Consider the following 143363-nt stretch of genomic DNA (forward strand, 5'->3'; position numbering starts at 1 on the left):
AAAAGGATCTACATTATATTTGATTTGATATAGAACATAGTCTGGAAGAACACATAGGCTAATTAATAAGTTTTATTTAGTTCCGCGCAGACGGAATCGAGAGCGACAGCTAGTTAGAAATAAAGTATAAAAGACGTTGAAAAAGACGCTTATTTGTGATCTAGGTCGCAATGGATCGTATATTCTTACCGCGAAAAACTTTTTCTTCATGTCTTATGAATGACATTTTTGTTGTGAATAAACGTGCGAATTAGCTTTGTATTAGGTATAGCTGTATGTTTATTAATATCATGTGTTCACAAAAGATTTTACGGAAAACGGGCAACCTGAATGTACGTTGGTTATACGTCCGTGCCACGTTTCAGAGCGGCCGCAGCAATCAAAGTTGTAATTAGCAGCTAGTGAAACAGCAAATTAAACGTCCTTTCATGTGACAAATTTACGTTGGAGCCCGCATCGTGTGGCCCTGGTCCGTACCCCTTCTGTGCCCGGAATCACACGTCAATGAGGCGTGCACAACGAATTTCTAATTAAGTCACCGATTATTTTGTACCACAGTAATTACGGAATAAAATTACCTATCAATACATGAATCTGGATAATATATTTTGGGCGTTTTTGTTAGAATTCTTTTTAATTAACGCAGTTTGTTTACTATAATTTAGGTTTGAAATGTAATCAAGTTAACTGCAAATTAAAACAAAAAACTACCAATCACTTATCAAACTGATCAATGTTGTTAGTGATTTTATGGATTTAAACGACAAGGATATTTGAAATATATTATAGTAATTACATTTTTTTTAATGAAAATTAAAAAAAAGTAGAACGAACATTATCTTCAACTTTTACAAACAATAACTTAAGTTGTGTGATGGAGAGAACCTTTAAATAAATCTATTCATAAATACTTTAACGTTAACAGAATAGTGGGTGGATATCAGTCACGAACTGAACCTACAAACATAATGAGCTACTCTCGGAAATTAAAAAAAAGTTTTATGTACTTTTCGTGACAAAGTTTGTAGTTTATTCCATTAGCTTGTTTAAGAGCTAATTAATTCCTAATCCTCTATAGCTTTTTTTTATTTATAAAAGGCATTTTGTTTTATTTAGGTCATATTTTAAAATCGTCCATTATTCTATTTATTATATTCACTAACGGTATAAAATTCTACATTCCGTTTAAATTAATGATCAGATGTAGATTATTTGTGTTTGATGGACGCGAGATCAAATCAACGCTCTATCGTTAAAATTTGAGGCGTAAAATTATTCCAATACCATTCTAAGCGAATGAATAAATTATGAAGTCGTGATCGCTTGCACAATCCTCTTATTACCGAGAAACAGTTAATGCACAGTAGTTAATAATTTAACTTGATTTGTTGATCCAGTTTAGAATAGTCTTCGTATATCGTGTCTAATGCAAGCCCTTAACCATAGCAAATTGAATATTATTAGGTGGCAAACGAGCCAGTGGTCAACGGTTTTCGCCGGAATAGCGCCATAGACATCCGCATTTGCTGACGAGTCTGCCTACCTTTAATGGACTAAGGAGGTGACGCATTGAAAAATAATGTTGAGAATATTTCTCCTTCCTATACATACCCACCTTTCTATTTTTTTCTTATAAGAAAAGGATGGGAAGGAAAAGCTAAAACTCATTAATTCCAAATTGTAGTACCTCTAGCAACACTTAGTTTACGAAATCACCCTAATTTTATGTCACATATTTATTTTACAAAATAACTGAAAAAAGTTATATATTGTAAAGATTTCGTCATTGGATCGAAGCGTCAGTTTGAACAACAGGTGTTAAGTACAGTGAATGTAGCAATTTCAAAATTAGAATTGAGGAACGAATTCCAAAATTAAATTTCCATTTCTCCGATCGGGTGTTTGTGTCGCATAATTACGTGTTTTGCGGGTGTAAATTAAGCGGGTAATTAAACAGTCAATTTCGAATCAGTAAATGATAATTACTACGAATATTTATGGATAATTAAACCATAGTAGTGATAATAATAAAGGTAATATTATAGGACGTATGTGGCAACAACGCATATGAATGTTAATTATTATATCTTTCTCTATTAAAAGGTAACACTGAAATGACTTCACAAAACCTTATGTTACTTTCAGAAGTAGGGTACCTTCAGAGCATTTAGCCTTAGATGAAACCTAATATACTTCTTCAATGTTTTTTTTTATTATGCTTCCTTTTTTTGCGTTTCTCTGACGAAACACCCGTCAAAATCAATGATATTGTCTTTATTCGTTGCGATTGTAAGAAATCTTTGACACTGTTGTTCTAAACATGCTTTTAGTAACATTGTCTGTGGGTTCCTGAGTCCCCATTTGAATCATATTGTCATCTCTTTGGTCTCAAAGATTATAATAAGGATGACGATATGTTTTATATAGAGATTTCTGTCTCAGAAACCAAAGGTAAGTACTTTTAGTAAACCAATGACACAAAAACCTTGACATTCTACGCCATCATCGTAATTATCAAGTAATCTACTATACGACTGTATTAAGGAGTCCTAAAACACATAGTCTTTGTTGGAACCAAGCTATGTATCCTAAATATAGCATAAATTCATTCCATTTCAACAGCTTAACAGTAATATTGATAAAAAAGTTCAATGCACTCGTTCGGACGATTATTTTCGTAATGCATTAAGATATTGTGGAGCAATAATAAATCAAACAAACAGGAAATAATAACAGCTGAGAATCGACCTTGGAAGTTATCTTCGAACTAAAGTTAAGCTGTACACTAATTGGTTATTATACCAAATCTTACTAATATTATAAAAGTTTAAATGGACGGACAGATGGATGGATGTTTGTTAGAAGGAATCTCCGGCAGAACGGCTGAACGGAATTCGATGAAATTTGGCACAGTTGTAGAACATAGTCTGGAAGATCAGAAGGATAAGTTTTTTTTTAATTCAACGTAGACGAAGTCGCGGGCGACAACTAGTAATGATATAATGCTCGTTGTCTTAGATTGTGTCAGTTGCATCATTTGAAATGCGTATTTTAACATTTTGTTTTTATTATGTTTATTAATTTACGTCAACTATTGAATAAGAAATTCTGAATTCTTGGACAAGATATCAAAAATATATAATATATTTCTAATCAACTTTAAGTCAAAACATAAACATTGATTGAAAGGCGTTTAATAACTCCTGACCTTAAAACATTAAAAATGTACTCGCAACACAATCAACGACCAAATTAACATCTTACGTATCATCGGTGACCCCTAGAGCACTGGCTTACTGACCTGCGGGTCACTTTCCGCTTGTATAATTCTGCATTACGCGTTCCCTCAGCCCTGTTGCATTACATACTTTGCCTTTAAAGAGACAGGACCTATCTAGCCTTTAATGCTCCTCTATCAAATAAAATGGAATAATAAGTTTGCGTTCATAAACATGACAGCATGATATGCACATGTGCGATTATCAGCTTTATGCCTAGTCCATTTTTATATAGTCAAAGATTACATACATTCCGATTCAAGACACTCTATACAATAGAAGTTTCAAACGAGGCCGGATTATAAGAAGCGAGTTTCAAATAATCCTTCGAAGACAAAAAGAAGCTGTCGTTACGGCCGATGAAACTTTTTCAATAACCCGATAACAATGGCCCTTTGGCTTTTTTTTCTTTTTAAGTCATGCTACGCATTGAAATTCTTATAAGATAATGTTGAATGTAGATAAATCTACGTTGATTTATTTTTATAACAGATTACATCACTGATCGTAATTTCCTACACCTAATTAAACCATAGAATATTACCAATGATATATTTTTTGCAACTTCAATTTTATTATGTTTTTTAAAGTTTAATAGAGTTATAAAGAGGTTTTATTTAATTATTATATAACAATATATTTAAAATAAATTTAACTGTAGTAAGTAATTATGAAATGTGTGCATGTTATATGCTTAATTTATTTAACAACGTCAAGATAAATATAATGAAAATTTATATAATTTAGTAACACCAAAAATAAAAGCGTTAATATAAACAAAGACTATAACTATCACCATGGTGCACTTTTCATTTCAATTCAAACACGCACACGTCTTACGCACACCGAACTAAACGACAGTACGAAAATAATCTGTATATTTCGTCCCATATTCCGGCTCATCCCGTTTGCTCTCTCGGCGAGATCCGAACGAAACGCTATCCTCCATTGTCGGGAGAAAGTCGCTTTTCGCAGTGCATTTGCGTCGCTTTGGAAGGGCGGTCGCGTAAGCTACGGGCCACGTGCAACTCGACAACTTGCGCTTAGTTCTTCACGAACTGTGTGGGAGGCTAGTACGCTACATGAATTATACTCTCGAATGTCATGCGCTTTAGAGAGCGCACTGCGAAAAAGCGTTTTTCGCCCGCGAACGAATCATGCGTGTGTAAGTGTTGAGACCACGTGATTTTGACAGTAGCATCGTTTTAATGCAGGTTATTTGTGTATTAACAACAGAGCTATGTATAGTATGTAATAGACGACAGTGAAAGTGTTTTATTTTGCTGATAACGAACGAATACGATGCAATTTATGAAACAATGACCGTTTGAATTAGAAGATATCGCGACCAGGGTGATTTTTTTGGCGCATTCATAGACAATGGAGTTTTTACGGTAAGTAATATTCATTATCATGGAAATATAGTTTCAATATTGACATAATATAATTTGGAATGTTTACAAGCGCGAATATTTTTATTTTTATAATCTTATACAGTTTATTTTTTAGTTCATCGATTAAAAAATAAGATAAACATATTTTCATTATTAAACTTTAAAGTAGACAGGAAGTTAATAAATCTTATATGTTGTTTTAGTATACATTTTATATAAAAATATTAGAAACATACTGATTGATGTTCTTTATATATTATTTATTTGCAAAATAAATAAATTAATTAGTCCTTTGTACATACCGGCTGGATATAAATTATGTAGAGTATGTATCAGGTCATTTTAATTTCTGTTCTCATTGTTTATGGATGATGTATCCAGTGCGCATGTCCGTTACTATGTCAACAAAAATAACACACAAACCGATCTAGTTTATCTATATATATATATTATAAATGCGAGACAGAACCAGTTTAATTATTTAATAATCAAACAGGTAATTAATTTTAATTTTGGTGGATTATGCAAATTTTGTTTGTTAAAATGGAAAAATATAGTTCTATATTTGATATACGTAAAACGTTTTTAACAATGTACTTATTTTTTTTTACTCCTGATATTTAAATTGAATTAGCGTAAAAAAAACGCTAAGGAGTTTTTTTTTTAAAAACAAAAGATGTTTTCTAAAATCTTTTTTTTGTATGTTTTATTTTATGGCCAGTGTTGTATTATATTGTTAAAACAATATTGAGTGATAGTATGTTATGTTCGCATGGATTTTGATAATGTCACATCGGTTGATTATAAACAGACGCTATTATCTTTGCATGATATGTATAGGAGGCGACCGCACTCACTCGTTCCCAGCGCTCCTTGCTCAATAGTTCGAATAATCGATACCATCGGTTGTTGACTCGCTCGTAGATTTAAACAAACATACTCGATTTAACAATCAAAATCTTGATTTGAATCTAAACATCTCTTTCGTATTTATTACAGCGGTGTCATCTAAATTGTTAAGCGTTTTATGAACGTTCGAAATTCAATTACATTTTTTTATTTAAATATTTTTATTAATTTTCTATCAACTGCCAGTAACCTGCGTAGAATTCTTATCGCAAGCAATCTTATTAATATTATAAATGCTAATGTTTAGATAAATAGATGTTTGTTGGAGCATCAGTTCGAGCATCTCAATGATAGCATAGATTTTGGCATACATGTAGAACATAGTCTGGAAGAAGACGTAGGCTAATTAGTTTTTTTTTTAATTTCGCGTGGACGGAGTCTTGGGCGACAGTTAGTAAGTTATATTTCTTTTCCATTTCAAAGAGTTTGTGATGTTAAAAAATATTTTAATTGAATGCATAGCTTAAGATAGCTTCATTATTAATTTAAAACGTATACTAAACTAATTCGAAACACGTCACTTGCTGATCAAGAGAGATGATGTCAGGGTATTTTTGCTAAAGTCTATAATTAAACGCGCAATAACGGTCGGCTGTGAATAATTGCGCGGGCGCTGGATTATTCGATATTACTGTCATAATATCGTACTGTATGCGTGTTTGGAATGTACAGAGATGAGAAGGACGTAACACATTCAATGCTAATAAGATTTTTATGTACAAAATGATAAGGACAAGAAATCGGTGGAAGAAATATTATTTATTTGGAATTTTATTAATACAGACCTGTCCATTATAAGTCAGCGTTCTTCACTTTAATATATTTAATTTTATTTATGTATAAAAATATAAATCAATACTAAATAACTCGATTGATTTATTTTTAAGAGTCAAAATGTTACCTCAATTTTTGATTCTATCAAACGTCAACTTACAAGAAAATCAGTATTTAATTAAATTAAAATAAATAATGATAATAAAAGACTATCGTTATTAGAAGGATTTTAATGTGACCTTACCTTTACAATGCGCATGTCTGTGAAGCTTCACCAAACACTCAAAACACTCAGACTAATAGCGTGGCTTTATACAGCAGTACAAGGGTTGAGGGGAACCTTGACTCAAGAGTACCAAACATGACCGAAATACGGCTTTTATGGTAAGAATGTATTTTAAGGAACAGCTACGATAATGTGTTTGAATATTTTTGGTGCCTAAAAGCGTAATTTGTTTTTTTTATTAATCTTTGAATTATAATGATAAGCTTAAAGTATTTTATGCCAATAATAAGAAAATAGTTCATAATTTTATACATTATTGTTCAGAATCCTTTGGCGCGAATACGTGCTTTCGTTACAAAATCCAGTGTCAGAATGAATAGTGAGGGGACAAAAACGTCGACATTTTAGTAAGGATAGTGTTGCGTCAATACACTGGCATATTTTGGGAATTTTTTTCTAACTAAACTAAAATGTATATTGTAATGTGTGTTAAATAATTATCATAATCACTTATGATAATACTGAAGCGTCAATAGCCTAATGGTTAAGGGTACGGAATTCCGAACACGAGGTCGGGGGTTCGAATCCCGTCATTCGACTATTGTCGTAAACCACATCCTGGCACAAGCCTAGAGCTTAGTTGGAACCGTAAAACAAATTTTAGTAAATTTACAAAAAAATCTGCTAATATTTTTATTAAAAAAATAATTAAAAAATCAATATTAGGCCTTTCGTACCGACAACGATGCACGCGCTCCGTACACACAATGTTAGATCGTCGACGCAAGTCACCTACTCGGTAAATTTTGGCGACTATAGAACAAATGTCGGCGATGTTTGCCCAGTGTACATAGGTTTACAATTTATTCCGTACGTTCGAAGATTTGCCTTGTGTACTTCCCTTACAGTTATGACTTCTTGGATATAAATGAAATTTAATTTATCATACTTATTACAAGTTAAATATATTTTGATAACACAAGGTAATAAAAATTTTATGAAGTTTAATAAATCAATATATTAATATTATATCAATATATTAATATAAAGAAAACAGTCTATAACTTATGGTAATAAAATGAAACAAACACAAACATAGTTGAAGCGAGCGAACATTCCTGGATCACAATGATTCATTGAATGTGACATGGGCTTTAAATTATTATAAGAAGCAAGGATACAGTGTGAACGTGTGCTTGGGTGGTCCCTATCCTAACTGAAGACCCTGGATCGAATAATAAGCGTAACCTGTACTTGATTGACTTAGGTAATAAAAGAAAAAATATGATATGAAGTTGTCAACTTCTGACTAAATTTGACCTGGTTCGTCCGTCTGTTAAAAAAGGCGTGGTTCTCACTCGCGAGCGCGAAATAATTCCAGTCCCACTTACCCTGAAGAAGAGCCTCAGGTGGGTCAAAACTAGTAGATAGTTTAAAAACAATAGTATCATATTAATTAGATTCCTTAGGCGCAAACGGCGCGCTTTCATTACAAAGTCAAGTGTCAAATTAGTGAGGGGACATAAACGTCGACATTTTAGTAAGGCTAGTGTTGTGTCAGTACACCGACACAGTGTCGGATTTTCTTCCAAACAATAAAAACTTATATCAACCCATCAGAATATTAAAAAAAAGATACAACGTAATTCCTAAATAACTACTGGGAATAGGCTCTAAGAAAGAAAATATATGTACATACGTTACCGATAATAATAAAGGTTATAGCTATTTGTACATAAGTTAACATTAATAATTTCGTTGAGCATCAAACATTGGATCGTCTAGTAGTAAAGTAAGCCGCTAAGCCGCTTGGACAAGACATACAGGCTATAACGCAGTATTATTATCATAATCACCATTGTACGCTCCACCACAAGGCCGCTCCCTCAGTCATTATAAGAAAGAATGCAAGCCGCTCTCACTGCAACCTTGTGCCATAGACTTAACTTTTTTAACAAAAATAAAAATTATACGAACCTAGTAAATCACAAGACCTCAAACCTGTTAGCCATATTGTAAAGTAGTTTGTTGACTTCCATCTATGACTTCAATTAATTAAATTAAGTGAACAAAAAGTTAGTCAATTAAATATCCGTATATGTTAAAATCTTTTTTGTTAGAATACTGCCGAATACAGCATATTTAATATTGTTTTTTTTTCTTATAAAATAAGAGGGTTAACGAGCAACGGGAATACCGAAGTGTTAATGACGCCACTGGACATCTGCAATACCAGAGGAACCGCAAACGCGTAGCCGGCCTTTGAGATGATACTCTCACTTCTTGACGGACCCTTATTCGTAGTGGTTATCTGATTTTATGTCCCTAAGTTTCCAGTTAATCCCAACATAGTATCGTTTGATATAACTATTGTAAGGCAAGACAGACACTTAAAACAGTCAACTAATGTTTTTCACCGTTTGCCTCAGACTACTAAAGATATTCTTTTTCAAGGAATTAAGGAGTTTTGCTTATTATCAAGGGAAAGATCTGTTCGCTTTGTGAAAATAAAACTTTTAATAGTCGATTCCCTAAGTCAGTTAAATTTGTTAAGCAATTTTACTGTCCGTAATAAAATGTGAAACGTCCATTACTAATTTATATAATTAGTTTTTTCCTCTTTCATTGTGAAACTTTTTTCTGTCGAAAAGACCCTCGTTACAAGATTAATTAGGTACGTTTGTTTAAATATAGATTTTGTTACATCTTTTATTATTTTTTTAACAGCAATTAATCTGTTAAAGGTGTGTTTGATTTACCTATCTTTAAATATAAAAACGTCGGTGAGTCAGTATAAGCAATTGACTTGCTATCTTCAGGTCTTGGGTTCGCATCCCGCCGTGTGTTTTTCAATTTCCGATTATATGTACCGACGTTCTTAAGGTGAAAGAAAACATCGTGATGCCACCTGCACATATCTAAGAAAAATGTGTCAAGTCAACCAACCCGCATAGGGCCAGCGTGGTTGACTATGTCATCCCTAACTTAGAGTAGGCCCCGAACCATTCAATAAAGACGTATAGTGTGCTGATGATGATGATGATGAAATATAAAAGATCTACTAATAATTAGTAATGACTACAAACGGTTACATAGTTAATAATAATACACAGTAATATATTTATAGTAAAGGTGTTTCTTTGTCTATCGCTTTAATGAAAACGCACCTTAAATTATGCGTACGGGCGTAATCACCAGTTAGGCATGTCACTGTTCTATGACGTAACCATTACAGTCACCTTATCTTTTGTTAATCTTCATATTAACGGTCGAATGGTTTGGAATGATTTGCATAAACCTACTTAACTATTACCCGACGCGGCATCTAACCCACTAAGTTGTACTTTATGCTAAATGTAATCAATAGAAATACAAATTTGATAGTACTTATTCATTTAGTTTGTAACATAATTCGCTCAAGCAAAAATTTTCTTAACACGTTAATGTGTTCCTTTTGGAATTTGACGAAATACTTTCTTTAGACTTTAAAAGCATGTGTTTTTTCTGGCATTTAATTTGAATGTTTAAATCGATAATTACTTCAAAGATTTAAGATTTTCCTGACCATCATGAGACTAGATATTTTTTACTCTGGTTATCGATTTTAATACCGCCTTTTTTATAAATTCCTAAAAAAATCGCAGCAACACAAGGTTTTACTGTGTTCGTATTATACAAACTATAGGTATAAGAAATTGATGTCATCGATTGAAGAGAACTTACCAAGGAACTTTCCTTAATACTTAAAGAATTTTAATATACGATGTCTCCACATGAGTCACTGGACATGACGAGAATTTTATTTTATTTACTAGCTGTTTCACGCGACTACGAATGCGTGGAATTAAAAAAAAATACTTAATTAGTATCTGATGTGTTCTTCCAGACGATGTTCTACATCTAAGCCAAATTTCAATGAGATTCATTTCGCTGGTCTGGACATACTTTCTAACAAACATCCATCCATTAAGACATCTAAACATTCGCATTTATAACATTAGTAAGAAATAAGATTAAAAAGTAGTGAAGAAAATGTCGTTTTAAGCCGATTTAAGAAATAATGCGGAAGTAAACGATATTTATAGTAGTAACGTGAAATATGACACAAAATATTTTATCGACGGCCATGAATCAATTTTATGGAATGTATAAGTTGTAACTCTTTTTAACTATATTTTGTTTGGTGTCTATAGGCGACAGTGTAATATTGATAATGCTATTTATGAACGCATTATTGTGAAGTTATTAATGTTAGTTTTATAAAAATACAAAAAATGTGAATATGAACAGATAGGTTTTAATTTGTGTATATGGATGTACGTATCGATGTTTATTAATACGTTCAACTATCGGATTAGGATGGAATTTGGGACAAATCAGCTACTTAGTTTATAGTTAATTTCAAATAAAATAAAAAAGCGGATAAATTCCCTAGACGATAGCTCCTAGACTTAGCTCTTGTATAAATGAGAGAACAATTAACATCTGTTAACCTGCTCCTTTACCCTAAGTAAAAAAAGGTAATATTCATTTCAGTTTTAAAGCCTTGGTAGGGAGCTGATTAAACTTGTTTGAATTCCATGAATCCAGGAGTTGCATGAAGTTATAACAAGCAAAGTTAACGATATAGAACTGCCGTCTGACAAATGATGCTAGAGGCACGCAGTATTTTAATCAAATATTACCCCTTTTCTTGACGAGAAATAACGATGTTCCACTTTGAATAATTTTTGTTGTAACATATAAATTTGCTTATAATGTGAAACAAGTCACTTACAGTGGGTTTATGAGACCAATATCCCGGTTCAAAAATATTGTTATCTATGTTTTGTTAAAGATAATGAGAGGGATGACACAACATTTATATAGAGATTGTGGTCTCAGAAACCAACCATTAAAAAACACATTTTTTTAACAAGTCAATAGAACAACATTAAATTTTTTATAGGGAAATAAATACATTTTCTTTCAATTTAACAGTTTCTGTAATTTTTTTTGGGTCCTAGTTTAGAAATTTAAATTTAGATTTCTATCTTTTTGAAACTTGTGTCAATAATTTAACAATTATAAGTACTTAAGTTTCAATTGCATTTACCTCTAAATTAGATTCAAAACTTAAGCTGTATCTAAAATATCATTTTTACTTTATAATTTAATTTTTACGAAACTTTTAATACTCACGGTCACTAGATAAAGGAATTTATTTTTCTTGACTACTCCACTGCATTCTCTGTGCCAATTTATATTCCTACAATGCGCCAAGTGGTCAGTGTACAATAAACGCTGTGTAAGTGAGACAGCGCGGCGTACATTAACGCTTTTTGTAGACGATGCGCCGGTATAACCTCGCCGCGCCACTTTTTGTACAAACCAAGCTTCACGAACCCTGTTTACTTATGTAATAAAATATATATGTATCACCAATATATATTCACATTATCATTGTATACATTCCCATCGAGTTATTGCATTCAATACAACGATTTAATACAGTCCCCGTTCGAAGAAAAACTAAATTATAAAAATTCTTTTGATATCGTTACTGGAAACTTCCACTAATATACATAGCACGTTTTACTCGATAACTATTTATCACGTAAATTCGGTTGTCTCTATTACGGATTATACTCTGGGGATTGTGAGTAAGCATTACGTCGTTTAATCTCCGCGTCCACCCTTATTGGAATTGGTCTTAACATTTGATTTGCAGAAAATTCGCGTCCGAATGTGTTATATGTAGTATTTATTTTGCATATAAAAAAAAAACAAATTTTTAGAATCCACGGCACCGTCTTATTGTGTAGGTTAATTTTTTTTAAATCGATTTCTTTTTAACTTTACCATAAAATACTGTTTTTTAGTTATTACTTAATCCGCCGCTTAGTACATATTTCTCATACTAAGTATACACTAATTGTTTCCCTTAGTGAAAACTAAGTGCGATAGTAAGTTACTTATAATAATATGAGTGAATGACCACAAATAACTTAGTTGATGGAGGTTATAAATAAATACAGAGTGATTATGTCTCATTAAGGTCAAAGGAAGAGCGAATCTTGTGCCAAATGATTGCAGCCGCGATAATCACAAAGTGACAAGTGAACGAACTGATGGGCAACTGCGCTTGGGTAAGCGATATTACATTTTGAATCAACTCTGGCTATATATATAATTACGTAATATTGCACTTCCCTGATTACGAAACAACGAACTGTAGTTTTTTACTGGCGTAAACCAAATGTGTTTTGCCAGAATGTTTTTGATCAGTGGGCCAAAATCTTAACAATGACAATGACCTACATATAAAAACAGATAAGTTTAATTGTAAATATATTAGTTTATTTAAAAGGCGACATTGGGGAGAAAAGCGTAACTACGTGGCGATAGCGCCAAGAGTCCGCTGTCATATGTCATCTGACAAAGTTTTATACGTCATTCGCTCTATTTATTTTAAGGTGCCGGAATTGAAAAAGATCTCTGAAGCCGGAATGCATCCACAACTGGCAAAGAAGGCATTTATTGTTATAAATAATTTTTGAATTGTCTTTAAAAAACCATGTCTTTAAATGTAGTGGGCAAAAGACAACTTTTCTCGCCATTACTTCTATTTGACAAAGATCTTTACTGTAATAGTCAATATAAATGAATAGAACGGATACTGTAGCTCAGTAACACAATATCTTGTTACTGCTGTCATTGACGCATTTAGAACAAAAATCTGATTCAAATCTGCGCATAGACGAATCAGTGACAGCCAGTTGTGTGATGTGCAGACTTTGACTATAGAGAAACGGACTAGGCAAAGAGCCGTCATTGTACCAAAAAAAATCTGCTACTTTTAGCGATTGGGTGTATGTAACAAGGAGGTCGGAGGTCATCTTCATGCTGAAAATTGATCAAAATTGAAACATCTTCATAAATTCATACGGACTTAAAATATTACAAACAACACAAGAACCTTGTGTTCAAGTTTTGAAGTTATTGTTCATTTTTGTTTGACAGAGGGGCCTGCGCGATTTTCAAGTCCTGTCTCTTAAAAGTCAAAGTGCGCAGATTACAGTTTGGCATTGAAAGCGTTTGGACAGAGTTTTATAGCCCGGCAACGTACTGAAAAGACCACAAAATAGGCACGTGACGTACATGTTTTAATTACAATACAGGTCAACGGTTTCAATGTTTATTTCAGACAGTTTTTTTCCGTTGAAAGAGATTAAAAAAAATGTAAAAAATAATTATAGCTTAATAAATAACAACAACACTTCTACTTGTGCATATAATATCCCAAAATATCGCAGTTGCTTCTTAGGACCAAAAGATTTTTTTAATTGAGTGATGTCAAATGTTTGAAAAAATCTTAATGTAATAAGCAATAATAAAGAATACAAAAGTACACTTGTTTCGTTACATTTCGTTAACGATTTCGATTTGTACGCTCAGCTGAGTTGGCCATCATTCCTTTTATTAACAGTAGATTCGTATCGCATCCAAACGAATTGTATTTCGAAGGAACACTATTCAACGATTCAATCTTTAATCGATTTTATAATAAATCCAACTCAGTATAGAGCTTGTTTTACGTACTCTTTTTATATTTCATACTATCATTTTTATTATTAAATAGATGTGTTCGTTAGGCATTGGTATAAGAAAACTTGAGATTGAACTAAAGTTTGTTGACCTTTACGACTTTTACTATAAAATTGCATTAATTGTATTATAACATTCTAAATAACATTGATTAAGGAATTATATAACTAATGTATGCCTGTCGACCACAACAGCTCTAAACTATAAATTAATTTAGATACCCGAGAAATAAAATAAAATATCAAGAACGGACACGCTTAACGATCTAAACATAATCCTGAGCTTCATTCCATACATGTCTCGTCTTATAGTTGATCCGATTTAAGACGTTTGACTTGTCTATGTGCATAACAAAATAGACAACGCTAAACCATACGTGACGAAGAAGCGACTGTATACTAAAAGGTCCTTTTCCACTAGGCGCTCCGCAGCAGTAGCAGAATTGTATTTTAAATTTCCTATAAAGTTAAAGGTATTGAATAAAAATTACTTTATAGCAAGTCTAATTAGTACTTATGCTAACGTAATTTCAACATACCAATAAAACATTAATTCTTTAATAGTGTAGGAGAAAGTGGGTTTTAAATGTGTACTTCTTAATTTTGACGTTCAGTAGAACGTGCGATTTTATACAGATAGTGATAGCGCATGCCGCTAAGTGGAAAATGGGCTTAGTATTCGATGATTGACAATAGAAGACATGTCTACTGCCAGACATTTGTTGCGCTTCCATTACAATCAGCTGAATCATACTAGCATATTACACAATGGAATTATTTGTAAACAACGCCTAAAATTGCTGTTGTATTATTAGTGTTTTGTCTACGATGTTACACCATCTTCTAAATATTGCAGATGCTTGCAGTTTTTGTAACAATTATTGTGTTTAGAAAGGAATTGCATTTGTATTGAATTGTAATGTAAGTTAAGCAATTGCTGAATTGTTCTAGATTCCACAAATACGATTAGAAGACTTAAAATTAAATGTATTAACGCATGAACGACTTATTTTTAAGCCTTAGCATAATATTTAAGAAGTAAACTAATTAATATAAGGCAAACTCACCTATATTTTCCGACGGTACTGAATATTTACGGAGTCATCGGAGGTCCATCATCAGGGATAGTGTTAATATAAATTTTCTTGCGTCACCACCCTTAAAAAAAAGAGTGAGTGTTATAATAATTTTAATAATATGTCACGAAAGTTTAAACAATCGAATTAAATATCTCTGTTCTGTTTAAAACAAAATCTAAGAAGAATCTGATCTGTGTATGCTAAAGATAATATATTTTAACCTTACTTAAGCATAACTTTAAGAATGTGTTAGAAGAATCTTTAAGAACGTATTTACTTAGTTTATTTTTAATTTACCTACGAGCGTATAATGGGTAGTGGTTACCTCATTTACATCAATAGCGGACGTACCATTCTTTGTCTTTTAAGTTGCAATTAATTATTCTACTTTATGTAAATACTTAAGACGTCGCTCGTCCTGTGCGGCTTTTTGTAACTGCGGTGCGCTCGCAAGTCGCCAAGCCAGATAAATACTTCAAAGTTTCATGTAAATAAATAAAACATTTGCAAATAGTATTTGCATTTGTAAATCTACTATTATACTGAACGATGAAGTTTAAGTAATGAATAATGAGTTTTTAGTTGGAACTTCGATAACTTTGCATTTATCATTGCTAATATTATTGTTCAGAAATGTATCATATATTGTTATCATTATATAACGCTAATATATTCATTTAATGCTACATTTATCATTAAATTGTAAAGGACTACAACATTAGTATTTACGTAATTTACGAGGACATTTTCGTCATAATTAGTGTAGAGATTAGAAGGACCACATCGCCACATACAGGATACCAATTACTGTATTAAAATTTTTAACACGCACACGTACGCTTATCGTTAGATTAGTGAAGGTGTAATATGTAAAAGCGTTTATAAACAATCATACTAATATTACAAATGCTAATGTTTAGATGGATGGATGTCAGGGACGGCTACATGGATCTCGCTTAAATCTGGCACAGATGTAGTCTGGAGGCACACATAGACTATTAAGTTTTTTTTGAGTCCGTGCTGACGGAGTCACAGGCGGCATCTAGTTTGTTATAAAAGTAAGTAACAATAATAGAGGAAAACACTCCGTGAGTCAGGTTCATACTGTATCGATCCGAGTGTGACATAATACGAAGGTCGGTGACTCCTCGATAACCAGACACTAGCATCGGCAAATTTATGATCGCTCCTAATTATTTAACTGTGATATCGCTGTGAGTTATTGCAGGAAATGGTGCTGCGTTTGATTGTTGGAACTGCTCTATGGATTTACCGAGTGGAATAATTTCCCCCTGATTTCGAACTTTACCAAGTAAATTAAAAATATAGATATAGATAAAGTAATAAAATAGTGGTACAACAAGTACCTATAAGTATGTATTTAAATGGAGAAATCTCGACCAATAAATTGTACGTTTGAGCTAAGGTGTCGTGAAAAAAATCATACCATTTTTTACCACATATCCAGCTGGGTTTCGATATCAGATTAAACTTTTTCAAGTTTGTTTTATCATCACGATTTTTATAACTTAGTCTATTAACTTTACCTTATTTTTCGGACATATTTAATAATATTTTTCATGGTTCTGTTTACAACAAACCTTGATGAATTATAGCTAAACCTTTCAATGGTTTTCTATTCCTGTCGTTGAAAATTGTCTAAATCTTTAATTATATTTTATTATGTTTAGTTACCGTGAGTTGCTGATACCAAAATCTCTGTAAAAAAGCACATCGTCATTCGCTGACAAACACATTATCATCTTTAACAAAACAAACATAACAATGTGTTTTAAACAGAAATATCGGTCTCAGGAAATCACAGTTAGACAAAAGGATACAGCGAAAACAATTAAGTTTAGTTCGCAGCGAAAAGAGTTTGTTTTATACTAAGTAGTGATTACGAAAATACTTTGACTGGGCTAAAGAAATACGGATGTTTACGTCTGCCGTCACAAACTGAAGTAGACCACCCATTGTGTTTGTAGGAACCGCAGCTTGTCTCGTGGAAGTAACGCGTAAGTTCTTGCTGTTGAATGAAGTCTGTCATTAGATTTTCATCGAGCTATTTTTGTACACCTCAAGTAAGTACTTCGTTTATTTTGGTTCGATAGGGAATTAGACAGAAAGGATAATGTAATTCAATGGTCGTTTATAATGTTCCAGTATTTTTATAATATAATACAAAAATAATTTTATAATATTACATTTGAAAAGTGAAAAATATAACATCGTATTGTAAAGACTCCTATTCGTAATGCTAATCAAATTTTTAAACCCATTTAACATACATTTGACTCTGTTTTCATGTATTTTTAAAGCTCCATAAATGACTTAACAGTGGTTGTGTTATTTGGGCAATAAGTTATATTAAAGGTAACTTATTTGCAGTTTGCACTAGTACTTTTTATGCCGATATTCATTCCTTATTTAACATTACAAAGAAGAAAGTCCTCAAAACAGGGCCAATGAGAGAAAAGTAGGAAAAATATTTGATGTTATCACTTTTTTTAAAGTGCTCTCAGATTATTGAAGGAAATTATAACATAAAAATAATGGTAATATTGTTATAAACAAAAGCATTTTTCACCTTTAACGCAGAAGGCCTTTTGAGCCACTATCGCTGCGGTACCTCTTTGAGAACATAACGAGAGCATGAAACCATTTAATATGTCACTCAGCTAACCTCAATAAATAAATTGAAGCCAGTCATGAATCTTCCAGCGCTGGGGAAAGAAACCTGTTGGAAGTTGGCCAAGTTGCGGTGTTCGTTTAAGGCACAATTGTGCATGAAAGAATTTCAATTACTGCAGTTGCAATTTTTGTAGAATACACAAGAAAAAATAATAAAAACAGTATTTTACAAACACCTATGCTAACTATACGGACTAAAATTAACCCTTTAAGGATTGATTTATGATTTTACTTGTGTTTATATTTAATATAATATGAGAAAAGTTATTAAATTCCCCAATAAAAGACAATAAAATGATTTTGAGTGATAAGTTACGTGTAAAATATTGTAAATAACACCGCGAAATGCGGCCTTCTTATTTTTTACACGAGCAATACGACAATTAACAGAAGATCGATAATTTTCTGTGGAAATTTTGACACTTTACAATGTGCACTTTGTCAACCTGTTCACAGTTTATCATTTACATTTGGAAAATTTTACGAATTTAAACAACATCAATCTAGCTTTTACACGATCGATTAAAGATTTACATATAACTTTAACATTCCATCAGAACTTTGCCTATTTCCTTTCTGTCAAAGCCTTACTTCCATTGTTCGTTGCTTAGTCTGTAAAGCTCGCGCAAAGCCTTCGCCTGGGATCTACACAAACGGCCAGAAACATTAAAGCTTCTTTGACTTAATTTTGCAAAAATAAATATAAAGTAGGTCTTCTTTAAATAACGTATTAGATAAAAAAGAAATTTATTTACTATATCTTAATACGAGAGAAATTCATTAACATTATATCATCGTTGTGATGTTCCAAAAGTCATGAAATCGTAATAAAAGTTATGAGAGATAATTTCACATAACTACAATTTAATATTTAAATAATTTAAATTCGTTTTATATTTTCTTATATATGAATACTTAGTTTAATAGCTAAGTATTTAGTCCTTGAGTTATATACCACAATATTAATTAGTATATAAAAAAAAATATATTAAATTTTACCTCGAAAATTCACAAATAAAGTCTTAAAGTAATTTCTGTATCGGGTAATGGAAATCTCTTTACCACTCTTTCCTTTACCTTAATTTGCATGAAAAGTGTTAGCGCTCAACAGTTTTCTTCAACGAGAATTTAATATTCCACTTCATTCAAACGAGCCTTGTGTAGACGGTAGGTAACGTTCTTTTGAAATACATTTTCTATTATATGGATTATAGGGTACAAGGAACTTTGGATGCAAGAGAAAATTTTAATGTTTATCTAGTTTGCTTATAAAATAGTTAAAACGCCTAACCCGTTTAACTACACTGATACTCCTGGTGCAGATTTAGTGTTAAAAATTACTCCTTTAAGTTAGCCCTTAGTAGGTAACAAAATAAGGATCGGTTAACTTTGTAATACTTCAGATTTGATTGTCTAGTAATATTCATTTTAATGCTATTGTTACTCATATGTGTCCATGACTACTTTGGTACTTAATTTCATTGTCATTTGTATTTCAAAATTATCAATTGTATGTCCGCTGGATAACCTCAGTGTATTATTTCATTCTTCATTCTACTTGTATAACCTATTTGCACAGAGTATATACTCCAGACAGGTTGAAAAGATTTAATCTCTGTTACATCTATGCTATTACCCTTGAAAGTGGATAAAAAGATTGCGTGCCTCGACTCTTAATATCCCAAGTGACTAAGCCGTTGTTACTTCTTGTATTATATCGGCCAGTTACATTTTGCCTTCGTTGAAATCTGAATCCTTTATGTAATACCTTGTAAATTAAAAAAAAATTAAGCACCTAGAGCCTGAGAGCTTTTATTTTTTGGATTATCTACAGGTTACTTTATCTGAGAATAACATTGCAGGATAAACCGTAGGTTTATGAGACCAAAATCATTGTATAACACATTGTCATTCCAGTGTTTCATTTTTGACAAAACAACATGTTTTAATTGGAGTTTTTGGTCTCAGAGACCCAGCGTAAGGAGATCACAGAAAAAAATTCATAACTTTCGTTATTTTACAATTGAGAAATTAATTTACTCTAGTGTTTTTATATTTCAATTTGTACTACAAAGGCAATTAATAAAACGAAGTTTAAACCAGATCCAAAAATAATCCTTTAGTTCCGTACACATCTGTAATACTTATAACTGATTTAATGCAAATGGAGTTTTAAAAGCATTTTTCGTTAAAAAATAAGACTACTGCACTGGTCGTAATGCCGGGTATAGCGGTCGAAAAAAACACCAGCTCAATCATGGTTAACCAGAATGTTTTTTTAATTATTTTATTTTAAAAATGTAAATGGTTATAACTCGTTCAGTAAATTGTAGAGTTTGTGAATATTGCAAGTAAACATTTTACCTAATAATATTTTGTAATAAAATTCATTGAAATTTTAAATACATAACCACATTTATGCAGTATTTATGTAATTGCGTCCAAAAAGTATTTTTTTTTTCTTTTATTTTTTTAGGGACTTTCGTTCTTTTGAACATGTCAGTACCATAACATTCCAAAAAGTATTTATAGGAAAGAGGTTTCATTATAAGCTTTTAGACGATCGTAAATCTAATCGGGTTTTTAGTTCAATCAGTGTTACTTTAAATGGTAGATTGACAGTCATTACCCTGCCACATTTGGAGTGGCAGGTGGTAGCGAATGGCTGACCGTTTGCGGCAAGTTGGGCACTTCATGAGACGGCTATTTATTTTAAATTGCCTCTATACTGTGATTATTCTTACTTAGAATTGGTCCAAGATTGAATAATACAAATAAATAAGGACAGATTTCAAAGCAAACTAATAATAAAGTAGGTTCAAGTAATTGTGAATGACAAGCGTATAATCGTGTAATTGGACTTGAGAAATACTTGGGATTAGTTGAATTTAAATGTATATTTGTTTGTTATTTGTCTAGGAAGATAATAATCTATAATGCCACGGGAAAAATTTAATCGAGAGTACCAAAAAGTTCCCAAATCAAGCGATAACTTTGTTATATTTTTACTAAATAGTTCCAGTTAAAAATTGTGTCAACATGTTGTCTTCTACTAACAATGGCATTTAAAAACTAAACGCATGAGAGTATCGTATTACTTGTTCCGTTTCTAGAAAACGGGTAAGAAGGAAACTAACTAGCTAGGAAGGCACGTAAGCTCCACCTAATTGTTGTAGAGATAAATAATTCAAACATCAGCCATCGGTCGATAAACCTATACAACTGAAGAAATATTTTAAGCATATTCTGGAATCTTACTTTAAATATAGAACTTATTCCATGGCTTTCATTGGTCGTAAAAAGATCACCATTGAAAAATAAATCTCGAGAATCCATTTTTGATTTAACAACCGATTAAATAAAGGCCAAATATAAAACGTCCATTTATTGACTTTACTGCGAGGAACTCTTGAATTATAGCGCATTTACCGAAAACCATTATGTTCTTCCTTGAAGTGTTTGAATAGTAGATGTGCTTTAAGTACATAATAAATATTGGAAGGATACCGACTGGACTAATATTAGAAAAGGTAAGATACTATTAAACACGTGACATTTTTACGCAGACAAAATTTGCGTAAGGTTTTCACTTTTTTTTTACTGCTATTAAATACTTAACCTATTTATACAAAATATATTACAGCGAGCAGGTGCTAGTGTATTTAGTTTTTAAAAAATAATTGCTGTGTGAAAAATGACAAACAAAAATTGCTTCATATACCTTTGGATTACTCATCAGTTTATGCTAAAAAAAATTCAAATATTTTAATACGTCATATACTATGACTAACGATACATACGTGTACGAAACATTTAGGTACTACCAATTATAGATGGATTTATTTAAGAGCTTACAACGAATCATAAGGAAATTACCATTACATGAAATCCTAAAAAAAAACCAAAACGTGAAATATTGAGCTTGAATTGCCTGTTATACGATTCCTGTGTAATTTCTCGTATTTTAAGAACTGAAGTATTACGATTTAAAGGAAATGTCATAATATTTCCAGGAGCATTTCCTCGAGTGCATACAAAAACGGTATGGCGTTTCTCCTATTAATCGTATAATTGCTTAGATTTTAGTTGGTTAGAAATATTCTTTTAAAAAATATTTTTTATTATTAAATAAATTATTTACATTAATTTTTATAAGATTATTGTAAGAAGTATAATAATATGTTTTATTTAAATTTAGATACTGGCATACTACGACATTACGATGAAAAAGTAAAAAAAAATTACAGAAGCATAAATTAATTCTTTTTTTTTACTGTTATTTAATCTGGTCGTAATATTAATTATTAAACGTCATTTATTATGTGTTATATTAAATATTAATACTGAAATATATATTTCTAGATTCAGTCGTTTTCGAATTACAGATTACGCGTAATATAAACATTAGCGGCCACTAATCGTCCGGGGACTGCGTACAGCGTCATGTTTGAATTTCAATCGAGGCCTATATTTGCGATTCACCTAAATTTCTGATTTACGATTATGCCTGGCTAGCTTAGATGTACGATCATATATTAAACCAATAATCCATGCCTCAGTGCTTTAATAAATATTTGTATTTTTAACACTGGGTTTTCACAGTCGACAAATTTATAATTATAAATATTTTCATCTCTTTCATTCCTCTTTGACCAAACAAAGACCAATATATGTATAAAAATAAGTGTCATTTAATTGTAAAACAACGGTTTTCGAAATTCTACAGACACTTTAACCACGTTTATTATTATAATTTTATATATCGATATGTCTATTTATTTACTATATCTTACGCACGCAGACGGAGTCGCGGGTGACAGCTAGTATATTATATTAATAGACTCAAATATTATCAACACATAATGTTGTTTTTGCATGTTATTTAAACGAAATTGCTATTCGATTTTCGTCTATTACAAACTTAATTTGACTACAAACATGTAAAAACCCTATGTTTATAATCATCGTTTATTATCATTATTCTATCAAGATATTAATATTTTAAGGAAGGATATGTTTTTATATACAAAGATAAAATTATTAATTTAACAACATATTACACTATGTGATAACAATTTATTATTAAAGAACATATTAAAACAAAAAATGGTTATTATTTAAAAACTATAATAGATAGATATATACTATTGCAGATTTTTATTTAGCAAATTTAAAGAGCTACAATTCTTTCATATATCATAATTACGTAGGTCCAATAGTTTAGCCTACGTAAGCGAAGAAAACAAAAGTCCTAAATTTTCATAACGCATTTTCCACTTAAACTTAAAATCTTCTAAACTTCTAGTCGGTTTAAAGATTAATAAAAAAAAATGGGACCCACCTGCAAGCAGAACCTTTCGATTAAAAAAAAAAAACAAAATCGGAGAATTAAAGGAGGAGTTACGCGGTAACACACATAAAAAAATACAGACGAATTGATAACTTTATTTTTGAAATCAGCTAAAAATAGGTAACAAACCACCTAAGGTTTTTTGTTCCTTCTTGTTTTTAAGTACCTAATAATGGATTAAAAATATAAGGAAAGTATTATTATTGCAGAAAAAATCGTAAACTCACAAATATTACTTCACATCATAATATTTTTTAGGTATCACGTCATTTGTAAACTTAACCTATTTCTCTAACACCGCATTTATATTTATCAGCGGAAACGAATGAAATTAAAGTTTCTATTACGCACGGATCTAATTTTAAATATTATCTGTTAGTGATTTAATCATAGTGGCTGAGTGGTTTATACTGTCCTTGTAATAAAAAAAATAGAAAAAAATATGACTCATATTTATATTAAACTAATTTAGATACGCTCCAGTATCGTACTGGTCTTTAAATAAGATAGACGTATAGTCACTTGAACAACTTTTTTTGTATTTTTAAAAATCGAAGTTTCTTTATGACCTTATCACAATAATTACATGGTAATTTAACATATATTTTAAATTATAATTATTAGAAATATTTGCTTATACTTTTTATAAACGAATACGTGACTGTCTTTTTAAAACCATTATAAGTTATTTTAGATAATACAGTGAGTCAGTTTCCGTAAAAAAATATCTTCACGCCCATCCATTTATGTCACTAAAATAAGAAATGTATTTTAACAAACTTGATAACTAATGATGCGGTGACAAGATTGTATAAACAATAAATATATTACGTTGAAAACTATTTCAATATATTTTAAATTGGTATTTAAATTATCTGAATATAAACATACTTAATATTTTTAAAAATAATAATAATTCTTCATCAATTTTCTTTTTTTGAACTGAAATATTTTTATTCTCTATGCCTACTGACAGTATTACGTTTTTAATTAAACTAGCTGTCACCCGCGACTCCGTCCGCGCGGAAATAAAAACATAATAATGAATAGACTACGCGATCTCCCAGTCTATGGTCTGCATCTACGCCAAACTTCAACGAGATCCATGCAGACGTACAGGAGATTCCTTCTAACATCCATCTAAATATTCGCATTTCTCTTATTTCTTACATAAAACAAAAAAACATCGACCAAACTTTCATAAACTATTCAGATTCAAATAATCAGACGTTAGCGTTTGATTTTAATACTAAAGTAGAATTATAAGCCATATCGTGACTTCAATTAAAATATCGTAGGATCATGAATAGTCAGCAGAAAACTATGAATGCATTAAATATCTTGCTACACTCCATCGGATCAACTTTCTAAGTAAACATTTGTTTTTATTCACCGGATATTGAATTAAGTGAAAGTTATAAACGATAAATGCAGTGTGGGATAGCATATTGAATTCATAAACAAATTAATGGAAACTCTTTCTTAATAACTTTAATTATTTATAACAGTTAATAGACGATAGAAATGTATCCATCTCAATATAAAAGATTTTAAGTTAAATAGAAAAAAAATTGTCTGTTTGTTTGTTGTGACGGATACTTTGGAAAAAGGTTTTGACATACAGGCGAACGCACAAATAAGTGATCCCATAAGGTTCCGTTTTTTTTCTTTCCTATTACGGAACCCTAAAAATCAATGAATGTAATACCATATTAAACATCTTACTTCTTACTAATATTATAAATGCGAATGTTTAGAGGATGGGTGTTTGTTTGAAGGTATCTCCGGCACTGCTCAACGGATCTTAATGAAATTTGTAACAGATGTAGAACATAATCTAGAAGAACAGATTGGCTACTTAATACGTTTTTGTTTAATTCCTCGAGGACGTAGTCGTTGGTGATAGCTAGTCTATATCATACTTTTCCATCGGCAGTTGTACAAAGCCCTTCATTCAAGTTTATTTTTTAAACCTTTGATTAATTTAAATTTATAAAAGGTTATAAATTATAATATCCAATGTTTGTTCTTTTGTTTTAGCTTTGTATTTATTTACTTAGCTACTACGTTAAGTATATTGAAGAATGGTGCAACATTTTAGTACAAGCGATTAATCGTCGTTTAGTTTAAAATTGTAACAAGGAAATTTAGTGCCGAACATAAATTGAAGTTAATGTAAATAGGACGTGTTTTTACAATCCACTGTAAGGACGGCGGATAGAAAGGAGCTTGTTGTGACTGTTTTACGAGCCGTTAAAATGTCGATAAAGTGTTTAATGAGAATGTTAGTCTCCTACGGAATTGCTTATCGGTTTTGTAATCGTAGCTACTTGCGCATGATATGTTTTACTATGTGACCCAGTAATATATAAATGTAACAGATATATATTTAAATAAAAGTCTAGAAAATTATGTACAGTCAGCTTCATAAATATGTTAACATTTATAAAACTTTAGAAACTTATAGGTCGTCGGTGTCAAAAAATCTTTTGGACTTATTCGGCTAGAACATGTATTTATGGTCGGACGTCTACGGTCCAATACATCTAAAGATTTTTTTAAAACCAACAATGTAAACAAGTGTATATATACATAATTATATAGCTGACTGTACCTATTAAAAACGTTATAGTTATAAAACGGTAATATTTTTAATACTTTCATTCACTGTTAGGCAAAAATTCCGATCTCCATTTATAGTTTGTTGGAAATAGAAAAGAAAGTGACCTTTTTTATTCCGATACAGTTTCTGAATAGGAGAAAAATTTATCTCGATATAAAATAAAAGAATCCCTTGACCGAAACGTCATCTGTCAGAGGTTTTATTTTTAGATCTGTAGCTCATTTCGTCGACACGTATAAAGACCTTTCGGATGCTGGGGGGAGAAATAAAATTTTATTACACCATTTTCTCATTCCCCAGGATGGTGCGTTCGCTGCTTTTCGCGACTCGTTTTTATACCTTAGGTCTGTAGCACACTGAGGAAAAACGAGTCGGATCAGAAGCAAACTTAATTTAAATACGAACTGGTTTCAATTTTTTAGACTGGGGAATTATTTAGCAGCTAAGCTTTAAGAGAGAATGAGAGGAGTGGACGGTGGAAAAAACTCCATGTCGTATATAGCGCTAAGTTATCATATCTTTTGCGCTTTTGTTCGCTTTAGCTGCAGTGTGCTTGAGGCTTTACATAGTTCCTCTCTTACCCGACACGTTTTCCACATTCGACGGCACTTATTACACAAGGCTAAGCGTAAAGTGAACTTAATCTTGTTGGATTAAGTGGCGGAACACATGGGCGGATGATACGCGATCAGAATATAGTAACGTGTACCACATTGAATAGACTACGATCATGAGCTTCATTGAAAATGGAATATTGAATTCAATTTCATATAGAGACTGTCATTTGAATATATTACATTCTATACAAGATATTCTTATATTTTTAACTAGCTGTTGCCCGCGACTTTATCCCTACGGTATTAAAAATGAATAAGTCTATTAGTTCTTCCAGACTATTTTCTACTTCTCTGCCATATTTCATCGGGATCCGTAGAACCGTTCTGGTGATACGTACTAATAAAAGTCCAAACTTTCGCATTTATATTATTAGTAATATATGTTTTCAGAATCTCATGATTTAAACAAAATAACTTTTAATTTCAGGAAGACCTTGTTTAGTGGAGTAATAAAAGTAAGAAGGCTTTGTTAAGAAATTGCACGACGCGTTGTGTTCTAACATCTATATAGGGTGTGAAAGAGTGATGCGGTATTCGACGACGTTATAAACAAGGTGGTAATCCCGCACTTGACTCTCACGACACGTTCGAGAGTTGAGATGTGATGGAATATCTTACACCGTGATAACGTACCTACGCGCACCGCTATTACATTTTTCAAAAGATTTAAAAGGAGATTGGGAAAAGAACGATGTCAACGTATGACGTACGCTTAATTTTAGATTAGATAACAAAGAACTACCCACGTAAATAGGTCAAAGCAAAAGTATACTGTGGACTTGTACGTTAGTTTACAATCTTACCATACGTATTACAAACTGACGACAAAATTAAGTTTCGTCTTATTAACATCTTCCTTCAAAATGAACATTGAATTTCAATTATTGTTTTCAACTTAGTTTCAGTTAGGTTCATTCATTCGGAATGCATTATCCCATTCAAGTGTAAAGTGTTCCGGCACTAATACTTTATCAATACTATTCATATTATTCTCACGCCTCCGTTTCCATTAAGCTATTTACATTAATGGTTTTAAACTCTAAAAGAAATTGTATACAAAACCACCACAGCGTGTTTACATTGTAAACATTAATGTTTGGCCGATACACGTGTAGCTCTCCTGGTACACCCATTATAATGTCAACTTGCACGATAACCCGCATTCTTCGCGCCTGGTACATTACAATATTTGCCTTAGGATCTACTTAACCTAATTCCGCGGTTGCGGGAATTTGTACAACCGGCTTAAGTTGATCTGTACGATTAACATTATTAACAAATTATATGTCAAATCTTACTATTAGTAAGATACAGACGAACCTGGATAAGTAAGAAATCTGTATAAGAGAGTCTTTGTCCGGTCCTAACGGATGATCTCAATAAGCTAGAAACTTGAGTTAGAAACCTATATAAAGGAAAATATCGCGGTCCCTTGTACTCCCTCTTATCCAGGTTGGACTGTATATAGAATTAAAATGACCCTACTGATATAAAATATACATTCATATAAACATAATTTATTTAAACGGATATAAAAATATTATGTTTGTCTTTCACTTGGAACTTTCATGGTATGTTATTTATTTTTGTTGATATGCATCGTCATAAAGATGCCACAACTATCCAGTTGGTCACCGCAACCTTGACTAGAATGTCGGTCTATCTTGTGGGACGCTTACCACCTCCTACAAGTTCGCTGAATACCAAAATTATTCCAAATAACTTGGGTTTTATTATCTTTTTACAACTTTCACAAAAATATACGAGTACTAGCTCGAAGCCTTTTTTAATTTTTATCTTTAAAAAAAAATGACAAAGGTAACTTGCCGAGCAATATTTTATTTTTATTATATAAAAAGTTTGGTGTGTTTAGGCGTAGCTTGTGTTTGCCATTGGCTCAGCTAAGACCCGCATCGGTGCCCGGCTTTTGCTTACTTTATGTAAATAGTAGTTGAAACGTTCACGGCGGGGGATAACCTCGTTATTTTTTCGTTTTATACACATTTACTTTCCTAAATCGTTTTCTGATAACGTGTTACTTAAACGGTACCTACTATTTCTGATAGGTTTTTAATAATTATGTAATAGTTTATGGAAAAAAATACCTTACTAATATTATAAATGCGAATGTTTTGTTGGATGGATGTTAGTTTGAAGTTGAAATATATACTTATATTATAAAGCGGAAGAGTTTGTTTAAACGCGCTAATATCAAGAACTACTGGTCTGATTTGAAAAATTCTTTTTTTGTTGGATAGTCCATTTACACAAGAAGGCTTAAAGTTATAAAACACAACGCTGCGAACAACAGTTTTTTTTTAATTTCGCGCAAACGGAGTCGCGGGAGACAGCTAGTTTTAAAAAAATATGAGAAACAAAATTGTACATTTTATTAAAATAAAGTAATTGCTATTAACGCAGTTCTGGAAAGCAATAACAGTTTCGGGGCTGCGAATGTATACATTCACTACTTAAACTGGAATCAAATTAACTTCCAGAATAGTTTTCAGTCCATAATAATGTTTGGAATGAACTGTATGTGGTTGGTATTTCTGTAAAGCTAGTTTCACATGAAGGCTGAAAAATAACACAGAAAAGCAGGATAGAGCAGTAGGTCAGGACTGCTACTGTTTGATACAACGCCGAGTTAAGTTCAGTTTTGGTACTCTCACTGCACTACTGTTTTGCCTTCGTGTGAAGCTAGCATAATGTATTCAACGAAGGCCATTCCACGCGCTCGCGGTCGTGACATTGCACTGAATCCGGCGATTTTATTACACCATTAAAATAACAATTAAATACTTTCTTTAATAATATACTTTTCCATGGTATTCTCGTGTTCAAACCCCTTAAATTCCTTTGAAATATTTCAAGACTTATGTTTAGATTGTAAGCATGATATAATACTGAGTGAAAGTGAATAACGAAGTCGTAATAATAATTAATTGATTCTAATATCTTTAAGCCTATATTTTGCCAGTAAACAATGCTTATTGTTAGGACACTTAGCTGGATCTTCGCAATACAGGCTTTACCTAGTACGAGTATTTTGGTTAATGCACTGCATTTTTCAATGCCAAAAAAAATATTTTTCATTTCATGCTTATTGAAAGTGCAGAAGAGATTTAATGTAGTTTCCAGTGATATTCAATATATAAAAAAAAATTGGAAAAATATTTCATACATTGAAAAATCCCTTACGAGACTATAGTTTGTCACAATCGAGTTTTCTTAACGATTTATTGACCCTATTCGGGGACGCATGCTAATACTTATTGCTGGTAATAGGTTACGGTGACCATTACGGAAGGCACTAACACGTTTTGTGGTTCTTAAAAGTACATTGTGTTTATCTAGCGCAACCTTTTGTTATGTTTTATGTTTTATTTTTTTACCTATTTTACTTCATCGTCATTTTAAAATTTACAATGTACTGACATTTCGAAAGATAAAGTCATAGTTTGAGTAATACTCTGATCTTATTTAGTACTAAATATAATTTAAAAGTTTTATTTGATAGTGATGTGAAAATATCTAGTTTCCTGAATATTCTATTTTCTATCTTATAATATCCGACTGTACTTTTTCTTACAAAAGGTCTAGCAATAAATTATTAACTTACGGGCGCTTCTGATATTTTGGATCGAAATTGTTGTTTAATTCCTCTTTTAAAATTATGAAACCTTTTTATATAACTTAGTGATATGAGGCAGTGTCTCATTCTCTTGACATTGCACAGTTCACATTGTAATTAAAACAAACAAACAAAGATAAAATTAGATAAGAGTTAAACCAAACTTTGACTCAACTTACCAGGGTTGTAGTGCGATGTTTGTTTAAATTGATTTATATCATTTTGTTATAAGCTCAAGAAATTATTAATGGATTCAATAATCGAAAATAATCCTTTTAACGATAGCACTGAAATATCTGGAGCGTTAAAAAACAATATCTATTACGTCTATAAAAACTATTCCTGATACCAATTTATATTGTTATTGTAATCAGAATTTATGGTACGTTTTATTTTGTAGTCGGTACGGAGAATGAAAAGGCTAACGCAATTTCAACTCGTACGTTATCGCTTCAAGTAGTTTTAACAAGCGAGAGTCGAGCGGCGCAAATATTTGTGCAGACAAGACCCGGGAGTAGCAGACGCGGAATATAACTTTGTTTCCTTTAGCTTCCTTAGATATCTGGGGTTCACTAACACTAAGTATTCGTTACCAATGTTATTTCAGTATTTCTGACCGCGTGATGTGGAATATTAGTGTTGGAAGCAAATGTTTGTGTTGCGTGTGTATATATATCTTAAAGATGTTTCTGGATTATTCTGTATTACTATCATTTCCGTATCTTACTATTAATATAATAAATGCAAAAATTGGGTTGTACGGATGTTTTTTTAACATACCTCCAGATCGGTTGCATGGATCTCGCTGAAATTGACATAGGTAAAGTAGAGGTAGAGCATAGTCTGGAAGAACACTTTGGCTACTAACTTTTTTAATACCGCGTGGAGGGAGTCGTGGGCAAAAGCTAGTTTAGTTAGCCTCATTTAAAGTGGTCATTTTGAATGAAAATCTGTTAGTACTTCATTTTACATGGATGTTTAAATACGGGTCTTTTGATATTGGAAATGCTCGATTTAAAGTATTTATCATCACTATCTTGTAATACGCGATGAAAATTATGCGATAATCTGGTAAAGTCGGCGCTATTATATCTTCCTAATTAAATTTCCTTGTTGTAATCTCGGCTAAGCAAACATTTTGTAATAGTGTCGGTAACCTCGGAGTAACAGATGTTGTATACATGTTTGTCATTATAAACGATTAAAAACTAATTGAAAGTTAAAAATATTTAAAATAATGTTTTAACTATATTTTTTTTTTGTATCAAAAGGTGGCAAACGAGCGAGCAGCCACCTGAAATCGCTGAAATAGCGAAGTGACTGCTGCCCATAGACATACGCAATTGCATATGCGCTGCCTACCTTTAATCGACGGAGGAGAGGATGCACAGAAAGAAAATATCTTCCCTTTCCATGCATCCTCTCATCCGTAAAGTCCACTTCCACTTCCCATCCTTTCCTTATAAAGAAAAAGGATGGGAAGGGAAAGAGGACTAAATTAGGCCTCCGGGACGCACACTCATCAGACGAAACGCGGAATTGCTTCCACTTCACGCCTGTCTTCTGTGTGGTCGTGGTATTTCACCGGGCGAGCCGGGCCAATTCGTGCGAAGATGTTAAAGCAGGCTCTACCACTGTTAAGTTAATTACACTATTATCGTTCTTTTGAGCTTTTTAAGTTTATCAGCGCCGTTTTTAGAGTATATTAGAATTTTATTTACTAATAATGTAAAAAAGTAAATACTTTCTTTACTCTTAAATTGACACTGTCATTATATTTTTAACCGGATGTAAGATGTTATATATGTCATACATATTACATACAAAGTACTAAATAATTTAAAGCTTCCGGTTTAAACAATGATATTAGTATGAAAGCTCTGAAATTAGCATGTGAATGTGCGATACAGATGTCACAGAGCCGATAATTGGTCGAGATATTCGGCCACAGACCGGAAGTGTTATGTAGAGCATCTTTATAGGCTAGTCGAGTGCTAACACGGGAGAGCTTGAACTACGAGTACATTAATTAATATGCCGTTCAATAAGTGGGTAAACCTGTTAATTGATAGCAATTAACACTACTAGTAGTGTTGGAATTTTACCTTTTATATTTGCTGAAAAACTCCGTGGAGTATCCTGTATGGTATGATGCTTCATTACAAGTTTAATATACTATGTGAATATTGCTATGTTAATATATTTGAGCGTCGGTGGCTCAGTGGGTCAAACGCTTGACTTGCAATCTGCAAGTCCTGGGTTCGAATCCCACCATTTACCAATGTTTTTCGATTTCCGATTGACAAATGTACATTTATCTGACGTTCTTGCGGTGAAGGGAAACATAGTGATGCAACCTGCACATATCTAAGAAGAAATACAAAGATATGTGTGAAGTCAACCCGCACTGGGCCAGCGTGGTTGACTATGACCTAGTCACCAACTAACGGTAGGGACTGAGCCCCTTGGTAGGAACGTATAGTGAGCTGATAACCAATTCTCACTAGACTACGATTTGAGTTAAATCTAATGACTATTAATCTGAGTAAGCCCATCGAAGGCGTTGTATGCCGACTGAATATTCTATAAATGCGAATGTTTAGATGGATGTTTGTTGCAAGGTTTCTCAAGAACGAAATCACAAATTTCGACGAAATTCAGTATAGATGTAGAATGTCTGGAAGAAGACATAGTCTACCTATATTCCTGGAAATGTGTACGGTTCCTATAGGGTACGTTTGATTCAAATGTTTACTCAATAAATCCTCAACGTCACAACAAATCTTATTGAAATCTGGCACAGATATAGAACATAGGCTCTAGTAATAATTGTAATACATTTCAACCTTATTTTTAAATTTGGCGCAGACAAAGTCGCGGGTAAAAGCTAGTGCTTATAAAATCTAAAAAAAAATGTTAAAGTAAAGAAATATCTAACGTAGAAATAAAAATAAAAGCTACGCTTTGTAACAATGAAATGGTAGAGTATTAGACAAGATTTTTTTTTTGTGAAGATTGCATAGCTCCCGTCAGTCGAGTTAGGCAAAGAAATCATTCCCAAACTGCCGGGCCTGATTCAATACGCCCCCAGCGAAACTGTGATTGAACTTTGGATTTTCATTTAATGACAAATCTCTGCGGTAACATATTAAAAAACTTTTTGTATTAAAGAATTTATAGATTCTGTGACAGAATTATATGGGTTAAAATATATTTATTTACAGTTTTAGTCTCTTTTAAAATAAGAATCTAAAAATATATTTTCAATAAGTAAGATATTTCTTTAAACAATACTTTTTACAATAAAATATTCAATGAGAAGTTAGTGATTTTTACTATATATTAGGTAATACTACATTTATGCTATTAATTGCTGTAATTGATGTACTGAGGGCGTAAAGGCTTTTGCAGAATATCAGCGTTTTTGCCCCTCGGTGTGATAAACATACAGCTGAGCAAAGTCCCTATCTCTTCTGCAACGCTTAATTGTAATTTGTTTGATTTTTTTCTTTTTTCTCTTTTTGATTGTGTTATAAATGTTGTAATGTTTTTGACGGATTAAATATCTTATTATTATTATATAATATAGAGTTTTATGTGTGTCAATTTAAATCTTAAAAATATATTTAAGAGGCCAAATGGAAATCTTGAACAAAACTTTAGTAATAACAATGTTACGCTCGGATGCTACTAGAATTAGTTTTTAACTAAAAAGCGCGAAGCGACACCATTCCATTCAAAATTGTGATATCATGAATTCATAAGAAAAATTTATATGTGAATGCATTCATTTTATTAATATTATTACTATATCTGAACGAAAGCGCATTTTAGAACTATTTAATTCTTCAGTAACATAAACCTAGACCTTGGATAGTTTAAAAAGTAATTTTAGTTGAGATTCGTATTCATTTTCCTAAGCTATCGATCGTTGGCTGAGCCGTGACTATAACTATAGTTTAGTTAATATTAAGGCAACTCTTCTACTGAGTCTTTATTTTTTTAATCATCATTAATCGAAGTTTAGTAATAACAATACTAAAAGAGAACAGAGTAACATAAACGATAATCAAGTGCGCACAATCATAAAAATAAAAGAGACACCCCACTGTCATCAAGCACTTCTAAAAAGCCATTTCAATTCCCTCTGACCCTGTTCCAAATGTTTTTTGTATTTGGAGAGGCTTGAATTTTAACAAAAGACGGGTCCAAGTCCCCAAGTTGAAGCTACTTTTAAATTATAATACGGTCAGATCAAATGTTGGTCAGCAAATATTGATGTTGGAAAGGAAACTTTAGCGGGCGCCATTACATTTAATATCGAAATTGTTTATTAAACGAAGTAAACAGTAAGAAGTTATTTAGCACGATATAAATTGAACTATTTTCAAGTTTATTAATCAACTTTATTAATACGTAAATATTGAGATTAAATTTGAAACACCTTATTAATTTCTTTAGTGATAAAAATTATTCAAAAGTTTGCTAAATATGAGAAATTTGGCATACATATAGAACGTAGTCTGGAACAACACATAGGCTACTAATTATGCTTTTTTAATTACCGCACGGACGGAGTCGCGGACAACAACTAGTACTTTATAAACCTCAGTAAAGGGTACGTAACATCAACATTCTATAGAACGTAAGAATGAAAATTCCTTCTAGTAAGTTACTTAAAATATGTCTGAAAGTTTTATTCTTTCGTGATCAGCCCTATCATATCACAATGTACTATGTTTACACTCAAACTAATTACTCACATAATAGATACACTATCATTAACAAACGTGAAACATCAAGTTACATAGTATTTATATTAGGACTAATAGAAAGTAAATTGAAGTGAACGCACGTCATTGTGCATGCCGTCTACAATTGCCTGCCGGACTACGCCACAACGGCAGCCTCGCTTATCAAAAAATTCTATATTCAAATGAAGATTTTTTTAAGTGAAAGTTTTACTTGTAAATCGTACTCTTATGACCTATAATTTAAATGTAACCAATAAACTGTTTGTATTGTATTGCATTGTATGGATGTAAAACATCATCCTCGTTCCTCTAGACGAGTTCTAAATAAGTAATGGTTATTTAACTGAACGTACAAAGTTAATATAGATTGTAAACACGCGCCCGATGCTATCTTCAATCAGGATTAATAATTTTATAGCAGCACTGTACTTATGTACGCCCATATGTGTGATTTTATCGTTTTAATGTTCATTGATGGTGCAACAAATGCATAGTAATTTTACGACCCCATTAGCTCTTACATGACAATATTTCGGTTTACTGGCACAGCTGTTTAACATATTACACGGTCTTTAGTTATTAATTAGTATTCCTATTGTTTTATTTTCATTATTATAATAAAGCTTATGGCTCGTACGGGACAGGAGGTATTAAAAAATGTGCTGCAATTAGTAGATCTCGTATCATAAACGATCCAAGATTTGATGTAATTAAGATTGAATCTTATTCAGTTAAAGATTGTTAAACCTTTTTTATATTACTTTATAAATCTTCTTAAAAAATCATAGTCCACTTAACCCAGAATTGACATGATACTGTATGGTTTTTTTATGTAGATTATCAGTTTAATTGACAATATTACATATTATATTTTAACTACCCTACTGACCCTAATGAAGTATTGAAAGTTATATTCGAGAAGTTAAACTTTGTTTATGATAAATGCAAGTATTTGTAACATAAAATTCGGCAATTTTAAATGAATAATTTATGTAAATTACAAATTGTTAATGATGACTGTATTTGTTAATTTGCTGTTATTATAAATTAACTAGCTGTCGCCCGCGACTCCGTCCGCGTGGATATATATTTAAAAAAAAATAGTATCCTATGTCCGTCTCCTGGCTCTAAGCTACCTCCTCGCCTATTTTCAGCCATATCGGTAAAGCCGTTCTAGAGTTATAAATAAGTTATAAGAAAGTCGTGTTAGTTACACACTAACACGACTTTCTTTTATATATAGAGATTAGCGACCACTAACTACATATAAACCCTCTGGGTTTTTAGTACTGCTGTCTAATCTATATTATATTTGTTATGTAAAGTGTTTGCATAATATAATAAAATAAAAAATATTTTAGCGTTATCACTTTCACCATGACTGATTTAAGAACCGTTAGCCACTGAAATATAGATATTTCAAGTTAATTCTAAAACGTCTGGGGTTGAAAGAAAATTCTCAGAACGAAATAATTTGTAAGCGTGATAACCAAGAAGTGTAACTTTGAAAACATTTTTTTAGACCACTTTTAATTTAATTTAGACTAAGGACAGGATTATCTTTGAATCTAACGTCTCCTTCAACGACATTTAATCACTTTGAATTTGATCTCCGTCTTTATTGTGCTCGCAACAAAGTCATTAAATGTACGAGGAAAAAAATAGACGGACGAATAACTAGATTAAAATCAGTATTGAACACAAAAGTAACAGAGTGTGCTTCAGGAATTATTCCCTTTCCTTATTATTAATGAAAGTACAATATAAATAGCTTTTATGTAAGCAAAGCGAAAGGAATTTCGACGAAGAATTTATTATTCTCCTTTTTTTTTTTTATAGTCAGGAAATGCATTTACGCACGCCTACGCCGGGCGGTGCAATGGCGTAGGGAGTGTGGGACTCGCCGGCCACAGAAGGTGACCAGAATACCCACTAAAACCTGACTGCCCTCTGACGCATCGGGACGGGGCCACGGGCACGCTTTCGCTCTCGTCCGCGGCCCCGTCTGCGCCTGCTGCCATGGCAGCTCCCTCACGGGGGGTTTATTATTCTCCTAAAACTAGTCTTGTTTTGTTAATCTGAATATCTTTTGGAATGGATCTTAATGGTATTAGACATATTTTCGAATTCAACACATTCCTAACACAATCTTAGCATGTTCTATCCCAGAAATATTAATAATATAGACGCATGATTACAGATCTAGATAAAACAATGTATGTCTCTATAACATAAGAATAGTTGTCGATGTTAATATCAGTACTATGTACTTTTCTTTTAAAAATAGTTTTTTTTATAAGAGTGGGGTAAATGAGCAGTAGCAACCCTAGTAAATGATGAAGAACATCAATATTCTACAGAACTAGAGTTATATATACTCCTTCTACTACCCTTTATGCTACCTATACACAAAATCTTGATGAGTAGACATTAGATTAAGCTCATCATAATTATAATTAATACTGGCAGTTAGTCTCACTCCAGCCTTCGGAAAGGAAGGTTGCTTTTCCTTTACTAAATCATTACTGTGTTTTTACTAAATCAATATTATCATTTGTGAAACAAAACCTTGCTAAATCTCTATAATTAAATGTTAATCTAAAGGGTTTCTTTTTTTTAAAAACCCAAATTCACTACTCCGTATAACAAATGGTGGCAGCGAAAAGGGATTAAAGAAAGTCCCAGGTCCGCCTCTGTGCAAATAAGTGTTTGGTATAAAACCGATAAAAAGTGAACAATAAGTTTATGCAAGTAATAAGTGCGTGCAGAATAGTGCTTTAGTGATAACCAATCAACACCCGATCGACATACTGTCGATACTCCACCGAATCCCAATCAAGTTTGAAGCTTACACCAAGATGTCCTGCAACACAATCGCCTTGTTCCTGTAAGTGTCGAAACATTCTATTTCCCAGTGAAGTGAAAACCCCAAGTGCAAAATACATATAGACTCTAAGTATATATATAATTCATAATTAATTGTTCTAATTCAATCAGAGAGTAGTGTTACATCACTCCTTATCACTCCGACTGCATTCCATTCCTCGCCAACTCGCCTATCGTTTCTGCGAATCACTCACTACAAAATGCCTAAGGACGAGTCTAATAGTGAAGTCGATTTAAATATACTTATTAAATTCATTGATAAGTTCGACGGTAACCGCGAACAATTAAATCCGTTTTTGTCAAATTGCAGAAATGCGATAAATTTAACATCAACATCGCAACAAAATATTTTATTAAAATATATACTAAGTCAACTGAGGGGACATGCCGAAATTGCATGCACCATCAAAGAATTCGAAAATTGGCCGCAGTTGGAGGAGTTCCTAAAGTCTCAATTCGGCAACACAAAACATTACGCCGCACTACTATCTGACATGCAGGAATGTCGGCAACTAAATAATGAGACAGTTCACCAATTCGCTTTGAGAATAGAATCTTGTCTGTCCAAACTATTATCCGAGATAAACATATCCATACCAACAAGTAAAAAGGGGGAACTAACAGGCCGTGTCGCTGCGATGCAGGACTTAGCATTGCACACTTTCGTAACAGGGCTAAATCCACGATTGTCCACGGTAGTCCGGTGCCGCGATCCCAAACACCTCAACGACGCTATTAATTTTGCATCCTCGGAGGAAAAAATATCTCAAGCGTCACAACGACGCAATACATCGTTCAACCAGAGTCCAAACCAAAATCTAAACCGATCTCGTCCGTTTCACCCACTAAATCGAAATCCACAAAATGGAACTAACAGGAATCACAATGGTGATTATCCAACACCTGCACGACCCAATGATACTCCAGTGTGTCGATATTGTAAATTCCCGGGACACACCATTGAAGTATGTCGCAAACGCGAATATAACAACAAAAGATTCGGGAATGCCCAGAACAAAAGCAATAATTATCGCCCAATGCCTTCGACTAATTTCCAAAATCGCAATCAACCAGTACACTTAGTAGATTCCTTTGAAGCTAACGATTCCAACGATAACCCTTTAAACGAATAAAGGACTCTCGACGGTGTCTCCCGAGTCCAAAACCCCGGCTTAACAAAAAGGTATCACCGAGCGTAAATGACACCACCAATGTAACTAAATCTCAAATATCCGCTGTATCCGCTGTATCCGCTGCATCCACTGTATCCACTGTATCCACTGTATCCGCTGCATCCACTGTATCCACTGTATCCGCTGTATCCACTGTATCCACTGTATCCGCTGCATCCACTGTATCCGCTGTACCCACTGTATCCGCTGTATCCACTGTATCCACTGTATCCACTGTATCCACTGCATCCACTGTATCCACTGTATCCGCTGTATCCACTGTATCTACTGTATCCGCTGCATCCACTGTATCCGCTGTACCCACTGTATCCGCTGTATCCACTGTATCCACTGTATCCGCTGCATCCGCTGTTCCCACTGTAGCCACTGTATCCGCTGTTTCCACTATTCCCACTGTGTCCAAATCATACACTGTGATTGCCAAATCCATCCAACCCAATACTTATCCACGTGTGTCCAAAAGGCCGATCTCTTCTTCTACACCTCCAAAATCTGTGATCCCTACGTCATATTCCCAAATATCCACCTCTACTAAGTCCCCATCATACACTTCCGCTGTATCTAATGATTGCAATTCCATCACCATCGCCCCAGTCAAATCTAGAAAAGAAAACATTAAAATACATAACATAACTTCAAATCCGTTAAAGAAACACTTACCTTTCATTGAAATTTCCACATCCGTGTCAAACAAACCAGTGTTGTTGTTAGTCGATAGTGGTGCATCAGTAAGTCTTTTAAAAAAATCATGTATAGAAAATATGCCTGAAATTAAAAATGATTTTATTACATTCACTGGATTAGGAGCAAAAGATAACCCTATGAAATCATTAGGACGAATATCTATTGAATTTAACTCTATCAAACATGACTTTCATATTATTGCCGATATTGATTTTCCTTACGATGGTATTATTGGCAACGATTTATTATCAGAATGCCATTCTAACATAAATTTCGGTGAAAGCACACTTACTATTAATAAAATCCAATTCGAACTTAAATTTACTGAACCTATTTATACTATAGCACCGCGAACCGAAACCATTATAGAATGCTCCGTACAAAATCCTGAAATAAACGAAGGTGTCATTCTAGATCAACACCTTACCGATTCACTGCTCATAGCAAATTGCATAGTCAAAGTAAAACCAAATTCAAGAATAAATATTTCCGTCATAAACATTTCTGAATCTCCCACATCAATAAAATCTGACATTAAATTAAAAATTCTACCTCTAGAGAATGCAAACTCACATGAAATATACCATACCTGTGAATCAGGAAATAATAATATCACTGCTGTAAGTCGAACGAATGAAGTTTTAAATCTCTTACGAATTTCTCACCTTAATAACGAAGAAAGGGACGCTTTACTTGACCTTTGTGCAAATTATTCCGACATATTCCATCTCCCCAGTGACAGACTGACATGCACAGACAAATTACAACACGAAATCAAAACTACTTCCACTGTGCCAATTAATACTAAGTCCTATAGATTTCCCGAAATTCATAAAAAGGAAGTGCAATCTCAAATAAACAAAATGCTTGAAGATGGTATTATCAAACATTCAACATCCCCTTGGTCTTCCCCAATATGGGTAGTACCAAAGAAAACCGATGCTTCTGGGTTGCGTAAATGGCGCGTGGTCATTGACTACCGTCGTTTGAACGATATCACTATTGGCGATTCTTATCCAATTCCAAATATCTCAGAGATACTAGACCAGCTAGGGAAATGCAAGTACTTCAGTACATTAGACCTGGCATCTGGATTTCATCAATTAAAAATGTCAGAAGAAGACGCGCCTAAAACCGCTTTTTCCGTTCCACAAGGACATTTCTAATTTACTCGTATGCCATTTGGTTTAAAGAATGCCCCTTCTACCTTTCAGAGACTCATGAATTCCGTTTTATCAGGTCTGCAAGGCATCAAATGCTTTGTTTACCTGGACGACATAGTTATTTACTCCTATGATCTTCAGCAACATATGAGCAATCTTTCTAACATCTTTGATAGATTAAGACATGCCAATCTAAAACTACAACCAGACAAATGCGAGTTCTTGCGCAAAGAAGTGTCATACCTAGGACACATCATCACAGATCAAGGAGTGAAACCAAATCCCGAAAAAAATCAAAGCAGTTCAACTGTTTCCTCAACCAAAATGTCCTAAAGACATTAAATCATTTATGGGACTAGTATCTTACTATCGCCGATTTATACCAGATCTTTCTAAAATTGCTAAGCCCCTCACAGATCTCTTGAAAAAAGACGTCTCATTTTCTTGGCAACACGACCAACAACTAGCTTTTGAAACACTAAAATCACGTCTTATCTCTGCACCCTTGTTGGCTTATCCCGATTTCACAAAACCATTCGTCCTCACCTGCGATGTATCTAACTCTGCTATTTCCGCTATTCTGTCCCAAGGGCCCGTCGGAAAGGACAAACCCATAGCATTTGCATCCAGAACCCTCAATAAAGCAGAATGTAACTATAGCGTAACCGAGAAAGAATGCTTAGCCATCCTCTTCGGCACACAAACATTTCGGCCTTATATTTACGGTCGCCGCTTCAAGATCGTGACCGACCATCAGCCTCTTAAGTGGTTATTTAACTGCAAAGATCCCGGATCCAAACTCGTCAGGTGGCGATTGAAATTAGAAGAATTCGACTATGATATCGAATACAAAAGGGGCAAGATGAATAGCAACGCTGACGCATTGTCTCGTTATCCAGTAAATCCCGTACTTAATAATAAGGAAAGCCAACCGTCTACTTCCCAAACTGAACCTTCAACTATTCCAGATCCGAATCCTTCTCAAAGTCCTAATATACCACAAGATCTTCTTCAAGATCTTGAAGATATGGGTGTTCTAGATATCAGCCCATTAGATAACCAAGATATTCTAAGTCCTTCAGATCTCCCATCCTTATTAGGCACCCCTCAAAAAAATCCTTCAACCTCACCAAATTCCCCTACAGAGACGATTGAACAAGCTGGTGAGAAATCTCCCAATTCCAATAAAGAATACTCCGACTTTATTAAATCATTTACCAACAAAACTGATACTTACAATACCTATATTAAAGAAAACAACGAAAACCTACTTAAAAGTAATGCTAAAACTATACTCATCCCAGTGTCCATCGATTTCGACGAATCAAATCCATACCTCCAAGAAGTAATATCCAATTCTGATAATTCAATTCAAGAAGGAGAACGCGAACTTCATTCATTCAAAAAATTTTATCTCAAAGGCAAAACCTATTATCTTCTTTTCATTAAAGTGTACTACTTCGATACTTGTTCATATCTTGATATCTTCAAAACTCTCAAATCGGTCAGAGACGATATCCTACTCACTGGCGACATAAACGAAATAGCGATATCTGATTTCAAAACACCATTTTCACAAAATTCATTCGTCAAAATTTACGGTATGTTAATGTATCTATTCAACAATACTAACGTAACAATCAATATCCATCGCAATACAATTATATACCCCGTACCTACAGAAATCACGAAAATCCTAAAAGAAAACCACGATATCCCCATTGCCGGTCATCTAGGTTCTAATAGGATGTACGACAGAATAAAAGAGAGATACTACTGGAAGAATATGCGATCCGAAATTGAAGATTATATAAAAAGGTGTAAACTATGTCAATCTAATAAAGCTTTACGCAAAATAAACAGATCCCCCATGCAGATAACTACTACTTCCACTCGTCCCTTCGAAAGAATCGGTCTGGATATTGTGGGTCCTTTACCTGAAGCCGGAATACATAAATTAAAATACATACTCACTCTTCAAGATGACCTTACCAAATATTCCATCGCCTATCCTATTTCAAATGCGACTGCAGAAGAATCATGTGAATGCTTAGTTCATTTTATAACCCTTTTTGGTATTCCTAAATCGATACTCACCGATCAAGGGACAAACTTTACCGCCGACTTATTGAAAAGAACCTGTGAATTCCTTAAAATTAAACAAATCTGGTCTTCTCCATACCATCCCCAAACGCAGGGAGCACTCGAGCGGAGCCATTCGACCTTAAAAGAATATTTAAAATCATATGTCAACGAAAATCAATCCGATTGGCATAAATTTGTGTACACCGCTATGTTAACTTACAACAGTACCGTCCACACTACAACGCGTTTCACCCCATATGAATTGGTATTTGGACATAAGCCTTTCATACCAGACTCCGTTTTCGAACTTCGAGCTGACGTAACCTATCCCGAATATATCAAAATGCTACATCATCGTCTTAAATTATCCCGTGAAAAAGCCCTGCAAAATATCCAAGCTTCTAAGGAAAGATCAAAAAATTATTACGATCAACACAGTCGCCCTGTTCAATATAAGTCTGGCGAATACGTATATATAAAAAACCATGTAAGATTACGAAAAGCCCTATCCCCATTGTGGAAAGGTCCTTATAAAATTGTTAGAGTAAACCACAATAATACCCTAACTCTACTCATAAATCGTCGTCACGTCAAACACCACTTTGATGAAGTGAAACCTGCAAATTTAAACGAATAAAATAATTAAATATCCCTTTTATTTTACCAACTGATCCATTAGAGACCTACAATTCTTTTTACTAATAAATTTTATACAAGTTTTACATCAATACACACACATTTTACCTTACATAATTTCAGAAGTTATACATAAGTACTAACGCTACTTTACTACGATTAACTTACAGAATTACCGCTGTGTGTTGTAGCGAAACGACTGCGAAAACCAACAATGAAACATTTATTGAATATATCGACAGGAGTCCTGGAATTTTCTTCGACCCCATCGGCACACTGAAAATCATTAACGACCAATTCCATATTGTGATTCCTTTTGAAATACTACCATTTCAACATCACCTCAAAAGCATAAATGAAGTATTTAATACAATTCGATCTCAATGCCGTGAAACTGACGAAATCGACACCTCACTGTGCCATAATATGTTGAGCCCCTTACAATCACTATATAATGATGTATCACGAGACTTTACATCTATCTCCCACATTATTAGTAATAAAATTTCCAAGCGTTCTGCGTGGTTCTCGGGAATAGGCACTGCGTTTAAGCACATTTTTGGTACATTAGATGAAGAGGACTCTGAGAATTACAATAAAGCCATCCAAGCCTTATACAATAACGACGCTAAATTAACAAAGTCTATAACTAAAAGCGTCATGGTTTCACAGTCTGCCTTATCTAGTGTAAACAAATCGTTGATTGAATTAAATTTAAACCAAGCAAAGTTAAATGACGTCGTTGAGCAATTAATTTTAAGTAATAAAAATATGTCAAATGAAATAAATAAACTGAGCTTCAAAGCGAAACTTAACCAAATCCTTAACATCTTACAATCAAACTTGATGACAATTTCATTCAAAGTCGAAGACCTATTGAATGCAATTTTATTTGTAAAAAACAATAATCTGCACCCTTCTATTTTAACACCTCGTCAATTGTATAATGACATAACAAATAATCTTAAGATAATCCCTAAATTTAAGGATCTTCCTGTACCTTTAGAAATAAGCAACATACATACATTAATGAATATAGCAGACTTAACGTGCTATTATTTAGAAGATAAGTTTATGTTTATCGTTAAGATACCTTTAGTTAGTCTATTAGAATATAACTTGTATAAGAATGTGCCTTTACCAACCCCTCGCGTTGACAAGGAACATAATTCATTTGCAATGTTAATTCCTTTTGAGCCTTTTCTAGCCCTAAGTAAAGATAAGACATCATATGCATACCTAAGATCATTGGATAACTGTAAGCATATACTTGCTGATACTTACCTCTGTGAAATATCCGATACTTATACAGTATTTACAAATCCATCATGTGAAATTGAAATTATCACTAAAGCGTTAAAATCTCTTCCTGAAAGTTGTCCTGTGAAACTTCTATTTGGCAATGTTGATATTTGGCATAAATTACGTAACAATAAATGGATATTTGTACAATCAAACCCGACTAAACTTTCTATTGAATGTAATGACCAAACATTAGAAACAACAATCCTAGGCACAGGATTTCTTGAAATCCAACCGAACTGTATAGCTTTTCATAAAAATCTTAAATTGATTCCAAAATTATATCCGAAAATTAATGTACCGAAAATTGTATCTGAATTTAATATAATTAGTGATGACTGTTGTAATCTCAATCAAACTCGCAAAAACAGTGGAAAAATAACTTTACCCAAAATCAAAACTGTAAGTCTAGATGATTTAATAGAAACCAGAACCAATTATAATCAAATTATTGAAAACCTGGAAAATGTGGAGACGACAAACCCACTAAATCATGTAGCATTCCCCATACTGTCTATAATTTCTATTGTTCTAATTTTAGTTATAGTTTATATTTGTAAAAGGAAAAGCAAGCTTCAAGATGTATTCAAACTAAATAAAACTACTAAAACTGAAGATAGCTCAGAACCAGATATTGAATTACCACAATCTGCACCTAGAATTAGAATTAATTAAATTTACGAAAACTTTCATTAAAATCCGCAAGTTTTCTCTCAAAGGGGGGGTTGTTATATATACTCCTTCTACTACCCTTTATGCTACCTATACACAAAATCTTGATGAGTAGACATTAGATTAAGCTCATCATAATTATAATTAATACTGGCAGTTAGTCTCACTCCAGCCTTCGGAAAGGAAGGTTGCAAAGATTGTTAAACCTTTTTTATATTACTTTATAAATCTTCTTAAAAAATCATAGTCCACTTAACCCAGAATTGACATGATACTGTATGGTTTTTTTATGTAGATTATCAGTTTAATTGACAATATTATATATAATATTTTAACTACCCTACTGACCCTAATGAAGTACACATGTGAACATGACAATGAACTGTTTTATCTATTTATTTACTTATATTATTTTCTGTTTCTTGCTTTTTTGTCTTTCTGTGATGGTCTGAAAACCGTTAAATTTATTTTCTTTTTGTCTAAGGTTATTGTTAATGATGTCTGTATTTGTTAATTCGCTGTTTTTATAAATTAACTAGCTATCGCCCGCGACTCCGTCCGCGTGTATATATATAAAAAAAAACTTTTAAAAAATTGATAAATAGTATGCTATGTCCGTCTCCATGCTCTAAGCTACCTCCTCGCCTATTTTCAGCCATATCGGTAAAGCCGTTCTTGAGTTATAAATAGTGTAACTAACACGACTTTCTTTTATATATAGAGATTAGCGACCACTAACTACATATAAACCCTCTGGGTTTTTAGTACTGCTGTCTAATCTATATTATATTTGTTATGTAAAGTGTTTGCATAATACAATAAAATAAAAAATATTTTAGCGTTATCACTTTCACCATGACTGATTTAAGAACCGTTAGCCACTGAAATATAGATATTTCAAGTTAATTCTAAAACGTCTGGGGTTGAAAGAAAATTCTCAGAACGAAATATTTTGTAAGCCTGATAACTAAGAAGTGAAACTTTGAAAACATTTTTTAAAGATCACTTGTCATTTAATTTACACTAAGGACAGGATTATCTTTGAATCTAACGTCTCCTTCAACGACTTTTAATCACTTTGAATTTGATCTCCGTCTTTATTGTGCTCGCAACGAAGTCATTAAATGTACGAGGAAAAAAATAGACGGACGAATAACTAGATTAAAATCAGTATTGAACACAAAAGTAACAGAATATGCTTCAGGAAATACTCCCTTTCCTTATTATTAATGAAAGTACAATATAAATAGCTTTTATGTAAGCAAAGCGAAAGGAATTTCGACGAAGAATTTATTATTCTACTAAAACTAGTCTTGTTTAGTTAATCTGAATATCTTTGAAATGGATCTTAATGGTATTAGACATATTTTCGAATTCAACACATTCCTAACACAATCTTAGCAAATTCTATCCCAGGAATATTAATTATTTAGACGCAAGATTACAGATCTAGATAAAACAATGTATGTCTCTATAACATAAGAATAGTTGTCGATGGCATGTTAATGTCAGTACTATGTACTTTTCTTTTTACAACAGTTTTTTTTTTTTATAAGAGTGGGGTAAACGAGCAGTAGCAACCCTAGTAAATGGTGAAGAACATCAATATTCTACAGAACGTAAGAATGAAAATAATTCCTTCCTAATAAGATACTTAAAATATGTCTGTAGGTTTTATTATTTGTTGAATGTTTACAATATATTTTTAATAAGGGGATCAGGTTTGGAATACGAAGTTCTTCAACTAATTAAGATAAAATGCGGAATATTGGAATGTCGAAGTCTCGCCCGAGGCGGCTCCTCGGTACTCGAGAGTTGCTACTTGTGCACGCATTGTTCGACTAACTATTACCTACAGAAGCTTTTGAAGAATCCTTTTGTTACCCGACTGACAAGAGGGTAATGTTTTGATTTTTTCCTTGTATTTTGATCGGGAATTTTTGATTTTTTTTCGTCTATATAATTACCTTTTTTTGTTAATTTTTATTTATTTATTTAACTTTTTACTTTGACATTACCTATGGTGGACTTGCTCGTTTTTCTCCTATAAATTATAGTCTTTAATAATTTTATTAAATGTTATTTTTTTTTTAATTATATAAATACCTACACCCCGGCGGCCTAACTTAGTCCTCTTTTCCTTCCCACCCTTTTTCTTATAAGGAAAGGATGGTAAGTGGAAGTGCATTTTCGGAATGAGAGGATGCATGGAAAGGGAAAATATTTTCTGTCTGTGCATCCTTTCCTCCGTCGCTTAAAGGTAGGCAATGCATATGCAATTGTATGCGTATGTCTATAGGCAACGGTCACTTCGCTATTTCAGCGATTTCAGGTGGCCGCTAGCTCGTTTGCCACCTTATGATATAAAAAAAATATATAATATAATAATAGTTACTTGAATTCGCCGAAATGACGAAATGACCACTACTAATAGACATCCGCAATTGTATGATACCTATCATGAGGTGATGGTGGAACGGATGCATAGAAAAGGAATGATTCCATTTCTTATGCGTCCCCTCTTCTGTCGAATCCACTAAGAGGACTAAAATTATGCTTCCGATAATTTTTATATGCCCACACAAACAGCAATCAGTTACGATTTATAATAATATATTTATAATAATACTGAATGGACTGATAGCGAAGAGTTTCGACCAACATCTCAAGAAGCTCTCGCTAAACAGTTGCGTTAAGGGCCCGACTCAAAAGGCAGTTATCCTAGAAACCGCACGCATCGTGAGAAGGTTCCTGTCTCTGCTGCCCTGACCACTGGTTGTTTGAGTCATGGGAGTCCGCAGCCGGTGGTGCTCTATTTTTAATATAATATATTTTGTATATTTTTAAGAATAAGGTTAATAAATGAATAACTAATAATAAAGAATTTAATACGTGTGAAATATGATGATAATAAAAAAATAAACATCGAATCGTTATTTCGCACAACACTGTACACCACAAGCTTAAATCGCTAATGTCATTATAATGATTGATTGGTGGATTAAAGTAACAACTTAATTGGACTTGGCTTATGCTTAGAAAAATCACTGCAGGAAGTTAAATAACAGTTGAAATTGATTTATAATATAACTGTAATTTTACTGTACATTTATTGAGAGAAATCTTGAGTGAAAATGTCGTGAGATTAATATCATTTGTATTTTTCAAACAATTTTACAATGTACTCTTATATTATGACACTACTAGCTATCGCCTACGACTCCGTCCTCGAGGTATTAAAGAAAAACTTAATTAGTAGCCTATGTGTTCTTACAGACTATGTTCTACGTGTATGCTCCAACACCCATCCATCCAAACATTAGCATTTATAAAAATAGTAATTTTTTTTTCTAATTCGTTACCTTTATTCTTAAGTTAAGAGCGCCGGTGGCTCAGGGGTCAAGCACTCGACTTGCAATCTGCAGGTCATGAGTGTGTTTTTCAATTTCCGATTTACATATGTACATTAATCCGACGTTCTTACGGTGAAGGAAAACATCGTGATGCAATCTGCACATATCTGAGAAGAAATTCAAAGATATGTGTGAAGTCAACCGACCCGCACTTGGACAGCGTTGACTATGGCCTAATCACCCTTAACTTAGGGTAGGCTCCGAGCTCTTCGGTTGGGAGGTATAGTGAGCTGTTGATGATCACTGATTCTTTATGAGTTATCAATTAATTTTTGAATTGAGTAAAAACTTTTTTCTCTGGCCTTTTTATTAATTCTACAAGTATAACACAAATTCAACTCCAGCTTTAATTCAAGAAGATTTTATAACTTTACATCAAATAAGTTTCTAAATCAACCCACTCAAGCCACCTACATGAATATCAGCTATATAAAATATTATTTCATTAACATAAATAAAACATATAAAAAAGTTGTATGATCCATTTGTTGTTGGAAAGGTCTATAATTTTCTCTTTTGTAAACCGTATCCATCACAATTGAATGGAATACGTGACCGCAAACCAGTTGCATACAAAATGTTCGTAATCGTTCTGACTTATTGTTATTTACATATATTTAAAAAGTAGCTTTCTGTCCCCAGTATTGATAGAATTCAATATTGATTTTTGTGATGTGAATGGATGGCTGTTTGTCAGAAGGTATCTACATAACAGTTTAACAGATCTTAATAAAATAAGACACATATCTTATTTTATATATAAAAGAAAGTCGTGTTAGTTACACAATTTATAACTCAAGAACGGCTTTACCGATATGGCTGAAAATTGGTGAGGAGGTAGTTTAGAGCAAGGAGACGGACATAGGATACTATTTATTAATTTTTTTCGATTTTATGCCTTGAAGAGCTACTTTTTATTTAACTTACTAATATTATAATTGCGAATGTTTAGATGGATGTGTGGATGGATGGATGGGTGTTTGAAGATATCTGTAGAACGGCTGAACGGATCTTGATTAAATTTGGTATACGTATAGAACATAGTCCGAAAGAACACACAGTCTACACTAATTATTTTTTTATATATATGCACGCGGACGCAGTCACGGGCGACAGCTAGTATAGAATATAGTCTTGAAGAACACATAGAGTACTTTCTAAGATTGTTTTTTTATACCGCGCGTACGGAGTCGCGTTCGACAGATAGTACATAATTAAACAAAAGATTATTTTATTGCATACAAAAATTGTATCTTATTATCAACTTTTCATGGTTCAAAAAATACAATAATAAATAAACCTGTTAACAAAGTTTAAAAAATCAAAGATGGTGCTGACATCTATCGAAGGTAAAAATCAACATTACTTTTGAAGTCGAAAATCATTCCCGAATTAAGAGATTGTAAAAACTCCGTCCCTAACATTGAATTTTAATACGGTCCATAAATCTAACATATCAATAGCTTACCGAATACGCATCTAAGATCGTTAAAAGTGGCTATTAAAATAATTTAAAAGAGCATAATAAAACGATAACTTTAACTATCGGAAGTGGATGCCGTTAATAATTGCGACGTCAGAGGCTGGGCTGGAGTGCACTGACAGTTGCTTGGGGTTAATAAAGGCAGTAAAAATTGATCAATCACTGCTTATCAACGGATTGCGTATGAGTCACATTTTTATAGAAGAATTTGATCTGTGAGCTTTGAGTACGCTTAGATACTGAAAACAAATGACTCTCAAAGTAAAGATCTACAAGGAACCCAGATGTAGTGAACGATAACATATTACGATACATTTTAATTTATTTTAAAAGTGTATGTTAAACATAATGTAAAAATTATCAATAACAAAGCTTTATAAAGGATTTGCTAGTTACAAATACTTCAGACATCTGTTGAAAAGCGTTAAAATCGTTTAATTAAGAATATAAGGGTAGAAAACTTGCTAATTTACGCACACGTATTTGCTCAAGTTGGAAGATAATGAACTATAAGAATAACATATGTAATTGTATAATTATCATCATCACCATCATCATCATCTCTATCACTTTGAACTGACGCAGTCTGACGATGAGCCTTCCTGTCTTCCATTTCAATTGACATTCGGGGAATATAATACTTATTATGTGTGACTTCATAATTGCATTGTATGCGAAAAAGATGAATATGTTAGCAAGTTTATAAATTATTAAGTCACTGTACGTTAATATTAGTTGAAATGGCGTTGATAAAGTTCTGTCTACATAATTCTGTCGACTATTTATCTCTCGCTGACAACTTTAACAGTGTCGGCCAAGCGAGCGTGAACCATTGCTGCTTTAAGTAAATATTTTACACTTAATTTTGTTCTCTATTAAGATAACCAAAGTTTACATACTTTGTTCACTAACTCGTTTACTAGTAAGTATATTTATGAAACAAATCAATATTGGGGATACTTGTATTGATACGTATTGTTTATCTCTTTTATAAAACGGAATGAAAGTAATGATGGTGAAGGAAAACATCGTGATGCAACCTGCACATATCTGAAGAGAAACTCAAAGATATGTGTGAAGTCAACCCGCACTTGGCCAGCGTGGTTGACTATGGCCTAGTCACCCCTAACTTAGGGTAGGCTCCGAGCCCCTCGGTGGGGACGTTTAGTGAGCTGATGATGATGAATGAAAGTATAATAATAACTAAATTTTATATCAGTATCAACAATGAAAATTCAGTCAGGAATTATTTTATTACTAGCTGTTGCCAATGACTGCGGTCGCGCGGTATTAAAAAAACTCAATAAGACTATGTGTTCTACATATGTGCCAAAAATCGTCAAGATCTGTTGAGCTGTACTATTGTAGGGAATATTGAAAAATTGTCTACATATTTTTACTGTTATCAAGTTTAAAACTTACCTAAGTTTTCGTAACTTTTAATTTAACTTAAATCATATTCTTCAACAAAGCTTTGTACACGTAAGCGCACGTAGCAAACAAAAGCTATATAATCAAAGCTTACTTCAACTTGGCAAGTTTCAGCGACGTTGTTTTTGTTGTATTGTACGGCAGAACTTGATAAATAAATGATAAAGAGCTTTTGCTGATTCACTAAAGTCTCTAACTTTAGCTCATGCTTACATTTTTGGCAAACTAGCTTCCTCATTTCAGAGATTTTACGCGTAGAAAACAAACATACAAATGTAGATTTTGTTTTATATGGATATTAATAAAAGGAGGAAAGAAATACAAACTATTTTAAAAACCTATACTATGTTTGTAATCAAATCTGAGCAAATACGGTACATTTAAGTGGTCTTTTATAAATTAAATAATAATAATTTTGAAAATACAAAAAAGTTTTTAAGCGAATATTTCAATCTGAATAGAATAAACCAAACACAAGATACAGAGTAAATGTAAATCAATGATACTGTCTATTTGCGGAGAAATTAACTGGAAGTTCCATTCAGAAAGTTGGTAACTTTGAGAACGTAACATAATGGAGTTAACGCCTCCGCGGCGATCTATTAGTAAAACAATAGTAGCTTTTGTTTCAAAAGACATTGTATAGCAATCAATATAATGGGTATTGGGACTAATGTCAAATCGTCCATTTTCTTTTACGCTTTTGTCTGTACCACTCAATTTTGTTAATGTTATCTAGAATTGAATGTATACGACAATGTACTTTGCCAAGAACGCGATCAATACAATGAAGTAAGAATTAAAAGCTTGCATTTGGTATTATTGTACAGATAAAAATTAAAATATTGGTGGAATTTTTATGACAATAATTTAACGTCTAGTTAGTGCCTGAAGAATTTTAGAGGACAAAATCCCATTTTAGGTTTGTACAAATATTCGAATAGTTAGTATTATTTAATACTCTCCCGCGGTCCTTCCACACGAAGGTAAGAAAACGTTAGTAGCAGCCTATCTTCCAGACTACATCTATGCTAAATTTCATTGAGATCCATTCAGCCGTTTAGGAGATATCTTCATACAAACAACTATCCATCCAACCATCAATCCAAACATTCGCATTTTTAATATTACTAAGATATCTGGGTCTTTTGTTAAATGAAATTTAACGAGAAATACTATTTACTACAAACAGCTCTAATGCTTATTTAAAGCGCCCAATTAAATTAATTTAGCTTACGGTGAAATCGTAAAACAAATAAGCTTAACGTAATATTTGATATACAGCGTGAATTGAAATAAAATATGGCGGTATACCAAATGGGAACATCTGCGGGTGATTCTACGAACATTTACAAATTAGCGCCAGCTGCGCACTGGGCAAAGCAAATACCAGCAAATACATAAAATGAACAGAAATATTGGAAACGTCAATAAATTGTCGTAGAAAAGGTCCTTCCGAAATTAAATTGGAAATAAGTTTGACATTTCAATTCGCGGTTAACGGGTTACCGAGGAACGTTCTATTCCGTATCCATTAAAGTTGAATGCTATTTATAAAACGTGAAATATCGTTTGAACTGAAGCGTGTTTTGAAAGTCGCGCTCAAATAAAATATATGAGTGTGAATTTATTTTATGAATACATTTCAAATATTATTAAATTTTTCACAATAATATGCATTTTAAACACTCTCTATATCACTTCTAATTAAATATTTTACTATAATTTTAGGCATTTAATTGACACCTTTGGATATAATACATCTTTTAATTTAGAGCACATTTTTTTTTTGTTTTTCTCCTTTATTTCTTTTGTGTTTGTTTTAAATAACCTACAACTAATGACTACTCGGACAGTTTTATTCGTGAGACATATATGGTTCAAACGCATAATTTTAATGTCACAATAAAAGACGATAAAACAATTAAAGCTTAATAAAGCGATGAAGGATAATGACATTTAAATTGTCAGAAACCCTAATGAGGTGGTCAGAGTTAACTATTAAAATTGACTTTGTTTAATTGTTGATGCTATCAAGACGCTTCAGAAGTCAAATGACTTCAAGTCATTTTAATGGAACTGGAAATAACTTATATCCCAGTAAGCTTGAAATAAAATTATCTTTATCTATTTAAAATTGCTAAAGTTTCTTCTGATAAAATGCCGCCTCCATAAATTCACATCTTTCATTTGTTTCTACACTCCATGTCGAGAAATGATTCATATCCACAGAGTGTACAATTAACTTTACGAATGTGTTCGTGTCAAAACAAAAGGCAAAAGTTCTTTGAACATTTGTACAATCGTATGAAACACCAAAAGAGCGATTCGGGTCGCAACAAATCAATGTCCTTCCGGTATTCCTCGATAGATAAAGTCCGACCGTTTTCAAATCACGATATCGAGTCGATATTGAGTTTGACGTTTCCCTATTAGTTACACCTAATGAAAAGTCACATTGAAAATCGCCTGTCATAAGTTTTCTAAGATAAATATTTGCCATATGACATTTCTCAGAATGCGAACGCATGCGCTATATTATTAAGCCCATTTAAGATAATAAAACAAAAAAAACTTTGGCCTTAGCTACTTAGTATTTTTCTAAATTTTATCTTTCTTTAGTGTTTTACTAAACTGATATAAGACTGCCGAAGATGATGACTGCAACTCAAAGTTTATAAGTCACTATTTCATAGTTTAAAATGCGAGATTTATACTGCAATGCATCGTAATAGTACAGTGTAAGGCATCCTACAAGACCATTGTTATTGAATTGTAAACTATGGGCTAATTGTAAACTACTATTCGTTTGCTACTTAAACATATTCGCTAATCTTTATTATAATAATGACGTAACTTGTTATGGAAACTATTTGTTAAACAAACTAAGAGATACCGTTATATTACTCAATCTTCTTACATCATTTACGAAATATTAAGTCATCCTGATTCAAATTGATGATACAAATATAATTACAGCTTTCAAGAAAATAAATTGACCGCATCGCTTCAGATATTGTCGCCCTTAACTTAGGGTCCTACCCGGATCCTAGGGTCCGAACCCCTCGGTGAGGACGTATAGTGATGATGATGATTGTTAGAAAGAAAATCCGACACAGTGCCGGTGTATCGTCGCAACACTAGCCTTATTAAAATATTAACGTTTATGTCCCGTTACTAATCAATCTGACACTTGACTTGGTAAACGTAAATGATTGTTACTAATAATGTCTTAAATTATGAATATTATAATTATTGTTGAAGTGTTTTAAGGGTATTTTTAAGGGCTGGCTCCTGAAGCACGGGGCTTTGCCCTAGTTCTGGAATCGAGGCTCCCACATAATTGTATATGAGTGTTACAATAAAGCAATTATTTATTATTATTATGTACTAGCTGTCACCTGAGATTCACTCTGCGCGAAGTGAAAAAAAAACTTTATAACTAGCCAACGTGTTCTTCCAGACTATGCACTTCATCTTTGCCAAATTTCATCAAGATCCGTTCAGCCATTATGAAGATACCTTCAAACAAATATCCATCCTTTCATCCTAACATTTGCATTTATAATATTAGTAAGAAATAAGTTTTATTTTTGCCTTATAAAATGTCAATAAGCGAATTAAAATCGATACAACTAATCTACTAAGGGTAGGTATGCACTGTTATCTCATTTTAAATTTTATTGCAGATTTTAAATAATGGCGTCGTGTTTAAAATGCGATCTCATATTTTACTTTAATACAAATAACTTGGGTTTATAAACACTCTAAATTATGCTTCATGGTATTATATTAATTAATGTAATATTCACCGCAGAGCGCGCCTCGTACTTAACATGAAATTTGCATTATTAAGAGAATTTCATGCATGCATTTACTACTCAGGTAATATAAAATGGAAGCTTTCTTTACTCATACATACATTTTTTACAATACAGGTGCAAACTGGTTATAGTTTTATTACAGAATTTAACACGTAAAACGCCATAGTAGAAATAGAAAAAAAATCATTAAAAACTTATTAATGGATAATGTCAAATCTTCAAAATATATCTAGTTTAGGGTTCAATCAGAAGCTGGGTTCCGCAGATATTATAAAGAAAAACTTAATAAGGTAACAGGTGCCGTACGCGGCGCTTAAATGCAGGCAGGGATCCGGTCACCGGTGACCGGAGTGGCGTTTAACGTGTTAAGTTAACGATTCTTAAAACAGAGCATCGGTGGCTCAGAGGTTAAGCATTTGACTTGTAATCTGCAGGTCCTGGGTACCAAAGTATTTTTCGATGTTGGATTTAAATATTTACATTACTCGACGTTTTTTTGGTGAAGGAAAACGTCTTGATGAAACCTGCACATATCGGCAAGGAAATTTTAAAGATACATATGAATTCGTGAATTTGTGAACTCGCTACTCATAATGGCGCAAATTGGATTGTGTAGGTTTGTTTGGCTACGCCAAAAGGAGGTCCGTGGTTTCTGTCTACCCCTATGGTTGCAGGCGTAAGTTATATGTGTGTGTGTTATTTTTAATATTGGGAGTTCAATTGTTTATTCATATTGGAATTTTATATTCAGATGCACACTTAGACATAAATTTTATCGGTTTTTGCGGTAAATAAAATTAAAATATATCCATGCAGCCATAATTCGTGAAGCGTATCTGATTGTTTTGCTAATATAAATTGTACAGTTCACTTTAATTTTGTCGCTGACGAGCAACCTGAGTTTGAACAGTTGAGCCAACATTAATGAAATTGTTAATTGCAATTCCAAGTGATGATTTTCGACGAGCAACGTTGCAGAACTTCACACAAATAGACATTTTATGAAATATCAAAGTAGTACATTCGATTAATATTATCCAATTTGTTACTTTTACATGGGCATTTATTTAAATGCTTAAGTAAAAATACTTTTAAGAAAGATAATATAATAAATATAATATAGATAAACATAGGATAATAAGATATTATAAAGATGATTTTTATTCATAATGAAAATGAAATGCAACTAAATCTTACATCTTCTTTCTAATATTATGAGAAACTTTAGATGGATAGATGGATGCATAGATGAACACTAGCCTTATTAAAATGTCAACGCTTACGTCCCCTCACTAATAATTCTGACACTTGACTTGGTAATGAAAGCGCGCCATTCGCGCCAAAGGATTCTAACTAATATCTTAAGGTAGGTATAGGCATAGATGTAGAACATAGTCTGGACGACGACATAGGCATGTCAACAGTAAACTTTTTGTTTATTCCCGTACGCACGGAGTTGCGGGCGACATCTAGTGTCAAATAAAATCATGGAAAAGAATCTGAAAAAAACTAAACATAAAATTTAATACCGATTATGTTAGAAATGATAAAATCAGGCTTTATATACGTTACCTAACGACTTCTAAATTGTAACGTAACTTTTTTAACAATAGATAAAAGCACTTACGTTACAAAAAATGTCAAATCATATTTTTCCACGTGCATTAATATAGAGGGTTTGTTGGCATGAAAGACAGGTAATTACATACACATGTTCGTATTATTCACAAAACAATAGAGTGGTGTATCTGACAGGCCATTAGGGCAGGCCCATCAAACATGACAATGGATTTGGGTGTAAGTCAGGATAATTAACATTTAAAACACGCATCTAACGACATTTTTTTGTGTATTAAGTTATTTAACTAGAAAAATATTTACAATACATCAATTCAACAATTTTACTAATATTATAAATGCTGTTCTTTAGATGGATGGATGTTTGTTAGAAGGTATGTCGAGAAGGTGCATGGATCTCGCTGAAATTTAACATAGGTGTGGAACATAGTCTGGAAAAACACATACACACAGTCAAGTTTTTTTTATTTCCCCGAGAACGGAGTCGCGGGCAATAGATAGTAGTATATGGTATAGAAAATACATTTGTCAAAACATAGTTTTTTCATTTAAAACTTGGCCAAAGTCTTCTATCACTATTAGTTTTAAAGTAATATGATATTTGATATACTTTTATCGTTCTTTTTTCCAGTTTCCGTTTCAAATAGAAGCTTATCATCGCACCTAAATCCTTCGGTATTTGAGATGTTTACTGTTACTGAAGATAACATTAAAAAAACTTTAATAAGTGTTACTTAGGTTGAAAATTTCATTGATTTCCTTTTTAATTGTTGTCTAATCTATTAAAACAAAGGGGATCCCTAAAATGTCGCAATCTCACATCATGTACTTATTCGTACAGAATTGTATTACCATAATATTTTCTCTTAGCATATTTTTACATAAGGTTGTATAAAATTACTATTATCATTTCCATTCCAAGTACCTTTTTTATTATCAGCGTTGTTGTTAATACTGTATCTGTATCGAGAACATAAAAATCTTGACCTCACAAAGCGATATCCTATTTGCAAAAGAACCACGGAAATACAATTCCGTACAAAATACGCTTACGTAGCGGTTTGAACATTTGCATTGAGGATTTTCCTTCAATAAAATCCAACGGCTTCTTAAGCCCGGGGGAGGTACCGAGAGAATTTTGTACGTCTAACGCTATCCCTACGCCGCAAATGGAAACTGTGAACTTATACCTTGTGTAATAAAACCAGTCTCTTTGGAGGCCTGCGTGTGTATACAAGCACTGGCACCATCTTATAAATACAACGCTTTCAATTTCATACTGTGTTTTTTTTTTTAAATTATCCGTACCATTGCAAATCTATACCAATATTATAAAACGGAAGAGTGTGTTTGTTTAAACGCGCTAATCTCAGGAACTACTGGTCCGATTTGAATAATTCTTTATTTGTTGGATACTCCATTTATAGAGGAAGGCTTTAAGCTATATAACATTACGCTGCGACCAATAGGAGGGAAGCGTCAGTGAGTACTAATTATGTTTTTTTTATGCCGCGTAGACGGAGTCGCGGTCGACATCTAGACAAATGATGTTAGACAGAAACATTTTTCATGCATAATAACTAACCATTTGTTTCTAAGATCAAAATCTCTTTATTTAATATGTCGTCCCTATCATTTCTTTCTTTGGTTTAAAAATATGTTTTCAAGGGAGATTTTGGTCATCAAATTTGTGAACTTACTAAACAGAGAACAACAAAAGAAATTAGTAAAATAAAACTACTCGTTATAACTTGTAAAACAAATACACAGTCATAAATACAAAGTTGATTTAGAGATTTAAATAAAACAAAAAGCAAGGCGGCCCTAAAGGGATCCATCAAAGCTATTAACGCGCAATAATAAATCATGTGGGCCCTAATGAACACCACACATAGCAGCTGCCTCCAATTTGGACGCACAATTCACTCTGCACACTAAGCTGCTTACTTATTAACAGAGTTTGTGCAATGACACAAACTGGACATCAGTTTTACTGTATTTTAATTGAGCACTATTGAGCACTACTGTAAATTTAACTTACTAATATTATTAATACAACCGCGCGCATTGTGAGAAGGTTCCTGTCTCTGCAGCCCTGACCACTGGTTGTTTTAGTCATGGGATTCCGCAGCCGGTGGTGTTCTGTTTTTAATATAATATTATATGTTTTATATATGTTTTTTTTGGATATGAAATGTACTATATTAAAAATATGATAAATAAATGTATAAAGAAAGTTATTAATACGAATGATTGGATCGATGGATGGATATTTTTAGAAGGTATCCCCGGAAGTGTTAGATGAATCTCGATAAAATTTGGCATAGATATAGAACATAGTCTGAATGAACACATAGGCTACTAATACTAATTATATTTTATTTTTGACGGAGTCACGAGCAACAGCTAATAATATTATAAATTCTAATGTTTGGATAGATGGATATATATTTGTTGGAAGGTATCTCTGGAATGGATCTCGCTGATATTTGTCACGGATGTAAAACATAGCCGGGAAGGATACTTAGGCTACTGAATAATATAGAAACAAATGGAAAATCTCTACCTTCTTGAATTTTGTTAAAAAATGTCAAGTCCACAATTGCCGTGACAAACTGTGATACGATCCTGTTACCAGGTGTCGGGGAAATGATTCTGTGCCGTCAACGTCTTCAATATGAATTCCATTATATTAACGAAGAGAAAATATTTCCAATCTTATCTATAAAAAATATTATTCAATGGAAAGTTAATTGGGTTCGGAATTCTTATAAAACAGAAGAGCAAAATTAATATTAGCACAGTAAATTATAAGAGAGAAATCATTTTATGTTTTCCTATATTATAAGTATGTATAGAATCAATCTATATATATATAAATCAATTGCTGTTCGTTAATCTCGCGAAAACTCGAGAAAGGCTGAACGGATTTCTCTTATCTTGGTCTTGAAATTTTCGTGGAGGTCTAGGGAAGGCTTAGAAGGTGAGAAAAATTCGAATAATTGCCGGAAACTAATTAAGTTTTTTTTCATTCCACGCGGACGACAGCTAGTACGAAATAAAGACTTCTTCCTTCTTCTAGGTCTTGATAACCTGGATATACAAGTATCTCTATATGGCATACATACTCCTTAAATTAATTTAATGTTAAAGTTAAACAAAAACAAAAAGGCTTTTCTTATTACTAATCGTTTATCTTAAAGCATAAAATTTAAAAGCAAAAAGTCACTCCAGTTACAAAAAATATTTTATCTTTCAAACATTCACAAAAGTAAAGGCTTCAACCCTTTGTTAAACCAATACGTGTTATTAGTAATGTATTGTGTTTCTATCTAAAAAGCTTTTTTTATTTAACCACTGTAGCAATCCATTTAAACAAAAATCTTTGGTATTTATAAACACTGAATTGGTAGAGTTATTATAAAATTATTTATTCCAGAAATTTCTTAAAACACTTTTAGGATTTCATGCCCCATTATTATATTACTTTGAATTTATTTACTTCAAATAACAGGAATAGTTTTAATGAAAATAACATAATTTTACTAATTCTGATTCGAGAAATAATCAAAATCAAGTATATAACCAAGAATAAAGGTGGGGTTTGAAAAATCAGCCAATTTAATTTACGATATAGTCTAACTTTTTAAACATACATCCATACTTGCTATCGTCCGCGGCTTCGTCCGCGACTCCCTCCGCGGAATTAAAAGAATCTTACGAAGGAACCTTTGTGTTCTTCCAGACTATATTCTATACATGTGCCAAATTTTATCAAGATCTTTTGAGTCGTTCAAGAGATACATTGTAACAAACATCCATCTATCTACACATTCGGATTTATTATATTAGTAAAAAATAAAATATGGAAGAAATTTAAAGATATGTGTGAAATTAAACAACCCGTACGAGACCAGTGCGGTTGTCCAAGGCCTATTCACCTCTAATTTAGGGTAGGCACCGAGCCCCTCAGTAGGGAAAAGGGAGCTGATGATGATGATGACAGTATGGATCTCTGAATTTCAATTTCAATTGTCAAACTGAAAAGAGTATTGAATAATAGACTGTCACAGAAAAAGGAAATTAATATATAAACTTTGTTAGAAAATGTATTGTTCATAAGTTATATTACGTAAAAGAATATCCACGCCGCGTCAGTGTGTGATAAATCAAATGTACAAGCGTCTTTATGATCTCGAGTAACGATCTCAAGTCTCTTTGCTCCCTTTGCCAATTAACAACTGAAGATTGTTCTTGTCGGAGAATTTTTCAATGAGGCAATTTCTTAGTATGAAATAGTGAGTCACTTATAATGGAGGAGTGAAATATGATAAGTTCTTATTAACTCCTCCGCTGTCGTGGATTGTGGACGTAATTAATGCTTTCAGTTCATGACCTCTTCATTTATACCTTTTTATTTAACTTTGTTGTGCTTAATGAAACTTGAACATGATGTCTCACTTATAAAATACTCATCTAAACATATTAATAAAATTGCAATGTCTGTTTGTATTATAAAAAGAAAAATATATATTTTTATTTGTGCCAGTCTATCTATCCACATGGCCGCGTTTGTTAAAAACTGCATCTGACGTGTTTCAGTATTTATAACAACGCATATTTTATAGTACGTATTTTGACCCCTAAAAGTGCTCTATACGGAACGTTTCATTTGTAGTAGGAATACTAGGTTGGGTGCCAGGTTCCCCCCTTAAGTTATGCTACGCTCGAGTAAATCCAAAAATCCCCGCTTCACCTCCCCTACTATCCCATATGTCACAGAAGTTCAATTAGCTGTCGTCGTCGCTTAACAACGCAACCACGATAACAGATATCTTCAATTACTGTGAAGTTGCTTCCGTGTAACGTTGTCAACCGATATTAAGATCAAACATCTAATTGATATTATGCAATAATAATACAAGCATATAACATGATTGTATGTAAAAAAAAAGAAAATACATAAACAAGAAAAAACAAACTTAAACAAAATGCACTAAAAAGTAACAAAACTAATGTCATGAGCAAACACTCGTGAAAACAATAAATTTCTTTTCCATCTTGAAATATGTCTATAATTAGACTCCGAATTAACAATATTTGTATGTTAATTCGGAGTCTTAGACCTCTTTACGTTTAAAGTACAACTAGACCAAATCCTCTTCCTTTTTGAAGTCGGCTAAAAAGGAAAAGTATGTGACCTATGCGGCAGTCAGAAATCTATACTTCTACTACTATGTTATAGAAAAATCTCATCCATTATTGTTGGTAGGTGACTGTAGCGTTCAATATCTCTTCAATTTACGATCATCCAACTTTAGTTTTAAGCTCATTATTAAGGTGACAGTCCTCACTTAAATATGCGTTTAAATATAAATTTTTGTATTACAAAATAACCGATGACCTGGTCAAGGTTGCGGGAGTGCACTGGATGCGGGCGGCACAGGATCGGGCATTGTGGCAATCGATGGGGGGGGGCCTACGTCCAGCAGTGGACAAGTTTAGGCTGAGTATGATGATGATAACAAAATAAGACAAAATTAACCTAAAAATTATGGATATCAACGATAATTGTCCAACTAGAGTTTGAACTAAGTTTTGAGTTTGAAAGAAAATTAGTAAACTCAGTAGTGATGTTAGTGAACAGTGATGTAATATTTTCCAACCTAGATGAGGTAAAAATGCAAGGCTTAAAATAATAGAGATTCATTTAATTCTATTTATGTTATTAAAGCATGTAATTCTTACAAGCCTACTACTTTAAGTACCATAAGTAAAATAAGAATATACATTATATGACATCAGTGGAAATAAATTAATAATAATATTAGACACATAAACAGTCATGTTCGAGTACTAAAAAGCTCAATAAAAGATCTTATAAGACATTGTTCACATTAGTTACAATAATGTCTACGTCAGTTATAAAGCAAATAATTTCTCGCTCCTTAATTTATCCAGACAGAGCTAATTTCTGGTTGACAAATGAGTTCTGTCTGTAACGTAATTGGTCTGTTAACTATTAGTGAGTAAGACGCGGAATAATTTAGTTGTCTTGGTTCTTTCACATTGATATTTTTATCAGACAAAAAGGAGATTATCAATACGACTGTATTTTTTCTGTGTATGTAATTTCTAGTGTTCCGATATTGAAAATATTCTATTAATAGAATGGTAGTTCTTGTAGCTGGTTCCTATTTTCTTATTTAACGTTATAAAATTCAAATCAAGAATTCAAACTACTACAAAGATTTTTTTATGCAATCAGAATCAAACTTTTTTAGTCTTTACATTTTTAAATTCACAATGTATTTTTTTTAAATCGGATTCTAAGTTAACGTTTTGAAAATCGTAATTAATAGAATCATTTAAAGTATGTATTAAGATTTTAAATATATTTTTACATAGACAAAAGAGAATTAATTAATAGTTTTAGAGATCCTACTTGATTAATTATCTACCACAAAGTTTAAAGTCAAATTTAGCAATAGGCAAGTCTAATGTAAATCAATGCGCATGGCCTAGTTCTTAGTTCCTCGAAAATCAGTCATAAGTAACGACTTGAACCAATTACATATAGCGCTCTACGTCTCAAACGTGCCATGTTATGCATGTCAACACGCAAAAACTAATACTTTTGACAACCTTAGACGTTATCTTTAAGACTTATGGCACTAATATTAATAGTGTTTTAATATGATTGAGTCACGAAGTCCCTAGAAGTTTATGAGTAATACTACAAGAATTAAGATTCAGGATACTTTGGGTTAGACGAATAGGGTGACCATGGTAGTCTAAAAAATCTACGGAATGTCTACTTGGTCATGATTCTAATAGTACTGCAAAGTTACTATAAAGTTAAAGTTACTATAAAATACTTAGCAGGCAGTACACAAGTAACCATTTTCTAGTACGAAAAAACTCGTTAATTGTTATGCCAGCTTTAAAAGACAGTAGAACAGTGAGGCATAAATTCAAAGAATTGCAGTACTGCATTACCTTACTGCTCTGCCCTCGTGTGAAACTGGCTTAATTTTAAGTGATACTACATTAGTGCAGGTACATCCGGCCTTTGATGTCGGTACACTCTCATATCGAGAACTTCTAAGCAGCGCTTCAGAAAAACGACCATCGCAGATTTTGCAATCGCTCTTGATAATCATCTTGTCTTGAGGTCAATTAATTCTATGAGACAAAGTAATTAAAAATGTACCTCTTACTATCGCACGTCTTTAACTGGCTACTAAGGCAGTCCATTAGTGTAGATTTAGTGAGATAAGTGGTAAAGTTTAGTTCAAGTTACCAGCAAACAGTACTGTGCAGCGCTTAGTTAGAAAGTTTTTTTTTAAATTAATTAAGTTAAAAAAATTTATTAATTAGCTAAAGTAAAAATTTAAATCCAACGCAATACAAAACATTTTAATTAGGTATTATTAATAAAAGTTGATAATATTTTGATTTAATTTAAGTGTACAATTTTCATGACTTACCGCGAGTTTCTGAGCGCAAAATCCTCGTTTAAAACACATTGTTATATGTTTTGTATAGAGTTTTTGGTATCAGAAACCGTAAATAAAATTGATATATAAATTCTATTTAGGAAAAAGTAATTAAGGCTTAGATAATTTATAAAAATATGTTGCGCTTCTATTAACATTTTCAATATCGTACAAAAGTTGAGTTCAATGGAACTATATCACGTAAATAAGGTAAAGAAACATGAACGGCTTCTCTTTTTGTTGTCTGCATTAATTCTCAATTAGTATTCAAAGTGTTTCGTTTTGAGAACACTCGGCTCACTTTATAAACAATGTACGTCAACCGATACACCGTGGCGCGGCAGTTATGTATTGAACAATGGGACGCAACTCCTTTACTTGTTTTTATTTTATATTTCTTACATTCATATGCAGGCAATGTAAGCCGTAAAAATATTATAAGATCGCTTTCAATATAATCGTTCTACGAAATATTGTATCAATAGATACTGAGAGCGTCGGTGGCTCAGGGGTCAAGAACTTGACTTGCAATCTGCAGGTCCTGGGTTCGAATCCCGCCATGTGTTTTTCGATTTACGATTTTACATATGTATTAAGATTTTACATATATTTATCCGACGTTCTTTCGGTGAAGGAAACATCGTGATGCAATCTGCACATATCTGAGAAGAAATTCAAAGATATGTGTTAAGTTAACCAAACTGCACTTGGCCAGCGTGGTTGACTATGGCCTGATCACCCTTAACTTAGTGTAGGTTCCGAGCCTCTCGGTGGGGACGCGCAGTGAGCTGATGAATTTTCTGAAGTTTACTATTTATTCATGAATTTATTGACAAAAACATTAAAAAGGGTCTTGACAGACAATCGGATAAGAAAAGTGATCCTATAAGGGTTCCGTTCGGCTGCATTGATTTTGCTAAAATGTGGCATACATGTAACAGCTAAAAACAAATTGGCCACTAATCAAGTTTTTTGTTAATTCCGAGCGGACGGATTCGCGGACGAGAACTAGTTAATAATAATATTCTCAATTATTTTAGATAAGTGCTAAACGATTTAGTAAACTGTTGCCTATTATTTATGACATATGTAAACAAGAATTTTCATGTATGCAGAACGAGGTGCATAAATAAAACAAAATTGTACGCACTCCGACAATTATGCCTCAATTACGCGGATATCCGGAGCAAGAATTAAGTCCATTACTTTGTTAGAATGAATTAGTACACGAGTTCCGATCATTCCCTTTTAGAAACATTCTCGGAAAATGTGTGGAAATATGTGAAGAGTAAAATGGTAAATTCTTCTGTTGTATCGCTTTTAAAATTATATCGTCTGATGTAAAATCTTATAACGTAGATTAACTTGTGTAGATAAACAATTATAATCGATAAAAAATTAATTTCTTGTATTTCATACGGTTCCAAATTGTCAGAAAATAAACCTAGTATTATAATTTCAACCACATTTATGTCTTTCCTATTTTGAAGTAAAGGAAACAAAATATGAAAGCAAAAATTTAGTATCTACTAATATAGAGGATAAGCCATTAATTAGAAAGATCTACAAACCAAAACAGCGTTGGGAAAACGATATAACAAAAGGTGGGATAAAAATGAATCAAACCAGGAAAAGAGACAAAAGGCTAAATAAATAAATACAGAAGGAATAAACTTTAAAATAAAACTATAAAGTAAACTTTATGTTTATAGGTGACCAAAAATGTATTTGGTTATATGTATTGTGTCTTATTTCCATAACAAAATGCTATGTTCATCTCCTTGTTCATCAACTTTATTAGGATAGAATGTTGTAATTCATCAAACTTTTGAAGAGAAGCTTGTCACCGACCTACTGAGTTACTCGCCATTTTATGGATATAGCCTAGTTTACGTAAATGTCTCAAAAGACTGTATCATTCCAGCTACATCGCACCCGGGGGAACACAGGAGGTGACATTTCACATTTTTGTAAGCCAAGTGGGAAATTTCACGATGTTAATAATTCATGAATATGTCGATATACGGATGCTTTATAAAACAACAAGCTTATAAAATTTTAGAATATCTTAATGCTGTATAATAAATAATAAATATATTTATATTAACCTTTTGGAGTGGGCTAAAAACAATGAACACGGGGGAATAGTTTCTTGTGTATATGGGGCATAGCAGTGCCACCGATGAGAAGTGTAGAGGAGAAGTAATTATGATTTGAAAGACAGACAGACGGACAACAAAGTGATCCTATAAGGGTTCCGTTTTTTTCCTATGAGGTACGGAACTCTTAAAATGGCATCGACCTGCATGCAAAATTTCGATAAAAAAAACTTCAAAATCGGAGCACCAGGGGCGGAATTAATAACTTCCTTCTTTTTAGAAGTCGGCTAAAAAACGTTACGGGCAAGCAAAAGAGATGCTTCTTATTATGCCTATATCAGCTAGTTGTTATCAACCTTGAGTGAAAGTTATATGAATATTTTATGTTTAAAAATAAATTTAACTAAAAAACGGATCTATAGTAAAACAGTATAAGTTTCATGATTATCCAGTTCGTTTAAGACAAGTCGTTAATGTGATCGTTTATAAGGGGACCGTTTCTTTAAGTTTCCCTTTGCCAGAACTTTCAATTGTAGCAATTAAGGGCCTTTTATCTAAGTTTACATTACTTGAGTGCACCTTAAACTTGTTTTCAAGTCACTAACCCGTATACGATGTTTCCGCTCAATGATTTTGTTAAATAAACGAAATTATTCATTCTGTCTAATTTTATGATTAAAAAGTTCTTTATAGTTAAATTATTATTTGATTTACTAGCTGTCCACCGCGACTGCGTCCGCGCGGAATTGAAAAAAAAACTTAACCCTTAGGAGCCTAATTTACATACGAAAGTGATTTATTTTGAATATTACCGTGTTTGATTGATAAAATAAATTTTTTGAAATTTTGTTTTGTTTGCGAAGGACCTACTTGAACAAATGAAAACATGATATATATTAAGGCATTTAGTATCTAGAAAACATTGAGGGTAAATATCCAGAGGATTAGCTCCTAGTTTAATATAACATATGTTATGCATAATACACATTAAAAAAATTGCTAAAAAGGTTAACATATATTCATAACAGAAACTTTTGAAATTATAAAAATGCCAGTGTTCCTATTATAGGTAACATCATACAAAATGGATCCATATTAAAAAGTCTTTATTTTCCATTTTCATAATTATGAGTTGCGGAGCTACAATGAATTTACAGGTTCCCATACAATAGGAAACCATGAAAGATAATATAGGACTAAATTTGCTATGTACCTTACATACATATTTTGTTGTATTAAATAAATGTAATTAACATATTTGTTTAAAAAAATATTTTATGCAAAACTCGTTAAGGCGCTGTCAGTGGCAAAATGCTCTTACTAAAAAGCGTAGAACAAGACATCTAAAAAGACTTGGTTAGTCATATTTTAACTTAACCTAACCTTGTTCAACCCACTAAAAACGCGATAGTTCAGTACAGCAGCGTCTTAAACTATTTTGAATCTCAAATATTCTTGGAACATATATATACAGATATTCTTAGACTACTAGTAATCTTACTAATATTATAAATGCGAATGTTTGGATGGTTGTTTGTTAGAATGTATTTCCAAAACGGATCTCGCTTTAATTTGGCATAGATGTATAATAGAACGTAGCCTGGAAAACATAGACTAGAAAGTTATTTTTTAATTCTGTGCGAACGGAACCGCGGGTGTTAACTAGTGAAAACATATTTATAAAATGTAACAATATATTATCAGTAGGTGCTTCGATAATTTAAAGTCACATTCACAAGAAATACAAATGCGCGGCAAGGTGAAAGTTCAAATTGTTCGATTCATCGGCGCACCTTTCTTTACCTCTGATATAATACTTTTTAACCCGTTATTCTCGTCTGAAGATCGCCTAATGCTATTGAGCCCGCTCAGAATATTGATTGCTTTGATTGCAGCTTGTATTACCTATTGTTACATTTTCAATTTAACATTTAAACGGTAAATACAATTTTCATCATTACATGCATTTTCTTCAATATTCAAAACCCTTTTAGAAATGACATGAGACTGTTACTTAATCTTACTAATATTAAAATGTGAATATTTAGATGAATGTTGTTTGAAGGTACCTCCAGAACGGCTGAATGGATCTTGCTGAAATTTGGCATAGATGTAGAACATAGTCTGGAAAAACACATAGACTACTGAGTTTTTTTCTAATTCCGCACGGACGGTGTCGGGGGTGACAGCTACTAATCTAGAAATAGTAATAAAAATTAGTGTTTCGTTGTATTTTCGCGATAAACTCCGTAACTACTGAATCAATTCTTATAAATTTTGAAAGTATACTAATTTGGTCCAACTTGGGATACAGGGTAGTTTTTATCTCTATTGTTGATCTTTTTATTAAATTAAACGCAGACGGCGTCGCGGGCGACAGCTAGTAATTTAATAATATTACCAAAGATAAATTGTTATTAATATAATTGATGTATACTAGCAATTATGCGATATGATAATTAGTTACCGGCAAGTCAAACAGTTAAACGAGACTCGCTTTTTCATGTTAATGACTCCGAACTCTAAGAGCACCATCACACTGCCCTTAATCGGATTTGTCCATTTAATCTGAATTTTATTTTCTTGTCTAAATTTGTGTTATAATAAGTATTTATCTATATATTTATTGGATTAGAAAGGTTGACGGAATGTAAGACACTTAACTTTAGTAGATATTAACATCTCTTTTTAAATTTTTAATCAGATATTTCTGAGTCGTAATTCCACATTTTAATATGACTTAAGTCTTATTTAGTTTGCGTATTATGTGAATTGAAGTCCAGCTTATTTTATATGTCGATTATATAAGCGCATATGTAACTACTAACTAACTGGAATAAATTAAAGATATGTAGATTCAAGAGTAAATTTGAAGTGTAAATGTATAAGACCATGTTGGCGTCTCTGTTTTATTTTCGAAGACAAGGCAAGACAGCAATATTGTTATGATACAGATGTAACGAGAGGAAACTAACCGTATAATTAACAAGACATGTGTTAAATAATATTGTTTTTTTTAAATATAATAATTATGTCTAAAGCTCGTCTGTAGTGGCCTTATCTTTTTGGTTGAGAGTCACGTATCAGAATTAGCACTCGTCACTCGTGCGTACCCGCAGTCCATTGTGCTCGCAATTTGCATAAACATTTAAATTAAACGAATGTATATAAATATTTAAAGAATGTTCATAGCATCTTTCTTTTAAATGAGCTTTAACTTAATTCAAAAATATTGTCAAAAGGATAGACGTATAAACTTACCTAAAGTAGTGAGTAGACGGTAGATGTATTAAGAAAATAAATTATATAAGTTATAAAGGTCATCAATTAATGGAACACAACATCAAATCCTAAATGCGAAAAGCCATTTAAAGTGATAGGGATATACACTTTTTTATTTTATCGAGAATAAACACAGAATGTAAGTAATGATTCGAGAGTATTTTTGATTGAGAGGGCGTTACTCGATCCGATCATACATTCATACCGTCTTAGTGAAAAATGGATTTAAGATAAGAAAAAGTATTTTTGATAATTGATTCAAGAATATTGATGCGAGAAAGTATAATTTTAAAACATAACGGGATGGAATGCATCTCAGATGTTATAAGTAAAAAAATGCACTTTTATGTTAATAATAATGTGTTACTGATTACGATCATTGTATACAATTGTTTTCGACGTTTTCATAAATATACAGGTTGTTCGAGATTTTTTAATTCGGGACGTAACTTACACAATTTTTTGCTAAAACGTAAATGATATTTATATGGTCAAGCCCTCCCTGCACCAGCTGAGCTGGCCACCGTTTTTGCCACATCCTTAATTTATTTTATTTAATTTGTTTTGTTTTTTGTAGTTTTTTTGGTTGTTTGTGGCAATAAATAAATATTCTATTCTATTCTGTTCTGTTCTGTTCTGTTCTGATCTGTTCTGTTCTGTCCTATTCTACTTATAAATGAAACATCGCTCGCGCGATAAATGAACACCTATTTGACAGATATTGATAGATTGACAAAATCGAAAAAAAATGAATAACGTGATATGTAGAATGCATCGGAAGTGCATTAGGAAGTCTACGTTATTAACAATTCATAGAGTATGATATGTAGACCGGTGGGCCTAGCACCAATATATGTGACATTCGGATTGGTCATTGGTCATCGTCACTTATGTCAAAATTACTATAAGATTTTTGACGCACTTTATACCCGTCAGGAGGCACTGCACAAATTTTGATACAAAATTTTGACGATGACATTACGATGGGGAATGTCACAAATATTCGTGCTAGGCTCACAGTTCAAAAGCGTGTAACTCTACTATAGATTATGGTGATTGGTAACTATGTATTTCCTTTACGTAACACCCCGACTCCCTCTCACTGTTATCCGTGTACTCGTTAATATAGATAACATAATAAATGGATAAAAGAAAAGATAGTCAACTGCATCAAATAGTTATAGTTTTATCATTTAATTTAATAGCAAATTAGTACAAGATAAGACAATGTTCGACGTTATATCGTTTTGGTATAATGTATTTGGTTGGCAACAGTTTTATGAGAATTAATGCTGAATACATTTTCATACAAGTTATTCGACAGTGTAATACAACAGTTTGATAAAAAGCGTGTAACATTAAACAATTATTTAATGCTTAATTTAAAATATAATTACAGAAATTAATATATTAGCTCAATTAATAATATAGGTAGTAACACATTTGGAGTAAAGGAAATGAGCCGCTGTCCAACCCATTTCAACGATTCGGTGATGGATTGGCAACCCTGACTTTTGTTCCGCACTCTCTAATTAATCTCGACCGCGTCTAGGCGAAAGCCAAACTGTTGAAATTAATTAATTATTGTGGAATCGACTATAGGCATAAGACAGCGGTTCAGCTTATTTGATGAATAATTCCCAAGCAATATCTGTCAACAGAGTCAAGTACACGGCCCTCGTTTAATTACAAATACGATGAATTAGTAATTTGCTAACGGGAATTGTAATCAAACACGTGTTCACATTAACTACCAAAATGTATAACGCGTTTAGCTTTAATATAATACAATAAGCTCTCAAGTCGATAGTTAATCAAAAGTTGCAATACAAAATCATATCATTTTGAAGATTTTTCCGGAACACAGATTTTGATTTCATCAATTTAAATTGATGGATGTTTGTTACAAGATATCTTCGGAACGGCTTAACGAATTAAATTTGTCACACATGTAAAACATAGTCTGGTAGAACACATAGGCTATTTATTAAGTTTTTTTTTAAACCGCACGGACTGAGTCGCGAGCGACACTGAGTGTTTACCTAGCTACCTAAAAGTTAGTATTTCTACATGTCTTAGACACATATTAGCTTTGATATGGTTGACGTACGACATAAAATTCCATGTTAAAATGACAACATAAATTATAATTTTAAATTATATAAACGATAATGCTTGAATTAATGAACACTTAAAGATTTCTTATTGACAAATTATAATGGAAATTCCTTATTAATGATAAAAAGTTTGTGCCTTCGAGTGGGACGTTGAGAGACAATTATTATTCATATTGTAATTTATGTTGTAATGAAAGGGCTGACACGGATGAGACTCGTTTAAATATATTGATTCGAAATCCTGCTAGGTTATTTAATTGACATCCCATTTAATACGCACAATTCTATGTTATTATGTTTTATTTTATTTTTATTTTATTCTATGTTATTTGAGAAAATTATACGTTGAACATTTTTTTAAAATCTTACTCCTTACTTTCTTACTGTTAGGTAGAAAAACCGAAAATGTGGCAATGTTGACACTAGCCTTACTAAAATGTCGACGTTGTTGTCCCCTCACTATTCATTCTGACTTTAGACTTTGTAACTAAAGCATATCAATCGTGCCAAATTATTCTTAAATAGTGTTTAAATTTACTAATATAATAAATGCGAATGTTTAGATCTATGGATGTTTGTTTTAAGGTATATAAATGCAAATGTTTAAATGGATGGATAGATGGATATTTGTTAGAAGGAATATCCAGAATGACTGCATTGATCTCGCCCAAATTTGGCATAGATTTAGAACATAATCTGGAAGAATACATAGCTGCTAGTCGCGGGAATAAGCTATAAAAGGTAACTATACTTATGAAGCATTGCGCTTTGAACAATCGCTTTACTTGGAACAAGCGAAGGGGTAGTTGTAATGCATTTATAATATAATAATCTGTCTATCTATTTTTGTTTCCATTAAGAGAGTTTGCGAGTTAAATGAAACAACTAAGCCAAAGCGCGCTGATACTCAAGATCATTTAACAAACAACGATAAAAGTATTACAAACAAACAAAACACGATTTTATGTTAATACGTGCTTTAAACATTGAATTGCATTATTGTATGTTTGTAAATACATTCGTAAGTTGATGCGTTGCTCAATTTCGTCTTGGAGCTTGGAGCCTGTATCCATTACATCAAGCCTAAGTGTTACGTAAGGTATTAAGTAAGTAAATTTGTGATGCGTATGCCCACGACATATTAATTGTGGAAGTGTATATATACTCTATATGACTTTATACTTTTTTTTAGCCTTTGATATGGAAGTATACAATGAATTACTCTTTGTATACGAAACAGACATAATAATATGTTTTAAATGCAGATTTTTGGTCTCAGAAACCCAACATAAATTAGTTTTAGTATGATTTTCCATGAATATACGATGTTTTAACTACGTCGTGATACTAACATTAGATAAAAAAGCAAATAAATTTTATTTACTTTAACATAGCTTTTAATTAAAATTAAGACATTCAATTTCATGACTATGGGAACACGTTAGGATATGTAGATTAATTTTTGAATCTGAATTCTTTTGTTGGGATTCATCCAGTATTTTGACCTTGAAAAGAAATTAATTGCGACTGCGAATTTAAATTGTTGAGAATTTAAACGCTGCAAATTCGAGGAATTAACGCTTAGACGTTATTAGACAGTTGTCAAGTGAAACAACAATGTCGAACATTAATTTTAAGCGTTTGGGAACGATGACACAATCAATGAGATGGCCTCAGTATTTCAAATATTTTATCCCACAGAGAGTAGGTATTATTGCATTAATAATTTGCTTCGAAAATATATTAAAAGTGATTATTCAACTCTAATAATACAGCCTTATTAAGATAATTTAGTATATCAAACCTAAATATTTTCTTTGTTAATCTTACTAATATTAAAAATGCTAATTTTAGATGGATAAGGGGATGTTTGTTTGAAGATGTCTCTGGAAGGGCTCAACGGATTTCACTAAAAGTTGGCTTAGATATAGAAAATAGTCTGGAACATAGGCTACTTTTTAAGTTTTTTAATTCCAACGGATGGAGTGCGGACTGCTAGTTTATAGATAGATTGTCCTTGAAGTTACCAAATTTTCACAGGCTTACTTGCATAATTATTAATTCAATGCAATTAAATTTATACTTATGAGAACATTGACAGCAAAGGGAATTACGATATACCTTGACATTTATGTACAAGGAACTCCATTTGCTCCTGGGAATACGCCCACGTAACATTTTCTAAAGCTTATAAATGAATTCTATGCACGAACACTAATTCAGTGTTTAACATACGCTTGATAAGCCACTAGTGTAACTTACGTAAGGTCTGCAGTGACTCATGTTCAGTCAAGTTATTCATAGGACTATCGAACACCGATAAATCTTCAATATTCGTATCAATTAAAACTCTCTTCAGTCTAACGTTTACGAGAATCATCTGAATTGCAAATTGTCGTCGTATTTTCAGTCGCTGTTCTCGTTTTGAAACGATGTAATTGGAATTTCGACTGTTTTTTGTCAAACGTAACATAGTATCCAATGTATTTCGCAGTTACACATTTGATAGTATTATATGTAAATCACGCTAATAAATCTACGATGCATAATGTTTGAATTTATTTTGAACAATGACCGCAAAAGTTTCGTCAATTTTTATTTATTTAAGTCTGCAAAAAGTTATTTCAACAATTGTGGTTAAAATGTCTTATTTATAAATGAATATTTCCTATTACAGGGGCCTTTGGTGGATTATATTCTTCAGTTCGACGACTTGCTCAGCCAACGATGGACTATTCGGATCGAAATTTCCAAACGGTAAGAATTCATAATTAAGTAATTAATATGTATATATTATAACAATAATTGTATGAAGACTGCCGTAAAAAGTATAATTAGCATAAGAAAAATGTATAATTTTAAAGCGTTAAAAAATTAACGCCTGTAGGAAAATAATACTAAAATTACAACGTTACAAAATTGCTGCTTAATGTTATGAATACAAATGAAAAAGCTTGATTCAAATCTATTGAAATGAAAGATTTCTTATTCAAATCTTTTGTGTTGCAAACTTCGACTATTCTAAATTTTAGATACTAACGTCGTGTAACAAATGCAAATGTCTTAATACTGCGTCCTACACTCCTTTAATTGTGACAGTCTTGCATCCATTAGACAAAGTAGGGTGAGAACAGCATAGTTTATGTATGCAGCATGCTTTTCTAATAGGTTTATTGTGAGGATGACATCTGTTGTTAATTACGGCTTTAATCAATGTGCAGCTTTATTGTATTCTAAATATTTACAACAATAAAGTTAATTACGACGAATGATAGGTATTTTTAAATAAGTAATAAGATATTGACTAATTTAGAATGTAGTTTGACTACCTTCTTACGTATTTCATAATACAAGTAGGTACATTGATATATTTTATTAATTGCAGCTAAATTCAAGTACGCAAAATTTACAGACAAACCATTTTTAAGAATGTAGATTTTTAAATCGCACCGCAGTTAAATAATAAAATGTTGAGTTAAGAAAAGAGGTTAGTTCTTACGAATTAAGTTAACTTATTCATCTATTCATTCATTAATTTAAAACTTCTAAAAGGATAATGAATATGAAACTGTGGAAATTTTAAATTTAAATTTAGTGAATATGCTATTTTATATATAATTCTATTAACTATAATATTTTTTATTTTAATTCCAGACATACCTGAGTACGATTTGCTGCGAGCTATCGGCGTTCCCTTCAGTAATCCGAAGACGCAGTACTTCGATGAGGGTCTCGACGGATTTCCTGCGTACGGGCTCAAACCGGGTTCAGATATCAAATCACCGTATCGACTTTTCATGCCCGAAAAGTTGTATGCCGAATTCTCGATAACTGCAACCGTCCGACCGGCGAACAAAGATGGCGGCTTCCTCTTTTCCGTCGTTAACCCTTTGGAAACCGTCGTACAACTTGGTGTTCAACTAATACCGTCAGGCCCGGGACTGACTAACATATCTTTATTGTACACAGACGCGAATGTTTACGCTTTATCACAGACTATAGCATCATTTGTGGTACCGTCATTTGCTAAGAAATGGAGTAGGTTTGGCATGAAAGTGACCACAGATAACGTAACTTTGTTTTTAAATTGTCACGAGTTTGACACATTGGCGGTAAAGAGGAGCCCGCTAGAATTGGTCTTCGATTCGGCGTCGACGTTGTATGTGGGACAAGCGGGGCCTTTAATCCGGGGAGCTTTTCATGTAAGTACCCTAATTGTTTATTATTTTCATTTATTTTAAAAACAAATCATTTGAATTTTATACAACAATTCTTATAATATTATGATAGTACTTTATTAAAATGTTGATTATGTACTTTAAATATGAAGATATTAATTTTTTTATAAATAATTTAAAAAATAATTTAGGATATTTTACAAATATTTTATAGGACGACTGGCAATTTATCAATCCTAATAGTGGGTTTCTGACTTCAATATCTCTGTATAAAACATATCGTGACCCCTGTCTTTCATCTTTGACAAAAGGGAGATATCAATATGTTTTAAACGGATTTTTTGGTCTCAAAAAAAACACTGTAATCAAAATAATCCGTGTATATTATATTGTGTTATATTCGTATAAATAATAAGTACTGATTGCTAGATATCGGTTTCAAACATCGCTAAACAAAGTTATCTGTACAGGAAAGTTCTCAGTACTAACGATCTATCGCTTAGTTGGTAACATTAAACTGTCATTTGACATAAACGTTTGCTTCATTTGCTCCTAATACTCAAGAGACAGACATGTCTAGAACTTTACGTGAAATAATTCACAATACAATTTAAAAAATATTATAAATTAACCCCAATACAGGATTTTGTAAATGTTATTAAATAGACGAGATTAAATAGTGATCAATGTTTTGATATCATATTGGATTGAGAAGTAAGCCTGAAACGATTTGACGATGTAATACATACAGGCAACAAAATGCTCTATAAGTTCAGTCAGCTGCGTGAATATGGATACATTAACAAGGCTTCAGAAACTTGTATAGGTTTTTGCCTCCAAAAATATGTATGTACCTATCCTTCATATGTTTCCAACTATGAATACTTGCTATTGGCGAAAAAGTGCCTATGTATTTTTGATACTGAAGGTCTGTACAAGTTTGTGAAGGTTTGTTAATGTTAACATATTTGTCATCATAAGACAGCGCCGAAAATGCAATTTTAATCTTACTAATATTAAAAATCGATGGATGGATGTTTGTTTAAAGGTAGGTAAAACTGCTGAACCGATCTTGATGAAATTTGACATGCATATAGAACATAGCCTAGAAGAACACATGGACTACTAATTACGTTTTTTTCTATTAATTCCACACGGAAGGAGTTGCGGGCGACAGCTAGTTTTAAAAATATAATTTTAAACCATCCCGCGCACATATGTGAACAACAGAAGAAATTTAAATGCATGACAAAGATATATGCAATGAACTTTCATACATGAATAAATAAATTCTAACCAGAAAACAAATGTACAACCCCATTTGTGAAACGACGTTACACTACACCATTAAATAATTCGTTGCATAACAAACTAGCGAACTGCTAACCAGAACAATAACACCATCAATCATAGGGGCGTTTGTGTTACAAATATTCCTTCATTTCCGTCCCATTGTAACTGTTCGCATAAGCCCACTTTCCACTTGTTTCAAACATGGATGTTAACATGAAAGGACGACATTTGTTCTGATGTATTTAGTACAAGAGAGGAAAATGTTTTCTTGATAGTATTATTTTAATTGCTTTTGTACCATGATATTTATTTATTTGAACTATATCATGCTACTAGCTGTAAAGAGATTAAAAAGCCTCAATTAATAGTCTGTGTGTTCTTCCAGATTATTTCTACATCTATGCCAAATTTTAACGAGACCTAGCCATTCTGCAGATACCTTCTGACAAAAATCTATCCATTCATCCATCCAAACTTACGCATTTATTTTATTATATGAGAATGAGATGAGATGAGATACTAAGATCGTATCGTACATTTTTTGATCAATTGTTCTATTGTAGACAAGGACATTAGATCGTTAGTTTATTTATTAATAAAAGTAATTAATTGTAGGATAAATCTAAATCGGTCGTTACTTGGAGTAATCCAGCTATAAAATTTTCTCATAATTTTGTCTGAGCGTCAATCTAACAAAAAGAAGTTTGCTTAAAATAAAAACAGAAAGATACACACAAGTAATGCCAATTTCACAAATAACAAAAGAAAACGAATAAGAAACACATGAATTCCTTGTCTTTAATCCAATGTAAACGCATTGTTATAAAGGGTGTCAGCCGAGGCGTACGATTTAGGCTCGTTCCCTTTGTAGACAAAGCCCTTTTTGGTGAGAAATAAACAAAATCTAGCTTCGTAAATCCGATTAACAAAACATGTGAATCCGTACGGAGTATCAAGGGAAATATTTCTACTTATTTGCGAAATTTCCAGAACATGATTTTACAAATTATTTACAGATGATTATTTACGGAATACAATTTATTTATTTCTAGTCACATCTTACGAATATTATAAATGTGAATATCTGGATGGATGGATAGATGTTTGTTTGATAAGTATCTAAAAAGTAGGAAAACGGCTCAACGTATCTTAATCATATTTGGCACAGATGAAGAACATAGTCTGACCACGTCGACGTCGCAGGCATTCGTTAGTAATCATAAATAAATACGTAACTACGTAAAATTGTAGACATTAAAACTTTTATCGTTCATTGATATCTTAAGACTGATATAAGCGCACTGCTTCAAGCGGTCAGCGTACTAAGTTCAGCATGTGACATTGGCCATATCACACACGTACAGCAATTTGCCGTTCGTGTAAGGCCTACGATACCCGAGCCGTTTGAAAGCAGTACCAATTGCAATCTGATGATCACAGAGTAGGTTCGCATATGTCGGCCCTTACAAATAAAAGTTGGAAAATCTATAAGTTGAAAACAAAACAAAAACAACTAAGTAAGCGGTTGGAGTAGGTAAAGCTCGCTTAGTTACTAACTTGTTCACTTTACAACTTGTTCTACATCTAAGGCGGATTCAATTTTCTACTTTATTTTCTTACTTATTTTATTTTTTATTCGGGATTTAAAAAAATGTAATTTAGTTTTCCTTGCCTTTTCCTAAATATTTTCTTTAAGTCGTTCATTTTGAGCTTGACTTAAAATCGAGATATTTAATTGTTCTCGCATTGTTGTTTTTGCTCCGGCTAAAAAATTTCGTATTAATTTTTTTTTAAATACTTCTTGTCCCACTTACGTACCAGATACTCGTCTTAAAAATCAATCTATGTATCAATTTAAGTATACTACACAAAAAGCTACTGATCAAAATCAAATATTAATAGACGTTGTTGTGTAAAAGTTCGCGTAATCCAACGTTATCAAATATGTATGTGCAAGGAATTGAATGCCTACCAGCTTGTCTAGTACGGCTGCTCGTCCGCAGTATACGACCACTCAGACTTTGTATAAGAGTCTTTTGTATACGCTGTGGTACTTTGAAAAGTTGATGATTAGTTCTCCTCGCACGGCTGACATGTTTGAGCCACAACAATGAAAACTTCTAGACTTCAAGACAAAGACATTTTTTATGTAAATACAACGCGTAAAATTCAACGACATACGTGATCATCTCTGGTTTAGACTGTGTACATTTTATCTTGTAAATGTAGAAGAAAAATATCTGAAAAACTAACGAATAAAAAAGTGCTAAATTAAGTATCATAATTCGATTTTATACTTTTAAATTGTGAAGGTGTTTATTGGAACGGAAAAGCTATGTTTTAACTTGAAAATAAAATTGAAAAATAAATTTAAATGGGTACCTTAATGGACCATAAATATCTTTAAGAGCCAACGTTAAATTCAAACAAAGTCTCCTCAAATTGTTGATGATATTTTGCATTAAATTTGAAATTTGTATGAATCGAATAGGAGGTTGATAATTGTGTGAAATTATTAAACATGAATGAATCAAGAAATTAGATTTATTTAAATAATAAGATAAATTATTCCGAAATTAATTAACCAAGTTTAATTAAAATATAATAATTAATTTTAAAGTTTAATAATAAAATGATTGTGGGTATCACATATCTATGATGGCTTATTGCTCTGAGTTAACGAAAGAGTTAATAAACAATGGAAAATTATTAATTATTAATGTAGTTGATATTTTATGTTTTGCTTACTGTACCATGATGGCGCCATATTACTACTGATCTTCAATAGTATCACATTCACTTTTACTGACGCACTATTTCGATACGAATTCAATAAAGCGTGAGTTTATATTTATATTTTAGTGCTCAATGTTGCATTTGGCAATAACTGGTAAGTGACGATCGAGGTCGATTACATACTATCAGTATTCCGAGCAACAAAACTACCTATGAACTAGTTTCAATCCATTCCTAAACAAATCCCGAAATATTTAAAACGTGCCGTAAGCACGAGCAAACAAATCTTATAGTTCCATTTTGTTTTGTTTAAAACGTGTTAAGAACTTTGTAAGTCTTCGTGAATTTTAGAAATCTTCAGCTTAGCTATAATTTCACTGTCCAAAATCTACGGGCTGATCAGTGCCCCTACTAAAACTATCACGGTGGGCCAGTCTTTTCTCGAAGCAACTCAGAGTAGTTTTGGTCTTTCTCTTGATATTTATAAAGCAACTATTAATTTGCGTGAGGTATTTTATACTGGTTAACTTTAAATTCTAAGATAGCGTTCTTGATTCCCTTTAGTTAACTCGTTATAATCTTCGGTTTAACAGCACCCGTCAAATAAAAAGTAGCCTTAAAATTCTCTTTACAACGACTAAGTACTTTAACTTTTTTATTATACAACACTTATATTAGTCTTAGTTCAATTTGAAGACCTTAGACCTTAGTCCTTATACTTTTAAGATGGTAATTAAACTCTAAAGTTGGACAGTAGTAAACTTTAAAGTTGCATCCACCTACCAAGATAATTCAAACAGAAATTCGTGGGCAGTAAATTGTCCCAGAGCTATAGAAGCTATACCAATATGTATGTATAAACATTTATGCTCCTGTCAAAGTGACAGATGTCACGCGTGTCACTTGTCCCGTCACGGGAGTGACGTGACGAGATTAAATGAATATTGGAGCTTCGGTGCCGCACGGATGTCAGACATGCGGTCACGCGGATGACGTCACGCTCGATATGAACGCACGCATTCGTATTTTGAAGTAATAATTTAACTCATTCGATTGCATATGATTATTAACCAATTATAAAAATTCTATTAAAAATGAGGGTACCGAATTAATTTTGTAACAATTTCTTCCGCCGAGTTACTTTCTTGCACAACACCACAGACCAACACTGTCCCTGTTTTTTTTATGCGGCCACCTGAAATCGCTGAAATAGCGAAGTGACCATTGCCCATAGATATACGCAATTGCACACGCTTTGCCTATCTATAATCGACGGAGGAGAGGATGCACGGAAAGAAAAGTAATGGCTTCTTAAATATTCCCTTAGTGTAGATTTCATACTAAAATCACATTATAGGTATATCTTAATGGCCAATTAAGAATTCTGAGTATGGTAGTAAAATTCCTACTAGAAGTTTAATATGTTATAAAAAAAAAAAATTACTAATGAGATGGATAATGTATGAATAAAAATTTCTTAAAATAACTTAAAACGAAAGTGTGACGAATAAAATCTAAATCAGTTTAATCTCTTTGAATTTTTTAAAACTTATTCACTTGCATGTAGTCACAGATGTCTGATATTATTAGAATTCTTCGTATAAATTAAGTTCTAACTTCTTTATTATGAGAATGTATTTTTTTTCTAGAAATATCTTTATTAAATTTTCTTAGAACACATCTATTTGATTTTTCAAATATCTTCAATACTAATATTCAAAATTTAATGCAAAAATATTTGTGATTTCTTTTAAGAATCTATATCGTATTATCGGTCGTGACCCCAATTAATTAGATCGTCATTTTTCAAGCAGTCTGTACGATGTAAGTTTGGAATATTTTTTCGTCGGCATACATATATTTATTTGTATAAAAACTTCGGTGCCAAGTATAAGTAGACCACTGCGGAGGTTCAGACAACGAGGTCAGGTCCGCAGACAGGGCGGCGCCATTATGTCGTCTCTTAACAAGGATAATGCCTATCCAAACTAATCGATACAAAAGAAAAAACTAATAATATTGAAAAAAAGAAGTATTTTCTTAAACAATTTAATACTTCCAACTCGATTAGATGTTTCGAGAGCTTACACTTTCTTTTGTTTTTAGCTAATGTTTAAGATATATTTTTTAATATATTTAACTTTTTAATATTCGTAATTTCAATGGTAATTTCTATTTAGTGTGTGTTTTTAAATAAAAAGTTATATTATTATATTACTATATTTTTATAAAATATAATTAAGTCGTTAGTTAAACGAATAATACTTTAATGTTTATTTATTTTGAATTATACCAATAATATTATAGTAATACGATATTCAAAAACGATCTGAAATCGCGTATTGGCACGTAATCCTATACAATTCCCAGCTTCTGATACAAATAGATGCCAAAAGGCTTTCGTAAGGAGGTCACGGTGGCAGACGAGACGACGCCTCTTCTATCGACTTCCAGCAGCTGATACTATCAGAATTTTAGTTGTGAGTTGGCTCGCGACGCGTGTTAAACGTTCCCAGAATCCCGGTACATCTTTGATTTTTAAATCGAACGTTCGTGTTCCCGGTCAGTTTGAAATTACATTTGCCGCGCACCGATCCTGTTGGATTAGTTTGACAGTTTGAACGCGCTTGTGCTAACAACGATGTGCTGAAAGTGTCGTGCGAAAGTTTTAACGATACTATGTTTCCTGTTCGTTCATTTTAACCCTCAAAACTCTTGTTTATAAAGTGCACATAAGTGGAGAATATAACAAAACCAGTTCTGTGCGTTATTTATTTAATTAAATTTTATAAAAAAAATTGGGTAGTCAACGCTATTTACCTATTAATTGTGTAGAAAAGGCATTTTATGCGTACTATATAGTATATACCGATTGTGTAATTTAACTACATAACGCCTATATTTGTGTCAATGCAATGTTTCAAGTTTGCATTGAGATAAAATGATGTAGGCGCTTTAATATATTTAATTAATTTTAAAAGAAACAATAATATGTCCTACATATGAACAGCTTGAAATAAGTTAAAAATAAATATTAATAAAAAGAGTTCATTTTCGCAATGCACGTACACGGAATAAAATACTTCGTATCCTTGTATGAAAATTCATAACAAGCAAATTCGTTGACTCTTCGGTGAATGGAAAAAGTTCACCTTTGTATCAGAACAGTTGACGTGACTATAGAAATATCCCGTCGGAGCAGTCGACTTTGTCGTGTCACATTATAGCCGGCTTTGTAGACGGAAATGTACACGTCGCTTCACTCCTTCAATAGACGCCCATTTTGAATAGAATATGCAGTTTTCTGCGTAGATCATTGTGTTGCGTTATTTACGCACAGCATATTAGTTCTGTTAACAAAAGCCACAATGAATACTTGACTCTATTTCAGTCTGATCGTGGAATTGCAGCTTTGTTTCTAATCACAGTTAGCGGAAATTATACTTGTTTAATCAAATTTTTTTGAAATTATTCCTAACGTTATTAAAAATCAATGATAATTTCAACTTAGTACGCCACTTATATCTTTTTGATTATTACCAGAAGACATAAATCTAAAGTATTATTCAATTTATGTAATTATTATGTTTTTAGTTTTTGGTGACCTTGAACTTATGCGTAGTGAAACTGGTGGAAAACATTTGAACTTATGTGAACAGTAAATAGTGTAGGACTATCAATATGGCGATGGTGATGTCAAATAAATCTAAAGTGTGTGTATGTACATTGCTCCTATTGGTTGTGCTTGGGATAAGTCTGGCTGTGGTTTCTACTATGGGACTTTTAGAACCGATTGAACACCATTCAGTCGGCACCGCAGAGATGTACAGTCAACTGAAATCTATCCCGAATGTCGTTGATAGAGTAAGTTAATTATTCTTTGCTTATTTCTTTGTTAAAAACATTGTTAAAACAGCAGGTAATACACGGTAAGTGACGTAGCAGATATATATGAAAATTAGGGTAGCCATACGCGTTATCTGTCGGCGCGAAATATTGCAACCGAAGTGTTTCTTCGTTTTGTCTTCTAAATAAACCATTTTGAGCAATGCTATGACCGCCGACATGACTTACCCACTTAGAGTTGTTAAGAGTACGAGGGAGTCACTTAGTATAGATTTATTGTGAGATATCTACACTAAGGGACTGTCCTAACCATTAACAGCAAACCAAGGGTATTAAAAATATTTTATTTCATTATTTAAGCTTACTTATTTTTTTTACATTGTTACATAAAAATTTAATGAAACAACTAACAATTTAAAATGTTGCCAACTTGTGACAACTGCTGTACAACTGAGCACTAACAAATTTGATTATGGCAATTATTGCCTTTGAACATGTTGCAAGCCGTTACGAGTGTGCACTCCACGAGGCACGACTCACGTGCCGACAACTTTACAACTACCACTTCATATTTACACGAATATTTACAAAAATTATATTTTAGCAATTTATTCTTTATATATATAAAAGAAAGTCGTGTTAGTTACACTATTTCTAACTCAAGAACGGCTTTACCGATATGGTTGAAAATTGGTGAGGAGGTAGTTCAGAGCCAGGAGACGGCCATAGGATACTATTTATTCTTTTTTTTACGATTTTATGCCTTGAAGAGCTGCGTTTTATTTACCTTACTAATATTATAAATGCGTATGTTTAGATGGATGTGATGAGGATGAATGGATGGGTGTTTCAAGATATCTCTCGAACGGCTGAAAGGATCTCTAATAAATTTGGCATACGTATAGAAATAATAAGTTTTTTTATATATCCAAGCGGACGGAGTCGCAGGCGACAGCTAGTAATTTATAAAATCAAATAAATGCAAATACTGAGTTTTACGTATATATTGACGATTGATGCTCAGAGAAAAGATTTCTACTACACAAGCAAAAAGCAGAGAACGAATGTAAGGAAGACATTTCCGTAATTACATGTATGGAATTTAATTTAACGAAATATAACTTCAGAAAATTTTCAGTTATTTTAAGAATTTATTGGAACAGAGAGGTTCGCATATCATTGATGAGAGTGTGCTGCAAGTGAATTGTCAATCGCGAAACTCATGTACAAACACTTATTGCTATCTCATATCTTTCCATAGAGTATGAAAGGGAGGACAGTTTAAAAAATGTCGAACATTGGCGTTATGAACTACCGGTGTCCCTTTATCGGAATGTTCGTCGGACGGTATGAATACCTTTCTCGTTTTACTTACAGATTTATGAAACGATATTCAAATCATCTCGATATTGAAATGTTTATTTTATATAGCATTAAATGTTAAAATACCTTTAAGAATAATTTCACGCTTGCTTTTGTAATGAAGCGAATATAATTTTTAACACATTTATACCACTGCTGGCAACAAGAGCATTTATCTTAGCCCATATAATGTGGCTTATGGCTTTTAGGCTAAACAATAAGAATACTTCGAAGTGTAAGGTACGATTCGTTTTATTCCTTTTACTACGCGTTTTTGAGATCAAAATCTATATTAAAACATACCGTCATCGAAATGACAATATGATTTAAAAGGGGAGTTCCGTCTCGGAAATCCACGGTTAGTGTCACAGTTGGTTGGTTTTGTCGATTATGTTTCTTGATATCGATGTAAATTGCGAATATTTATAATTGTATGTAAATTGCTATAACGTGCCAAAATCTGTGGTCATAAATTTTAACCAGCGATTCCATTATCGTCACCCGAAAGGTTCGCGGTGGATTTTTCGATTCAATCCGGTCGTGTCGGTGAAAGAATTAATGTCCAAATCCCGGTGAAATTAAACCGACGTTTATTCGCTTTTATCTGTCTGAAGCCTTTTGTAACTGAAAATGTTATTAAAAACGTTTAACTCACATTTTTATCTTAACCCAAACTTACTGAATAACATTTGTTAATAGTAAACTTTAACCAAAAGTTATGTATTTAATGTAAAAAATACTCAGTTATCTAGAATTCTAAAGTAATTTTATTTATGACTAGCTGTCACACGCAACTCTGTCCGCGCGGATTTAAAAAAAATTGTCGCTTACGTGTTCAGGCTATGTTCTTCATATGAGCCAAATTTCAGCGAGATTCATGCAGCTGTTCATGGGATCCCTTCTAACAAACATCCAGCCTAACTTTCGCATTTATAATATTAGTAAGAAATGTATAAGAAAATAGCACACTGCTTTTATAGTCAGATTAAATAGCTATAACGATTTTCGTGTTTACGTAAAGAAAACAAGTCAACACTAAGCACAGATTAAGCATAGCATATCGTGTACAAAAGAAAACATTAACAATTTTTCGCGTCCATATAACCAAGGGTAATTTCTAACACGTGTTGCCTTCGTCGTAAATTCAACGAAGAACAGAAAGAACAGATTTTAATTTATACAAATGTATTTTCGAAAGAATTCTGTTTTGTTGTTTAAGTAACGAACGAGTTTACAGAATAATATGTAATTTATCTTGTGAAAATGTTTTTATTTTTTATTTTTCGTATTCCTTCCAAAAATAGTGATTGCAGTTCACTTATCTATACTAGCTGTCGCCCGCGACTCCGTACGCGCGGTATTAAAAAACTAATTTATTAGCGTATGTGTTCTTCTAGATTATGTTCATCTTTGTCAAAATACAGCGAGATCCATACAACCGTGCTCAATATACCTTCAAACATCCATAAATCCAAACATTCGCATTTATAATATTAGTACAATACATCATACTAATATTAATAATAATACATTACGTAACTTCCAGATTATGTTTATCTTTGCCAAATTACAGCGAGATCCATACAACCGTGCTCAACATACCTTCAAACATCCATCCATCCATACATCTAAACATTAGCATTTATAATATTAGTATGATGTATTATGTAACTTACAGATTGGTAATTATTTAAATTCTCTTTTAAGATTGTTATCGTATTTAATATTATTCTTATGTTGTTTATAATTTTAAAAAGACCTTTATTCTTAAAATGTAATCTAGAAAATCTGCTCGAAAACATCCTGTTAAAATTTATAGTCGTAACATAATACGAGACTTACAATGCGTTAAAGTAAGGGTTACAATAACCTTAACCCTTTTGTGACAGTGATTAATTCTGACAGAGGTGCTGAGAGACCGAAATCGCCGCAGTTAGGGGATAAATTTATCACAATATTGAAAAATAAATGTTACTTATGTATATACGACTTTTTATAAGAATGTATTTTTGGTTCAAACATTTTCCGATAACAAATGAAACGCGTTTAAAGTCAAAATGTACTTATGAGTGAATATCATACTAGCTGTCGCCCGCGACTCCGACAGCGCGGAATTAAAAATAATCTTAATAAGTAGTCTACGCGTTTTTTCAGACTATGCTCTACATCTATGCCAAATTTCTGCGAGATCCATTTAGCCGTTCCGGATATATAATACCTTCAAACAAGCCATCCATCTATCCATCCATATAAACATTTGCATTTATTAAGATATGATTGATGTTAAGCGGTAGTTAAGTAGATAGAATAAATATATGTAGCCCTGATCTTTATATCGATTTTATGTTCAAACATGCTTATAGATGAATTTAGCCGAAAACGGTACATAGTGTAGTTCCAGTTTAACCATTTATTACAAAAAAAAGTCGGTTTAGGCGATTTAAAGTAAAATTTCATAAATATTATTATATTATGATTAAAAAGAAAAAAAAATACAAACATGTTTCACCGAAGGTTTTAAAATGAATGTAAAAGGAAAATGTTAAAAACTATAAAGAAAATTATGCTTCGTGTAATTAAAAATCCCGGCGCGGCGGTTAACAAAAATCATCGTGAATTTTACAAATTAGGGTCAGTAGCTGGCGGCGTCAAATTTTTATTATAAATGTATAATTAATTCTCCGTTCAGTGTATCATTAAAAGTAGACTCTTTCTAGATGAGTTCACTTGTTATAACAATAAAGTTAATGGACGGTTGAATGCCAAAAGCCATCTAAAGTCTTTCTGGATTCGTTTCAATTTTAAAAAACAATATTCTTAATCATTGTGTTGTAATTTAAAATGTGAGCTAATGCGATTTTGTCACCGCTAAATTAAAATGTAGCTTATATCATTCCTGCATATATCATCTACCTTCCAGTTAATGTTCCGTCAAAATTGGTCTAGCCTTAACGGAGATTACCGGGGACAAACCTTTGTAGACAGAAAGAATAAAAATTAAAAAAAATGATTTTGCGCTATCCGCAACGCAACATCATATTATGACTTTTAAAAATAACCATCCTTTTCGTACTCTTTGAAAAGAGCAGAGATAACAATAGTATTCTTGTAAATTTACATTTGGAAGTCACTGTTATAAAAGTAGTAAGAAACGTATTTTATAATTGAAAAAAATGTTGATTAAAAATTATTTAATTTTGTGACAAAATTACCTTTAAAATTGTCGCATAATACATAACAAACGGGTCAGAAAGGTAACAAAACGCTGTCAGGTTCGGGGAGTGGACCCTAATTTTCGACGTTTATACTGATTTTATAACATTCGTAATGTTTAATTACAAAGCTATTCACGTATGAACCCATATTCATTGTACATAAATCCACTAAGCAATGTATTTCGCTCAATTTAATAACAACGAATGAGAATTTGATTTAGTCACGAAGGTTAGCGTATAGTACGGAAATTCGATGTTGAGGCAACTCTAAAATTAAAATTTCTTTGAAGTTTCAACTAGAAATTAGAATGGCGTTACAATTTTATTAATGTTATTGTTTCTTTTAATTTTTTTGCAAATATTTGTATTGCGTCCTGGAGGCCTAATTTAGTCCTCTTTCCCTTCCCACCCTTTTTCTTATAAGGAAAAGATGGGAAGTGGAAGTGGACTTTCCCGATGAGAGGATGCATGGAAGCAAAAATATTTTTTTTTCTGTGCATCCTCTCCTCTGTCGATTAAAGGTAGGCAACGCATATGTAATTGCGTATGTCTATGGGCAACGGTTACTTCGCTATTTCAGTGATTTCAGGTGACCGCTCGCTCGTTTGCCACCTTATGATATAAAAAAAAAATTAACTATAGTAATTTTTACATTCAGTTTATGTTAAAAATATCCCTTTCGTGTATATAAATGGCAAATGGATGTTTAATTAATATATAATTTAATATTGTAATGTCCGTCTGTCATGAATATTCATTCCGGTCTTAAGAAAGTCATTTGCGACGGTAATTTAAATTGACAAAGCAGTTTCAGACCAACTGAAACTCTATTCCTGGGGACCGAGCTAAAACTTTCTTGATTTTGTTTTCATTTATTATAAATTATTCCATGCATTCAAATACTGGAACAATACTGGAATTAAAAATGGAAAACTTAATAGAAGCTTATTACAGTAAACTAATAACTAGCGTCTGATACGTTCAATTTTTCTTTTATTTCTAAAAAAAAACATTTCCGAAATATGTATTTTATTTTCTGATATCGCACTCAGAATCTTAGTTCAGTTTGATTATGAAAAATCTTTACTTCTCTCTTAATAATCGATTAAGTATTGCGACAACGGCAGTTAGTGGTTTCCTTTTGCATTTTATCACCATATAATACTTTACATAGGACTGTTACAAACTTGATATGCGCACTTTACAGTATTCCCGTCCAGCGATCAAATCCAGCGTTTTATTATCACTTTAACGGTGGATTAAAATGTAATCCTACGCAGCAAATCATTTTGTGGGTTCTCTTGGTATGTATTCGTTTTTCGTGTGGTTTTAGACTTTTCCAGTAATAATCAAATTCTGAGTTTGATCGCTGGACTGGAATAGTATAAACTGGGCATTAATCTCTAATGATTATGGACGCCTTTTTAAGTTCCCCTTTCGAAAATGTGCACATAAAATGCAAGATGCAGAGAAATAGAGAACGGAGAGAGAATTTACTGTAACAGAAACTTCAGGTGCTAAAGTTAGAATTCCGCCTTTATCAGTCGCCTTCACAAATTATGGTCTCGAAATGAACTAAAATAGTGCCTTTTCAACTGGGAATAGCTTAAAGGGAATTCCTATTTCGAAGAGTTATCGGGTTTTACTAATGTAATGGAAAATAAAATAGGATTACGGACATTTTTTATTTTTAAATGGGCAATAAAATGTTACTACGACTTGTTTATGAAACTTAATAAATTATTTACAAAGAAAATAATGCATAGTATATTTAAAATGTAAAAAGATTTAGGAATGTAAAAAAAAAATTGTAAAAATTTACATAAAAAATCTTATCTATATAAAATACAGCTCACTTTAAATATTTAGGTAGTATCCATATGCGAAAACTATTATTATTAATATAGTTTTCCAGTTATTAAATAAATAAATTAAAAATAAAAAGGAAAACAAATAACACTTAAAGTTTTGAAATAAAATCATTTTATTCAAAAACAATTTTTTTGTCTATTTCAAAACTGTAAGTACAATATTTTAGAAGATATTAAAATATTAAAACTGCAATATTTAATTTTAATTGTAAGTATAATTTGTAACATTACATTTCACGAGCATAAAATCAAATACCAAAATATTAAATAATAAAGTTAATTACGTCGGCACGCTTTACGCTTTTCACTGAGAAAATAATCACAATTGCACGTTTTTCTTAAAGCGATTCGACTTCAAGGAATTTAGTGCTTTTGCAGCGAGCTTTATTCATAAAGGAAGCAGCTGTTTTAATTTAAACTTTTTTATTTAAATGTTATATTTAGATAAGTTTTCATTCCTTCTCTATTGTACTCGTTCGGAGTTTCAGCTTCGGTATTACACTAATTACAAAACTTATAAGCTTTTAATATCGGGCTTGTTTACAAGCACAATTTGAAAAGATAATGTATGCCCTTTAACATTTTCAAAATTTGTCTTTAATTGTATACAATTTATAAGTTTTCAAAAACAATTTCTTACCATCTTCGTAACCATATCCCATTGACGTAGCATTACAAACCAGGATGACCTGGTTCTTATACATGTCACATTACAAGCAATCCATCAGTTTATTCCTTGGACTAACCCCACCTGTCTCATCATCAGCTCACTAAACGTCCCCACTGAGGGGCTTGCAGCCTATCCTAAGTTAGGGGTGACTACGCCATAGTCAACTTCACACATATCTTTGAATATCTTCACAGATATGTGCGGGTTACATTACGATGTTTTCCTTCACCGTAAGAACGTCGGTACATATGTAAATCGAAAAACACATTGGTACATGTCGGGATTAGAACGCAGGACCTGCAGATTACAAGTCAAGTGCTTAAACCCTTGAGCCATCGACACTCACATGTCTACCAAACCATATTCATCTCTCCATATTTTCCTTGTCACATGCGATTCTTCCGTCATAATATCCCATGCCATACTAAGCGTTTGCTTCCTAATTCTACCATTGATGCTAATTTACTTTATACAAAATATATTTAACTATTCTCTTACTAACTTGATGTCAATTAGGCAACTTCAACTGCCATCAGTTAGAACCACTTGATAAAATAATTGATAAACTATTCCAATTAAAAGTTTGCTTGCAATTCAGTTGGTAGAGTTTTTGAAATTTTGTCATTTACATTTTACCTCACTTTTTACATATTTTTGCTAGTCTTTAAGGAGCGTTAAATGCTAGTTAAACTTCTAAGTTTGGCTTGATTTATATTATTAGCATAATTTATAATATCTCGAAGTCACTTTATGTGTTGGACATGTTTTATTTCATGCTATGCTTGTACATCTTACTAATATACAATAGAAATGCGAAAGTTTAGACGGATGGATGGATGTATGTTTGTTTGAAGGTATCTCCGGAACGGGTTTTCATGAATTTCGGCACGTATGTAGGCATAATCTGCTAGAATACATAGTCAATTTATTAACCTTTTTTAATTCCGCGCGGACATAACCGAAGGCGACAGCTAGTATGATATATAAGTGCACAAATTGTGCACTTAATTAGCCCAACACCGTCTACTTTGTAGTTCCTAATTAGTATTTTAGAGGAGAGACTTCTGCGAACTTTTAGCGCAATCAATTACCTTGCTTATAAAATAGTTGAGAAACTGAGTGCAAAGTTCTGATGCACCTGCCCCGACGTTGTTAGAAAATTCAGCATAAAATCCATACAAATTATACGCTATTTTATTAAATTAAATGATTAATATTTAAATATTATATCTCTTGCATCACAGTAAAGGGTGTTTACATTACAGGAATAAATGCAGTATAATATATTGTCTATGTTATCACAATGAGAAAGATGACAAGTGTTTTGCCGTTGGACCGATGGTCGTCGGCTCAATGGTAAAAAATCCCATTGGCCCAATTAAATTTATAGTATCAAACACTGCATAAAAAACATAAAGACGAATTGAGAACCTCCTCCTTTTTGAAGTCGGTTAAAAATGGTTGTATATGATACTCACAGACATGTTAAAACTTTTTAAACGAATTATAACCTTTTTTATCTCTCGTTTTAGGTTTTTCGCTTATTATTTTTTTATATTTTATTAACAAATTCATCATAAAATCTGTACTTGTCCCTACGGAAGATTGACCCAATACTCTTCCATAAATCTCTATCAGCCGTTATACATGAATTCAGTCCCTTCGTACGCATACTTTTTTCTGTCTTCCTCTCCCTTATATTAAACTTTTATTTCTGTAAACAAGTATAAAATATTTTTAAGTGGCAGATTATAAAGTAGGAAACTAGAACGGTTAAAAATAAGTTTAGCAAGTTTCTAAGCTTCCTTTGAAGTCCAGCTTTTAGTTTGTGTACATTATATTCCACTTGCCGTCAAGCAAACAACGAAATAAGTAAATGTTTTCAAAGTGGTCGCACAATTTATTTAACTACTAGCTATCGCCCGCGACTACTTCCGCGCGGAATTTAAAAAAAAATTCTTCCAGACTATGTAGAGCATATATACCAAATTTCATCAAGATCCGTTCAGCAGTTCTGGAGTTACCTTCAAACAAACATCCATCCACCATCTATGCAATCATATTGAGTAAATTTTTAGATATAGACATATACTGTCAAGGATTTTTTTTTAATTATTTAAAAGGAATACTTCTTTCATAGATATTTTTTGAGTAACTTAAACCGTTCACACAGCGCATGCTACGAAAGTCCTCAAATGTGAAAAACCTTTCTGCGATTTTGCAACATTTTTCACTGACGCTTCGCTCGTATCGGTCGCAGCCTAATGTTATTTAGCCTAAAGCCTACCTCTATAAATAAACTATTTAACAAAAAAAATTTTTTTCAAATCGGACTAGTAGTTCCTGAGATTAGCGCGTTTAAAAAAAAACAAACAAACTCTTCCTCTTTATATTAGCCTAGATGACAACCTAACGCAGCTTCAAGGTGATAAATGAATAGATAAATAAGTACTGAAAATAATTGAAATATATTAAAGTTGTTAAGCATTAATTAAAATAATAAAATTAATCCGTATATACTTTAAGAGTTTAGTTCAAAATAATTAAGTGTTTAGTAAATTATGTGCGATGTAAATTTTTAACAAAAACTTAATATTGTATCAAATTTTGTGAGCATCTATGCTTAAATTATATTAAAAACTAAGAGTATTTATTGCAACACAAATTCTAACACAAGGCTTTTTCTTACTAAAGATAAATAGACACGAAGATTCCTACAGCTAGTTTGAAAATAGTATCTGTTACAAAACGTGCTTCGTTAATTAAACAACTGGATAAGAAGTTTTAAGCGGCCTTGTAGTAGAACTTTCTGGGTCTTTGATGAAAGTATTTAAATTGATTTTCGTACTGCCTACATTTCAAGAATGAAGGGAAAACGTTACATATAGTTCGAGAGAGTTACATACGATTTTGCGATCAAAAACAGTTTCCATCAACTGATAAATGGTAGAATTTATATAGAGTTTTGATTTAAAAAAAAACAAATGACGACCCAAAATGATATGCCTTACATAGAGTAGAGTAACTCAGGTCAGTGATGAATTTGAATTTAAAAAAAAAGTCAGTACCTTCGTTATAGTTTCGTTGCCCAGAAACATCTTAAAAATCGCCAATAATATTTGGCTGTCACGATATTAAGACGTATTTTAGGAGCATGATGAAGATAGTATAGAATATACAGTAATTTATCTTAACAAATTTTTACCTTATCATTCAATATTACTGCGCCGTAATTAATTTCCTGCGAACCTACGTTACGGTTTATTAATTTCATATAAACAAAGATTAATGCATTATTAAGCGTGGGTGGTTCAGGGGTTAAGCACTTGATTTGTAATCTGCAGGTCTTGAATTTGAATCACCCCATGTAAGAAAGTTTTTTAGATTTTAGATTTACATATATCCGACGTTCTTAAGGAAGGAAAAATCGTGATGCAACCTGCAGATATCTACAATGAAATTCATGGATATGTGCGCAGTCAACCCGCACTAGGCCAGCGTGGTTGACTATGACCTAGTCGTACCTAACTTAGGCTCCGACCCCTCAGTGGGGACCTATAGTAAACTAATAATGCGATATTCCAGTTCACATATACATATTATTATATACATATACAGTACTACGTCTCTTGCTGAGATTAGAGGAGAAACCATAGGTAAAGGTCCAAAATCTAAAATGAAAAGGTAAAAATTTGTTGGAGCCATGTTTATTTTGTGATTAACAATACAATAATTAAACTAGACAGAATCAAAAGTAGAAATAGGAAATATTACTATTTTTAATCATTAGAATTTTTCTATAACATAATTTATTTATGTAGTTAAGTTTATGAAAATACATAAAATAAAAATTTGACAATTCGCGCCAAGTTTAAAAAGTTTTTTGATTTAACAGATGGTTAACCAATTTTAATTACAACGGTCTCGACTAAACAATTATTTAATTTACAAAGGAACAGGAGTTCAATTGATGTAATACTTCAAATGTTCAATTAACACGAAACACTTATAGCGTGTAACGTCTTAGAAAATATTAATGAGACAATTATTGGTTACTACGTTATTTTATTTATGCTTCAATTATTGTTAAATATTGATATTAATTTTGCTTTTAGATATATTGATAAGTTATTATGTTAGATTTTTCCAGGATTTCGATAGAAGGTTTATAAGGAAATGTTAATAAATTCGTGTTCTATGATAACTGTTTGACACGTTTATTCCGCAATGTTGGTAGAGTCCTAAATATTCATTCATGTATTTACTATGTTAATTGGGCAAAGAAACCGAGACAATTAAATCTTGCTAATAAATGCAAATGTTTAGATAGATCATCATCACCATCATCATCATCAGCTCACTATACGTCCCCACCGAGGGGCTCGGAGCCTACCCTAAGTTAAAGGTGATTAGGCCATAGTCAACGAGGCTGGGCTAGGCGGGTTGGTTGACTTCACTACACTTAGATGGATGGATGTTTCTTTTAAGGTATCTCCAAAATGGCTGTACGGATCTCGCTGAAATTTTGCATAGATAAAGAACATAGTCTGGAAAAACACGTATAGAACTAATGAAGTGTTTTTTAATTCCTCGCGGACGCAGCAGTGGGCGACAGCTTACCTTTAAATGTAAAAGATTCGTAGCAATTTTTTTATGCTATAAAGCAGGCATAATTTTAGATTCATGCATATTAAAGTGATGTATCCTAAATGTTTTATACCTTAAAAGTCAAACAATGCAATTTGGTAGTCCAGGTATTGCTATCAGTATGACCAATTTATAGTGAGCCGTTTAACATGAGTAATGTTTAACAAAAGCAGGCTTACGGGAGACCTAGCATTTCGGACGTAGTGGTCTCAGTGTTCGTTTTAAATTTAGTGCATCGCCGCGAACGGGTTGACTGACACGCGTGCGGTGCGCCTGCGCACGTGTTCTTGAAAGTTTCCGGCCGGATTTATAAAAACTTAAGTTTAATACGATCGCTACCACGTTCGTTAACTTAGAAAAAAAACAACAGTTTTTTAACAAATCAAATCAAGACGCGCGATAATTGATTTCGCTCCATTTCAAATTAAAACTTAATTAGATCGATATTTCGCTCGGTCTGTAAACGTTTGGAAAATTTGAACATTATAAAAGTAAAATTCAAAAGAAAATTATAAAATATAACTATACACGGTGTTTCTTTGTTCTAATTTTTTTTAATTATTTTATTAATATAATGTAAAAAAAGTGCTTGTCTTATGTCGTATTTTAGATGTGGATAAATTGCCAGTCGTTATGAAATCGCTGTGGCGTTGTGTGTTAACCTTGATCGTGGTACAGGGAGCGTTTCAAGAACTCAAGCTGTACGGATCATCATCACAAGCTGAAGTACAATGTGTCACTACATTTGAGGTAAGACATTTTAAACTTATACGAATTCTCATCAATGTTCATATATTTTCATTTCATTTTAAAAATATCAGTTCCATTTTTAATATTAGTTACATTTTTTATTTTATTAAGATTACATTTCTTCAATCTTACAGGATTGTTTAAATTCCAAAGTTAATTTTTGCGTCTGATATAAGATATTTTTTTTTATCGTTACATTTTTAACAGGAGATCGGTAACGGCAGCGGTGGAGACGAAATTGACATTGACAATTTTTTGGTGATTAATTTCATTTTTTTTTCTGTTTAACACAATCGCTTTTTATCACATTGTTTTTGTGTACTAACATTGTTTTGTGACGTCTCCTTATGCACTTTGTATGAACGGGGATAAACTCTTGTCAAAATGATTGAACATCAATGTGATCGTCTTTTATTATTTATTTATTTATTTTTATAGCACAAAATTAGCATAATCATGCCCATGGTTTAGCAGTTCTTAAAAATGAAGTTTTATCGATTGATTGATTTTTTTTTCTTATCTTGAAATTAACTGTAGAACTCAGAGTTATATGAATTCTAAGAGAGTCTTAGTTTAAGTTTCACAAGCCAAATCTACTGTGTGTACACTTAACGATCTTTAGTGCGACACTTAGTCTTAGTTATGAGTGAATTATATATCGTAATAGATTCGAAGTCGTTTAAAGTTATTGTTAATTAAGGTTCCGTAGATCGTTGTTATATAGTTGATGACTTTGTTGCACGTCCGTCTGTCCGTCAAGACCCTTTTTTTGTTATTAAAAACTGTTTGTTACCTTTAACTTTTAGTTACCGACGATAAGCATGTCTTATTTAAACCCTTGTTGTCACGATGTAAAGTCAATCCTATCTTTGAGAGTCGAAAGCGTTAATGACCACAATTAATTTAGTATATGTCAGTCTAGACAACTAGTCTTTATACAATTATCATTAACGCTAGTGCAGTCAATGACCGCTTTACGGTTCTTTACAGAATGCATCCTAATGAACGTCAACATCACAATAAAACCCGCCAAATTATGTCATCTTAGATATGGTAACATCAGATAATTTAGATCACGATGATGTAATATTTGATAGTACTGTCACGCAGCATCAGATATATTGTATTCAATATTGTAATACGATTGTTAATAAGATACTAGTAAACAAGATGAAACAATTAAATTAGACACACTGTAAACAATGAAATATATGGAGTAGCTACCACTTAAATACGTCTATCAGATACATTTTTAACACTTTCATTGTGTTAATAAATAGAACATGTTTATGAATTACGCATAATGCGTAATGTTTACTAAATCTTACTTCTTACTTATCTTACTAATATTATAAATGCGATTGTTTAGATGGATGGATGTTTGTTTGAAGGTATATTAAGAACGGCTGAATGGTTCTTTCTATAATTTGGTATAGACGCAGAACTTCTGAAAGAACACATATGTAGGCTACTAATTATTATTTTTTTATTCCGCGCTGACGGAATCGCATGTGACAATTTTGTAAAATCAATTCAAAATATAATTTAGTTAAATTTTGACCCCACAAAATACAAACGACAAATACGACTGACAAAGGCATTTGCAATTTAAGTCTATCCCGTTACGAACCCAATATAACATTCCGAATACGATTTGAAACTTTTCGTTGGGACATTAGTATTTACAAAGTCGCCTTTTCAAATATCTACATCCTGTATTATATCGTGTAATGTTGACTTTTCGAATTAGATACTGAAATTTATCGCCACCGAACCCTCTTTCTGATAATCGATGGTCGTTGACCTAATCTAATTTATACGATACGTGTATTTCGAAGGTCACTGTAATAACCGTTTCAAAAATCAAAAACAAACGAATGTGGCGATAAATCGCTTTAGCTATTCACCAAATTCAATGTAAGTTAAGTGTTCAAATCTGACAAAATGTCAAGCTTAAAATGATGTGTCTGCCAACGAAATCTAGATTAGTTAATATATCCCTCTTCTCATTCTCTTGTCACTCCTTTTTCATAAGTAAATTATAAAAAGGGGAAGTGGATTTGATGGAGGAGAGGACCCATAGGAGATGGATATATTCTCTTTCTGTGCTTCCCCTCCTCCGTTAATTAAAGGTTAGCAAAGTATCTCCGGGTAGCAGTCGCTTCGCCATTTCGGCGAATTCAGTTGGCTGTTTGCTCATTTACCAACTGAAAAGATAAAAAAATGATTTAATGTTCTACTCATTTCCTTTGACTTTTTTACAGAAGAACAGCAAAATTAAAAAGATGTTTGTTAATGACTTATTATACCAGATTACCTTGGTACATAATGTATCTCGATGAACAATGAGCAATATGTAGCTAAGAAGAATTGGACCATGAAATTGCAGCTATTGAAGGCATTCTTTAATAAAACCATTATCAAAGAATATGTATGAAAACATTTACATAATATTAGCTACTTATTTATATAAAAATTGCGTTCTTTTTGTATTCCAAATTGATCATTTCCGAGTAAAGTAATAAATTTGTGTTTATTCAAAACATTAAAGAGAAAAAACTAAAGCCGTACTCGAAAGGAATGTTTCATATTTCGTAAATCTTATTATTTTTTCATTTCCTCTTTCTATATGATACATATAACAAGGCACTTGATTAGACGAACATGAAAAGAGGGTTTGAAACTCGACCTTACATTCGAAAGGCAGACACATAAATTACGTATTCGTCTTGAGTTCTCTGTTTCCGATACTGTAATCAAACGCTCAAGAAGCTCTTGGTAACATAACCAGGGGTACATTGTATGTTTCAGAACCTTTGTTCGGTCGAATAAACATACAAACACTCGCGTTTATAATGTTCATTACTTTGTATTTGTTCCGTGTATAACGATTAGATATTGAAGCTTATTTTTATTTAATTAATGTACTCATTTGACAATTGTTTCTTTTCAAAATACATTTTTTTTAATATATGAAACATTGCTATATAAAAATATTTTGACGTCCACCGAGGGGCGCTAGTGAGCTGTTATATTTTAGTTTGACTTAAAACAGATATTTTTGTCGGTCTATTATAATGACTTAAATTGAAATATAGATAGATTCCGTAGTAGTTTATATCAGGACAAACAAATAGACTTCAATTGCAGGACTACGTTGCATTATTATAAAGTTCATACTGTCCGTGAATAGAAGACAATGTCGCAATTACTGAACTAACGAGATACTACCAAGCTAGTTAAGAGTTAACACGAATTGCGGCTAACAATTTAAGTACTACAAAAGTCAATGTGTACTCTATTGTTACAAGTAGCTTCGCAATTAATCTCTGAGAAGACTAAATTAGTCGTTGTGTCTGATATCAGAAATTGACATTAGATGAATCTTTATACTGGTTATAGGGTGTTTAAATCACAAATTTTATGTTATCGTTGTCTAATTTTTAGTAAATCTTTATTATTAGAATGGAGCCATCAGAATCGATTTTTATGTTTTTTTTTTCAACGAATATCTATTTGTTCCGCCAAATCTGGCATCATTCCTCAAAGAGTCAAAGTGCTCTCTCCCCGGGTATATCTTACCCAAATTATTTCAACTTTCTGGTGTTGCCGCATGCTTTTTGTATTGTCACTGTCATTTAACAACTTACTCACTGACACTATAAAAATATTGTGTGTAAAAATTCTTTAACAGTTGTATATTGCAACACTAAAACATTTCAACGTTTTTATGACCCGACCCATAGAACGGTAGGCTTGAAATATAATATTATTATAGTTAAATTATTATGTATAACTCAGTAAAGTCCTTTGTAATTTCTATTATATATTATAAATGAAATCGATCAATCGTAAATTAAATTTTACTATTAACCGTGGCCTTAAATTGAATATGATTTGCTAATTTTGATGCTGAAGCGTAGAGAAAAATGATTACTTTTTAAATGTATAATTTATTCATAAAGGTCGGATCTAATTTAAGGTCATCAATTAATTACATTTGATTCAGGTGGACCAAGAGGAGGGGGATGCCGAGGGGTCAGGTCGCTACGGTACCATGCCGCCGCCCTTCCCACCCCTCCCGCCGGGACTTGATGGTGCGATTGATTACTTTTTAAGATCACCATAATTTTACTGAAGACAGTTGCGATTATTACTTATTATAGACAAACAATAACTCTACAAATCACAACGTAGAGTTTGAAAGTATCCAAAGCAATGTTAATTAACAGCAAAAAATCTTATAAAATTTATTATAAGCAATGAATCTTTTTGTTAAAGTAAGACATTGATTGTAAATTATTTGATAGGAACGAAAAGCAACAGTTGCTATGTAAATAAAATTATTCAAACTTTCGTGACACATTATAATAAACTGATATAAAAACTCACGTATATTCGTCGGGTAGCGGCACCGACTAGTTTCAAGCCCATCGGGGGCCGACGCTCACTCAGTGCCGCCAGCGTACGAATATACGTGAGAGTTTAGCCGCTGTTATATCAGTTCGCATTCTTAATTGTTTAAAACAAATAAGTTGCTGACTAAAATCGCATGTATTATGTTAGAAAGATGATACACGTCCAGGGTTTTTCTAGAAAATAAGAATTCATTTGAAAACAAAAACGCCTTTAAATGAAATACTATATTTTTTTATAACATAACATATAAACTTATACGATTAAACATAATCTTTTTATTATAATTCTCACCAACTTATATTCGCAATAGTACTTCAAATGAATTGTGAATTAAAATAAGTGTAAAGTGGTGTACATTTTTATTCTCTATATCGGATACAAAAGTTCACGTTGCTACAACATGCCCCTATGGCATTATCGGATATGATAACTTTGCTTTGTAAACTTTCACGTTTGAAAAAGAATTTCAAAATAATACATCTGTGAAATAACTTAATGTTTAAGTTATACGTATATGTTTATGTAATATTTAATTACTTAATTATAACTTAGTTATTTATTATAAGTAACACTTTAAATTACAATCGAAACTGCTTGGAATTTTTATGTACTTATTTATGAATCACATAAATGGAACAAATTCGTGTTAATGCTTCTCTTCTGTTTCCAGGATATTCACCGCGAATGAGAGGAGAAAAAGGAGATCGCGGACCTAGGGCAAGAAACAATTCTAGATTATTGCACATTCTTAGTCATAACACTGTTCTATTAATAAATATGTTTAAAAATATTGTATTGTTTCATATAAACTAACGTTTTCCAGTGCCAAAACTCACGTACATATATTGTGCAAAAAAAACCACAAACAGTAACTTTGTTTTGTAGATGTTTTCTTTACAAACGCACGGTATTTCCTACTAATATTTTATTACGATTATTCAATAATTTATTAAGATTCAACTGTAGTACATTTGGATAAGGACTTTATCTAACCAACTATTTATACAATCAATGTGTTTGTTAACCTTTTGTTTTGTGTAGGGACCACCTGGTGAATCGATTAGAGGCCCGCCAGGACCACCAGGACCTCCAGGTCCACCAGGGACCTCCGGAACTGTGCCAGTACATGAGTTTTCTGGATCAGGTGATGGCGTAAGTATATTTTATCTTTTCTCCTACTCCCCAAAGAATAAAGCGCATTAAGTAATCATAAAATAACCATAATAATCTGTTCATTGCTAAATATGTAGATTAAATTAGACTAATTCAGTATCAATTTCGAGCCGGAGTAATTAATTGAGATCGCAATTTTGACAAAGCGGTCAAATTCAAATTTAGATAATATTAGTTGTCGCCCGCGGCACCGTCCGCACGGATTAAAAAAAAACTTGGTTAGTAGCCTAGTAGGTGTTCTTGTGGCATAGTTTTAGAACAAAATCTGCTGTTCCATCTGCGCCAAATTTCAGCGATATCTATGCAGCCGTTCTGGTGTTACCTTCAAACAAATATCCATCTATCCATACAAACATTTGCATTTATAATATTAGTAAATAAAATGGACGACCTAATATGAATACATAACGACTTTATCAGTCTCTGTGTAATGCATTTCGAAGAAGTACTAGCCACTTTGTGATATTGAGTGGCAAATGTTTATAGGAAATTATACCAACATTTCAGAGAACTTCTATTAGTTATTACTGAGATCTGCTTGCGTTTGACGTAATAGATATAACAAAATATTAGGTCAAGCGACTATTAAGATGGCTCTTATAATAAACAATGTCACAATTGCTTCTTCAAGTGCATAAAAGCCAAGGCTCTTAGTGGCAAAGTTTGATTTGGTTGATTGAGGACAATAAATTTTTTATTACTCATTTCATTGAATGAAGATATTGATTAATTAAAGCATGCAATATTGCACAGTCAAGGTTCCTGTTCTATCGTCTTTAAATAGACAGAATATAACCCTTTTGCACGAATGTTTTTTTTAATATAAAGATATCAAAACGATATAAAGATGTCAAATAATGACAATGACAGCAGCCACATAAAGACTTGCAGTGAGATGGTAAGAAAGAATTCAAAGACGAAATCTCGGTAACGACGGTCACATTGCTCAAGAAACCAGTACGACATATATGCTTTCAAAACACGAGCGTGACTCTTTCTGGCCACGCATCAGCATTCCCTCTGATGTTCTAAGGAACGGTCGGAAGGAAGGATTTAGCACTGAAATGGACATGAGTTTCCATTTTCGGCGATGGTCACTTTGTTGTTTCCGCTGCTAGTTTTCTCACTTGTCATATAAAAAACAAAAGAAACAGGTGATTACTTGAAGAATACTAAATTTCCGACACTGACTTTTACAAATGGACTGGTTATAAGACATATTATTTTGTGTCTATTTGATTTTCGCCATTTTAGCGCTGATGGTAACGATTTATAGCGGTAGTGTCGATTCGAACTAATAACATAGATAGAATTTTCTGTCATGCAATATCAACAAGCGTGTTTAAATAGGAACGAAGCAAACGCTTCATTTCCAAGTAATCACCTAACTGTATATAGAGATCAGTAAATCCCGAACATCGTATTTGTTAATGCATAATGCGTTCATTTAGGTTTAAATTAAAAGTTACAAGTTAAAATATATAGAACTCATATCACTTATTATTGCCTTTGGAAGATATCTGTTCATTCCAATTTCATTATCTATTAGTGTCTATCTGATCAGATAGAAGTAAAATAGGTTAATACAATAAATTCATTTAAAATTATATTATTATTCGCAATCTAACGTTTGAAACTACGTTTTACGAGGATGAATCGCTTTTCAATTGAAGCTAGAACTTGAAATAGGAATAAAATATGCCATATTATTGATACGAATAAAATAAATTTCTAGTTTTTTTTTCAAATGAAAGTTATTCATAACTACTAAAATTATTGTTATTTAGAAAGGAAGGGTGTCATCTTTTTGTTTAAGAGCTGAAACCTATCTGTTCATAATCCTGCCTATTTTAGGATAGTCTTGAAATATAGAAGTTTTCTGACAGATATAGATGACTTACTTTTTATATTTTGCGCCTGTATATTTGCGATTAGCAAATACGACGGACTGAAAATAGTTAACAAATTCTTTAGCAGGTCCTTAAAATGTTCTAATAATTCAATTAGACGGAAACTTGGTGTACTTCACATTGAGAAGTGAATTTAACGTTGAGGCTCTAACAAAGTTTATTAAGCTCTTGGCGCGGCTCCAACACTCGTTTTGAGGTATTGATTTATTTGATTTCGCTCACCGGCCACATTTCGAACCGTACCAGCCGTGTATGTTACGTAATTTTTATCTTTAATATGTCACTTGAAGAATAATAGTTTCGTCAAAATGTAACCATCTGTATATTTATAGTCAGCAAGCACGACCTTCAGTAATGAAGAATACGAAGAAGAAGAGAAGAGAGATATTTATAGTAATATCCAATAACAACCGTGTTTTATCTACTGTTTTTGATTAAGTCCGCATTCCTCAGGCCGTCGTCCGTCAAGTATAATTTTAAAATATATTTAAAAGAATAAATGTAACACGACATAAGAAAAAAAATACCAAAGTGCTTGATGAAGAATCCAAGGCTTTATTTTACCATAGTTCATCATCACTAGTTTGTTGTTTAACTCTCAAATTATAAAAACTAACATTAAATTTTTAATGTTGTACTTTTGACTTAAATTATAATTGTGATTGTTTGGATGTGTAGATTTTTGTTAGAAGGTATCTCCAGAACCACTGCATGGATCTCAATGAAATTTGGCATAGATGTAGAACACAGTTTGGAGCATATGCTAATTAAGTTTATTTTTTTATTTGCACATTTATACCTTTTTCAGGCGAGTAACATATTATTTCTTAATAATATAGCAAACTACTAAGACGTACTAAAAAAAAGCAATACATATAAAATATATTTTTTAATAAATTATTTTTTTTAATTCCTCCCGGATAGAGCAGCGGCGATAGGTAGTAACATTTTTCTTATAGGGTTGTAAATTTGCATAAAATTTAAATCGAAAATTTTAACCGTAATTCAAATGTGATGATCCTGAACTGTTTTATATTTCCGATAAAACTTACGAAGCGGAACCTTTAAAGTTCACAATACGAGATACTTTGTACGACACGCTCTAACGATTTAAAGCACCTGTTTATAAAAGCAATTTTAAATCTACTTTATAAGTATAGTTACAGAATATTCGCACACCATTAAATATTTAAATACTTAAAACCCATTATATAACACAAGGTTATGATAACAATTCAATTAATTATATAATTATATTTTTTATGTAACTTATTTTGCTAATTTATATATACGGGTACAATTAATATGTAGCTACTTTTTTAATTAAATTTAACGTAAAACTGACTTCCACAGTAATTATTTTTGTATAATTTCACACGTATTAATAAAAAATTATGTTTATTTTTTTAATCGCTTCCAGAAGAGCGAAGTTAAGGTATGTATATTTAATCATGGTGAAGTGTTAAAAATTCGAATTTATATTCAAACCTTTAGTTTTAGTTTTTAGTTTATAGTATTATTTTGGTAGATTAATTTTAATTTAAAATAGTGATATTCAATATTAAGTAAAATAGTGAAATTAGTATGTGAAATAAGTGAGTGTCGCCCGGGTTTAAAATTTTAGAATTCAAACCTTTAATATGAAATTGTGCGTTAAGTTTTCAATAACAAAGAAAAACTAAAATTCCAACAAAGTGAAATAAGTTTGATATGATTATACGTAAAATGGAAAATTGCGTTTGTATAGGTTTGAATGAACATATTATTTTTTTTTACAGCAAGTCTTTGGGGAACATTATGTGTCCCCAGGCCAGTGCAGTTGCAACGCGAGCGTTATACTGTCACTGTTGGAAAAGGCCCCAGAGCTCCGAGGTCCACCTGGACCTCCCGGTGTGATGGGGATCGAAGGCAGGATCGGCGCACCCGGCATCGCGGTAAGTTTAAATGCTATGAAAGAACTGCAATCATTAATCGAAGAACATAATGTTGTTTGAGATAAAAAAAAATGTGCTCTTCAATTATTATTACAAAAATCATTTACGCCCATAACCTAGAGGAATAAACAGAAATTATGGATTGAATAGTCTTGACAGACTCTCGTCACTTTCACACTCAACAAAAAATTTTATATTAATTTGGTGATATAATTTCATTTTGATAATAAATAAACCTGTATGACCTCATTTCAGATATTACGAGTATCAGACCGATAAACAAATAACAATTGTTATTTATTAAATAATTTTATCAATACCTTAAAAAATAATTCATTATTCACTGATTTGATTACGATGTTATTAATCCGGTATTATATTAAGTTGTTCATAATATTATATGAACATATAAATATTTATAACAACCCATACATATCTAGAGCTACTATTTTTGAATTTTACCCTTTGCCATGCCATGTTGGATTCATCATATCATCATATTCAGTCCTAATTCGTCCACTGCTGAACGTAGGCCTCCCCCATCGATTGCCACAATGACCGATCCTGTGCCGTCCGCAATTATCCAATTATTTATTATCATCTTGGTTTAACATTCTAAAATTATTTTTAGGGCCAGCCAGGGATACCTGGTGAAAGAGGACCAGCGGGACTACGAGGAGAGAAAGGGGAGAGAGGGGATGTAGGATCACGTGGTCCTGAGGGCCAACCGGGTCCTAAAGGGGAGCCGGGGGTCGACGGCAGAACAGGTAGCCCTGGCCAACCAGGTCCACCCGGACCTCCTGGACCTTCAGACTATAGTAATTTCGAGGTGAGCGGTTACTGATATTTCCCGTAATTTGGCAACAATGCCTGACTATTAATTAATTTTTTAAGATTATAGGTCTCGCAAATAATATAGATATGTTAAAAATCTTTTACACGTTTTAAAATAAATCGATATATAGAAAACAATTTTATTTCTTGCGTCATATAACAGCGTAGATAAAAAACTTAACGCAATTTGAAATTACTTTAATGTCTTTGAGACAATCTCAGGTAATTTTTTTTTCGTAATTTTCATTACTTATATTAAGATCCGATTTAAAAATTGTCTGAGTTACGCTGCTTTTATGAAGACAATGAAAAATAAAATGTGGGAAAAATTTTATTTATGCATACATATACGGAAAATTAATTACCGTAAACGTCTCCTTATTCCGTTAGTTGCGATTCCAAAATTCGCGGGTGAAATCATTGTAAGCAAACCCGCATTCATAGAAAAATATTTGACACTTTTAATGATAGAAATATTATTTGCTATGTTGCCTTTATTTCTGAAATCTGCAGGTGTTATTTTTTAAAAGCCACCGTTTCATTAGTTAGTAATAAAGTCTACCAAATACTGACTTGCAACTGGTAGTTTATTACTTTAAAAATGTCTATAAGTATATATCATTCTTTTATCAAAACAAAGAGTATATTTATACAATCTGAAATACACTTATTTTGGAAATTTGGAACGTAACCCCATAGATTCCTCGACCGCGGCAATTTATGTTACCCCTGGTTAATACTATGATCTTACTGTACGTTATAATCTCCTTATTTGTGATCAAAATAATCGCGTTCAATAGCTCGGCGTCACCTCGTCAGCCGCGTGCTCTTCGGAGTAGTACTGGATAGGCAAAGAGTGGACGAGTCCGCGTTAACCTTTATTAAATTTGTATTCTGTTAATTAAAGTTATCTTATGTCTTTTTATTTTATTCAGTCGAACTGGAAACCGAGACAAATCTATAAGGTAAGACATAGAATCCGATGATAGCATGGTTTTCATCAAAAGTAGTAGTTGATTAGAACAAATATTTCTGGTATTTAGTGCCTCGTACTCGTAATAAGTAATTTGCTTTGAGTTAAAATTTATCTTATTTCTGCTAACTTTGATGAGATTTCTTCTTTAAGTAGGATGTATAACAAATTATCAGAGATCCTTCAAAAAAAGCAATCATTTTTGATAGCTTTATCAAAGGAAGTTGCTCGTGTTTCAAATACGCTACCGTACATATTTTGGATCGACCGATTGTTTTTATGTGTAAATAACGATGTAATTTACCTTTATAATTTACTGTGGGTTTCCACAAATTAAATAGAAATCTTAACCTAGAAGGTTAAGATATAGAGGCATAAGCACTTCCAGAAAAAGTATAGATTAATACTTTGGTGTTTCGTCAATGGAAACTGACGATTATTTATATAAAGTTCAACAAGTTTGCTTTAGTAATAAGTCTGTAATTCTGAACATAGCCAATACACAGTATCCTGTTATAGTAATTGTTTTTAACAACAAAGTTATATTTTTAATTAGAAGGCAATTGTTTTTATTTCCATAAAGAAGTATTTTGAGTTAATTTACAATCATTTAATCGCTATAACTATCACTAATAGTGATAATAGACAATTAATAATCATTATACGAACTATAATTATTGGCGCGTGTAAGAAAGAACTCACCTTTCTAATACTTTGTTGCAAATGATGTATCAAGTTATAGTAACTTATAGCAGTATTTTGAAGTAGCTATTTTTATTTGTGTAGATTAGTTGTATTTTGTGTGTTTTTTTAGATTAAATTTTTAAATTTTTTTTTAAAAAATTTAAAATATTCATACAAGTCATTCCAAGACACATACTCACATGACTCATAATAGGTCTGTAAAATAACAGCCAGACGTAACCAAGCTATTTATATCCTTGTGCGATTTTGTAATGATAACAGTAACAAAACACATCAACAATGATGACAAACGAAAAATATTTTTCTTCACCGACAAATTTGATGTCAAGATTCATTTCAATTTTAAAGAATTTGTTGTTTTCTATAGGAATCGCTTATGGGATCATACGGTGGGGTACTCGGTCGACCTGGTGCTCCAGGACCTAAAGGAGATGCCGGTCAACCGGGTCCAATGGGGTTGCAAGGAGAAAGAGGTTTCACCGGACCTAAAGGAGAAAGAGGTCAACCGGGTCAGAACGGAGCTAAAGGTGACCGCGTAAGTTAATTTTGACTGTTGGTGTTTAAAAATACTATAGTTCCTTACGATGTTATCATCCAACATCTCTTGTTGAATTTTCCTCTTCCACATAGAGAGAGATAGAGAGTTCTTCTAGATGGATCCTAGTAGCACTAAATGAGCCTTGAGATCCTTAGCTGGATTGTCTACTCTATCTTGCATTACGTCTACTTACTCTATGTCTTCTTGAAGTTGTTTGTCTGCTCTTTTGTACCTTTGTCTTTATCAGAGTATAATATTGCATTTCTCTAGGGGCACCCGGGTCCTCAAGGTGATCGAGGACCTAAAGGTGAACGTGGCAGTCCAGGTCTCGATGGACGTCCGGGCTTACCTGGGGCAAATGGTAGATCTGCCGAAAAAGGGGAAAAAGGTAAAACAAATTTCTTCAGCAATCATTCTTGCATTTGAGATTCATGTTTTTTTTTAAGTTTTCAAATTAAACGCCTTTTTTAGGTGAAAGAGGTTTACCTGGCCCGCCTGGCCCACCCACACCAGCAATCGATAGCTTGACTGGACGCAGCGAACTTTTATTCGCTGGTACAGTATAAACATTTTTTTCATTAATAATATTTGAACTTTAATGCATAATGATTTTGAACGTATTTGCTTTTAGGGCAACAGGATATGCAACTGGAAAAAGGTGAAAAGGTAAAATTACCAAAATATTACTTTCTTGTTCTCTTACCAACATAATACAATAAACGATGATATTAAATTAACAAAACTAAGAATATTGCTAGCATGTACGCCTCTAAATTAAATAAAGCAAAATACTTTTGGCAGGGTGAAAAAGGAGCTCAAGGCAACGACGGTACTCCTGGTTTTCCGGGCAAGGATGGAAAACCTGGTGAAAGAGGGGACATCGGACCATCAGGGATGCCAGGAGTAGCCGGTCCTCCAGGTGTACCAGGTCTGAAGGGAGATAAAGGAGAGAGAGGACCTCCAGGGCCAGTCAGCGTCACAACGTCAGGATCCGATATTTTGACTATAAAGGTAAATACACCAGAAACCAGAATGCAAAGGTATATCTTGTCACATTGTCACTTTTTGATGCTTTTCTACATAAAAATACATAATTAAGTGCATAAAAAAGTTTTTATATCTTAAAATAGGTATAAATCAATTACAAGGCTAGAGAATTGCCTGTATTTAGATATTTTTGAGTAAAAGTTAATTGTCAGATGATAAGTTAATAAGTGTTTTAATTTTATTGTTAAATAATTAAACGTACGTAGGGAGACAAAGGAGAGCCTGGTGTTCGCGGGAGAAGGGGTAGGCCGGGCCCTCCTGGGCCTCGAGGGCTTCAAGGTATCCAAGGCCCTCCGGGGACCCCTGGAAGGACAGGCGAAAAGGGAGAAACAGGCCTGCCTGGCTGGATGGTAAGTGAAATAATAAACGATTTAAACAAAATATACTTTAATCTTAATTTAAAACTTATCACAATATAGGCAAAGTCGTAAGTCTATAATTTTGTTCTTCCAATATTTTAAATTTATTATTAACTAATATTATACAATTTATCACACTTTTGCTTTTTTTACTTCACGCTTCCAAATAAGAATGTCAAGGTAAGGCTAGACTATCACAATTAATATTGTGCTATTTTAATTAGGTACAATGCTATATCATTGTCTGATTTTGATTAATGTTTAGGGACGACCGGGAACACTTGGTCCCCCGGGTACACCGGGACCTGCCGGGCCCAAGGGAGAAAAAGGGGACCCTGGAGGTAACATTCTCGACGTATCAATGGCAAGTAAAATAATTTCATGTTTACTTATATCCAGAAAATCCTATTAATATACCCTAATGCCATATATATTATTATGTATTATATCCAGGATTTCTATGTCTGTCTCTTCCTTATTTTAAGAGGCAATCCGCCTACAAAACCTTCGGCAACTATCGCTGTGGGCTCTGGCTTTGGATCTCTCACGCTACATTTTGCAGGTTCCACGGTAAACTTTTGTAAGACAGCTGCAAGCCCTGCCATAGACTGCATTTGTCCCAGTCTTTCACCTGAAAAATTAAAAAATATATATATTTTTAATAAATAACAAAAATTACGACTATCCGAGTGAAAGAAACAAAATTCGTAGATTATTAGTTATTCAAAAAAAGATTTTCAAAATTATTATTATATATAAACCTGTTAAAGTTTTCCGACTTTATTAGGTCACTATGGTGACAAGAAGTTTCTATAGAATCTGTACACAGACATAAACATACATACACAGATGATTAAAAACATGAACAGGTTTTTAAATGTCACGCCTCGCTGTGTGCTACGACACTAACATGCGCGAATTTCCTAGACATTAACACAACTAAACAAAGTGTTTTGAATTTTAAACAGTTTCATTAGAGTAGCCGTTATTTATAAAAACGACCGCTATCAATAACATACGACAATGGATTCACGTAATGACTAGCAACTATATATAGACTAAGTAATCATGTTGCTTCCTTCCCTTAATATATTGCACTTTTTAAGGCTTTTGTCTGATATAAGACTCAAATGGAATAAAGCCACTCATCTTACTTCTACTATATGAATGTTTAGACGGATGCATAGATGGATGTTTGTTTGAAGGTACATAACTCAGGAATGGATGAATGGACTGGAAGAACACAAAGGCTACTTATTAAGTTTTTATTAATTCGGCGCTAAAGGTTCCGGGGCGACAGCTAGTATGATTATAAAAATTATAATGAAAATTTCTTATAATTTTTTTTAATCCAACAATTACCATACTAAAATGAACCTTCATATTCTTCGTACACCAGAGATCACACTTATAGCAGTAGCACAAGATTACAGGCGATAAAATTTTTCTTAATGGGAATTTGGTTCTTATTGTTTAAATTTTGCTCACAAAACATGCTTGCTGAATAACTAGACTGTTAGTATTCTCAAGAAGATGCATATCAATCTGATCATGAATATATAAAGGATGAAGGAAAATACATCAGTATAGAGTATAATAGTCAATAACGGATAAATACGAGTACGATCCTAAATCTCAGGTTGTTATTTTTTTCTGAAATGATTAATGAAATATAATTAATTTCCTAAAATCTATACAGCAGCTTCAATCAAATCTTACATGTCGTTAAACGATCGAGTAAGATTGACCTTCGTACAATGTTTTTATTGAATCCGACATGATTCGTGATCCTTTTTATGCTCGTAGACGAGATGGACTTATAAATTTAGATTCTATCTCGTATTACCAGTTTTTTTTAATTGCTTTATTGGTTATTACTTAATAAATTGATATCAACACTTACCGACACAAGCTCTCGGACCTTCACCAAAAGGTAAAAACACGTCCTTAAATTGTTTTCTACCCAAATTAAACCTTTCGGGGTTGAATTTTTCTGGTTCTTCGAAGTACTTCTCATCGTTATGCATAGCTTGGATTGGAATCATAACTTTGACACCTTCGTTTATTGTAACGCCAATTTCAGGAATTGTATATTTTGGTGATGTACACATTCTTACAATATAGGCTACCGATGGATACATTCTCATTGCTTCATAAAAAGCCTTTTCTAGACAGGTCATTTCATTTACTGCTTCGTATGTAATTTTATTATTGTATTTTTTTAAGACTTCATCAATTTCTTCTTGCACTTTAACTTGATACTCTGGGTTGAAAGCTAATTGATGTAACGTATAACTGGATGCTGTAGATGATGTCTCGAAACCGGCTCCAAAGAAAACAAAAACTTGGGCTATCATTATCATTTCTGTCATTTCCATTGTTACTACTTTTGCAGTTCCATCGCTATTTCTACTCTCAATAGATTCCCCAATTATTGTACCTTTTTCTTTAAGTTCTAACATTAAATCAATAAAATCGTTTTTACCTGAGTGTTTATAATTTCTTTCTCTCATTACAGTTTGAACTAAGAAAGTCATAGATTTTTCAAGTTCAGGGTCCAAGAAATGAAGATTTTTGCATAACTCTGGAAATAATAATTTCAGAGCTGCATGCACAGCATCTTTAGGAGTTCGTTGAAAAATTCTTTTACCTAATCTTCTAAATTCGGAATTTTCATTGCTCAAAGAATCCATGGATATTCCAAAACCACAAGCGCCGATAAAATCAGTGGTATATCTTGCCATTAATTCACGAACGTCATATGAATCTAAATGGGACACTTCCTCTGTGATGATTTGTAACTTTTCTGCTCGGTCAGTAATAATAGGAAACATACCTTTCAATTTAGCAGTACTGAAGGCCGGAGTAAATCGTTGCCTTATTAAACGCCACAAGTCACCATCGGCAAAGAATAAATTTTTCAAAAGTGGCTCTATAACGGTCTTATGAGGATTAAAGCCTCGGGCGTAGAAGTGTTGGAAGTCAGTAATGAGAATTCTCTTCGCTATTTCTGGATCTCTTATAACCAATTCTGGTTTCATACCTCTAAAGAATCCGACTACTTTCTCATTTGGATATTTGTTGTAAGCTTCTGTGGCTAGCATGGCCATACTTGCTTGTTGGAAAAACTGTCGAAAATTATTTCCAAAAAATGGTATTGGGGGATCATGTTTTATACCTCTCTTCTTCCAATAGTTTAATGTTCTTAAACTATATAGAAATAGCACTATCACAAACACTAACACGAAATACCACATTTTAAACAAATACACTGACCTTGTTAACGTGTGCTCTATAGCGGAGCAGCAGTGCGAATAACCCTTATCCATATCGCGGTAAAAATAAACCAAGATAATATCGTTATAACGTTATTGGGTTCATTACATTTTTATACAACCTGTTTGTTACAATTACCTTATAATAAAGTTTATTAAGGATTTCAATACATTGAAATAAGTATAAAGAGTTAATTGTCTACTTTACTAGTTAATTCAGTAAAAAAAATATGTTTCAAAAACAAAGTATTTAACTACAGACTTCCCATTACATATTTACTCTCCTAAGATTGTAGAATTAGATAAATTTACTATATATATATATATATCTAATTTTATAAACATTAAAAAAAGAAATAAAAAATGCGATAATCATGTGTGCAGAATGTTATCATTACAATTTTTAAAAATATTTAATTATTATACATTGATAATATTTCTACGAAATGGAACACATGTTAGATATAAAGGCAATTTCTTAAACATACTATATTATAATATGTTTAGACAGAGTTTTTTTTAATTCTCTACGGAATCCTTAAATTATAATAAACAAAGTTTTGTCGGTGACCAATGAACGATGGACAATACTCTACTGGACCAATAATAACTGCTTACGTAATAAGCATAAACATTGGCATAAATGCAAATATTTTTATTGTAAACCAATGATGACGATACGTGAATTACTTTGGTACACTATTTTTTTTTGTAAACTAGCTATCGCCCGCGACTCCGTCCGCGCGGGAATAAAAATAGATGTTGGCCGATTCATAGACCTACTCAATATTCTTACAAAATTTCATGAGAATCGGTCAAGCCGTTTCGGAGGAGTATGGGAACGAAAATTGTGACACGAGAATTTTATATACAAGATATTAATTTATACTGATTATTCGCGTATGTCGCGTCGTTGTTTATTATTATTTTAAACAAGTATTTTTTCGTCTGTGTCATTGACGTCATTTAAAAGTGTGAATAGATTTTGTTGATAAAATTACTTACGACTTGAAAATGAATTGACAAAAACGTTTTGAACATACATTGGAATTGACGTTCTTTTTTATGTGCGAACTATCGTGGGTTTATGACACCTAAATTTATGTATATAACCTGTCATTCCTGTCATTATCTTTGAAAAAGAAACCAGAGATAACATTATATTTTAAACGGGGGTTTTGGTCTGAGAAACTGATGGTTCGTGCCTTAAGAACAAGTTATATGCACTCGTAAGAGATCAATGACCAAGATATTGACTTTCCCTTCCACTTAAGGATTGTTAATGTAGGAATGTTAAAAATAATTTACAGACATTTCAAAGTTTTAGTTTCATAAATTAATAGTCAATTCCTACTTTAACAATTTAAATTTGGTTTAACAAAATTAATTTACTTACATTTCTTTTTTTTAACTACAAAAAAGTTCGTCCGAATTTAATTGGATAATTAAAACTTTTTATAGAATACTTATCCTATTAATGATTGATTACAATAAAATATTTTAAAAAGTATGAACTTTAATAGAGTTTTCGAAAGATTTTTGATAAGAAATAAATTAAAGTTTGAAATTTAAAAGCATCGTCAATCGTGGTATAGCACCGGACGAAGCGGCCAATTCGTGCAATAAATGTTACTGGCGTCTACCACTGTATGTCTTGACTGAGCTGAGGCCTAACCAATATTTTTAATTTATAAATTATCTATAGTTTTAATTTATCTACAGTTTAAAGGCGAGAAAGGTGATCGCGGTCTAGAAGGTACGCCTGGGACCAAAGGTGATCAAGGACCACCGGGTCCCCCTGGTACTTCAGGGTTGAGGTCCGAAGCCGTGCAATACGTGCCTGGTCCTCCAGGACCACCGGGACCGCCAGGACCACCCGGTTCTCCAGGCGTATCTATCGTAGGACCAAAAGGCGAGCCAGGACAAAGCTATTACGAAGAATATCCAACTCACGGCAGCACCAAATTTTATGGAAAACCAAGTATGTTCTTGTTTCGCATTTATCTTTTTTTAAATACTCATTTATAAAAAAAAATATAAAAATTTGTGATTTTGAATAATTGTGTGAAAAAAACAAATAATTTATTTTAAAAAATAAGTACTGGCATGTAAAATGTGCAGTATTTTCTTCTACATTCTGTCAAAAAAAGAGTTTACAAAAACAAGTAATTGGCAGCTCTTTTTAGAGACTGGAAATACGAATAAAACTTTAATGTTTCATAGCATATTAAACAAGTTATTGGAAATACGTGTAATAAAAATTAATAATAAAGGCCAAAGTAATAATAAAAACTAATTAATTTAAATACAATATCAATAAAAGTCAGCATTATTAGAAGAAGCTGTTAAGCTGTTGGTAAAACAAAAAACATTTAAAAAAGTCACTTCTCATTTTACCTTTTAAAATTCTGGGATCATAAGATTTCATGTAAATGTTTTGGGAACGCAAACAAATGGTGATGTTCTAATGTTTATTTTCCATGCTACTTGGAATAGTCGCAAAGAGTCCTTTGGATGAGCTCAAAGCTTTGCGAGAACTCAAAGATCTCAAAGACAGATCTAGAGATCGCGGAAGTAAGTAATAATGTAAACATAGATATTTATTATGGTACCTAATACCCAATAGGTACTTCACCTTAGTACCAAAGATGTAAGATTGTTTACTCAATATCACTTTTACAATTCTAGCAATTACAATAATTGCACTGGAGTTGTTGATAGCGGAAAATGGTAGAGCATATTAAAAATGCTGCAAAACAAACATAGTCTTCGAAAAGATCCTTTTGGTACATACATAGAATCTTCTTAATCATAATTTAACTTTTTAATTATGTTTTTTATCAGCTTTTGCCACTACTGAATCGAGGAGTCATCATGAAGAAAGTATTCCAAAACCTGCTCCAACAGTACCAAGCGCTGCTGTATTCCAAACTACTGAAGAAATGATGAGAGTAAGATTCATATGCAACTCTACCTTTTACATTATCCAAACATTTGAATAACATATTGCAGCAAAACAAATTACACCCGGATTATGCTAAAATGATACTGTGCATAGAAATTACTTAAAAGGTTGCAGCCTACTTTTCACAAATAGAGAAGAGGATATATACAGCTGGATCTGGATAAGGGAGAGTCCAAGAGACCGCAATATTTATTTATGTTATGGGGGTTTCTCTTTCACCAGAGTTTCTTTCCTATAGAGGTCGTATAAAGGTCTCTTGTTTATCCAGGTTCGACTATTGTATATTTTCCTGTCCATCCTCTCCTTTCCTTTTCTTAGTATAAAAAGATGGAAAGTAGAAGTTAGCTTCATGACAATGAGAGGAATAATAATAAGTTTTTGTACGGAATTTTCGGTCAATAGATAAGTAAAGTGTAAAATACTAAATATGATGTTAAATTCCAGCTTGCGTCAACAAGTCCAGTGGGTGCACTGGCTTATGTTGCTGAGGAACAAGCGCTCTTCGTTAAAGTTAATTCTGGATGGCAATATGTTCTGGTAAATATTTGAGTACTTGCTTCTCCCATAGTAAGTTAAACACGATAAGCCTATGCTTTCTACCAGAGTATGTTCTACGTATCAATTCACCCATTCAAACTGTGGCATTTATCATTGAATAATCTTGACTTGCTGACATTTAATAGATAAAGTTTTAAGTAAACCATAAACAGTATTATCATTATTTTTTTTAAGAAAACTAGAATGAAACTTTTAACTATTGTTATCATTTATTAAGTGGAAAAGTATTTTAAAGTGACATGAAAACGAAATCTTTTGAAGAAAATAGAGTTTACTCCTTTGATTTGGTTTTGCCCTGTTAGCTTAGCTAAATGATTCGTTGGAATAAAACAAATCTATGCTAGGTTCATATAAAATTGAGCTGTTGATTTTCACACCAGCTCGGTTCGTTGGTGACACAATCGGCTCCGTCACCGCCCGCGCCAACAACGCCGACGCATCTGTTGCCAGCAGCGAGTCTGGTCCACTTGCCTATTCTCACCAACTTAGTTGAGAATTCCCCGCCTGCGACATCACTAGGACCCACTGTAAGTGTTATACGACAACTGTTCGTAAGTACATACGTAGAACCGCTAAAGAAGACAACATTTACATCTCAAATGAAATCTCTATAGAGATGTAACTCTATCCGTCGGCTCGGTCCGTATGTCTGCTTAATTGTGCATTCTTTAACCTGAATAGTATGACCGATTGAACTTTTGTAAGTCATTCATTCGTCTTTCCGGGGGTTTATATCCTTGTTACCACTAAGGTGTGTAGGTTCGAGCCCTTCGGTGGGACGTCTGTGATGACGACGAATTGATAATGTAATTACAGTTGCGACTTGCCGCTCTCAATGAGCCGCTCTCGGGCGACATGCACGGCGTGCGGCGCGCGGATTATGCCTGCTACAGACAGGCTCGTCGCGCTGGATTCAAGGGTACATTCAAAGCTCTACTCACCAGTAGGTAAGATTATTTCAATCAGTCAATAAATGATAACTGATGCGTGTGCATGCTGAAAACCTATTTTCAGTCCATTCCCTTCCCACTCTTTTCTCATAACTATAGGATGGGAAAGGGAGTCTTTAATTCAAATAAGTGAAAATGTAAACGTGTATTTTAGAATCCAAAACCTAGACTCGACGGTGCGTTACTCGGACCGTCATTTGCCCGTGGTGAACACACGAGGCGAGTTGTTGTTCAAGTCATTCGCTGAGATCTTCGATGGTAGTGGAGGTCTCATGTCCGGGGCGCCTAGGATATACAGTTTCAACGATAAGAACATCATGGCTGACTCTAACTGGTAAGATGGACTGGCTTTGATATGTAACTACGCACTTCATTGCAATCTTAAATATAACGTGATCAAATGCAGATAAGTTAAAGCTAATTTCAAGTAGGTTTAGTAAAACAATGTTTATTATAAATGTAGAGTCTGTGTTTTTTACCAAAAGGCCACAAAAGTTCATATGGCATGGGTCATATGTGAATGGAGAACGGGCGATGGAGACGTTCTGCGACGAATGGCAGAGCAATGACCCGAAGTCGCGAGGAATGGCGGCTTCTCTTTACTCCCACAAGCTACTCAATCAAGAAAGGTATGTTGGGAATTAATCTCAAATGCTTAGCTTGAGTCCATTAACAATCTACATTCATATCATTGTTTACATTTTTTAAATTTACAGCTTTCACACGAAAGCGTATCCTTAGACAAGTACTGACTAAAGTTTGTACAAAGGCAAAAATTACACTACATTTTAAATTTCTTATAGGTGCCTGTAATCCGACTTTAAGTAAGGTCAGCACAACAGGTTTTCGTGTTCCAAACCGTCGCTTTTTGGCCATTAAACAAACGTTTTACGTAGTTTTAAGATGCTTAATATTTTCATTGTAGTTTTCGATTAAATTTTTCGTTTCTGAATTTATTTATTTTTTTTTGCAGATACACGTGCAACAATCATTTCGCAGTATTATGTATTGAAGCAACATCCCACGTTAGTAACAGAAGAAAAAGAGCAACAAGAAGGTAATACATAGTTGTCATATAAATATAATTCTCTGTCGTAATAGATACGATAATAATAGAATCAAAATTATGTCGCAAATAAGTATGTAATTATTTTATTATAATTAAAGTAGTAAAACGAATCAAATACTAACAAAATTAAATTTTGTTTCATGTAGAACAATGACTTTAAGATACAGATAATTATGTGAATTATTTTTTTATTTCTATTATTTTAAGTTAACAAAATTTATCTAGTCTCATTATTTTACTTCTTACAAGTCTTACTTATTTTATAAATGCGAATGTTTGGATGGATGTTTGAAGATATCTATAAAACGGCTGGACGGATCTCGCTGAAATTTGGCATAAATGTAGAGTATGGTCTGGAAGATCAGATAGGTTGCTAATTACGTTTTTTTCTAAAACCGTGCAGACGGAGTCTCGGGTGACAGCTAGTTTATATATAAATTAGCTGTTCCCGTGGGAATTTTCCGCTTGGGATTTTATTATTTTTTGTAATTGAACATAGAAACTATAATTTGTTGTCTAGATTCTGTAAAACTTACAATTGAAAATATCAAAATGCAAAAACTTAAATTACCAACGCATCCATATTTCCCATTGACTTGCAATCTTAGTCCTTTTTTCGCAATGATTTTTTTTAATTTCCTCAATAAGTATAATTGCGTTAAATATATAGCCTTTATCGGGTCGTAGGTTTAAGGTGTATTAAAAAAGAATTATCCAAAATAATACCGTGATTGCTAAGATTCTGCTTTACAAAGGTCTGTTTAAGAATAACTCTAAAAATGATTTAATCTTAACGAGTGATTTTTTTTTTCAGATACAACGGTACGAGTTTAATTGATGACGAGGACTATCTTTACAATGCGGAGGAGTATCAACAATTATTAAGTGACATTTTTGCTCAACCCTATAGAGAAATATGAAACTAAATACATACATGTATTCAATGTTAACTGAAAAATATAAATATTTGTTTGCTATCAAACAAATGCTACGTAATTATGAGATTAATTGAGTTGCTTAGTGTTCGATTGAGATTCCTATTAAAATTAATATTACGATACTCAGAGTTTGGAGTAAAAAAGTGTTAGTAGATGCTTGTATGTTTTTTATCAAAATTCATACATAATAGTTGGTTGTAATTAGTTAAAGAATGCGATCGAATTTCTTGTGATTCCAAGAATTTAATTTGAGACTGTAAATATTGCTTTTACGTTTGGTGTAGTTTGGTTATTTTATTTAAAATCTACTTGTATTAAAGCAACGATATTCTTAATAAGGGGACTTGCAAACGGCTTAAAAAGAATATAGTGTTAAATAGTTATAAGACGCAACAATATTGTCGAATTAAAATTTGACAAATTAATAGCCTGAACTTCAAAACCTATAGTTCTGTCCACCAAAGAAACCTAAAATAATATGAGAAATACTAAACAATTAAAACATTTATTCTAATAATTGCTGGGCGCTATTTTTTTTTTATCATAAAGTGGCATAAGTGCGAGCGGCCTAATCGCTAAAATAGCGAAGTGACCGCTATAAACATGAAATTATATTTTTGGCGATTAGTATAAATTTTATGAAGCATAGTTATGAAGCAATTTAGTACGCTACGAAGGTTATTCAAAAAATCTTTGTATCCAGGCAGCCTTAAAACAGTAGAACGTCACTGCGGAACATATGTAATATATAACATCATCTCTCTCATTCCCTATGATAAAATAGGGACAACAATATGCATAAAACAAATCATCGCAGTTAAAAACCAAAGCAATATTCTTCAATATCAAATAAGTTTGAATAACATTTTTTCTTACATAGAAATTAGCTTTATCTGAATATGTACCCTGTTACATTTCGCTTTAGAGAAATTCCTACACTTGTATGAATCATATTGTTATCTTATTTTTTTTTCAAAGCGAATGAGAGAGGTAAATTTTATACAAATTTTTTAACAATGAAAACCTATAGTTAGAAAATGTAATCGATCATTATCTGTTCAGTGGGCCTAGCACGAATATTTGTGACAAGCGTCATCGTGTCGTAATCGAGAAAATTTGTGTAGCGCCCCCATCACGTCTAGAGTACACAAAAATGACGTTAACGATACGACGGCTCTTGTCGCAAATATTCGTGCTAGACTCACTATTGTTTCTATTTCCTTCTAATATTCTATGTTATTAAAATATATGTCATAAACTTTCTGCCGACGGAAAAAGTAATTATTTTACAATTAACATCTTTTGTAATAACTGAGTATTTAAATATAATTGTGAATTCTTTATAAGTTTAATTCGTACATAAATAAAGGACCGTGTTGCTTAAAATTACTAATAATTATTAAGATACTTATATGAACAAACTCGACTATGTAAGTGTAGATTTCAACTTTTATTCTGACGAAAAATAAAAGTAAATTACATTCTTCATATTATCATTTATATAAATAATCACTCACATTGTAATATCTCTACATATGTATGCCAGATTGTATTTTCAATGTAATCACAATTTTAGATAAAATAACTCTGATATAGTTACTTTGTGAATTGACTGAGCACCATAAATAAGTATTGTAAATGTATTTGAAAATGATTATTATAATAAGTTTTTCTATTCCAACATACTAAGTTAATAGTTTTTGGATTAACACTCAAAAAAAAATATTAGTTGCATAGTTTTGATTTTGCTAATATTTTCTGACAGGAGCTGTAATCCTCAATCACAATTCTGTATCCGCCATTTTGATTAAAAAGTGAACTTATTATGTTAATAATAGACTAAACGTGCCATGTGGGGTTACTGTATTAGAACAAGTCTGATTTTTTGTTAAAAAAAATCAGTGTTCTTAATTAGAATTATAAATAGTTCTATTAATAAGTACTTATTACAATTAGAAATATTAAACTTAAATTACCACTAGTTGTTCATACTTTATGTTTAATTAACTAGTCTCTTTTTATTAGACAAGTATGTATCCGTTTGTAAAAAAATAATATTAAACTAAAAATTATATTAAACCAAAGAACAAAATTTTCTGACAATTTTTTTTTTTATTTTGATCGTGTAATTGGACTGTTTTAAATTAAGTAGACATTATTATGAAACCTGACATACCAATCAGCATTTACGAAAATGTATTTTAGTATTTTAAGCTTTTTGACATCGATGAATCATTGTTTTATAATAACCGACATATTTATACAATTTAATAGAATGTTTTGATGACAATTGTTTTTATTTTTCAAAAAATATCCTTAGAATATTTGAACTACCCATCATTAGCGACTAAGTCCGCGCGAAACTAAAAAAAAACTTGATTAGTAGTCCATGTGGTCTTCCAGACTATGTTCTACACCTGTGCCAGGTTTCATTAATATGCCGGACTCTGGGTGACGTCATCTAATAAACAGTTTCCTGTAGTTTTTAAGTGCCAGTATAATTTTCACACTAGGGGGCTCACGCTTGTTAAGAAGGCCGGACTGCAATAAACAAATTACAATACATAAAGTCAAATGTTACTTGTCTTACAAATATGATAGATGCGAAAGTTTGGATAGATAGATCGATGGATGTTTCTTTGAAGGTCTTCAGAACGTTTAAACGGATCCCGCTGAAATTTTGGACAGATGTAGAACATAGTCTGGAAGAACACATTGGTCACTCAGTAAGTTTTTTTTCATTCCACGTGGGAGGACGCGGGCGACAGCTATTCGTACTTATTTCCAAAATATCTGTTTATTAGTATTCATTTATGTTTCTCTTGAGAAAATACAAATCGCATTAATCCGGAAATTTAGGTTCCAATGATACGTCATATCTCCATTGCCTTTGGCATTCGCAAAGCCGTGCTGTTCACTGTCAGAATTTATGACTCCGCATGGTAATAAATAGTTTGTTGGTAAATACCTTTCACTTTGACTAGTTTATTACTGGCCATTTGTTACCGACTCGGTTGTTGCAGATCAAACTGCGTCCAGTAAAATGCGATATATGGTGGCAAATGTTTGACACATTGCCAATCAACTTACTGCTTTCTACTGACATAGTTTACTAACCGTGGGTTTCTGAGACCTAAATTCTTGTTGAAAATATATTTATCTCTGTTTTGTCAAAGATTACAAGCATGACGATATTTTTTTACAGAGGTTTTGATCTCAGAAGTCAACGGTAATAAAGCTTAAGTTACAAAACGTGGATTACAATAAAACAAATAACAAAAAAGGCGTTAGTCAAAACAGATTCATTACTCTTAATTAAACTAGTGTTCAAATTATAGAAATAACAGGTGATTCACGTGATATTTTTATAAATAATAATGGTTCAAGAAATGTGCTTATTTAATTTATAATCTTTTGCTCGCGACTGTATCACCGTGCAAACTAAAAAGCCTGAGTTACTTCCCTATATATCAGGTATCTGTCAGGAAAATTTTGAATAAATCGGTCCACCTGTTTCCAGATAGACGAACAGACAAAATGTTTTTAATGCAACGCAAACACATAATGTGTACTGTTTTTTTTTATTACGTACAGACACTCCAATTTTATTAATTGTATAGATGGCTTACCTTATTTACACTTAGCTGTTAAGTATAAAATGAAGTCGCCTGCAGCTTCTTTGAATTCAGATAAAGTTTTCAAACTTCTTAATGGATTTTCGCTAGTCTCCAGACTTGTGCATTCAGTTTTAAAGTAGTTGTAATGGATTAATAACTATAAAATATATAAAATAACATAGGAATAAATTTGTAAAATTTAATAAAATATTATAAATGAAAATAATCGAACGATCGAAAGATTAATAGAAGTAAACCTACATCACGATCCTTCTAATTCAAGTTCATTTTCATAGAATGTTTGTTAAAACATCAACGACGTGGGAGAATATTTATATCTTGTTTTAGTCATTGATAGTTCGAATCCCTTGGCGCGAATAGCGGGCATTCGTTACTAAGTCAAGTGTCAGATTAAATAGTGAGGGGACATAAACGTTGACATTTTAATAAGGCTAGTGTTGCGCCGATACACCGTGTCGGATTTTCTTCCTTCACAAAAGAAATAGTCTCACCAAAAATCTTTGTAGGTAAAATATGTTTGTATATTTAAGAAAGGTACGATATATGATTTCATTTGCTACGTGAATTTATTACAATAAATAAGAAATGAAAATAACTTTTCCAGTCTATCGATGCGGATATTTTCTATAAAAGTTATCGACAGTAAGTTATTGTAACAAGAAAAAGAGTGGTTCAGATAACGATCTCCGCTTGAAAATTGATTTCGATTTGGGTAACTTCGTTTTACGAATAGCAATGTTGTATAAGAAGGGGTTGCCAGCTTTTTCCCAACGGATTCCCAAAATGAATACGTAATATTCTCTTCTATATTCGCAACAACACGCCACTATATGAATTTAATATTTACTTCAACATAGTGTTGTACCACAATATGCTCTCAAAAACGAATAAACGTTAAACATTTCTGATTTAATGTTTTCAAATTTATTATAAGTGGCATTTGTTTTATGTTTTATAAGACAGAATAAACATATAGGGCGTTAGACAAAGTGAATTCACTACAATGCGACAACGAACTTCAAAAATGTATAGAATTGACAATACCTTTCGATAACTCACGTGATTGCCGCGCGTCAGTTCTATACAATTTTGAAGTTCGCTAAGGAATTCCTTCGAAGCGAATACACTTTGTCTTACCCCGCAGATCTTCAATTTGGTCGAAACAAGATCTGTTATCAAAGGAAATCTTAACAAGGTTCTATAAAATGAGTAATATGGGAATTATGTTAGTCATTATTCGAGCCAAGTCCCCACTTGGAACAGGAGCTTGAATTGTTGAGAACAATTGAAATGGCACAACGCCAACACGAAATCAGTTGTATCACCGACAATTGTAAATTTCCACAACATCGTAAACGTGTTCCATCTACCACTAAGTAAAGTGCACTTCCGGGTGCAGGATTTATATTAATAAAATAATAAAAAATAATCATGCTTTCAAAATCAAATATAACTGACCATAATACACAAAACAAAAGAAATTCGCAAAGCTTTACATCCATCCCTGTAGATTAGAGCTTACGTCCGCAGAAAAAAAAACATAGTGCCTATTTATTCCTCCAGACTATGTTCTACATCTGTGAAGAATTTCATGAAGATCTTTAAGCCATCGGTCTAAACTTTCGCATTTAGAATATAAGTATGAAGTATATATATAAGTAAGTAAGAATATAAGTATAAATTTTAAATTCTCAGCTAAAAAATTAATAGACAGAAAATTAGCCACGTAATGTTGTGCCGGAAAATTCAATATACGTATAGAGTCGTCAATCAAGCTGTCGCGTTATAAGCCTAATGAGGCACATATCCCGAGCCACGAAGCTTATCAATATGTACAGGTAATTGGCTACAGAGACGTAGAATGAAGGGGAAATAAGTTATTGTCAAACCGTCCTTGTTAAGATCTTATAAAATAGCTTTCACGTGGGTTTTCACTTATGATAGTTTTTTAATATATTACACAATAGCTATCGCCCGTGACTCCGTCCGCGTGGAATAAAAAATCATAGTAGTCTATGAGTTCTTCCAGAGTATATTCTATATGTGTTTGAAATTTTATCGAGATCCATTCAGCCATTCTGGAAATACCTTCAAACAGACATCCATCTAATACTTTAGCATTTAGAATAGTAGTAAGAAGTAAGATTATGTAGTCGTTAGTTATTTTTTTATCCCTCTCATTGTCTTTAATAAAACATGAGTTAACAATTTTTCAATACGAGTAGAGGTCGCATTACGGTTATTTAAAATTGTATCGTGTTTATAATAGGCCCTTCGTACACAAGGCAACGTATTAGAATCAAAATGCTACGCTGCCGATAAGGTGTACGCAGCTACGTAACATTTGATTTACAATATTGTAAACCGATTATTACAAAGATCAGACATACAACAGTCATGAAGTCTCTAGGGTTGAAATGACACATCCCTTAACCAATTAATTAGACATGCGAAGGCTCTATTTAATGCACTAAATTGGAGAACCTTTCAGATTTTGCGTTAGCACAAAATATTATAACTACATTCACGTACACACACACAATGGTAACTAAGATTTTGTTTATAAGGTGTCTCTTTCATGTACAGATACTATGAACCTACACTGAGGGCGCTTAGCGCTCAATTAAGTCTTCTGCGTGCCGTTGTAAGTAATACGATTACATTAATCTTACTTGATATTATAAATGCGAATGTTTGAATGTTTGATGTTTGTTAGAAGGTGTCTTCAGAACCGCTGCATTGATCTCGATGTGGTATAGATGTAAAACATAGTCTGGAAGAATACATAGGCTACTAATTAAGTTTTTTTTTAATTTCGCGCGGATACTGTCCCGAGCGTGAATGAATTCGTGACTATTGACTATGTATTTATTAACAGTGTCGAGTTTAATTCAAACCGCTGACACAATACCTAGCTAAAATCTGAACACGTAATCACGACGTCTGTTGCTGTCACAAAACGGAATGAAATCCGAATAATGGCGCTGACGTCGCGCAAACGATATTTGGCGCGGCTTAAATTGTCACATTTCATGGTTTTCGAATGTCAATTTTTTTAGGTTAGAAATTATTTTGCTTGTCATCTTCTACACTAGCCTGTGTAGCTAAATAATGATTCATTAACGGTGGGTTTCTGAGACTAAAATCTCTGTTTAAAACATACTGTTGTGTGAATTATGTGTAAAAGTTGAGCATGATGTTTTATGCAGAGATTGTGATCACAGAAACCAACGGTAATTACTCGTACATTATTTCTCTTATTAGTAAAATCCAAATATGTATACCGTGGAATATGAAATTGTTACTTTGTGAGTACCATGGAAGAATAATACCATATTTTTTTTAATAACACTTTCTCTTGTTACAAAAATTACAATAGAGGAAAAAATCTCGAAGTGCTAAGTCTGGAGTTAATTTCTCTGGAGACAAAGCATTTTTATAGTCACAGATATCATATAACTCGATTGAAATCCTTTAAAGAAAAACACTCTATTGATGTAAACAATTGTAATATTTTTACTCTGTACTAAATCTTGCATTTTTTCGTAAAAATTACTCAATGAATTTCATGAAAAGTTTTATGTAAGAGAAATTTTAGTTCAAGGTTTGGGGTCTGTAATCATGAATAGTGATGGTTTTGGGACCCTTCAGTATTGAGAAAACTGGTATAAATTTCTATCTGGTTACTTTATTAAATTTTCTGGCACTTAGAAAAGTTCATTTTGATCGCAAACCTTGCGAACACAAATTCAACGTGCTCCTTAATTTTCTTTGTCATCTACGATAATAATGTTACAAGCCCCGAGGTAACGCGGACTGTTTTAATTTAGTAAACTTTGTCTTATACAAAAAAAAAATCATAAAATTACTTTTAACTCATTAAAAATTATTCTTGTAGCTTGATAAATATGAGGTTAAACATCTTCTGTTACGCTCAAAATATTGTTCTCGATCATTTAAATCATCCAAGAAAGCAGCAAAAATTGTACAAATGTACCTTTTTTTCTGATTTTCGTTAATAATAATTAATAATATTATAATCCTAGGGTTTCTATTCATCCTGGACACAGACGAAATAGCGAGTGACGGTATTTTATTTATACTGAGATAGAAACCTTTTGTTTTTGCATCTAGGCATGAAGTGAGTATAAAAATTAATATTGATATTTGCTGTAGATTTCCCTCGCGCTCGAGTACCTCAGTGCCCGGCGACTACCGCGTCTACTTACCATGATTGCAATCAACGCACGCTACAGAAGGGACTTGTGTCTAACAATTGCAAACTATTTATTGCCAACGACATGCTCCTTGTGGTACAAAGAAAAGTACCCGTACTTCTTTCTTATCTTATTATTTCTGAATTGAATGTTACGGAGGAGGGGATGAATAGGAAGGGGAAATATGTCTCTCTGTGTATCCCATCCTCCGTTGATTAGAGGTACGTAACGCATCCGCAATTTCTAACGTCTATGGGCAACGATCGTTTCGTTATTTCAACGAATTCAGGTGGCTGTTCGCTCGTTTCACTTATGATATAAAAAAAACATTGTATTATTTCTTTGACAAAATACGTAATCAATGATTAATCTCATTATATTATTATTGAACTAAAACAAAGGTTATAGTCACGCTCTCTTCGTTGAGGATTTCAAAGAAAATATATATTGAGATGGGAAAAATATATATGAAGTAACAAGCATTTTTATATTATTCCAATATTATACTACAAAATTTTTAAAAGACATGAAACAGTTTGCGAGAATTGTTTTCCAGTGAAAAATACAGAACGATTAAATTATGCTGTTTCCTACAATTTTAAGTAAAACTTGGGAAAACGCTCGGAAATTGTCCGCTTATATTTACAGTCGAACATGTTCCTAGGAAATTATTAAAGTATAGTTGTATTTTTATGGATATTTCGATACTATAAATATACGATTTTAATTTGAAAAATCGAACAAATTTACATTTTGTAACTAGTTAGCGTTAATCCTACTATATCCTAGTAAAATTACATCAAAATTAATTTTATCCAGTAATTTAGAAACGTGTGCACAAACATACAACTATTTTGACTATATATAGAAAGTAAACAGTCCATCTTCAAACATTTGAAATACCAATTCAATGTCTCAAGTCTTCTTGGAGTCTGAATTATTTGAAGTTATCAAAGTTCAAATAATTGCTACTCAAAAGTCTTCAGAACTGTTCTACAGAACGCGTAAACAGAGACGATGTTCATATATTTATATACTAAGCTAGACACACTTCATCTTACTGATATTATAAATGCAAATGTTTATTATCGATGGATGGATGAATGTATTATATTTTGATAAAACTTGGTACACATGTAGAACATAGTCTGGAAGAACACATAGGCTTTTAATGCCGCGCGGATGGAATGGCGGGCGACAGCTATTCATTATAAAAAAGACATTTTATGCAAGTTGCCAGCAAGAGCTTCTATCCAATTATGACAGGGGAGAGAACTTTACTTGAATACAAGAGAAGAAAAATAGGCACTTACTAAACTAGAGCTTACCATCTAGATATATGTAATGATAATATTATACATAATTTATTTATTATTTGTGTGCTAAAATATACATTTATTTTTTAAATATAAATTGTTATTCGTCGTTTGTTTAAGCTTAATTAAAATGTACATCATTTAAACGTATTTAACAAAGGCAATGAATGATATTTACGCGTTTAAAAACACAAAAGGCCCGTTTGCCGCGGGCTAAGTTGCTACCACAATACACTCAGTTGATTTCTCAGAGGATTTGTATCAAAAACAACATTTTAACACATACCTGTTTACACGTTTTACTTGCGATATATTTATGTACGAGTATGTAGTGGATTAAGTGTTGGACTCTAGATTACTACGATCTTGATTCGATTCTTGACAATACAACAAACTATATAATTATTGTTTCGTTCGTTTCTTTGTCGGACTTACGTAACACTCGACCAAAAATGTTTTTATCTCACTTTTTTTTATTTCAAAGAGTATCATAGGGATGACTTTATCTTTTCATATAAATATTTAAAAAAAAACCTGTCTGTTTTCTTCATACTCATTTCACATTTCATATTTCTTACATACTATCTGTTATGTATAACGAAATATCGAATTTAAAATTTTTTATCTGTCTGTCTGTCCGCAAATCCGCTTTCGTTCCGTATAATCTCCGAAACGGCTGGGTCGTTTTTATCGCGACTTTGGCGGGAAGGTATCTGATATATGCAGGAATATTATAGGCTCCTTTTTTTCTATCCTACGCTAACGAGTCACCGGCGACCACTATCGTATGGATTGATGGACGGATGTTTCTTAGATCTTCAAACCTTAAAATCATCATCACAATCATAATAGCCTGGAACAACACATATACTTCTAATATTTTTTTTATACCTTACCGGCAGAGTCGTGGTAGACAGCCAGGAGCATTTTAAGAAAAAAACCTTAAAAATATTGTTAAAAATTAATTGATACAGTGAAAATATTATAATAATCAATGAAAATATTCATCAAACACTTCTGTATCCCAGTACTTCACAATAGCCACTTATAGTCTCCAAACTTATACAATGAATAGTTGCCAACTATAGTTTTCAACTTCCACGTAAAATTAATAGCAACTTCGTATTTTGAACTGCAACTTTAATGTAGCGAATAAAATAATTCCTTCACTAATTTTCGACAACCAATAACATTATTAATGGAAGATAACTTATTATTTATACTCATAAATAATAATTCAAAAGTGATAAGCAATTATTAATTTCATAAATAATAAGTCTCAGTTTCAGAAATATAACATGACGATAGAGATTTATAATCCTACGATCATCCCCCGATGGATGTTTGCTAAAAGGTAACTCCAGAACGACTTATCGAATCTTTTAAATTTAGCATAGATTTAGAACATAGTTTGGAAGAACACATGGGTTACTAATTATGTTTTTTTAATCCCACATAGAAGGAGACGTGGGAGACAGCTAGTATGACAATAGCAGAAACGAAGCGTAGATGACAAAATTCTATCGCTCAGATTAGAAACATACTAACGAGAGGCAATGTCAAGAATACTTGTAATTCAAAAGTACGTAAATGTAAATATAATACGGATATAGAATAGACGAGAGAAATGTTCGAACGCCGTACAAAATAGAATTCAGGAATCGATACCCCTTGGGATATTGACATGAGCATTCTTTATTTATTTTACTTGTTCATTTTGGTGAAAGGAGAAAATAGCATGTGGCTGGTATTGGAGAAGTTTGCGCTATTCCACAGCTGGACCAAGACTAGTCCAACCTAAGGATCTTTATTAGCTCACTATACGTCTCCACTGAACTAGGAACTTACCCTAAATTAGGTATGACTGGGCTATATATAGCCAACCACACTGGCTCAGTACGGTTTGTCTTCACCCATATCTTTGAATTTCATCGCAGATATGTACAGGTTGCAAACTATTGATGATAATTTAAAACAAGACTTGCTGTCCATTATTTACAGCAGGTATTATTTTTAAATATTAAACATTAGAAACATCAAAAAGAAATAACGTTCCGAACGCGACAAATAAGTTTCTATTGTACAAGAACAGTTGACTATCGATTTATTATTGTTTGAAAGGGATCGCAGAGGGCCGCTTGAAACTTTTATTACACTTAAGCTTCGTACGAAAAGCTTACGATAAATTATTAGAAACAAACGTATTTTTCATTGTATTGGACATGTTTAAACAACGATTAAGATTATATTTTCCTAGTTTTTATTGCTCCTATATATTAATTGTTGTACAACATTCAGCAAAATGATAAAAAATATATCAAACATAAGATACGATTAATCCATTTACACAATAATTATAAAGTTTATATGGATGGAAGTTTTTTTAGATTTAAGTTTTTTATTTCCACGCAGATTAACGTAAAAACTAATCTTTTATAAGTCTGTTAGAGGTCATCGTACTGTTATTATCTTTACCATAATTACATAACATAACAAAAACTGGCTGCCGATGTTGTTTACCAAGGAGTCCTCAGTGTAGATTTCCGGTAACTAAATATAGTTTTAAAAAGACTTAATAACTCTGAGTCCGGCAGTTAATATACGATTGTTATTGTTACTGTTATTGTTACTATAAAATTCGTAATATTGTCTTCTACTGTTCACAATTAACTAACAGTTATGAACAAATTGATTTCTTAATAAGTGAACTAGAGACTTAGACGAAGTACTTTAAAATTCTTGTTGAGCAAGTTTGCCAATTTACTTTAGCTTCACTCCAAATTGCTTCGTCTTAATTAATAGAATGAGATGTTTTTAACAACAATTTTATTCGTAGTATATTTGTTTCGCAAAATCAAGGGCATTTTCCTTTAAGAACTTTCTATTGCTTCAACATAACGTATAGAAAGATGGTACTGACTTTGGCCTTCTTTAAACACTTTTAGAAAGATATAATAATATGACAGCCAGTCTTCGCTATGGTTGAACACTTTAAGTTGGTTGCCACATGTACAAAATAAAATTTCTTTTCATTCTGATTGAAAATTCAGTATCACCGAGGTGATCATCGAAGCCTATTGATATCCGTAAGTAAAGGATCCGCAAATGTGTTACCAGACTTTGAGGAAGAGGCTAGCTTCTTGAATGACCCTATATCATACTGGTTTGGAAATACAATGATTGTACAATAATGGATATGTCGTAATTGAAAATTTATATGTAAAATTAATTATATTTATACATTTAAATCAGGGCTTTGTAAAGTAACGGAAACAATTACAATGGCAGATTAAGCTGGCTTCCGCGAGAGTCAAATTCAATTTGCATTCTGAAATCTCTTAATCCCGATTTACGAATGTTAAACTAACAACAAGTTCCAATCATGGACAACAAACTCGTTACTGATTTACTGTGGTATTGATATTCTTTGTTACATGTTAAATAAATAAATAAATAAAAAATAAAAATAAATAAATGTTAAACGAAGAATGTGCTCGGAACATATGGGGACAAAAGTAGTCTGAATTTTTTCCAGACTGTGCTCTACATATGTTACCAATTTTGATTGAGATCCTTTTCAACATTCTCTAGATACCTTTACAAACAACCATCCATCTAAACATTTATAATATACTAGCTGTCGCCCGCGACTTAATTAGTAGCCTATGTGTCCTTCCAGACTATGTCCTATATATGTGCCAAATTTAATCGAGATCCATTCAGCCGTTCTGGAGATACCTTCAAACATGCATCCATTCATCCATCCATCTAAACATTCGCACTTACAATATTAGTAAGAAGTAAGATTTAGATTGTGCTTACATTAAAGGCAATATACAATCATCAACATTATCATCATCATCATCATCGTCATCAACCTTTGTCTACCCACTGCTGGACATATGCCTTCCTCAATGTACAGTTGATATTCTAAAAATAGCAGCGAATTCGACACAATGCTTAAGAGATTTCTTTAATTGTTTATTCATTCAACTACAAGTAATCTTAAGTAACTCGAGCTATTTATTAATATTATAATTTGAAATGCCAGTAGAACTGTACAGTTCTTAGTTACACACGTTAGTATAAACTGTACAGTTCGACTGTACAGTTAAAACTGAACGTTTGTAGCGGCTATAAACATTTCACACAGTATTCAAACCCATGAAGATACGAATACGAATTTTAATACTTTATAAGTATTTTACACGATTTGTTTTTATTTGTGTTTTGTAAATGAATTCGCTTTCAGCTATACTCGTCAAAATATTTTGAAAACAATGTGTATCATTTCGTGTTTGAACGTAAAGCCAAAATATTATTTCGGTTATCCATTTAAAAAACTGGCAGACCGTACTGTTTATTTGACATTGGTATTCGTTAAACGTGCTGACCCAAATCCAAATCAATTTACACAGAGGCCGTCCACTGAGCCAATGCTTTTTGTACAAACCAATAATTTTGCCTAAAAGTGTTATTCGAATTGGTGAATATTATTTTCGATTTAACTATTAATTTTACACCATACTATACCACCAACCACCCAACCAACATTTCCGTTAACAATACGAGCAATAAAATAATCAAAATTAGCGCGGACTCTGCGCGGAATTTAAAAAAAGGCATATGGATTCTTACTGTAATAGCATACGCGTTCTTACAGAAGACTATGTTCTATATGTATGCCAAATTCTATCGAAATCCGTTTAGCCGTGCTGGAGATACCTTCTAACTTCTTCCAAACATTCATCCATTCCTCTAGACATTCGCTTTTATATTATTAAGATAATCTGTTTTGAAAATCAAATAAGCTATCTTTTAAGCTCTCATTTTAACTGCCATATAGAGTTATTTAATACGCTTTACACTCTTCAACATCGGTCAGCAAATTGGGAAAAATATCCTTGTCAGTCTATAATATACATATATAAAGGATTTCATCATAAATATTTTGGCAGGAAGTAACGAAACAATTCGACATAATATGAGTCGCAAAAACAATTAAACTTAATCCACCACGAATTTAATCCGACCGCAGCATCAGATTTCAATTTGCACAACGATATATATTTTCATTGCGAATAACCCGTGTCGAATGCATGAACAGTACAAATCTAGGTCCGCTCATAAATATTAAGAAAATAAGATTAAGTAGCCCAATAATAAAGGTCGTATTTTTTATATCAAAAAGTGGCAAACGAGTGAGCGGCCAGCTGAATTCGCCGATATAGTGAAGCATTGGATTAACATTGGGCCTCTGGCATCACACTTATCAGACGAAACGCGAAATTCCTTCCACTTCACGCCTGTCTTCTGTGTGGTTTTGATAGTACACTGGACAAGCCAGACAATTCGTGCAACTTATTTTGTTGTTGAAGCGCGTACACCTATTAAAATCAATCGACATATTATAATAAATACAAGCATCTAATAGAATAGAGGACACCGAAACGTTCAATATAGTCTAGATAAAGTCCATGAAACAGCTTGGACAGCTGTCACATTTTACATCTCACAACCGTAGGCTTAAATGTAAGGTCGGATAAAACAAAGCTTTACCTAAAAAATTAGAAATTACTGACAATGAGGCAAATCAAAAGATCAAAGTCCTTAAGTGCAGTTTAATACATCTATTATTCCATAGTAAAGTTTATTTGTATTTGGAAAGTCGAGAAAATGTCCATTTTAACTTTCTCTAACATTTGGGAAAGTGTCACATAGAATTTACACCTTCCTGAATTTTTTATGCTATCCGTACTAGAAAATGTAAAAGGAAAAACAAACGCTTGCCCCTACTAACATCCTGTCATATACACTTGAAAGTTTTTTTTCAAGGTTTTATTTTTTTGTCGTATAAGCAAAATAATTCAGTATAGTTACAGTTATCGTAAGAAAAATAATTACGTTTTAAAATTTAATATAAGTATTGAAATAAACTGCATTATTAAGAAATTCTTTTCTTCGTGATTTAAAGTTTTCAATCGTCGAGAAGTCAACTTAAATATGAACATAACATACTATTTGATTCTAGGGATGTAAGCAGTATATTTGGCCTTTATTTATGTTTCCCTCAACCCGACCTAGTTAAGTTTTAATACCACTGACAACTCGTAACATCTGTGCCCCATCACTGAATGTTAACTGCGTACAAAAGAAGTAAATCCAGCTTCAAAACTATACAGAATTCTCGCGGTTGGTAAGCATACATTTCTGAAAATAAAAATTACTATTTTCATATAATAAAAGTATGCATTAAAATGTTCCCAGAAGACTAAAATTATTCATATTACTAGCTGTCGCCCGCGACTCCGTCCGCGCGGGATTAAAAATAGATGTTGGCCGATTCTCAGATCTACTCAGTATGCTCACAAAATTTCATGTGAATCGGTCAAGCCGTTTCGGAGGAGTGTGGGAACGAAAATTGTGACACGAGAATTTTATATATAAGAAGATAAATGCGTAAGTTTAGATGGATCAATGTTTGTTACCACATACTCAGAACGAATCTAGATAACATTGGAAACATTTTATTCCACGCGCATTAAGATAATTACATATTTCCATACTAATATTATAAAGCGAAAGAGTTTGTTTGTTTGTTTGTTTGTTTTAGGCTATATAACATTACGCTGCGACTAAAAGTTTTTTTTTATTACCGCGCGGACCGAGTCGCGGGCGACAGCTAGTATCATATATAGGAAAAATTTGCAAGGAATAATCTCCGAAACTACTGAACCGATTTAAAAAGTTCTTTCACTGTTCCCAAGCTTACTAATCCTGGATGACATAGGTTATATTTTTTTAAATTCCGTGCTGACAAATCTGATAAATAAACTATAATAAGCTTCATAATAATATTATCTAGTTACAAAAATAAAAACACCAGAAAAGAGTACCATTCTTGATTTATTTTGCTTAAAAGTCTGACATCTCATTCCGAAGGATTTGGAGTTTCAATGACTTTGTAACAAAGCGTGCAGTTTGCAATAACTAAAATTAATAGTTCGACCTTGTTGTGAGACAATGACTCACCGGTCTTGAATTGATATAAACATAAGTTTTACATTAAATTAAACTATAATTAATTAAATTTATCACTGTTAGAGTTCGTCAGTGCATGGTCAATTTTCTTAATTGTTATTAAAAGCGCTAGCTTTTTCCTTTTAAAAAGGTCCCTTTTTGTCCTAATCTTAGAGAAATGGCGGAAAATCTTTTTCCAATCAATTCAAAATGAATAACTTAACCTCAAAAACTATTTTTTTCTTTTGATAAAATTAATCGAGATCTAAACCATTTCAATTAGAATACACTTTTGAATTAACAATTTTGTTCTGCGTTATTTTTAAGAAACTTATCGCTTTCATTTCTAAGAAAAGCGATGCTTCACCGCTCCTTTTGTTTTCAATTGGTTATTGTTACTAATGTATTCGTGGAATGTTCGTACAAGTTATTGGAACAAACTGTTTTCAATAGAGCTATCAATTTGCTGAATGCTATTGCTGCTACTGAAGTCAAATGATGTGTTTGTCTTTCAAACATCATCTTGTGAAGATGAAGAAAAAACATACGGATCAAATCGTATCACGTAAAATTTATTTATTGGATTTTTTAATAAATATCAAGAAAATTTATTCAGGAGAAATTGGGAAATATAAAATGTAGATGAGCGTCGGTGGCTCTAGGGTTTCAACCCTTGACTTGCAATCTGCAGGTCCGCGGTTCGAATCCCGCCATGTACCAATGTGTTTTTCGATTTCCGATTTACATATGTACATTTATCCGACGTTCTTACGGTGAAGGAAAACATCGTGATGCAACCTGCACATATCTGTGGATAAATTCAAATATATGTGTAAAGTCAACCAACCCGCACTGGGCCAACGTGGTTGACTAAGGCCTAGTCACCCTTAACTTAGGGTAGGATCCAAACCCCTGAGTGGGGACATGCAGTGAGTTGATCTAAATGTAGACAAATATAAAAAACTGTGTGGTAAAATGGTGTTATTTTTTATAAAACATAAAAGTAAAATATTACTATGAAAAACAATTTGATAAACACTAGCAATATCTATCCGACTTTAGTATTCTGTAAGCGACTCAACCCAAATCCAAATCAATTTACAGAGAGATATTTTATCGACCTAGGGTAGGGTTTTTCCATGAACAAATTGCCTAAAAACAACATGTATGTATATTGAAATATTACATATTTACTATTACAGTCTACTGCCATCGTCATTTTGTAAATTATTTTTTTAATCATTGCCAATGCCTAAGTTTACACGGCAATACATTTGTAAAATAACTAACGACTCTACTTTGGAACTTGCAATGAGCGTTATCAACGCCTACTGAAAGCAATTAGCAATAGTACAATATATTTAATTGCTAGTTTAAATTTTCAGTTCCGCCAACAAAGGTAACTAAATGCATGAATACAAAATGTAATTTCTATTATATGCGAATTTTCATAATTCAAATTCGGGACACGAAACATAAAGGTTTTTCATGAGAATTCGTCTCGCGTTCCGTTGATCATAATTTGATTACACAAGGGTCGGGCGGACTTCCGTTCGCGGCGAAAGGTTTTCTTGCAAATTTACGACGACATTCATAACACTAAATAGGTTAACGAGTACAGATGTGCCTTATTTTATTTTATTTCCTTCCCTTTCATTTCACTTTGTTTATTTACAAATTTTACTTGTATTATTAAATCTGGTATTGTTGTTATCATTTTTTAAAGAAAAACATGGATTTCATATGTTAAAAGTCCTTATAAAATTATTTACAAAAAATTTAATACCTTACATGTAATTTGAATATAATACAAACAATATAATATGAAATTTGTGCCATTTCCAGACTTAGTTTGATTTTTAAATTAAAGTTTTTTTTTAAAATTAAGTATTAGAATTTTATAGCTAGCTAATTTTTTACTCGTTAATTCAATCTTCTTTCCACGATCTACTTAATTTTACCTTAATAATTCTTTAAAATATCCTAAATAAAAACGTGGGCTAGTTCTAGGATCATTAAACTTGTTTTAAGCAACAAAAGGAATATTATACATCGTATTTTATTGCACAAAGTTCTCAAATGTCTAACGTTTGAAAAATCCTTTAAGAATACAAATACAAAGGTTCTTTTATCGTTGTTGACCTCTCTATGAATGGAAATAAAATTTCTCCGGACAAAAGCAACAGCGACGAGTAATAAAATGCAATAAGTAAAAGCTTTCGTACCGTAACGATATTGCGCAGACGACTTGACCCGAATCACTGTCCTCTCATACAAAGAAGACAGAACGTAATTACACAAAAAATGTTACCAGACTAAAGGTCCAACAAATTATAATTCAACTAATATTAATAACGATGAAATTATATTTCAACCTGCTAAGCATTTTTTAGTAAATTACTTAGCAATTTTTTTAATGTTAGTTTAAACTACTGGACCGATTTTGATGAAATTTTTTGTGTGTTCAAGGGGATCTGGGAATGGTTTAGTCTACTAACATCTTTTTAAAATAGTTCAGTTAAAAATAAATACATCATTACATGAATACTTAATAATTTCAAAGTAGATATTTTAATCAAAACATCAGATGCTTTTGCATTTCCAAGAGTTTTGAAAACGACTTGCATATTTCAATGTCAAAATGAAACTTATATTTCTCGAGGAGTGTGACACGTCGCGCATTTGGACTGACACCACGGTAACTCAACTGAAGACGTCAACTTGCAATTCAGAAGTTTTCCGCTGATGGAACTTTCTCGAAGCTATACTCGTTTCTTAGACCGTTTTTATTATTAATAATGCTTTCGCTGCATAAGACTAGTTGTGATTTTAAACAATTAGGTAATTGACTCTACTGCTAATGACTGGAGGAAAGTCACGGGCACTACATGGATGCGTAAGATGATACTTTGTAGGTATCTGTTTTAGAAGACAGGCGTGAAATGGAAGCAATTCCACGTTTCGTCTGATGAATGTGCGTTCCGGACGCCTAATTTAGTCCTCTTTCCCTTCCTATCCTTTTTCTTATAAGAAAAGGATGGGAAGTGGAAGTGGACTTGCCAAATGAGGAGATGCATGCGAAGGGAAATTATTTTCTTTTTGTGCATCCCTTCCTCTGTCGATTAAAGGTAAGCAATACGCAATTGCGTTTATCTATGGGCAACTTTCGCTTCGCTATATCAGCGATTTCAGGTGGCCGTTCGCTCGTTTGTCACCTTTTGATATAAAAAATGTTTTAAACACGGATTTTAGTGTCAGAAAATCACGGTAAGTCATGTAAATGATGGTATATTTTGTAACAATTTGCCCTGTGCTTTACTTAAATTTGAAGCTTGTTACAAGTAGCACTCGGGATTAAATGATACGTATTATGTTTTTATGTTCGACCTTCCCAGTAATGGATCGTAATAAAATATCGTCATAGAGTAGATGGCTTCCATTATATTTAAGTAAAGGCTGCTTTGTTTTAGAATTACTATGGATAACCATATATTACTCGTTAATCGTGAAATTTATATATCTTTATAACTGTTTGTAATTCATAACTATCTTACTCCTTACTAATATTATAATTCTGAAAGTTTGAATAGATAGATGGACGTTTATTTGAAGGTATGAATCTCCAAAACGGCAGCATAGAACTTGCTGAAGATTAACATAGATAGAGAAAGTAATCTGGAAGAAGACATTGGCTATTATTTTTTATTTCATTCCACGCGGACGGAGTCGATAGCTAGTTTGTTATAAATTCTTAATATATTATGGTTTATGTTTCGATCAAAATAGAAATAAGAACATTACATTTCTTGTACAAATTATAAAAATATTTAAAATACATAAATAAATATATAACATAATCCACTAATATTTAAATAAGTAAATAATGACGTAATTTACATTTTAAGGGAATAGTTTCTAGCATTAAGATGTGATTTTAATTTAGTTTATTTCTAACATTTTGTTGGCTTGACTTTTATTTACTTCTAATTTCTTTCTTAAGAGAAATTAGAATTCGTTGCGAAATTACATTTGTACGTATAATAATCAATTAATTTAGTTTTCCATCTTCTATTTTGATGTGCATATTGCACAAACATCACTTTTTTATTTGTCCCAGAACTTTTTATAACTAAAATGGTGTCGCTCTAACCTATTCAAGTTTATAATAAAGAACCAAAAATCTTCAGACACATTTTTCCACGAGGGCAGCACAGGATGAGAGAACAGTAGGACTGCTGTTGTTTATTAATACTGTATCGGTGTGTATGTTCAAACGACAGTGGTCCTAGCACGAATATTTATGAAAAACTTCATCGTATTGACATCGACTTAGTATTAAAATTTTGCAGCGCCCCGGATTTCATCGGACATAAAGTACACCAAAAATCTCATATTAATTTTGACATAATTGTCGACGACGAAGGTATTTGTTGTAAACATTCATGCTAGGACCGCCAGGACTGTTCTGCATTGTGGTGGTCTCGTGTGAAAATAGCATCATGTGGAGGACACAAGCCGCGTGCATTTCTCTACCGTGGCGGAGACTTATTTCTGCGGCGGGCGTGACATATCGCGCGCCCGCAAATACAGTCACAGCTATATTTTAGAAGTATACATGACGGATATTGTATAGAATAATTCTCACTCTATATCGTCTAACGTTTTGTTAATTGATAGTTTATATATCATAGCAAATTTATAACACGAACAACAGCAAATTGACTTCATAGTCAATCTTATTTATGCCTTACAATGTCTTAAGCCTTCCTCTGTATAATAATGTTCGTCCTTCGAAGGTCTTCATCCATATGAAGAGCATTCTAAACTTCTGACCATATCTTACTAAAATTATAAATGTGAATGTTCACATGGATGGATGTTTGTTCGTAGGTATGTTTGGAGCGGCTGCAGAGATCTTGCTGAAATTTGGCATAGATGTAAAATCTGGAAGAACTCATAACCAACTAATTTTTTAAATGCGTGCGGACGGACTCGCGGGCGACAAACAATATAATTATAAAGTCAAAAACTGATTGAACCGTTTATACTTATATTAGCGGTCGCCCGAATCTCTGTCTGCGCGTAATTTAAAAAAATCGTAATTTGGTGCCTATGTGTTTTTTCAGACTATATTCTATATGTAGTATGTATACTAAATTTCATCCATGTAAACATTTGCATTTATAATATTAGTAAGATTTCTCCATAAATCGATGGTTGCATTATATGTTAAAAATCTCGTATATTGCACGTTCAAATCACAAGTGGCAAGATATCGTTTAAACGTATCGGAGTGTCAACCGCCGGCTGACTTATTGTATCCGTTTTGATAGATGGGTACGGGTATCGTATCGCGCGGATATCCTAACTTGAACGTCGATTTGAAATTGAGATGGCTTTTCTCGTCTAAAACGGATATATATCTTTGTTAAGAAATGTTGCCAGATACGAAATAAATTTAAAAGTTGTGAAAACGTTGAATTGTTCTATATATTCGCTTCGATTATTTTTATAATAAAATATTGCGGATTTTTGCTAAAGTGCGTTGTATTACTGTTCTGTTTCAGCAGATGTTATTTAAATCTTTATCCTGCTGATAATGTTGCCAGAAATTAAAACAATTCAAAATAGACATTCATTGAAGTAATAAAAAGACTTACTATTTTTACTTCTCTTAGTTCTAGAACTTTCTTGTCCTGATTTGTCCAAAGTCTAACCTAACATAAAAAATAATAGTACTATATTTTATAACTTTACTTTTAGAAATTCGAAACTTTAGGATGCATGAATGAATAAATGTTAGTTTGAAGGTATCTCCAGAACAGCTGCATGGATCTGGCTAAAATTTGCCACAGATGTAGAAAACAGTCTGGAAGAACACATAGGATAATAATTAACTTTTTTTTAATTTCATGCGGACGGAGTCGCAGGCACAATAGTACTTATCTTCTCTTGAGAAGCGAAATAAATTGAAGAATGATAATGGTAGTCGCAAAAGCAATTAACAGTAGGGATTATGCGATCCGACCACGGAATCAGACTTCAATTTGCAGACCAATATATTTTAATCCCGATTAACCCATGTCGAATGAATGAACAGACCAAATTTACATCGACAATTATTGAACATGGCGATGAAATTATGTCTTCATAATTATCATGTTGTGACTGGTCATTCATTAGGAAATAATAATTAATACATGAACTGCTACTATTAATATTAATCTACTACTATTACTTTTAATATGTATCTACTATAATTTAGTTTTTAACTACATTGTTATCTATTACTATAGTTTAATAGTTGCGATAATTGTTTGTTGGCTCATTATAGATAATATTGTTATACATAAGTGAAGACTTGTCATTGGCTCTCAGTTGTCTAGTCTATAGTTATTATAGCTGTAAGTTTCACATGTTGTAAAATAAAATAAAGTATAACAAAGTAAAATAAAATAAAGTATAACAAAGTAAAATAAAATAAAATTAAATTAGATGAGATGAGATGCGATGCGAGGCGAGGCGAGGCGAGGCGAGGCGAGGCGAGGCGAGGCGAGATTAGACTAGATTAGATTAGATTAGATTAGATTAGATTAGATTAGATAAGATTAGATTAGATTAGATTAGATTAGATTAGATTAGATTAGATTAGATTAGATTAGATTAGATTAGATTAGATTAGATTAGATTAG

General features: G+C 32.5%; 2 protein-coding genes across 2 annotated transcripts; one reads left to right on the forward strand and one right to left on the reverse strand.

Moving 5' to 3' along the window:
- The first annotated feature begins 4287 nt into the window (after window positions 1-4287).
- On the forward strand, window positions 4288-121011 carry Mp (collagen XV/XVIII-type protein multiplexin). The gene is made up of 27 exons (XM_013316776.1): window positions 4288-4672; window positions 74943-75022; window positions 75920-76467; window positions 96762-96833; window positions 97041-97091; window positions 100843-100930; window positions 101923-101969; window positions 102294-102404; window positions 106114-106269; window positions 106901-107098; window positions 109149-109316; window positions 109590-109707; window positions 109791-109874; window positions 109951-109985; window positions 110121-110330; window positions 110573-110716; window positions 110991-111089; window positions 115723-115981; window positions 116497-116574; window positions 116845-116951; window positions 117410-117502; window positions 117904-118050; window positions 118340-118470; window positions 118628-118807; window positions 118959-119102; window positions 119447-119530; window positions 120357-121011. Exons 1-27 carry the CDS (start codon window positions 4659-4661, stop codon window positions 120460-120462), a joined length of 3552 nt encoding a protein of 1183 aa, XP_013172230.1. The 5' UTR covers window positions 4288-4658; the 3' UTR covers window positions 120463-121011.
- Cyp6ab5 (cytochrome P450) lies at window positions 110743-114089 on the reverse strand. Its single transcript, XM_013316774.1, has 2 exons — window positions 112629-114089; window positions 110743-111356 (listed from the first exon to the last, which is right to left on the reverse strand). The coding sequence occupies exons 1-2, from the start codon at window positions 114052-114054 to the stop codon at window positions 111184-111186; spliced, it is 1599 nt and encodes a 532-aa protein (XP_013172228.1). The 5' UTR covers window positions 114055-114089; the 3' UTR covers window positions 110743-111183.
- Window positions 121012-143363: the final 22352 nt, after the last annotated feature.

The sequence above is a fragment of the Papilio xuthus genome, unplaced genomic scaffold (assembly GCF_000836235.2).
Source record: "Papilio xuthus unplaced genomic scaffold, Pxut_1.1 DF826945.1, whole genome shotgun sequence".
NCBI lineage: Eukaryota > Metazoa > Arthropoda > Insecta > Lepidoptera > Papilionidae > Papilio > Papilio xuthus.

Coding starts and splice junctions, on each gene's coding strand:
- Cyp6ab5 (XM_013316774.1), bottom strand. CDS start 114,054: ATGGATAAGGGTTATTCGCACTGCTGCTCCGCTATAGAGCACACGTTA. Junction 111,357..112,628: donor AGGTCCGAGAGCTTGTGTCG/GTAAGTGTTGAT, acceptor TTAATTTTTCAG/GTGAAAGACTGGGACAAATG.
- Mp (XM_013316776.1), top strand. Junction 110,717..110,990: donor CAGGCCTGCCTGGCTGGATG/GTAAGTGAAATA, acceptor ATTAATGTTTAG/GGACGACCGGGAACACTTGG. Junction 117,503..117,903: donor CTGGATGGCAATATGTTCTG/GTAAATATTTGA, acceptor TTTTCACACCAG/CTCGGTTCGTTGGTGACACA.